The sequence below is a fragment of the Apus apus genome, chromosome 2 (genome assembly GCF_020740795.1).
Source record: "Apus apus isolate bApuApu2 chromosome 2, bApuApu2.pri.cur, whole genome shotgun sequence".
Lineage (NCBI taxonomy): Eukaryota > Metazoa > Chordata > Aves > Apodiformes > Apodidae > Apus > Apus apus.
Window position 1 is genome coordinate 37,429,659 of NC_067283.1, and position 144,179 is coordinate 37,573,837.

General features: G+C 39.8%; 1 protein-coding gene and 1 long non-coding RNA gene across 10 annotated transcripts; one reads left to right on the forward strand and one right to left on the reverse strand.

Moving 5' to 3' along the window:
• Positions 1–18,215: 18,215 nt before the first annotated feature.
• Positions 18,216–93,985, reverse strand: SATB1 (SATB homeobox 1). 9 transcript variants are annotated; one of them, XM_051611246.1, is made up of 13 exons: positions 93,324–93,985; positions 93,162–93,231; positions 90,152–90,387; positions 86,182–86,358; positions 85,244–85,370; positions 84,397–84,520; positions 66,444–66,555; positions 63,275–63,729; positions 54,171–54,383; positions 45,435–45,590; positions 23,171–23,374; positions 22,585–22,680; positions 18,216–19,920 (listed from the first exon to the last, which is right to left on the reverse strand). In XM_051611246.1, exons 3-13 carry the CDS (start codon positions 90,360–90,362, stop codon positions 19,453–19,455), a joined length of 2,343 nt encoding a protein of 780 aa, XP_051467206.1. In that variant the 5' UTR covers positions 90,363–90,387; positions 93,162–93,231; positions 93,324–93,985; the 3' UTR covers positions 18,216–19,452. The 9 variants fall into 9 exon arrangements, with proteins under 9 accessions (XP_051467206.1, XP_051467202.1, XP_051467203.1 ...); XM_051611242.1 differs by having other exon boundaries at positions 18,216–19,935; XM_051611243.1 differs by lacking the exon at positions 93,162–93,231 and having other exon boundaries at positions 18,216–19,935.
• Positions 93,986–94,968: 983 nt separating this feature from the next.
• On the forward strand, positions 94,969–98,338 carry LOC127381554 (uncharacterized). The gene is made up of 2 exons (XR_007888748.1): positions 94,969–95,298; positions 95,958–98,338. It is a non-coding gene; the product is annotated as an uncharacterized LOC127381554 (long non-coding RNA).
• The last annotated feature ends 45,841 nt before the right edge of the window (positions 98,339–144,179 follow it).

Genomic DNA, 144,179 nt, shown 5'->3' on the forward strand with positions numbered 1-144,179 from the left:
TATATGGAGAATAAAAAATGGGTTTCTAGTCAAGACCAGACACTGTAGAAGTAACTACAAGTAGGGGATCTCTAAAAGGGCAACAAAAAAAGTTACCATAATAAATTAAGTCACAAAGTTTTAATGAAACAACATGGAATTCACCACTTTAAAAGACAAACCTTTTATCCATTACTAATTATAACAATAATTTCTAACTCCTGACACCTCACATAGCACTTGCTATCAAGAAAACCTTCATTTGGAATGAGGGATGCCTCATCAGGTGTGCTGGAGCACTTGCTACACTTGCACCTTCCTGAAATTGCCTATAACCATGACACTTACTATCCTGCTGTTTACTCACATTTAAGATTAAGAAATTATTCATTGTTTAATACAGCATGTAATGCCTCCCCTAGAAAACACCTCCTCTGTGCAAACATACCATGTATTTATTATGAATGAACCTCATTAATAAGTAGTGCAATCAATATTTGAGCTCTTGCAAATATCAAATGCTAGAGGTTGCCGTTTGGCTGCTATTCATCTTAATGTCAGGATTTGGAGAACAGGTTGTACTTCAGCAGAGGTATCAATTTCCATAAGTCAGAATCAGAAGTCATGTCACCTGTTTTGCCATCTATCTACTAAATCTTTCATCTGTCTCTTAAACACATGCAGATACACTGCAGTTGCTAGTTATGGCTGCAATACTTACTGGCTTGTTTTTCACAGGAGTTTTGCCTACCATTGTGTTTGTGACCGAGTCAGGAAGATCTTTTTCAAATTATTCCCCATTCAATTGACTTCTACCCAAGTTGGTTTCCTCATTCTTAACCAGCCTCTCATTGTCATTCCCACTTCATCATGTGTGAGTCACTTCAATCTAGACTACCTCTCAAAAACTTAGAAAAAGTTGAAAATGTAAGTAGAAGTTTTCAGCATCGACCTCTGTGTATTCCTTTCTTGGATGCATTTCTTACTGTATATTCTATTACAAACTCAGTGCATGGAGACTGCCTTGTACATCCAGACAAATCCAGAGCTGATGCACAAGCAGGGCCGTAATGTGAGAGCAGAGTGAAGTGAGTGTGAGTAAATTACTAAATCTGTAGGAACTGATAAATTATCCCACTGGATGACCTATCAACAAGGTGTGAGATTTAGTATAATTAGAAAATTATTGCCTTTAAACCAGCTCAAGCCCTCTCTGAACCTGGCTGGAGGTCATAGAGAGAAGCAACTCGGGGGGTTCTCAGAACATACCTGGTCTTTACAGGTCACTGCACAGGTTTTGGTCCTGGATGTGTGCTACACACCACAGGGCAAGCAGCTCCTATGATTAGCAGTCCTCTACCTTCCCCTTCCCTGTGTATCCCTTCAGGGATGTTCACTGCCCTGCTCTGTCACTGCCTCCTGCAAAAGCTCACAACAAAGACTTCTCCTGCACTGTTTTTTTCTGGTGTGACCTTTCAGAAACAGTGACTTGCCTAAGCAAATAAACTGTGCACTTGCAGAATGTTTCCCAATAACCACTCTCTATCATCAGTACAAGAAATACTGAATTCAATGCAAAATTAATTCAGCTGGTTTTCAGTGTTTCCTGCATTCCTCCAGACAGATCTTTGGACTTCGAGTGATGTCATTTTGGGACCCTAAAAGGTTCCCTTTTGTAACATCTTCTTAACCTTTGTAAGCTCAGATCTCTTTTCTTGAACATGAACATTCTGTTCCTTTTTTTGTTCTTTATCCTTATATGAATCCCTTTTAAATGCTCCATTCTACAGCTCTTTTATTTGGGATTTTTTTGTTTTGCTTTGTTTTGTTTTTGTTTTGTTTTGTTTTCTGAGAGAAGAAAACTCATTGCACCACATCAGACCTTATTCTACATAAAGCTGGGCTGGAGCCATCCTACTATTTGTTAGAGCTAATCTTTTCCGATTATTTATTTTATTCAGTTTATGAGCCACGTAATACCTAACCCATTCACAGACAGACATCCAGGCATCAGGCTTCATAGCCTCACTACAAGTATATAATGCAGTAAAAACTAAGAATGTAGCAAGACTAAGAGTGTAAGCAGAGTTCATAATATCCAGCTGAACTCATTAGTTGTATGAAGACAGATAGCCCAAATCACCACAGGAATATATATGCATGCAATTCAGTTCTTTTACACAAATATTTTAAAATGTCATTGGGGCACTTTCTAAACTTAAACTTCATTATTTTATTTTAGGGCTGTTAAGCAGTAAAATACCTGTGTGTTTCTATAGGAAACATATGTACAGGTTTCCTAGCTAATTTTTTGCTATAGATCCAGAAACTTTTCTCCTTCCTTATTTTTTCCCAAATTTTTTCTTTAGGTATGTAAGAAGCATGTTTGCACAGCAGTCCAATACAGCTTGTGTAAATCAATGTCACTCCATCCAAGCAAACAGAGCTATACTGATTTACACCAGCTGAGGCACCAGCTGAGGATAGTCGTAAATTTTGTGGTGGGTTTTGAATTCAGGCTTCCTCCTTTTTCAGGGATATGTGTAATGAGATCTCTCATGTAGACCATGGACAAGTGCACTGTGCCTTTCCTTTAGAGAAACCATGTGGGTTTGTGCTACGTGTAACTCCTAAAGGTGTTTTTGACTGTCCTTGATTGTTCTTCTACTAAGTTGGCAGTTAAGCATAGCTCTGAAGAGACACTCTTCTTACTCTGGCTATGGTTATCCAAGGTTTTGTGCTGTTTTGTGGGGGTTTTTTAATACTGAAATCTTTAATGCATGACATTGTTAATCAAATAAATACTACTTCAAGGTGTGCATAGCTGAACTTAATTTTTAAGGAAGAATATTCTCCTCTCTTAAGCATCACTGAAAGCTTATACACAGAAAAAAGAACAGTTATCTGCTGAACTGTATCAGCGTCCTCTGATATAGCCATCTTTAAAGCACTCCTTTGGGTAATAGTACTAATTAAATCCTGCAATGCTTATTCAGTCTTCTGTCCATAAAAACTCCCACTGATGGGATCTGAGAGTCATCTGAAAAGCTAGGCTAACTTTATTTACGTCTATAGATATGGATTCAAATGCCTAACATTACACGGTCAGTTGGAAAATTTTGGCCTCCATGCTCAAGGACCAGAGAACAAGAGACTTCAGAGATGGCCTGACAGTCAAACAGGGCCTTTCTCAGCCTCCTGCTAGTATACAGATATATAGTAAACTGCAGTTTATGCTGCTGGTTATAATTTCTTTCTTTTAAGGAAAATAAAAAAATAATTAAAAAAGAGGAAGCACTGAGATGATATAAAAGCAAATCAATAGTGACTGATTCCACAGTATAGAAAGAATTTCTGGGACATGAGTTCAAGGGAATGCACAGTTAGAAATTAAACTATTTCAACTATTTCTACATAATGCTCTGTTCCAACACACTTGTAACTGTTCTGGAGAAAAGCTCTACACAAGGTTATGAAAACCAGAAAAAGAGGTTTGTTGAAAAATTGTTTTGATGAAAAAAACCCACCAAAACCCACCAAAAAAATAACAGTACCATAATATGCACTGATCTTATTGTGTACACATAAGTCCTTCCTAATTTTTTTTTTTCCCAGTTGGGTGAATGGCACGTGACACAACAGTGATTCTTCTCTTAACTGTGGTTTTATGTCTCATGTCTTGTCCTGTCCAGATATCTATAATTTGAGCAGTGAAGCTTTTTTTTTTTTTCCTGACTGAAATAGATCATGCTAGGAAGTGTTTCATGATCTGCATGGATCTTACCAGTTTTGGGGGGCAGGTCCTATATTCTACATTACTTTTTGCAAGCCAGGTCTCTGTGAGTGTGACATTCCTCAAAATGTCTTAGTAATTCCACTTGACCTTGTCAGATTCTGGCACCCTTGTTTTTAATAGCCTGATGGAAAGTGAGTGGGACTGCGACTCCTAAGACACAGATTTTCAAAGCTGTTTACATTTTGATTATTTGGGTTTTTAAGTCCTGAATGTTAAGTATCTAAATCCCTTCGGCCTTGCCAAGCGAAGAGGACTGAAAAGAAATGGGGATGTAGCACTTCTGTGTAGCACTTGGAAGAATATCAGGTAGTTTATTTTTGCCTGTTCATCCAGCTGCTCAGCCATTTACCATCCTAATAAGTCTAAGTAGGCAACCTTCTGTTTCCCTAAGGAGTCTAGATTGCCTGTGGCTACGTGGATTGGTCTCTAATAGACAAAACATCCTATACACAGAGGAGGTCATGCTGGTGCATTGACATTTGCTCAGAGAAGGGAATTTGCCATTGCTGTCCATCTCCTCAGCTGCTTTGCAGGCCATGTCTTTCCCTTCTGCAAAGGCTGTGGATCCCACGTGTTAGCTCCCCACCTCCCGCAGAGGTAAGCCTCTTCCCTCTGCAGGTGTGGAGGCACTACACTGTCCTGGGATGTGGGAGCTCTGCACCCCAGTGTGGGATCAGGGCCAATGTGGCTCGGGCATCTCCTCGGAAAGCTGCTTGGCATGCAGTGTGCCTGCTGCACTTGGCAGCCCAGTGTTTCATGGCTAATCAGCATGTGCTGGAGCACAGACAGCATGGTTAAGAGTGGAACTAACCCCCAAATGTCCCTTTTTGGAAAAAAGCATGGGTCAGATTAAAATAAATAGCTTCTTCCACCATGACTGAGGTGGCTAGGCTAGGAGCTCACTTGCTCCTAGCTCCAGGTGGCACCTAGCCTGGCAAAGGTCAGCTGGGAGGCTGCCCAAATTGAAGGGCAAGACCAGCTTTGGAACCCCCCAGAAGCCAGCCCCCATGGCCACGCCAGCCCTCTCCACAGCCCTTCTGGGCTTATCAGTGGGTGGGCAAGCCCATGGGAAAGCCACACTCACCCCTCAGCTTGCCACAGCTTCATCTCCAGGGACAGTGGATGTTTATCTGATGTCAGCTGTATCAGTTTAACATTAATATATCCAGCAATTAATGTGCTTTTACAAATTGGTCATGACTGCAGTTTCAAATTGATTTCAATAGCCAGAGCACACTGCCACTTAGAAATGAAAGCAAGTTTTTCAATGGCAATATTTTAATGAGAAGAAAAACAAACTGTACCTGCTGCTGAGTATTTGGTATTGTGTTTTAAAGAAAATGAGTTTTGTTGATTTTTCTTTTCTTTTCTTTCCTTTTCTTTTCTTTCCTTTTCTTTTCTTTTCTTTTCTTTTCTTTTCTTTTCTTTTCTTTTCTTTTCTTTTCTTTTCTTTTCTTTTCTTTTCTTTTCTTTTCTTTTCTTTTCTTTTCTTTTCTTTTCTTTTCATAGTAGTAGAAGATCAATTTTTCTGGCTGGACACAACACAGGAGAGAAACTCTCAGGCTTGTAATTCCCTTGACCAAGCAGTAAACTTGCAAAGCAATTACAGGCTTCTGTGGATTTGGATAAATAACCTTTCTGAACTACAGTATTGCTACATACAAAACCAAAGTGTATCCTACAGAAATCTATGCTGTACTTCGGTCTAGTTTGAACCTGCCAAAGACTAACTGTGACTTTCTCATAAGGTGACCAATTAGTAGACATATTTCCAAAATTTCTGGACAACTAAAGCAATGGCTGCTGTCCTTCACTCCTAAGGCATACAGAAGCTCAGTGGTGCTATTTTTTCCTGCAGGGTGGTTTGGGGTGTCACTGTTTCAGCTTGATGTTATGTTCTCACCAGCACCCAGAAGGAGCCAGACCTGTGTCTGGAGATGGTGGGAGATGAGTGAGAGCAAAACAAGAGGACATGAAGAATTCATTTTCCCAATTAAATTCTGAAGGAATTTTAGGAGAACAAAAAACAGTCTAAATATTTCCAGGAGATGCCAGGGTATGTGACTGACTGAAGATCTGCTTGGAAGTTAGTGATGGGTGGGTATCCAGTTGCCATATCCTTGATTAGTCTTTACCTATGCATCTGTCATTACATTTCTTTTATTCCCTGACACAGCCAGAGACGTGCTGGTATCGTCTTTCAGGCATTTGGGAGATCTCACTAGCAGGGGTAGGAGGAAGGAGCTGATCTATGTTTCAGTAGTCTTCAGAGGCTCCTGGCCTCCAGACTCTGACATAAGGAAGTGGGAGAGGTAAAGAAGAAAGAGGATAGGGAGCAGCGGAGTTTTCCTTACTGTGCAGCTTTTCTCCCAGGATCAGGCTCTGGCCCATGGCTGGGGCTGCTGGACTAAGGTGCTTCATCTGATGCCTGGTGCACTTACCATCGTTAAAGAAACCACAGTCTTTTGAATGAGACATGACTTAGCCATTACTTTCTGGTTTTGTTCAAATGAGCATTCATATTTTATACAGGTTGCACACTCTTTGGGGAGAGATTTTTCTCTCTTGTTAGGATACTCAGTATTAATAATGGGGACCTTTGCATAGGTAGGTGATAACTCATTAACATTCTTCCCAGGACCTTCTATGTTTAGATGTTGTGTTGATAATGCTGTCTTCTGGTACAAGTGCTCAGAAATAAAACTCTAATATAATCGGCAAATTAGCTGCAGAATAATAAGCTTCATTACAGCTAGCCAGCTACTCCAGCCTCCTGCTTTTATCAATGAATTAAAAGCTCTTCATCTGCAGTTATTACTGTAACATGACACGGCAGCAATGCTGAACAGTTGAGAAGGTGATTTTGCTGTGATAAGCACAGTCCCCCACAGACTCTGTGGTTCTGTAGCATGCATCCCTAGCCATGGGAATGTTCTCCATAATCAAAGATTTCATTTAAAAATAAAACTGCATTACATCCAGTGTGCCTGTAAAGGCAGCTTTTAAAACAGTTCTCTGGTGTAGGACAACGTCAGGATGTCAGCCTGAGTCTGCAGGCAGACGGGAAATATCAAGCCTAGTTCAGTCTCTGCAATCCTCCATGTGATTTGTGCTGGGGACAATGAGAAAGTGCTCACATCCTTGCACAACGAGTAACTGTAGCAATTGAATGTTCAGAGAAGCCCTCATTTCTCTTTGAAGTTCTGAGATTTCTGAGCCCACTGGTTCTTTGTGGAGCATGGGGTCTCCACTGTTGTCAGTGTCTTTCTGCAGTGTTCATATTTGTCCTAGGTATAGATTGTAACTTTCAGTTCTTCTTTCTGAGCTTCAGAGAACCTTATGCTGACTCTTTCCGTGATGGATTTCACATGATGTTTTCTAGAATCCTATCTGACCTTTTAGGACTGGTATGACTAAATATATATATGTTTGATGAAAAGGAGCTTGAAAAAAGATCTTGAGAAGTAATTTAGAAGTAGTTGTCAGCTCAAAAGCTGATTGGAAGTCCCTACTGATCTCAGCAGAAGTTGTGCCAGGCTTACATCTACCATGTCTCTAAGTATAACTTTGTTCATTTTGAAGGGGATCTTGTCACTCGCTGCTTTGGCAATTGCCAAAATCTGTCTTTTCTAGGTGGAAAGACCTTTGAATGGTGGTCACCAGATGGAAGGACAGAAGGGCCTTGTGGAAGCTCTGGCAGAAGGGATGTTTTGGGTGCTTGATGCCCAGGCCTGAGAAACTCTGTTTAAAGCAAGAAGTCTGCAGAAACTTTCACTACATTTCTCCTATGAAAAGTCCTCCTGCATTTCTCCTGCTCTGGGCAATGGTAGCAGAGATACAGCACTGTGCTGGGTCTTCTCAAGGCTGGGAAGTGCTGCAAGAAATGAGAGAAGGTAAGCCCAGAAGAAGACAAGAGAGAGGTGTTATGCCAAGGCTGGACTGCAGTCACCCTCTCCCCACGAGTTGCTAAGCAGTGTAACAGCACACTAAGCAAGAGGGCATATAAAATCTTTTTCTGAGGAGAAATTTCTTTTGAAAACCTCATTCTCCCATACAAGCTTCAATAAATCTTGTAACAATATATTTCTTAGGCATCTCCCCCTTCTTAGAATCATAGAGTGGTTGAGGTTGGAAGGGATCTTAAAGATCACCTAGTTCCAACCCCCCCCGCCATGGGAACACACTCCACTAGACCAGGTTGCTCAAAGCTCCATTCAACCAGGCCTTAAACTCTCTTGAAAGTGCTCCTGCTTGGTACAATAGATGAGACACTGGAAGCAGCCTGTGTTAGCTAAGTACAACTTGGTTCCTGCTGGCACAAATTAAGGGTTTACAGGAAGGTGTGAAGAAATATCCAGCAGATGCAGCCTTTAGGCTGCTTTACAGTTCAGGATAAGTTATGTGTACTGATAGGATACAAATTTAAAACAGTGAAAAAGCTATCCCTTCAACATCTAGAAAGTCCTTCTTCCTTTTTGGAAGTTTCTAGCCTTTAAACTTCTCTCTGCAAGGATAAGAATACACATGGAGTGAACCCTATGGAGTCAAGAACTTGCAAGATTTTTACAAAGACATTAAATCTTTTTTAAAATGAAAAACCTGAAAGCAATCTCAGACAGAGTCTCAGTGGCTTCTGAATGCTTTAGACAAGGCCACGGTTCAGTGTCTGGAAAAGAATAACTGCTTTTTTTAAACTGAAAATTATATTTCTGAAATAAATGATTTGCTGTATTTGTGAGAAAAGCGTCATTTTCCAATGAAAAAGTTCAGCTGCTGTGCAGGAATGCTCAAAGAAATTATTTAGGGTTTTTTTAATTATTTTTTTTTTCAGTTTGCATTATTTTTTTGTGCATATATTTTGAAATATGAGTTCAAAATGAAATGAAAATTTGAATTTCTTCCAGACTTGCCATGGGAAAGTGACATTTTTCTAATAAAACTATTGTCTTTCCACTGATTTGTTTTTTTTCATAAGAAACTGTATAGGGATTTTGGTTGTGTTTGATTTTGTTTTAATCAGCTTTAATAATGATTAATACCAGACATCACTTCACACTGAGTCTTTATTGGCACATACCATAGACAGCACATATATTATATGCTGGCTTCAAAAATAACCAATGCAATCCAGGTAACATTAGCCTTTGCAGGTGCTGATGGAAGGTAGGACAGGAAAAACACGCTGCTCCTCGGACAACTTGGCTGCTTGTTGCCAAGGAGCTGGTGCAGAGGGGGTCTGGCTTTGCCAACTAGCCAAACTTCTCCTCAGCTGATACATTAATACTGCTGATATGCCAGCATTTGTGGGTTTCCAGGTTTTTGGTGGCCTTCCTGGTCACTGATATCCTGTGGTGGACAAAGGGCAGCTATTTTCATCTGGGCCAGGGCAATAGTTTTCCAAGTGATGGTCCATTCAAGAGTCAGTTACTATCTATTGTATTAAGTCCTTCAAGGAATTTTTATTTGGCTTTATTGGGACCGAGTGTTAGTTTGATTTCTGTTTCACATTTGTCTCTGCGTAAAGATGAGGCAGGACTATTTCTGCGCCAAGGAGAGGCCCATCATTGCAGGAGACAAGAGAACAAACATTCTCACAGTGTAATCAATCTTATAGAGCAGATGGATACAGTAATTAGAGCAAAAACAATTTTGCCAAGAATATTAACATTTCAACAGTTTATCAGAAAGGGGGTGTTGACACCGGTCAATAATTTTCTGATTATTGCAAAAACATCTTAAGTTGTTGACTATTTTGTGCAAAATGGGACAGACTAATTTTGGCCTCCTGACCTTGTTTACAGCAATGGGAGGTAGCATTGCCACCAAAATCTTTTTTAAACAAACAAACAAACATGTGTTTTTCCATGATTTGAAGGTATCGTGGGCCACAAAGATGTATGGGGTTTCCAAAGAGCATATTTATTTACATTTTACTCAGCCTCATGATACTTGGGTGCATGTTGCAAAAAATTAAACAACTGTTGCCAACAGTTAGCACAAGTCAAGCTTACCCATTCCTCCCCCTCTTCCTATGTGTGCATGAGATAAACCTCATGCCTATAAGCCCAAAAGAAAGAAGAAGAATAAAAAAAAGAACTTAGAAGATTCCAAGTCTATCAAAGGTTAAAACACTTCTTCACTGGGGAGGATGTAGCTTCTATTGGTTTCTACCAGGTGAGTGAAAAACTGGCAATTCTTTGTGAGACATGGGAGGAAATAAGTGTATAAAATTAGTATAGATGAGGGGTGGGACATTTTACCACTGTCAGTGTATATTTCTGTCCTCTATTTGTCTTTAATTTCCATTTTCCTCTGCTTTCTTCTTTGCTTTCAGTATCAAGGCAATACACTATTACACAGACCTGGTGGACTGGATCATTAGGTTGTGCTGAAGGACCTTCTCACCTGCCTGCTGGAAGGGATGTGTCCATGCAGCAGCAACCTGTCTTGATACAACTGCAGATTGCACAGCTGGATGTGAACATTTGACAGAAATCAGCACAAATCCCCTGAAACAAATTCCTTCCCCCACAGCCAGCCCTATAGCTCACATTCAGGTGTTGTGAAAGGATTCAGGATGCAGATACAAACTGATTTTCTGTCTTGCTCTCTGTTAGTGAATCACGTGAATTAGACTCTGGAAGAACCCAGCAAGGAGAAATCAGCAGAAGGAGGGAATCTCCTTCATGTTGGGAATGCTCTCCAGCCTACCTGCCAGACCCCACTGCTGAGGAAGTGGGTAAAGCAACCCACTGGTCAGACAGAAAACCAGGGTTACAGTTGTTCATATTGTATGTTGCAAACAACTTCTTACTAGCAGTAGTAAGATTTAACAGCTTATAACTTCATAGCTGTACGGATGGCTTGATGATGAGCAGTGTTTGCAGCAAAACCAAAGAGGTCTTAAATCAAATTTGTTCAGGTTCAGTCTCAGCGCCAGGTGAATATGAGGCAAATTCCTACCACAAGTCAGAGCAACACAAAGACTGCTTCAAGTTTTGCTTGGTGGCCTGTGATCTCTGTAGGGCCACAGTGTAACTGAGGGCTCAGGTGACTGAGCCAATGTTTTGGGGACACATTTTTTTTTTCCCCCAACACAATTTTATCCTTGGGAAGTAAGATGAAGAGGTACAGAACAGTGGCCATCAGTATCTCTTGGAAAGGGTGAAAGTTAGTTTTAAACTGCTTGATCATCCTCAGTAAACATGTGGCTGATCTGCTTCTCTTCTTCTTGACATCATTCTAATGGGTTTGGTGAAGACATGCCCAAAGGCAGCCAGTGAAGTTCAGGAGGCAGTTTCCTGTAGTGTCATGTGCCTCTTGGTCTCTTGCTGGCTGGGTGGGAGGTAGAGCTACCCCATGCTCTACACAGTGACCAGACTAGACGGGAACTGACTGTGGGGTTTCACCCCCTGTCTCACAGCAGCAGTGAGTTAAGCTTTTGTGCTATGACATCTAGAGAAGAAAGCAGTCTTTCCTCTTGCCCTAGCAAAGTAGCCTGAGACCATCAGGAGATCAGCTCAGCAGCTGCAGTAGAAAAGGGGCAGCTGCTACTCAGAGCTCTTGCAGCTGCTCCATGCTGGACCCAGTGGGTTAAAAGTCCGTGTGAGAATAATTGTCTCATCTACTAGCTGTCTGGCAGTGGTTGTGATCAACAGCTGACGTATTGATTAAACAGGGGAGGCAACGGGTAAGCAGACAGACTTATATTTGCAAAATTAGGGCAAGTGAAAAATTGAAGCTAAATCACTGGAAATCTGCCCCTATGAGTGTTCAAAGGTGAGGAGTGTGGACCAAAGATGAAGTAGTGAAGGAAGTGACAGGGGAATAAATGCCCTGAGGGCCAGAAACAGCCTGAGTTTTGGCCTTCAAAGTTTGTGGAAAGCATCTCCCAAAAGGAGGTGGAAAGGAGGAGGGCAATCTGAAGCCAAGCCCTAGGGCAGAGGGTGGCAGATGCTCACACTGGAGCAGTGCTCCACAGGACATGATGCCAGCCTGAGGGTCTGCCTGCACAGGAATGATACATTGGATTAGGCTATTCACCCTGGCTTCAGGAACGAGCTGTTTCAAACGTGAAATGCAATCACATTGCTTTGATCTGCTTTCCCATGGTGCTTTTTTTGTCCAACTGTGCGCTTGTAAGTGGTGTTGTGCTCTTGTGTCACGTAGCACCCTGGGCAGGTACCCGTGGCTGCAGTGATGGTCCCTCTGCTCTTAGCTCCCCAGAGTGTGTTGCAGAAAGCCCACTGATAACTGGAGAAGACCTGGAATCAAACCAGTGCTTCCCTGGGATTCTTCTCCCAGGCACCCTAAAAAGCTTGGGAGTGATGTCTCCTGAGAGGATGATGTAAATACATACATCTATTTTCCACTCATTCTGGTAGCCCACACCTAACTTTCACCAATGTGAACATTTCCAGTGGGTTTTGAAGAAGAAAAAGGAATGAGTCAGCTAAACCTGAATGAAAGTGGGATGTGCACAGTAAGGCCAAAAGAAAGGTGGTACCACATGCTAAAAAATGGCCCAAGTCAAAGGAGCCTTACTTTACTCTTGCTGCAGTTATAGCATAGTCGTGAACAGTGATTGCAATGGTACCATGACAATGACTAAAATGATCTGGGTATAAATTTTTATGCTGGCATGTGTGGGAGAGAATGTTTTGCAAATATGAGGTGACCTTCTCCTCAATGAAATTACTCACATTGTTGTTTTAAAATCTGGTTATGAACAAGATATGGAATCAAGCACACAAACCTGACCAAGAGCACAGTGCAAATTTCGGCCCACTCAAATTCATCTTACTTGTGACTACGGAGGACTTTAAGCAACCCTGTCCCTGGCTGGATGCTGGACACTGTCCACATGGATATTATCACTGGGTCACAGAAAAAACAGTATATTCACATGTTGTCTGGGACTACAGAGTGGAAAGCAGTCCTTACCCTCTTTAAAAGAAGGTCACATCAACCCATTGCTTTCACAAATTCTTAGAACTTTTTTTTAAAACCATTTGTGCTTTTGGTGTGAAGGAGTGTATAGCAGTGAGTTCTGCAGTTTGAATGTGTGGAAAACTCCCCTTTTCAAATTACTCCTGCCAGCTGATAATTTGAAACATTGCCTATAGAAGCATTAGGAGAAATTTAGAATTTTCTTTATGTATTCACCTTACATGCACCCTTATGGTTTTGCATGTATTTGCTAAAGAAGCAAGCTGCCACTACCTTTTTGCAAGCTTTCTCTGTTTAATTGTTTCTCAACATTGCTCTATTCACTCTTTCTGCATTTTTGCAGGACATCAAGTATGTGAACCACAAAGTGCTCCTCACCTAGTTTTTTCTGGTAGCTAACTCGTATCTCCTTCAATTTAAACTAGTCTTGCAATTCTCCAGTCATCTCTAGGCATGACTGCCCCCAATAAGTTGTGGGTTTTTTTATCCAGTGTGTTTCTTCTTACCTTTCATCCTTTTGTCTCCTTCAGTCTTTCAGCTAATATTAAATCCTTATTAGGCTGAGGATGTAGCATTTTGCCTACTAAGGCAAGCCAACACCACCACCTGTACTTATTTCTCAGTCCAAGATGTCATACTGATAATTATAAAGAATCACTTTTCCTACACTTTTGAAAGGACATCCTCGTCTATTTTTCCCTGCTGTGGTTTGCTCTATGGTAAGTGGTTTTATAAATTGCTTTCCCCAGGTAAAAAACTGTGAATGAAAACCTGTGTTTAGGTTGAGGATGGGCTAGTAAAGATGAGTTAAGCCATTTTGGGGCATGCTATATGTGGGGGAGCCTCCTCGAGATGGGACAAGAGGGGACACGGAGCTGTGGGCAGTGCTGCTAGTTATCAGGACAGTGTCCTGCTTTAATGTGGATTTGGAAAGACAACAACATCTGTAAGGCTGGTCCTGAAAAGGTTGTTGTTTTTTAATATGTATGACAAAACTGAGCACTCTGCTTTAAATCCTGTTCTCGGACAAACTCCTCTGCAAAGTTAGTAGGATTCTGCATTATTTTTTCTGGCCCAAGCAATTTCAAATCATTGTGACCGATGCTTTGAGATGACTATGGCGGCATGAAAACTATCACTGAAGCCTCGTGGGGCAACTTATTTGCCCCAAAACTTCAGAACTGTGTATGCCTCTCTAACTCTGTGCACCCCCAGAAGTAATATTTTTTTATTCTCTTGGACTGTGATAAACTTTTGGACCATACAAGATGTTAGTTTTTTAACTCCTGTGGCACATTTGGTCCAAGGAGGAGCAGGGCTGTAGCAGACAGCTCAGAAAAGTAGGTTCAAGACTGAAAACATGCTGCTTGTGGTTGGATGTGATCCTGGAGAAAAATTAGAGGTTTTAGAGGCTGGTTGTTTCTTTAGCATGTTTGGGCAAGCTAATAATCTGTAAAGAGACTCCTAACTGCACCTGCCAGGGTAATTGTCAGTCTGCAGCTGACTAAGAATCCTGAATGTCCCATATGCAGGGACAGTACTGGAGAACAGTTAGAGGACCTCTTTTGCCACAGACAGTTGAGGAGGCTTTTGTGTAGTTCTAGATACTGCCTTCCAAGGGAAATCCTATGATTTGAGGCCATGACACATTTCAGGTCATAAACATTTTCTATGGAGTCTTGGCAGTACCTTGAAGTATTTCTGGGTATCGCTGTAGCACAGCTTGCAAAAGGAGTTCCTCCATGCAGAAGTAGCTACTGTGACTTTATTGATGTTCCCATCTTTCTCTGGCACCCTTCCTTTTCCTTTTTCCGCCCCCCCTCTGGGATGAATGTCCCCTTACTCCTCTACTCCAGTAGCTCAAAAACTACTTGCTTGTTGGTGGATTTGCTCCAGTGGACACTGTCTTTCCAAGGCATGTGGCCTATTCTAGCAACTTCACAGAGCTCACAGCATGCATGGTGATGATAAAGGGTACATAGGTACATCATAGCTATGTACCATAGTTACATCAGGTAAATACAGTCCTTATTGCCTCGTATTCAGCTGTGGCACATAGATCTGTGTAGCTGGCACGTAACCAGGAGAGATGACATTTGGGCAAGATAACCCAGAGCAGGAAGGGCACCCAGGCCAGGCCAGTGTGTAACAATTGTGGCGTGGGATAGCAGGAGGACTGCCAGCAGCTGAGCAGCCGGGAAGGCTCCCATATGAACCTGAAAGCAAACAAACTCTCTGCCAAGTAGCACTGCTCCTGCTCCAAGGAGGATCCCTTATTGCAGTTTGAATTATTAGCTCATTTGTTGTAGTAAAAGACTGTGTGGACGCAAGGCACCGTGAGGAGACCAAACTAAAATTACATCTGTGTGCAAAAAAAGGCCTGGGAGTATATTTATATCCCTGCTTTGCTATGGGACTGTTATTCAAAGCACACTATAAATCACTATGTAAAAATCAAAATATCTTTGGTCTCTGCAGCGTACCTGACATCAAAGCACAAGTTCAATAAGTTAAGCAGAACTGCTAATACTTGATGCTCAAGTAGATCTTCTGTGGTACCTAATTTATACTGCTCTTAATATATGGGGCATTGCTTTGGCAAATGATCTTAGCAATGTTTGGTGCTTTCCCAGCACACAACTGATGTACTGACTCAGTAAATCACTGGGGAAAAAAAAAAATAAACAAATATATATATATCACTGGTTTGGGGGAACCTTGCCTTCTTTCTCTATTTGCTGCATCTTCCCAGCTTAAAGAAAAAAATACGTGGAATAATTTAAGACCTAGACATTTTTTCTGTGACACCTGACCAACCTGAAGTAGCTATTCAAAACACAAATTTAAGATCCTACATTGTAGGGTAGGGAGTCTTTATAATGATAAGCAACCTTTATATGTGTGACTGGGATTTGAGGCTGTCCCCAAGCCATGAACTTCTTGGAATCTGGGGCCTCTTTGGTTTTCTTTCAGGATTGAAAAACAAACACTGGGGACTCTTGCACATACACATAAATCTTTTGTCAGTTAAATATAGATTAACGGGATCAGCAGGGAGTAAAAATACTCCACTTTTTATGGTAAACACCATAAAACTTGGTAAATATTTAGTTTTTGCTATAAAACTGCATTTTAGTCCTGCCATCCCTACCCAGCACTCAGTTCCCTCTTTTTTAGGCATTAAGATTTGCTGCTTGATTCCCAGCAAGCAATATTCTTTCCCCATACTTCCCTAAGTATATATTAAATACTCCTTTCATACAGTCTCAGTGAAGTCCTACTCAGTGAGGCTTACTATCAACTTCCCAACAGTGTTTTTGATATCTCAGTTTGTGTTCTTTGTTACAGATGTCCAGCCTGATTTCTTAATTTTTGCAGAAATGGAAAGGGTTTTTTTTGTAGAATTATGCCAGGTGGTGAGAAAAAGGAACAGAAATGGACAGCAAGGTAATTTTCTAGGTAGTCTAACAGGTCCGTGAGTCAAGGTGGCATATGCTTGTAATACCATAACTCCTACCAGTGTAAATTTCTTACATTCACATAAAAGTTGGGATCTTTAATACTCATATCATCTTTGAAGACACTGCTAAGGATTTAATAAAACTGCTTTTGGTCACTTAGGCCAAGTTAAAAGACCATACTTGCAGTCCACCCACAGAAACCCACTGAGTCAAGCCTGTGGGCAGGAAATATGTGACTGCAGAGGCTCAACTACTCGGAAGGTAACCTAAGCAAGGCTAGGAGAAAGAAAAACTGAGATAACGGAAAGGAAACAGCTATAATAACCATCTGCAAGCATACGTGGCTTCTACTTCAACACCCATAAAATTTAAAAGGATGAAAGAAAAGGAAATTGCTTTCAAAATAGCAAAGATTATTTTATAAACATTTCTTCTTACGCTTTTATAGGGTGTTGGACTTGTTGCCCTTTTTCTGGTATTAGCAGTGCTGCATGTATTAGCTTTTAACATGAAGAGAAACATATTCCAGGAAAGTCTTAGCTTCATTTTCCCTTCTACCCTGCATATTAGTTTAAAAGTGTATTTTTTTTTCTCAGGGAGCCTTATTGCAACTGTCACTTGGCACTTCAGCCTACCCAAGGGTGCCAGTTGTATCGTCCTGCATATCAAATCAGCTTGCATTGCTTGGGCTACATTTAATCCTGTTCCATGGCTGTGAACAGTGATCTGTCCTAGCTCTGAGCAGCTGTGTGGCTGTACAAAGTAATGATCCCATCTGAAATATATGAAGAAATCCAAGTGACTTCCCTGGACTAGGTTTTGCCCTTTTCCAAGCAGCATGGCTTTGGGCTATTAATAGCATTACAGCTACTACAAGTGCCTTAAGAGAGGGCACAGTTTGACTGTCCTTCCCTTGGACTGCAATTGCCAAATTATACATCTGTGTCTCTCCTAAAGCTTTCTTCCCTCTCAGAGTGGTACTGAGACTCTTAACTGGACTGGATCCCAAGCCCAAATCATGGTGCAGCCCCAACACAGTCCCAGCAGCAGCCAAAGGTGCCACAGTATCTAGTGGTAGGAGTCCTTGCTCATAGCAGGGGGGTTGGAACTAGATGATCTTTGAGGCCCCTTCCAACCTTAACAATTCCATGATTCTATGATGAACCCCAAAGGTGCTGCGACCAGAGGACCCGGGCAACCTGCGGCAGTTTTAAAGGTGTGGAGTGAAAACCTGCTTTGCTGCCTAATACGTATCCTCCTAAAGAACTTAATGAAGCTAAAAGGGGAAATTTGATGCAACCTAAGAGTCATTTGAGCCTCTGAAACTCATCCCGAGTTTTGCAAACTTTTAGTCATTTCAGAAGATCTGTGCTGAATTCAAATCCTGAATTGCACACGGGTGTAAATTCTTTCTCTCCTAGGAAAAGAGAACAACAGTGTGTACTTCACCACTTCCAGCTGCAGATCTTTCTTTAGCCTAGACATGAGCTTTGCATAAATTCAGAGCTCACCAATTGTTTTGGCTTTATCAAGAACCTTATTAGTGATCACTACAAATAGTCCTGCTTAGAAGGGGACTGCAATGTGCAAAGCCCATCTTTCCTATTTACTTTGTGACTATTAATGTTGTTTTTTTTAATGTTTATACATTAGTGCAAGGAATAGTGTTAGCATAATTCTACTGTAAAATAAAACCAGCTGTATCCATTATAAGTGCATTACTGCCAGGAACTGTAAATATGTTTATGCCTGATAGCCTTTTGACTCAATAATATCCTGCTATCTCTGTTGGGCAGGCAAGTTTTTAAAACAAGAAAAGACAGGTTATGATTTTCATAACCAAACTGTGTTTTGTTTTGAAGTATGTTATCTAAATTCAAATTTTAAGAAGGTCATTATAAAAATCTGCCTGTGATTTTAAAGGAGAACAATTGAAATGTCATCTTCAAAGTGGGGCAAGAAGGTACAATGTGCACTAAGAACAAGTTATTCCTCCCAGATATACACATACGCAGACAAACCCTGCCATATCATACCATACAAACAATTTTAATTGTGTAGTTACAGTCAATAACCACTCCTAGTCAGAACATTTCTGCATAAAGAAAATTGTGATACACTTATAAAAACAGCCAGCTGTAACAAAATAACTGGTGTTTTCATAGCAATAAACTCATAAAAAAGAAATACACCTTTATACAGAAAATTTATACAGCTGTAGCTTTAAAATTGATTGTAAACCAAAGGAAGACACATTGCAAACATCAATTATTTTCACATTAATTGCATAAGTTTCTAAGGTGATCTATTAGTTTTATTTACCTAAGCTTATTTGCATGATAGTAAAAATTGCATACAACAATAAGAGTGAAGCTTATATTATGAATTGCTTGGATAACATAGAGCACTTTTTATAGGCAACTGTGTAAAGCACATTTTCTCTATTTAAAACTTTTAAGACACTTTGTTTTACTGCCCATCAAAATACATTTATAAATAGAAAAAAAAAAATCTGTATGATAACAAGAGAAGCAATATTACATTTAACGGAAACTTCCAAAAAAATTAATTACAACATGATGCTGCAGGATCTACAAATAAATAATGAGGACTAAATTGTGTTTCACATTTTCTTTTTCATTTTCTTTAAAACCATGTAACAATGATAATGGAAAAAAAATACAGTGACCTTTATTTCCAAAAGAAAACAAATCTGAATTACGGCAGTGCCATATAATACAAGGCATTTGTTGGCATATGTTATCTTTAAACTGCATTCCACAGTCTATAGTTCTTTTGTAACATACAATAGAACAAGAGTAACAAACTCTTTTTTATTTTATTTTTTTTAAATAAATGTGAGTTTCCAAAGATCAAGTGTGGAGTGCTACAGTAATAATTAAAAAAAACCAAGAACAAAACAGAAACAAAAAACAGTAAATCACAAAAGTTGTAATGCTTGTCTGAAGGCTCCAGAATCAAAATCACTGGCATCATGCTTATTGGGTACACTCACAGTGTATCCAGTGAACACAAATTAATATCAAACAATCCTCAACGCTTCATCTGTTGCTGCAAAGCAGTTTGTAAAACAGAGTAAAACATCTAGTGCAGTCTGCATTATCCTTTTTTCAACTTTTGTGCAAGTTTTGGAAGATTCATTGGCCAAACAATGAATAATAAAGGTTTTTGACAGAACGCAAGATGGAATTTTCATTTCATTAGTAAATACCAGTGACACTGTTGAAAGAAAATAATACTTCTAGATTAGTCTTTCAATTCAGCATTAATCTCTGTGTTCCCTTCTACCGATAACTCTTCTTCTAGTTTAACTGAAAAAAGCGTGTTTGCATTTTTGTCTTGGATGCTGTCTTCTAAATCCTTGAGCAACTCTTCTTCCTTATACTCTGCAACATCCACCTCCAAACCAGAATTGTCCTTCAGCTTCCCGTGGTGCTTGAGATAATATCGCTGGTTCTGAAAGAACTTGATAATGGTGTACTTGGGCAGATCAAGCTGAGCAGAGAGAGTCTGGATTGCTTCTTCATCTGGATACAGGCCTACGTCTTGTATGAAACTCTGTAGGATCCCTAGGGCTTCAACAGAAATCTTGGTTCGTGGTCGGGGTTTCTGACGATTTTCATCCTCAGATTCAGCTGGTGATGCTACTGTCGGTTGCCTTGGGGGTAGTCTGGGACCTGGTTGCTGCTGTTGTTGCTGCTGCTGTTGTTGCTGCTGCTGTTGTTGCTGCTGCAAGACAAAGCACAGCATATATTTTTTTGGGGGGACATGTGTTGCTGCTCATATTTAGTGATACCAAGAAAATCTGGAGGGTAAACTGCAAAGCTTCTAACAAAGGCTTAGTAAGCATAAACAATAAAAAGGAAGAAAGAAAAAAAAAAAGTAAAAAAAAAAAGAAATAAAGAAAAAGGCCCATTATTGCTGAAACAAAATTAAAAGATGACTTAGTAACTCTCTGCATATCTTGCATGTGTCTGTATGCGAGTGAGCAGAGACAAGGGAGAGAGGGACAGACGGTGGGATATGCACTGAGAGGTGGAAGGAAAACACTGGCTTTGTCTGACTGAAAGCTCTGATGACAAGACATTGGTGTGGTTTAGCTGACAAATTTTAATGAACATGCTCCATGAGTCAAGTGCAGACAAGACAAAATGCTAAGTAGGTGACATAGTATAGGATTAACTTGACCAGCTTAGCTAGAAATGTAGCAAGGGCAAAGTGAGAAAAGTGCCAGATGAGGGCAAATGCACAAGAGCTCTGCCAGCAGCACCAGCTGCTGTCCAAAAACAAGGGTTGCAAATCTCTAGCAATAGCTAGACTAAGGGACTGTGGAGATCAGGGATTCAGCTAAGTGTGGAAATATCCCACTACTGATCTGACCTTATCATAGCACTGAAGTCTCATCAAACATGCAAGTGCAACATCAGAATGCGTTAGCTGGAAGCGCCTAATGCCACGCTCTCAAACCCAGCCATGGAAAGGTCTGAGAGATCTGGAGGTAGGGAAATCTGTATTTGCCCTTCTGGCACTGACCTCTCTTGCCTGTGGGTCTGTCCTGCCTATGTTTGAGTATCCTGACATATAAATAGGGACCAGACATATTTACCTCATGTGTTTGTGCTGGGGATTATTTAGTTAATATTTATAAAGCACTAAGATGCAAAACTCTACCGAAGTTGCACTATTATTATTAGAAGGGAACATGCTGCATTCCAAAAACTCAGGCAATAAAAATGAGCCAGTATACACATCAGAAGAATAAGATAAAGCAAATCATGATGTAAATTATTAACAAGAGCTTAAAATGAAGTTTTGCAAGCATGGATTCAGAAACATTCTTAAAAGGTGAGGCATTGAGCCCTAGGGACAGAAATGTTTTTCTCATCCACCACCAGAGTACAGTACATTGTATGATCATGTTTAAAATCAAAAGCAAATTTATCAGCTACTGTTTTTGTTGACAATTCTTTTTGCTTCACAGCACAGGAAGCACTGGTTAGTAAGATATTTTGGATCAGCAAATCTCTTGTCATATGGTACAAACCACCAGTTATTATTAAAAAACAACAGCAGCAAAACAAGCAGTTGCTATCATAACATTTCATTTCCCTTTGCGTGTCTCCCCTCGATAATTTTTTGTGTGTCCATAATGGTTCCCAAGCTCCCGGTGGCATCTCACCTGCAGACTCTAAGAAGCACAAAATACTGTATGAGAGGTACAAATATCAGAAGAACTAGAATTCTGTCCATGTTGCAGTGCCACTCGTGGTTGTGGAAACTTTGCATAGGCCTCAACAAGCAGTTCAGAAGGCACTGCTTTAAGTGATGTTCTTATTGTAAGATCTGACACAAATGCTAGTGAAATTAGGGCTCTTGACTCATCCCTACTCACATCCTTTCATGTTTTATGGCCTGTGAGCAGTCCCATTCAAGGCTTCAATCCCAAAGAGATTCAAGACTACTCTCAGCACATTAAATTCTTACAAGACTGGAGCCTTAGTATATACAGTTTGAAAACTTGTGTCTTAGCTACATATTTACACATCTACAATAATTACTGTGTAGCAAAGCAGAGACAAAACTAAGGCCCAATCTCCCAATCCTTACTCTTCCAAGTCATATTAAGAGATTACAATGCAACTCCTTATATGAATAGTATTTGTGAGATCAAACACACAACTTTTATCAATAAGGCAAGAAAATCTAAGCAACTGGTTCAGTGGTTGAATGTTTATACTGTGCATAAGCTTCTCCTTTTATCCCCTTAAGAGGCGATTTTATTAAAAACAATGTACATTTTCAAACAAGTGCTGTTTTATTACTTAATATAGATCTTTCTCTCTCTTTTTTGCTAAATCAAACAGCAAGTTTCCAGGCTTTCACAATTATTTTAGTACTTGATATCCTAAGGGATTGTCTTATTCAGTTTACTTTATCTTTAATATACACTCCTGTTGTTTCTGGCTAGGAGATAACTCTATCCTCCTAGCTTTGTAAATATTTTTCTGCATAGGTAATACAAATGATACAGTGGGTCTCAGCTGATGCTGGGAATGCACGGGCTAATATCTGGCTAATATTTGCCCTTTAAAAGGGAGCAGTTAAAAGGCTGGCCGCAGGTCTTTCATGAGAAGGGATTAAGGAGTCCCCAGCTCAGAGAGACAGCAGTAGCCAACCTGGGCTACAATATGTAGCAAAACAGCCAGCCATGCTCCCAATTCTCGGTGCCCATGTGAGCAAAGGGTGGGTGCAGCCTCTGGAGGAGGGGGTACTACTGGGGCTACCCCAGAGCAGATGGCAGCTGTTTCAAAGCCCCGTGGTGTAGGTCCTGCATCCCCTCCTCTCTCTCCCTGACACGGTGCCCTTGTGCCAGCTCACCTGCGGAGCAGCACCCAGCCAAGGTCCAGCGGTCAGCAGGCCTGGTAAGAAAGCGCCTCTATGCTCTCCTTTCCCATGGGTGGTGGGAGAGGGGCTCTGAAGGAAAAACAAACAAAACATTGACTCACCCCAGCCTCCACTGGGGTTAAAGTGGGATCAGGAATCCCCTTCCCTTCACTCCTACCTGGGGGCGAGCAGCTGCTGTTGAGGGTTCGAGCTTAGCTCTGGGACAGCAGCGCAGCGAGGTTTTCCCGCTTTGCTGTAAGGTGTTGGACACCTGCACACCTCTGCCTTCCCGCCCTGACACCTGCCTTGCCAGGGGTGGCCAGCACGGCGGCTCATCCTGCCCGGCACGTGGGTGTCACTGCGTCCACGCGCAGCTGTGAAAAAACACCCAACCAAAACAAAAACCGTGGGTGGTCCCACACTCTCCTTTCAAGTCCAGTGGCGGACGGCAGTGTGCTCTTATCTCGTACCAGGAGACCTGCGTTTAGCCTGGCCAGGAGGAAAGAAACACTAATTTCCTTTACTCCATTTAAAGCTTTATTTACTTAGCGCTCTGTGGGATTGGCCAAGGTAAACTAACCTGAATCTGTTCTGCTGGCACATGGATAATGTGGGAAGGCCTGTCACCATGGTGATGAACTGCATTGCTTTCTTGTTCATAAATGGCATCACGTTCAGGCTGAGGAAGACTGAGGAACCTTCGGATCATGGAGAGATTCTCCCAGAGGGTCCTGTTCTCTGGTGAGGGATCTTCTTTCCAACGTAACAGCTCACAGAGCCACCCCTTGAAGATAACACCAGCAAAACATTAGTTTTTTTCCTCACTTTGCGAGGGGCAAAACAAGGGCGAAATGTGTGCTTCAGCAGCGCTGATTTCTCCCAGGCTCTCCCCCCAGTAAGAACGGGCTGTCCCTGTACCAGGCTGGGCTCAAGGCAAACAGCAGCACACTGAGAGGCTGCCATGCTGCCTCACACACCCTCGCCAACTACCAGCGTTTTGGAAAGCACCTTCCCCTTGGTCCCACACCACAGCACTGCAGTGTGTTTGCTTAGAAACCAACTGGTAGATGAAGGCAGAATCCTTAACATCCTCCCCTATGCAGGAGTTTCACTGACGCCAGGGTATTATCTCTGCTGCCTATTTTCTTTTATGCAAGGCTACATCAAAAGCACTGACACTGTGTTTCAGGAGCCGGAAGATTGTCTGCTGAGCAATTTTTAAAATCCTGGTACTACTACTCAAAACATGAAAGAACTTTCAAATATCTGCCTTGACTGTAGGGCTGCCTAATTTCACATTTAGTGGTAGAAGAGCTCCCTAATGGCCTTTCAAAAGATAGGAATCCTTTGACTAGATCCAGGCAAGTAGTATCTTCTTCCTATCTGCTATGAATAGAGGTGCCTCTGCAAGTGAACTTATTTCAAGTGATAGATGATTATGTTCCTGGATTTTTCTCACAGACCCAGAAAAAAAAAAACAATCTCTGTTTCATGTACATTATTAGGGCTTTGCTTGGGGGGCATGATATGGCTCAAGCTTCTGATATACCCTTTTATACGATTTTCAGATCACAGGGCAGCAAGTTGCCTAAGAGTTTACCTACACTCATTCAGACCTGGCTTTGGGATACATGCTATGAAGTTGGCTACAGAATCCCCTGCAAGGACTGTGGCACTTGCTAATTTACTTCTGAAAGATACAAACAAGTTCATCTTGAAAATCTAAACTGTTTTCTTATGTCTTCTTAAAATTTAACTAAGGATATTTTTATTAATTGTGCACTGGTAGTTTCAAAAGAAGAGTGTAAACACTCGGGCTAGCACAGTGTGCATCTGTAGTATATTTTGGTATATTATAAGTTAGAAACAAAATATTACATGTATCAAACATGCATACTTCCTTTCTTTTATCTTCAAGGATCTGTTTTCAAAACTAGGTCCATGCAATTTTATTTCCTAATGCTGCAGGAAAGATAATGTGACATTTTATTGAATCAACAAATAATATACATGTACAGAAGCTTTTAGATCCTTTTTATATGTACTGGTATTTCAAAAATGGTTTATCCAGACTAGTTTACTACTAGATACAATAGATACAATATAGATAAGTATTTTCTTGAAGACATTCATATCTTCAACTAGCAGTTAATAAATGCAGTGTAAAAATATTGCCACGATATGAAGAGGTGAAAGTAAACAAATAATCTTAATGCACTCATATTGTATATGAAAATATTTAGTGAGGTGTTTAGAAAAATGGGAAGTATATTCTCTTGGATATAAGTGGAAAACTGAACAAATGACACAGGAGAAAATGCCCCTGAGAAATAGAAATAATCAAAATGACAAATGTTAGAGAGATGGTAGGAGAGCTGAGAATGCAAAAATTTAAATGGGGCCAAAATCTGCTGGGTGCTCAGGAGGCAGAGAGGAAGGGAGGAGAGGGGGCAGCAGCAGAAGGGCCCCTGCACCCCAGGGATGGATGGCATCCCATCCTTCAACCACGTGCTAAGGACGGATGCTGAGTATTGTCGCAGGGCTTAGCAAGCTGACTGGGAAAAGTGGCCAGACACCTTCATATAGAGCACATAACATACAGCCTGTCCCAGTTGGAATCGTATGGTGTGTTTTCAAAGCAGTAGCAGGGGCTCTGAATTCTCCCTCCCCGTTTTAAAGCAGCCCGGGATGTGTTAGCAGGGTAACGTATGAACTCTCCCTGCCCCTAACAAAATCAACATATTGCTCGCTGTTCTCTGCCTACCTTACTTCCACGGGAATACATGCAGGATTACACTCAACAGCAGTTTTCTGCAGTGAGTTAAAGGCAGTGCAATCAGAAAGCATAGCTAGTTTGTGGGGAATGGAGGGGAAAAGAAGAGAACTAAATAAAGATCTTTTAATTGAAATGCTGTTATAAAAATTTTAATTGAAAACCAAACCAAACCAAACCAAACCAAAACCCCAAACAAACAACAACAAAAAAACCCCAAACAACAAACCAGCTTGCTCCAAATAATAAAAACTGTCCTTTGTTTGTGAGAAGTCTGCACTGCTTCACATTGAAACTGTTGATTCGCTTTCTAATGGTAGTGAAACAGAGCAGGGCTGATTATGACAGCAGTTCGGTGAAAGTAAAAAAAGACAAGACAACCTGCCCCTTCCCATGGCAGCTCTCTAAGGTATACAGACAAACTGGAAAATAAATTGCACCATACATACACAGATTTTTTTTTTTTTAAAGACAGCAAAAATGCTTTTTAAATGTCTAGTGGTAAAATAATTCCTAAGCAATCATGTTATGCTGATTAAATATATTTCACAACAACAGTTTTTGTGAAATTCCTTTTCGCCTTACTGTCTTTTCTGTTCCTGTCTTTACTAGATTAGACATTATTTTTATTAATTACTGATGACTAACATTCCATTTTCAGTATTTTTCTATCAATTTTTGCACTGAAATAATACTTCTAATCCTTATCTAAATATGATTTGATGAATTGTAACCTGAAGCATGTCTCTCCTAGCCTTTCAAGGAAGCAGTGATTTTGAGATACTGAAATTAGATGCTTCTGACACGGTACACAGACTGTACTGCTCTTCTACCAAAATGTCTCTTTTCCACTGGGTTCATCAAGTTTTTAAAGTAAACATAATCTGATTAAACACATGATGGGCAAAGTGGAAACAACCAACTGAATTCTTCTAAAATTACAAGGATAGAAACATATTTTTTTTATTTCATGGTTTCATTCTGGAAATATTGATGAAAATTCATCTCAGAAATATCCTCAGAAAATAAAGTTAATGGGCAGTTACAGAGGCTATAGGGATTTACTTTGTTAGGAGACTACAAACTTTATACCAATATGCTTTCTTTTGGCTCAAAGCAAACAAACAAAACCTTAATTATTTTTTTCAGTTTCAGGTTCAGAATGCTATATCTGACATAGGTCATCGATAAAAGTCAGCTAAACAAGAATGTTTTAAATGCTCTGGTAAATTCTAGGAAAAGTGATCATACAGACCTCTATGATGGTGAAATTTAAGTTCTGTAAAATTTTTACCTTTCTTTCAATTATTGGTCAAGAAGTATAAAGTGCTGTAGTTAATGCAGTTAAATTTACAAGTGAACCTAATAAAGCTGATTTTTCTCCTCTTACACTTAAATCTAGAGCAATTTCTGTCTAGTTCAACTTACTCTGAAGGAGGGCTTGGACTTCTGTTTTTTCATGTCTTTTCAGTCTTAGAGGAAGTGGAAAGGACCACAAAATAATAAGGAAATATTTATAACTCAGATTAGATCACAAACTGTTTCTACAGTAGATATGGTACATAATTAAAACAAAAACACAACAAACCAGCCATTAAATAATTAAGCCGATATATCTATGCAGCAAGACAAACCCCCCAAAACTCTGCAATGACATTGGGAACAACCTTAATTTTAAAACAGAGTAAATTTGCCAGGCAACATTACACTGAATATAAAGAGAGTACAAAGCAAAATATAAACATTAGCCACATGTAAATATGTTTGGAGAACTTTCAGGATGTTACTACTTTTCAAACTGACAAAGTTTAATTTGACACCTTCTGTTCTAAAACCTTTGTTTCTATTCAAAATCACGCCTTTAGCTGCTATCAATCACTATGCTCTCCCTATTACTTAAAATACTGGCATGGGCCCTGGATAAGCTGAAAATGCCATGCAGATGAATTCTGAGATAATATGTTCAAACCTGTTATATACAACACAAATCCTGTAAAGTTATGTATTGTAAACCTACATTTATTGGGAACTAAAAGTCTTAAATCCATCTGCTACAAAGAAAATACTGTTATGCACTTTCAAGTAACCAAGTACCATCTGCAAAGGTCTTGCTACAGTAAGCAAGAAAATGGTGAAAAAAAAAAAAAAAGATGCTAAACCTAAGATATTTAAAATAAATAAGAGTCTTCTGCCTGGTTTTCTGATAGGGATTTAGTGAAGAAACATAAGACATTAGAGGAAAAAAAAAACCTGTGAAAGCTGAACTGCCAAACTATTGCAGGAAAAGCGCAAAGAGGATAACTGCCAAACATTAGACTCTGCAAGACCCATGAGCATGCTTATTTTAAAGAAAGCATCTACACATTTCATCTATGTATCCAAATGCTGGTTTAGTCAGTCTGACCTGTCCTGCATTTGAAAAAAAAAAAAAATCTTCTGCTCTTTCACATAGAATTTCTAGCAAACTATTCTTGCATGCTGCTATTTTTCTTATTAAAAGAAAAAGGAAATAAAGGTAACTGAATTCTGCACTTAAGGTGTAGACACCAATCCTAAGATCAAAGAAGGCAGCATTACAATAATGAAATCTGTTTCTTGGGCAAGGCTTTCCAAATCTCTTTAGTTTAGACAAACTAGATGTTTAGACAAACATCTCTTAGTCTGGGAAGAAAGGGCTTCAAGGAGGAGCAATTAAACTCTTTGGTTTGGTGAATTTGTTTTAGTGAGAATAATTTGCCAAATGATGTATAGTCCTTGCAGGATAACTGAGAGAGACTCCAACATTTTTTGAAAGAGCTGTAATTTGAATCTAAGAAGGCAAAACATTTTAGAGTATCAGTGCTAAGATATGAACAGTTTTTCTTTGGTATAGTATATCTAAGATTATTTTCTATCATTCTCTGGGACATATAGCATAATAAAATACATGGTTTTAAAAGAAATCAGTCTAAATAGGAAGTTACTTGATACAAACATTTTAGCAGAAAGTGTGAATTGCATTTAAGCATCTACGGTGAACAAAGACCAAGTACACAATCCATTAAACAGTACTTCTAACATAAAAAATGGGTATTGTAGACTAAACTAAAGTAGGCATTTTGAATGAGCACATTTCCAGCAACTAACTATAAAGCTAGCAATTTATCATTCAGCAAATATTTTTCTACTTTTAAAAGAATCTGTAAGTGTTACTTATGCTAATGAAGACTGTTTTTAATCTGCCCACAAACATGCTAATAGAGGGCAATTTTTTAATTTTTTTTTTTTTTTTTTTTTTTTTGCGACGCTGAAGGCATTCCAGTTTATAGAACACTGATATGAAATTATACTTGGTAAAATGGGTTTTTTATCTGTCTGAGCAACTGAAACTCTTCACCTTTAACACAAAAGTTTATAGACAAAACAAAGGAAAGGAACTCATGAACTAAACTTTAAATATTGACTTTTTCCCCTTCGAAAGCCATCCAACCTGCTTTACAAATCTGATTTTTGCTCCAAATATTCATCATAGATATCTCCATTTCTTTTCAAAACAGAATCCATGCATGAAAGAGAAGAAAAAAGGCCAACATCACCAATACAGTACATGCTTATATTCTTAGTCTTTAGTGCTCAACTTGTAAGCTGCTCATCATACAGAAAGGTTGCTTTTGGAAAAGTCATGATACTTTGAATGAGATACATAATGGTAGCAAAGGAGTACTGAAAGCGTTTTAAATTATTTACTAGGTTAAAAGGGTGAAATGGTACTTTAAATACATCAAATTTCATCATCTGGGCCATTTTTTGGTGGCAAAGTGGTATTGATCTTTCCAAATGCTTAAAATTAACTATTTCCAGAAGGTCATTATTTGATTAAAGGCATTAAAGTTGAGGGCAAGAAATGATGCACTTTGTCTTCTTTCCCATTCAAATAATCATGTAATTTAATCAGAACTATCCCTTCATGTCCTGTAATAAAAATGTTTGTCTTAAGATATTGTTCTTTACCTAACATATTAACCTTTAAATGTTATGAAGTTCTTAAGAATAATCTCTGCTTAGAAAAGATTCTTCCATAATGCAATGAAAGGAGCTCCAGCATTTAAATTGATAATGCCAAATTTCCCCTACACACATTGACTGGAAAACGCATTAAACCCTTCAACTGAGATTTCTCACGGTGTTCAACAGGATTGAAAATTCAGGGAGTTCTGAATCAGTAAGCTCATGCATATGGCACTGAGAAGCAAAACAAACTAATGCCACTTGCAGCACAAAAAAATACGACAAATAAGTAACAACGGACGCTGCTTTGATTTATCTGGGAAATACAGTTTGCATTACATTTGTATTATCTGGAAAAATACAGCAGGGAACACCCACCTCAGGGTAAGAACAAAGCATTTAATTCAAAATTAATTTTCAGACTGAGATTACTTAAATCTGATTTCTTCCTGGGTGAAATACCTTTGGGTTCAGTCATGGGAACAAGCCTAGATGACAGGAGGGGTCCTTTTTTAGCTTTAAATGTTCTTCTGGATTTTCCTGCCTGCAGGAGAATTTATTCTGACTGCAAGTTTGTCTTTCCTAAAGTACATAAATTGTGCTGGTTATCTCCTATGCAAAGCCTTAAAATGACTTAAATGACTTAAAAGACTTAAATGCTGCACAGAAGAACTGAAGTCTATTAAAAGAAGGGCCACTGGATACTTTTGTAAAATTTACAGAAATCTAGTAATCTACCTGGCTTAGTAGTTTTTTATACCAAACAACACATTTTTTAGTGAAAATATTTTCATTTAAATTTTAAACTTAGCACATATTTTCAAGTAATTTAAGGAGCTGACTTGTGTGATGCACATACTTGCAAGCGATTTTAAAAACTGCTGTGAATGTTCAAGAGTTTGAGACTGTCTTCTTTTCCTCACAGAACTGTGTATCTTTAAGTCAAGAACCAAAAGCTGGTTTTCAGCCTCTTCCAGAAGATATCAGAATATGAATGCCTCTTCTTGAGATGTGGGCTGAAGTGACAACAAATGTTTCCTGAAAGATGGTTACCTTAGTATTTTATTTACGCTAATCAGCCTGAAGTTTCAGGCTTTGCCTTTGAGCATTCCCCTAAATCAGAGGAAGTTTGAAACCTGAAGCTGTCCTTTATCTCCAGATATTTCTGGTTTATCTGTTTCACCGGCTTTCGTTACCAGAACATTGAAAGCGGAAGCCAGATGTGAATTTTAAGTAAATCTGTATCTGCCATCATAATAGATGAGATTTAGCAAAAGAACAAACTGAAAACCCCACAACCTCATAGGGCTTTTCAGAAGAAAGGTTTCGCTAGCAGGAAAAACTTCCTTCGAAGAATACTGAAACAGATTATGCCATTTCCTGAAATTTCTTATCCAACCTACTGTTCAGCTGCACCAACTGTTTAGATGTTAGCTCCACCTCTTCTCTGGGTTGTGAAAAAACAAGAAAAATTAGCAAATAAGCTAGAAGTGGCACTGACAGTATTTCATTGCAATTTTTTTGGTGATATGGTAGGTGAAAACACCCAGACAAACAAATAGAAAAAGGAAACTTGCCAAAGCGACCTGTAAAATTCAATGACAAGCAACAAATAAGTACAAAACCAAAATGACCTGGAGAGCTGTGTCCCAGCTTCTGCAGTCTCATGTATCGTATTAGATCTCTCCTTCTATGCAGAGCCACAGTGAATGGCTAAGAGCCCACGCTACCAAAAATTGTGTCAGATTAAGCTGTATCAAAATTGGTAGGTACATTCTCTGTGTATGAACACTTCAGATGTACCACCAGCTCATGGACAGTAAAAACCTAACCTGTAACTCTAAAACTGACTGAAAACATAAGCATCATTGCTTTTTTAGTTGAGTACAGAGGGAATGGAATAATCTAAATGCAGGGCTTCTTCCAACTTGGTTTCTCTGCTCTCAGCCTTCTCCACCTTTTCTTGTTCAATTACATCTTTTTTACAGAATTCCTTTCAATTGCCTAGCAATGATAGAGACAAGCACTAATAAAAAAACATAATATGCATGCCTTTGAAAACCTTACATAAAATGCAACAACATTCATAAGTAAAAAGAAGGGAAGATAGTAATAGATGCAAAAAACAGTGGGTGAAGCTGTATTCTGCCTTCCTCTGTTCCAGATCCTTCCTCTTTCACACACAGGATTCAACTGGCATTGTAACTTTGAGATACATGTGACAAAAAAGGACACCACAATATTAAAAAAAAAATCTAAAAAAGAAAAAACAACTGCTAATTATTAAGTCAGTCAGTCCTACTCTGGTACATTACTTTTTATAGTACAGACATATAAAATGGGTCAGTGGGTTTCACAAAGGGTGACTGGTAATATATGGCTCTTTATCTTTTATTTAAGTAGAGAGAAGGACTGATTTCAATGCAATACTGATGCCTCTCTTGAAAGGAAATACAACCCTGAATCCAACCATGACCCTTAATAGCCCACATATATTTATTCTTAAACATGCAATCAATTTCATACGGCAGCTGTATTTGTAGTTTAGTTAGAGAAGAGTCTTTAATAGAAAGAGCCTGGCAATTTTAAAAATCTTTTTTACTACTATCACTTTACAAGTGAAGAGCTAATGTTTATTATTATATTGCTTGCAGAGATTTAACGTTTGCTTTGGAGGAAAGACCTCTAGTAAAAAGGCCATAGAGCCAAAGTGTCACTTCTATAATCACTTATATGTGTGTATATCATGTTGTTAAGATTTTTTTTTTTTTTTTTTTTTTAAATATTGTAAAAGAGGGAGTAATTTAAATCTCTGGCTTCTTGTCATATGCTTTTTCTTTCCAGAATTCATTTTGGATCACAGGAAGATCTACCACACACCAAGGAATCACAGGCTCATAGATATTTGGACTTCACTGTAAATTCAGTTCAGCTGACAAGATGCTCCAACAGGTGACATAATTCTAAAACATACACAGCTCCAATTTGCTCTCAGACATCCCATCACATTTTTACAGCCTAGCTGTTTTCATATAGATTTGAATTGGACTGTTAAATATTCTGAGGAAATTTCTTTTAGATTTTCTCTTGCATTTCAGCTGGCTTCTCTGGCTCTCAGTTCCATAGTGAAGAACACTTAATACTCTGATAATGCCAAGAGTGAGGAGACTCTTTAAGGAAATTGAAAAGAAACTTTTGCCTAACTTTCCTCCAGATTTTGTTAAACACAGAAACAGTCAGAAAATTAATAATGTCCATTACCTCAATGCAATTAAAAAAAAATACTTAAAATTCACATCTGTGAAGCACTGACATCTCCAGCAAATGAGAAGGCAGCAGCCAGAAGCATGTACCTCACCCATGGAAAAATAAAGGCAGTGAAGCCCTTAGGAAGCAAAAATACCCTTATTTGCTGCATGGTTGTTTGGGGCACAGACTTATAAGAATAGGAAACTCAGATCAAAAGGGAAGATGGAGAGATGGAATTTCTCCCTCCTGGCTGGCTGAGGGTGGGAACCAACATTACAATATTCTCAGGTAGTTGGTCTCAGCTTGGGGACAAGAACAGCCACAAGGCTAAAGCTCCTGGAAAGAGGAGTGCTTAGTGTTAGACTTTTCCTCATCAGCCAAGAAAAGTAACAGCCAAGCCCAGACCCAGCTGTATTTCTAGGCAGCAGAAGCTGCTCGGAGGGGCCAGCAGCAGCTTCTGCCCGTAAAGCAGGCACATTTCTTCTTGCCCTGATCCCTCCACCCTCTCCCCTTTCCTAAGTGAAAAGGATCAGTCCCTTTAGTGAGGCTCTCTCCTCATATAAAGTAAGAGCAGTAAATGATTTCTTGCAGGTGAAGCAAACTCACCACCCCAAAGCAAAAATAAAAATAATCTTATTTGAGCTCTTCATGGCTTTCTAAAAGAAACCCAAAAAACAACCACAAAAAACAAACCTGTTTTGTATAAAACAGTGGAAAGTTCCCGTATCTGTAGAGCTTTCTCTTGCATGTTACATATACTAGACATGCTAAGCACCAGGCTCAGCAAAATAACTAGTCGTCTAAGTAAACTCAAGATGTAACCGATACATGTGCAAATCTTGCTCAGCTGAGGTCCAGAACTTCCAGGAATTCTGCTAACTCACTCCAAGCATCTTTACTTCAGAAAGAGCCTGAAAACTATGTTCATTGGATTCTCAAATGTCACCCTGAAGTAAGGGAACATGACACTGCACAGGAATAAAAGCAAGGTGACTGCTGCATAACCACATGGATTCAGATAAAATTTGGCATATTTGGAGTGAGATAAATATTTGCAAACTGGATTTTTTATTACTTAGCTAGTTATGTGCTTGCACTAGTCTATTCATTATATGCCAGCAGTTTGGGGTAATTCATAACCAAAACCTGGTTATGAGGTTAAATTGAGGAAAATTAAAAAAAACAAAAGTCAAAATGAGAAATTATTAGAATAGTGAAAATAAAAATTATCTGGAGCAAAGCATCATCTCCTCTCTTACCCTGCACCTTGAAACCCTGTAACATTTTTTCAGGTATTGTACATTTTTAATTAGCCAGTTTAACATTCAGGAAAGAAAACTCTTTATCTTTTATTTTCTTACTCTTTCCTTTGCTCAACAACCCTTCACCTGAATTGTAATCAATTGCTCTTTCAACAAACCACTTCTCAGACCGTTCCTGTATATTTGTGTTTGCATAAGATGCCTTTATTCTTTGCAGTAACGTGTTTAGCAGCACTGGGTTTTTCAGGAGGAATTTTACCCCCTCATTTCCTGTTTAGTTACGGGTTGAGCTCGCTTTTGTTTTCTGTGCTGTTTACTTGGTACCTCTGCTTCCCCCATTGCCGGGATCCACGGGCTGCTCGCTAACTCCTCAGCCTCGCACTACAGCTTTGTTTTCATTCCTGTACGTCATTAACTCTCGTACGGCTCATTCAGACTTTTCCCCTGGGTTTGGTGTTTTGGGTTGTTTTGTTTTTTTTGTTATAGTGCTTTATTTTATTCATGTTAAAATACCAATACACTGAATCTTCAAAAGCTTCCTGAATCAAGTGATCTACCCATAGCAGGTATGCGCAATCGGAGAAATCAAGAACAGCTCCTTTTCCAGATTATGTCCGTCTTGCCATGCCGGGAAAGGAATGATGTTTCACCCATGAATCCGGCAGTGCTGGCAAGGGGCCCTCAGCTTCTCATCACCCTGCAAAGACCAAAGGTGTGGGGTGCCCACGCTGTGCCCCATGCAGAACCTGGTGCTTGTGCAAAGCATCTGGGTGTGGGGGGATGCACCTGGAGTGGGATGTCCTAGGCACAGCTCCAGCATGCAGGGGACAGCAGTAGGACACGTGAAAGGGGCAGATGGAGCCTGAGTGGACTGTGAGGGCATATGTGATGAGGAAAGGGGTGGGAAAAAGTCAGAGAAGGGCTGAGAGGAGAGCTATAGTGAAGGGAATTAGTGAAGGTGGTGAGAGGAAAACAAAACAGAAGGTGAGGATACAGAAAGCGGGAAGAGAGATTAAGAAAATCCAGGCAGCCAGACACAGCACCTCTTGTCAGGCAGACAGCAGGTGCTGCCTGAGGAAGAGCTGATTCACACATCTGGAGTGTAGGAACTGAAACACGTCTACCTAAGAAAGAAAAGCTAAAAATAAAAGACTCAAAGGAGGTGGGAGAGGGTGCCATGCTTTTTTTTCTTTTGGCAATCCAGTGATTCCCAACTGCACAACATTTTTTGAATAGTCTTGCGAAGAAATGAGACCTGGATTTCCAGAGCCTTTCAAGAATCCTGACAGTTCATTTCAGCATTATCTCTTCCAATGCAAGCCCTTGCTGCCCTCCTCTTTGCTGTACTCTAGACTTATTTTTGAGACATCTGCAGCTATAGCACCTCCAGGGCTTTGACTGCACCTCTAGGACAAGATTTCCCCTTTGTTTGGGGTCTGCATGGACCCCCTGGGGGAGTCAGTGATGGAGGTGGCACTGCCATGCAGCAAGGGTCACACCTACACCGGTGGCACACCTACTCCAGCTCAGCCCTGTGGATCTAGTAATGCAATCAGTAACTCCTGGCCAAGTGGTATGACCATGGGTCTTTAGCCCTCTCTGCAGCAGTCTGGGGGCCATCTATGTAGTCAAATTTTCTGCTACAAACTGTGCCTTCAGCAGCTTTCAAAAACTATCCTGCTCACCTTCCTCTGACTGACTTTGAACACCGAGTCTTAGTTCCCCCTGCCTCCTGCACTTTCGATCCTGCCACTGCAACACAAATCACTGGCAGTGAATAAAACAACCTCTGACTAAAGCTGCTTTTTTTTAAATGTCCCCTGGACGCCTTATTACAGATTAGATTCGAAGAATTTCTAGCAGATGCACTGCACCACTTTTCTTGCCTGACAATACCTGCAACAGCTTTTGGGGATTCTGCTCAGTGGCACACTTACATTTTTTTCCTTCCTGTAATAATTGTTTTAGATCCTTATAATTAAAACTTTCTACCAAAATTGCAATATTTTTTTCTTTGAATAGGAAAAGTAGCTAACAGTGAATCTACTAAAGAGTAGATGTTTTATTAAAATACGTTACTAAATATTGAAGGCTGTTTAATTAGGGAAAGCTGAACAATTTGGAAAAAAATGGATTAATAAAAAACTGAAACAACTTACAGACAACACTTAGTTTTCTTAAAAACTAGCCACAGTCTGCTGTCATAAGAAATACTGAACTGTTTTCATTTAAAAAAAAATAAAAAAAAAATCACTTTTCCATTTTCCTAAATTCTAGACACTTTGAAGATCCTTTTTTAACAAAAAAATTTTTAACCAAAAGAAAGAGGTAAAGGGAAGAGTTTGCAAAGACAAAATCTGTGGTGAAAAACTTTGGCAGAAAATTTTATTTCTGCTAATTTCAGGTAGAAGTGAAGACTACATTTTTGGTTAGAAGCTCTTTTTAAAGCAAGGTATTTGCTGGCATGTTATTTTGAAAAACAGCACAGTAGGATGACTTCTTTAATAAGTGGGCATAAAACCTAAAGATTAGAAAGCCTCCGAGTGAAAGACAAAACCCTCATGCGAGATCTAGTTTCTTTGCCAAAGCAAGGAAGGTTTTTAATAAAGGTCATGAAGAAATAATCTCCAAAGACGGCAGAGTCTCTTTCCCCCTGTATGGTTTACTCTTTCATGTTGCTCCCTTACAGTGGAAGGCAGACCTTTGCGCACACACACATGCACACACAAAAGGAAACAACAACCAAAGAGAAGAGAGGGGGGGGGGGGAAAAGAAAAAAAAAGAAAAAAAAAAAAAGAGCCTGAAATTTTAGTTACACCACATGTGGTTTTCATTTGTGAAAAATGAACAAGCTGTTTGTGGTTAAACTGTCTAATCTGCTGTTATCAATCTAGCGCTGCATTCAAGATTTACAGGATACATCAGCTTCTGTGCCACATTAGCTGTAAAAGGGAGAGGGGGTGGGAGGAAAAAGGAGGAGGAGAGAGTTTATCCTGAGGAATAATATTTCCAATGCAGCCACACTCACACTACATCTGGTTGTGCTGGTAGCGGCAGTTAAATTGAAATATTTCACAGCGTGTGTCAGAAACATGCAGAATGGTAATTATGACAGATCTGATTAAGCCTGAGTGCCACTAGCTCCCTGGCCAGCTCCGGTTGTGCAGGTGTGACCTTGTGCGTGCCTGCGTGTGTAAATAAAATTAATTACAAGCGAGAGGGCGAAGGCTTCGGTGACATCACAAAGCGGAGAAACTCCCAAGGGGGAGACCTAATGGAATATTTTCCCTCAGTCTAATAATACAGTTCATATTGACTTGAGGTAATTAGTGGGATCATTAAAGCAGTTTTCCCGGCGTATTTGGCTGCCTGATCAGATTAGTGAAAATGTTCTTCAGAACAAGCCCTGTGTGGTCTGCCAGAGAAGGAGGAAATAAAAAGCAACAAAGCATATTTTGGAATGATAAGCAGCACTGGACTTTTTTGCACAGCATTTTGCAGGGCCTGTCTCGGGAGCCTGGGCGCCCGACTCTCCTGACTGATTCGATCCTTCATCCCAGACACACGTGCTCCCACTGCACGTCACCTAAGACTTCTTAATTTTTGTTCCTCTATCCTTCAAAACTATGCCATCCCTATCCCTCACTGCTTAAAAATATAAAAGCTTTGTGGAAATGCTAGCCTTGGAAGAAAAAGAAATGCACTGAGATAACTGGGGGAAGGAGGAAGAATAAATATGTGATCAGCTCCCCCTCTCCTCTCCCCAAAAAGCTAACAGAGTATTGAAGGCACCAGTTTGAGAATTAGAAGCATTTTAATTTCCTAAACAAGCTTACCCCAGCAAAAACAAGGGGGAAAAAAAAAAAAAGAAAAAAGTTTAACTGTGATATAAAGTCTTCCACTGTAACAGAACACAGAGCCCTAATCAAGAAATGGACCATTTGTTTAAAAACAGTCTATTGAGCATGCTCTACCTTGCAAATGGAATATGCCAAGCTCTGTCACAGATGGCAAGCTTTGACAGTTCCCATCCGTAGCGTCGATACTCGACAGTTCAGCACAAGATCAGTGACATTCTGTCTCATTAGAGCCACGCTAATTATCACAGCTAGTTTCAGGGGAAACCATGTGTTGCAATGGTCAATTTGAAGGAGTCTGTGCATCAACAAACTGGTAATAAGGATCAGACACCTTATTATATGACAGCATGCTGCCTATGATCTGATTTACTGAATCAGAGGTACTGAGGCAACACTGAAGCCTGATGGGTTATGGAATCGCGTGTACACAATGCGTATCTGAAATATGCTTTAAAAATAAAAGGCAGCTACAGAGAAACAACACAAATAAAAATTTTAAAATTGTGAAGTTATAGGGAAGACTTTTTTCATTTGTCATTAAGACATGCAGAGATGTTCAACATCTTGTCAGCCAGTTTTATCTTTAATCAAATCATATAAGATAAATAATTCAAAATGAAAACTGTAAAATTATGGATTATGCTAAATTACAATTCATTCCATACTCTGATTTTTCAGTTTCAATAACATGTATCAAACATTCCTTATGTTGTACTGTCTTGCTGCTTTAACAGAATTTTATATTTTGTAAAGAGCTTTCTCTGTTTGGCTCTCTTATCTCATTTGTACATTTAATGACTTAAACTTGTACTTCTAGCTGCTCCCCACACATTTGTGCTCCTTTCACCAGACACAAAACACCCAACCGAGGACCCTGCTTTGCTCTTTCTGGCCACCTGCGGGGCTGCATCCTGCCAGAGCGTTAAGCATTAACTCCCGAAGAGCACAGGGCAGGTGTGCACTGCAGCCCTCTAGGGAAGCCCTCCTCAGGGCTCAAATACACAGCTCTTCCTGAAGCTGCTACCAGTACTTAAAACGGCCTCCATGCGGATTGTAGGCAGCGCCTGGACAGCTTGTGCTGCTGCCCACCTGGCTGGGAACCTCCAGCTGCAGCTGACCTGACCCCACGTGTAAAGCACATTCAGGAAGCACACTTTTCATCTGTGTGTCAACAAATCCAGCCTTTGCCTTAGGTGGTGAAAGGGCTGCTTGGCTCCAGGAGCTGTTTGAAGAGGTCAGTATAATCCTCTTACCAGCTTAGTATTTTCCATTCTTTACCTTTTTCTTTGGCTTAAACTATTTCAGATTTTAATGCCTTCCCTCCCCGCCCCCCTATACAGATTTCTGTGGGCAATTGCACACTGATATGAACCACCTCTGAGATTTTAAGGCAGTTTCTCTTCAGTGCATCTTTGTTGATTCTAGAAGTTGCTGTCTACTTCTTACTCACTGAAGTCAACCCACTCTGCCAAGGTCACACCAATCATGTGGCAGACAGCCAGGATCAAAGCCAGCCCTTCTCCAGGTCTACCCAGATTGAGCCATAAGAAAGTTAATCAAACTCATTTTTATTACCCCCTTTTTGAAAAAGAATTCAGAAAAAAAAAATCCTAAGGACATTTCTTGAGGCTTTAACCTTTATTTCTGCAAAGAGATGACGTAAAGGAAACTAAGACATGGGCAGAGGAAGGACCTGGAGCACTCTAAGCATTCATTTAGTTCCCCCAATAGAAACGCAAAAATCTTCTCTCCAACCTGGGCAAGACAGAACACACTGACTTGCAACATGATGTTTTGTGAAAGAAACAAATCAGCCCTATCTGCCAAGCTTCACAGTTTCAATAAATGACACGCTGCTTTATGGGACAATTCCTGATGGTGCACAGAAGCCCATCTTACTTTCTCAGTTCAGACTCTTCCTCTCCCATTCCCGCTGACCCCTGATCCCTTTCCAACCCCTGCTGCTCATGGCACCTCCTCAACTGCAAGAACAAACATGGCTGGGCAGTGGAGCATGGAGGAAAATAATAAGTGATTTAAAAAAAAAAAAAATTTTATATATATATATATATACATATATATAAAAAATAGATGCTGCTGTGTGGTGTACTTCTGCAGCCAATGTTTTTTAACTCCTGTATGTTGCCTTCCATGGGGGGGGGAAGGGTTCATGTCCAGGTGGAGCTGTGAAATGATGGCAGACCTTGGAGCATGTTTTGTTTCCACCTCGCGAATCCCTGTGCAGTATCCCTCCCTGCTCCACACAGAATCCACTGTATGTTGAGGGGGCAAAAAAGGATTTTAAGTCAAGATTTGAACCCAGGAAGTGACTCAGCTGCTCTCAGCGAGACAAAAGCAACAGACAACTTGATGGAGCAGCAGGGTGACACGCAAAGGACCAAATCCCTGCCTGCCCCCCTCTCTGAACCCTGCTGGGGCAGCCCAAGGTGCAGTGCCCTGAGGAAACAGCTTTGGAAATAAATTTCAGGACTCCTCTCTTAAAGCCATATTGTAACCAGAGAATTACTCCTAGTGATAAAAAGGTTTCTTTTCCCTCCACAAGAAAATAGTTGAATATATGGTTTTATATCTGCAGTAATGGCATGTTACATCTTTGTGCCAGGCCTGCAATACCGTGCTTGGTCAGGGTTGGAAGCTGTTTCAAAATGAGTTTCCTATTAGAGTATATAGCTTAGTCTCTAGATGGAAAAAGCCAGATCAAAGATATAGTATTTCTAAAACTGCTGGTGAAAAAGATAAAAGTGAGATAACAGACATCAGTTTTTCACTATAAATCTCCAGGTTTAGTACAACATTACAATTTCCAGTAAAAGCAAGGTTTTATATACCTGAACTCTAATGGCATATTCTGAAAATATTTACGTCAGGAAAAGCATGGTATTTGCATGCCAAAAGCAATTTTAGTGCCAACGTTTTGCATTCCCTTCCCATTTAACTCCTTCCCATCTACCCACGAGTGTTGGATGCTCTGCCTAAAGTCTATCCAGCACCCCTTCCCGGGCAGTGCTTCGGGGGAAAATGCTCCAGGGGTATACTAAGGCAAAAAGTAGAACACCTCTAATAAAATGCACTGCACTTGTGTGATGGCTTAGGATGGTGTCGCAAGCATGGTCTGAACCACTATTTTTACCTCCATCCTCTGCACGCAAAACTACTCATTTCCAAGGGACTAACAGCCGAAACCAAAGTGAAAGATGGGAGTAAGAGAAGGGCAGGAAATTGGGCAACACGGTGCAACAGCTCAGAAATAACAGGTCAAAACTCTCCACAATTGGATGAGGTTCCTGGAGGTATGGGTAGTACTCCATTAGTTTTAGATTAAAATTAAAATCAGAGTGTGATTCTGGGAGAGCCAAGTGTCTCCCCTTCAGCATATAAGCATTTTTATTTCGTGAGAAAAGAGGGCATCTGGCATCTTCTTGGCCATGCACAGAAATTGTCAGGTCTGACACTGCAGAAAATCATCTATTTTACCTATTTTTCTACTACAAAGTAAACTTATTTAATGCAGGCTAACAGCCCTACACTGCAGCACACGGGACTCTCAGAGGCACGGAAATTGGTATTACTTCAGTTTTTGCAAACTGTCATTTCCTAACTTTAAGAAAGCTTTTGCAACATAAGCTGATTTTCAGCAAAGTTTTCTTTCTTCCTTGCTTCATACCAGCACGTGCAGCCCACAGCTTTTCAGGATAAGCCATGAACATTATTGTAACTTTGCAAAACACAGCAAATATACAGGAGAATTACAAGTCTCTACTTGCCTTATCTCTTGGGACTCTTAGGTTTGGAGGTTTTTTGTTTGCTTGTTTGTTGGGGTTTTTTTATAGAATAAAATTAGATTTCAGCATCTGTCACCATCAAGAAAAAGCTCATCCCTGGCTCCCACATGAAAACATTGTAACCAATGCACAGTTACTGAACCATGATGCCTTAATGATCATTGCACAAATCAACTTTTTTTTTTGTTTGAAATAACGAAATTAAGAATGTGCTTTCATAATTACTTGAATCAGACTGTCAGGTTATAAATTGAATAAAACCTCAATATGATTAAATTGTAAAAGCAACACGTACCACACAAATTTATACATATGTGTGGATTCTTTAATTTTTACTTATTCTGGTGTGCTGATTAAATTTTAGTAAATGATATTGTTAGTATTGCTGTTCTACCACTAAAAAACAATAACCTGGGAACAGACAAAAAGCACTTGGTAGATCTTTTTCTTCTGTTTGCATGCATTTTTCTAAAGCTCTCTTTTCAACATAACCTAGCAAAAAATATGTAGACCTATTAGGCAGAGAACTTGCAATAAAAATGTAAGAATGTAAATACTGATGTTAGGTGTTTTGCCAATTACCAATCTAGAACTCCCCAAAGATATGGTGTATCCAACCAATATGAATTCTAGTATCTTTCCTAACTCCTCAGTATAACCATACTAACTTTTAAAGTATTTATTTTTAATTTAACAGAAGTTGAATTTATTCTGCAGATAATGTATCAATCCTTAAACACATAGAAACCTTCAAAATACACAGAATACATACTTTCCTATACAGGAAAAGAATTCAACATTTGCATGAATCTTCTAGCCAAGTTCCCAAACCCATCCAAACCCATGTGCCAGCTAGTCCCTTTTCTTTGGGAAAGCCAGCAAGCCATGAACAAAGTGCACTATGAAACTTCAAGTCTGCAAATCCTCCCTCACCTAAGCCTGAGCACAGTCTCACTAAGCTCCCTGCTCCCGTCACCCCTCCCTTGCCCTGTGCTGTGGCCTCTGCTGCACGGAGCCCCTGTAGCCAGCTGCTTGGTTGAGTATCAGGCCCATACATGGTCCCCTCTGAATCAGGTAACTGCTGCCAAAGGCACTAACACAGCACAAGGGAAGATGCTCCTTTTTCACCTGGGCACTACCTAAATAGAAACTTCTGTAGCGCACCATTTAATAGCTCTTCTGTACAGAGTGCTCTAGTCAGCAGGACATTATCTGCAGTCTCCTGGCTCAGGCAAGCCCAGCCACCTTGCAAATGCTGGCTGCTGAGACATCCAATCTAATGTTGACCCAAATCAGTCCCCAAATAAAAATAAAATAAAAGGGCCCTCCAACAAGCAACTATCTTTGTCCACAGGCAGAGCTGTTTTAAGTCACATACTGTTTTATACCATAAATCCAGACAACACTCACGAGTTAATCAAGTTTTTATATCCAAAATATGGTAAGAGCAGCAATGTTAGATTTTAGTTATTTTAAAAACAAAACTCTTAACCAATGCATCATTTTCTAATATGTGTCCTCCAGACTTTTCACTATAACTGGAAGTGATTATTCCAGGATTTCCAGTTCTGAGCAGGAAATCAATATCCCCAAATTAAAAACCAAACAAACAGAAAAACAATGGACCATTCTCATGAGAGGTTCTCTTAAAAGAACATGTTCGAGCAAGCCTCTTTTTTGTGCAAGGGAGATTTCTTTGACCCAAGAAATATTTCTCTGTACCACTGACAAGCTCCAATGCACGATTTTTACAGACATCTCTTTTAATATATGAGGCTTTGCTACATATTTAGAACTTACTGATTGGCTGACTAGTGGTTAGAGAAGACCCAACACATCCAGTTTACTTAAGAAGCTGCCTCTGTGAAGCAGCTTCTACTACAAATGGCACTTTGGCTAACTACAGACCTGAAAGCTTGCTTAACACATAAATTAACACTGCATTGCTTAAATTCAGGTTAAAAAAACCTCTGAGAATACAGGCATAATCTCTACAATAAAAGGGAAAAGAACTAATTACTTGGTGTTGTTTGTTTTCTACACTTGGTAGCAAAGTTTGTGCAAGAATCTAAATTTTATACCAATACTCTTAAAAAAAACAACACTGCACCACAGCCACTGGAAGCCTTTGTTCTCCACCTTGATTACCTGTTCCTCTTGAAGCCAGCACTGGAAGAGCTGTCCTGTCTAGAAATTTTAAGACTACACACTTAAATGAAAACACACAAACTAGATCAGATCAAAATTATGTGGACTGATAGATTGGATTTGTAGCTTAGTTTTGCAGAGAACTGGAATGAAAAGGGGAAGCTGTAGAAAAGGGACAGTTCTCCAACCCTGGGCCTTGACATGTAAATAAAGACATCTGAGGAGCACACAGGTTGGAAGCTGCTGTAACATTCTATCATAATTAGAAACATTTCAAGAGCCCTGTAATTCCCAATCAAAATTACAGTAATTTCTGATATACAAGCCATGATTCATGACAGAATTTTTACATTCCATGGGAGATTATAGCGGCCTGATGTATGACACACAGAGTACAGCACTAACATAAACAATTCAGTTTAATGTTTAAACAGCACTTGGTGTTTAGAATCCAACAATAAAAGAAACATATTATTGTAGAAATTATCACTTTGACAGTGATTGAAGGGTAGGCAGGCATGTGGCCTATAAAGCTGTAATTTTTACAGTCCACAGCTTGAGTTTAATCATTTTGATATAACATTTCCAAAATATCCCTTTAAATGCTCCTTACAGCATATAACTTAAGAGACAACATCCTTTCTGTACAATGAAATGGCATAAACAAGGCAGAAGTAAAAAGTTAAAGACTGTTGAATAAAATGCTGACAACTCAAGAAATATTGGTCTAACTTATCATTACCAGCTTTCCCTGGAAGATGCTGTATTCTATGAAGCAATTTTAGAAAAGTAAAGGGATAGTGACTAAGAGGACTTACCATTTAATCTAACATGAAAATTCAACATTGCAAGCACTGGTGCCTTTAACATCTCTTCCAAGCATTGGTATAACGGGTCTTTCCCATTTTTCTGCATGTTTTTCCTTTACTTGCTTCTTGAGTGTATTCTCACTTAGATAAATGCTTTTGCACACTCCGGTAATCTTTCTCACAAGACATGTCACTTACGATAATCACACCCAACAAGTGCTTGCTGATTTCCCTCTCTTGCCACTAAACCTGACAGAAATTCTTCAGTTAAAGAAAACAGAATAGGAAACTACACAACAAAGGCTTAAAACTGAATATACAGTTTATATGTATGCACACGCACAGGTAACCAAGCAGCCATCGTATTCCAAAAGATCAGACATATTTTCTCAGATATAACTTGTAGAACTGTAATTTGTTGGGGGTTTTCTGTTTGTTTGCTTTTGATGCAGAGAATGCTACCTCACCTCCCATGCACAGCCTCACCAGCCAGTCTGCTGCACCCAGGCCTGTTTCTCAATAATATTTTTGCAAAAAAAAAGCCAACCCCAGTGCTCCTTGTTACAGCACACGTAACTGCAAACCACCAAAGCCTCCAGATGAGTTTGGCAGCAATATACATATTGCTTGCAAACAGCTTTTGGCATGTCCATGCCACCTAAGAAGTGAGGAACCTGATGCTTGCTGAGCCATGTGAGACCCATGGGTGCGCAGAGAAGGAACCTGGCTGGGGGTGTGGGGGAAGGATGAGCCTTGGGAAGCCACTTCTCAACCCTGCCCATTCAAAGGTAACCCAGATGTTACCCTCTGGACTCAGCAAGGAGCTTCAAGTTGCTGAACAGGCTGATGTGCTAACTTGGCTGCTGATTGTAACACGCCCTGAAACAGCTCAAAACCGAAGGGGAAGAGGGAGGCACGCGGGACAGGGAGGCCATGGCACCCCGGAACTTTACCTGGCTTTTGGTTGCCGCAACCTTTGCAAACAGTGCTTGAGACACCTTAGCTCTCTTCATTTCCTGCTGAATCTCATCGTAAATGGAAGCATTAATGTTCATGGAATTATTTTCTGTTTTTCCATTCCTCTCTGTAGCAATAGTAGCAGTTTTGACCTAGAAAATTTATGAGACATTTTTCATTACAAAAGAGTTATTCTCCTCTCTTTCCCTCCCCAACTAGTTACTCTTTCCATTTCATTCCTTTATTCAGTCTTGCTCTGATATTCTTTCAGCTTTTCAGAGACTTAAAATGTTTAAGTTATCCATAGCTCAGGCAGCTAGGAAAAAAAGAAAATCCAGCATATTGTAACAGGTGAGTGCATCTGAAATACAAGTTGTCATTAGCTGACCACTGTGAATTTCAATGTCATAAAACAAATTAGGTGGAAACCTGTCAAACATCTTGTAGAGATTAATCCTTACATGATTTCTTTGCCCCACGTAAATTGAGTCAAAACTGTAACTGCAGCTTAAAAGAATCTCTAATGAAATAAAAACCTGACCAATAGATCTTGATTCATGCTTTGTGTCCAGTACACTCAAATGAACAATAATATAGAAAAGTTGTGGGTTTAAATTTAACTTTCTAAAATAATATCAGGCTATGATTTAGAATAATGTGTATTTTAACAACTCACTCCTGAGATCAAGATAGGACTTTCTTTAAAGTGTTAATTCTAGTTGTATTTAACTTAGATACATAAAATATGTATTATTCTTGCAGTCCAGGTTACAAAAAAACATGTTAAAACATAACAGAATTATTTCATTACCACCTCTATGCTACGTCTACAGCATTGATGGAAACACGGAAACAATACAAAATACATCAGTAGCAACATGATTTGCCAACTATCCTTCATCCTCTGGAAATGATGGAAGTGATGTTTCAACACCAAGAATCATCCCACCAAGGTTATAATGCAGTTTCTGTAATATCAGTTGAGAGGTACAAAAAAAATCAGCAGGTGCTCAGCTTAACCTATAGTACTCTCAATATTTAATGACCCAATTTTCTTTAGCAGCTATTCTTGCAATGCTTGCCCAAGACTAGTAGACCTAATGGACCACCAATCCTAAAGTGGACCAGAGGAAAGGAAAGACTGGATTTCTGCCAAGAACCCACAAGGGGATGATGCAAAATCAAACACTTCGGTTTTGATTCAAACCTACTGGTTCAAACCCACTGAGGTTCAGCTGAGAGCTGAATTAATTTAGCCATTCAGAAGTTACACATCTAGTCTAAATTAGTCATTCAGGCTACCTCTAAATCTAATGGACAGAGGTTGGCATTTCCAGAGGGTGATTCAGCCTACTCTGAAGTATGTGTCTAAAACCACACTTTCACTATCAGCTTAATCCAGTACAAGTCAGCATCTTCCTGTGCTCTAAAGTCCCTTGGGGATCAAAGGAAAATCATGACAACATGATAATTCATCTTCTAATCTCATACTCTTTGAGCTTTCATATCGCACAGGTCTCATGATATGAGAGTCTAAGAATTTGGGTGAGAGATGAACTTAAGCAAATCATCAGCCCATTTTTTCCTAGAAATGTCATGCTCAATTTGTGTTAACTATCCTCCACAGTGCTTTTAAGATAAAATAATCTAGCCCAGAAACTGGGAGTGCATGCCACTTTTGCTGAGTCTGATTTGTCTATCAGGCTTTTCAGGAGCTGTGCTAACACATGCCCATTAGCTGCAAGGGGTGAAACCCCAGCAAGAATGAGGCATCCACACACACTTCCACCTGTCTCCTGCTGACAGGCATTAGCACTTTCTGGTGTCTGAAAACAGGAGTCCAGAATGTGGCATACAGTTTATCACATGATTTGCTTTAATCTGAAGACAACTGGTACTTTGCAGCTGTGTCCTGGAGAGTGAAGGTGTTTCCTTTTCTGCAGTGTGACCTTTTACAGGTTATACTGCAGTAGAGGATGACAAAGCCTGGGCCAATGGCTCCTCAGAAATGTCTGAGGCATGAAGCAGCAGGAGGAGCAGCACCACCAACCTCTCTTTTTCCCATCACAGAGGGAAAACACATGCCTCGTTCTGGGAAAATCAGCATGGGGCAACAGGAGCAGGTGCATCTCCTGAGCACTGTACAGTGAAACAATTCAAAAATTACAAAATCAGTCTCAATTTTATAACCTTTACATGAAAAGGATTCACTAAAAGGTACCTGAGAACCAATGGGGATGTTAAATATACAACTGAAGACATGCTTCTCTGTTTGCATGTAAAAATGAGGCTGAGCTAAATTAGAATATAAAAAAGTTACAGTTTTGTCAACACACCTTCTTGGACCTAGGGCAATTTTGGCAAAGTTATTTCAGTCCTTCCCAAATAAATATTTCTAACTTGTTAATTAATCTTTGAGAGTTCTAAAAGGGAGGACAAGACATCAAAGTTATTCAGCTAGGATACACAACACCATGGTATCTTCTGAGAAGGAAAGACTTTGCTCTTGTGTTCATGATCAAAACACTTCTGTAAGTACACTGCCTTTTTGATTGCTCCTCAGCTTCAAAAGACAGCTTCATGTTGTAGCAGCACTTCATAGACCACCTAACTGAGCCGTGAACACCCAGATCGTCAAAAACTGTGATTCATACACCATGTTGGAAACATAATTTAAATAATGCATCTTGGTCCACACTTTTCAATGCACAATTAAATATGGATATGCACTTAACCCAGGGGAATTACTGAAAATCCTCATTCTGGTTGGCAAATCAGATCTATTGTTACAGAGGTATGACAAACTCACCAGCATCTAATACGTCACTGAAGTTAAAAATCACAAAAAAAAAAAAAAAGAGAAGACTCCTATTGCCCTACTGCCTTCTGTTGATACTAAATTAGGAAGTGAACAACAAAAAAGACAAATATCTGCATCAAAATGCTATATTAGCCCAAAAAGCTTCAGGAGAATTCAAAGTCTTAATGTACTAAATGGCTTCGGGATTATCAAGAGATGTTGTTCACAGTCATAGTCTCTCCCTCTCCAATTTACATCATTGGCCAAGTATAAAAATTCTTCCCCCGCCTCTTAACAATTTCTCTTCAAAGATCAGGTATAGACTGTGGCTGGACTAGATGGACCATTGGTCTGCTCTGGTCTGATGAATTCCATGCAATAATGCTAATTAACCTCTTGGAGAATATCCATACATAAAACTGTTTCATAATTCATACATAGTGAGCATCTAGGCTGTTGTGTTGAATTTAGAATTGAGTTCAAGTCAGAGGCTGTTGGAAGCTGCGTTGAAAAAAACACCCTCCTCCTCAAAAAAATCCAACAGAAAACAAAAAAGCCCCCAACAGTGCAACTTCAGGACTTGGGAGAGGAGGTGGAAAAAGTATTCATTTTGGAGAGAAAAACAAAACAAAACAATCGCTCATCTCATCCACAATTAAACACAACCTCTCACCCCACCCACACTTACAGCCACATTTTCTGTTTAGGAAAGAAACCACAGATCAGCTAATTTTTTTTTTTTTTTTTTTTTTTTTTAACAGTAACGAAGTTTTGCAAACACTAACTGAACTGTGGAGAATTATTTTACAAACATAACACACTGAGAATCAGAAACTCATTTGGCCATCTTCCTATCACCAATAAATTCAGTCATTTAGAAAGACTTGAAAAAAAAAACCACAACGAAACCACATCTGTCCCCTCCTGGCCTTCCCAGATATGTATCTTCCCATCAAATAAGAATGATTACAGTAGAAAGAAGTTTGGATTTATTCAATATTCCTAAACAAAGGACAGGTTGCTATAGAAAGAATAACCAATCTGCAGAGGTTTTCGCAAACATGGAAGCTCAATTTCTTCCCCATCAAAACTGAAACGAAAAAATCTCTTATAACACATTCTCATAAGTACTGTTTTAGCTTGGGAACAAAAATCTTCTTTAATCCTGGTTTAGCTTTTAATATTACATTGTACATTAAAATTCATAAAGTAGTTCATTCCAGGCAAAACAAACTACTTTTCAGTTCTGCTCTGCAAATAGCACAGGAGGTACAATAAATGCTGTTGCTTTCAGAACAGCTTTTATCAGGACAAGGTTTACTACTCCATTATTACAGTGGCGCCTGGAAGTGCCGTTATAGTTAAGTGTCAGGGTTTCCATTAACTCTCCTCCATGGTGGTTTTTGCGGGGGGGTGAGACGGTTGCATTTATTATTTTGTTCATTTTTACTTTCATTAAAATGCAACTTGGCACAAAGACTGTCAACCTAAATCTCAAATTCTTCAGACTTAAAAATAAAAATTTTGCTGGTGGTGACATTTGGCATGTGCGGGTGTTTGAACTCCAGGTCTCCACCACCAAGTTTCATAGGGAGTTCCTTGCTATGGAGGTTTGCTGGTCCTCAAACACCAGCAAAGCAATGTCCTCCTCAAGACCAGTCTTTCCAGAGTGTTGTCCTAGCTCTAAGACCCAAGCTGAAATTGCTTTAGCATGAAGGAACTGTTATTTATCTGTAGTCAGACAGATGGCAGGATTATATTTATGAAAACAAAGGTTCCGTCGATGGACCATCCAGAACCGTGACTCAAGCAAGATTTGTGGATACTTCTTAAAATGTTGCCTTGTTAAAATGGTATTCTGCTCTTGATGTTACATGTACACTGCTTTTACACAGGATCATGATGAGCCCCAAGAGCCAGCACAAAATTTCTTTGGGCAATATGAGTGGCAAGAGGGATTTCTTCCTCAGCTCTGCTGAAATGCAGTTTACTTGTCCTGAGAAGGAAGTGTTCATAACTGCAGGACAACTAACAAGCTTTAACTAGAATATTCTGGAAAAGAAAATCTGTGACTTGTTCAACTGTCTCCATCCTCTCCTAAGCTGTACTAAGGAGGAGGGAGTCCTCTTGACCCCATCCCCTATACTGCTCCAGTGGGAGGGAAAGGCCATCCCTAGCACCTCCCTGGGTAACTCCATCCACCCTGAACACAGCTTCACAGTCAGCATCCCCTGGAGTACCCCCACATCCCCTTGTTCCCACACAATGTGCAACAGAATCATCCTCTGAGCTTGACTTAGGGATACCCAGGAAGGACCTCTGTGGGGTGATCTGCAAGATGAAGGTGTTGAAGAGGTAAAAAAACCCAAACACAACAAATAGAACAAGAAAGGGTATTTTTTAGTTCCTTCTAGGTTAGAGAAATTAAACTATGTCTCCATGCAGTATGTACCCGAGGGAGATCCTAATATTTATACACTCCATTGCCCCAGAAAAGAGCCTGACAGACAGGCTTCTGCCCCTGGAGGTGGCAGGATGAACAACGTCCCAGGGAAAAATTGTTTACACCGTCTCCTCCCACTCAGGCCACCACTACGAAAGATGGTAGCAGACTTTTACAACTTGATCAGCTTAGAAAGCTATACACGTATCCTAAAAGCTCATGCATTAGAGGCTAATGATTTCAATTTAAAAAAAGTAAAACAAAAAAAGTAAGATTTTGCTTTTTTGTTTAAGTCAAAGAGAAAGGGAAAAGTAAGGGGGACAAAGAGCTTCTTAAAGGATTTTTAAAAAGAATTGGAAACAATCCAGATACATTAGCTCAAGTAGCAACTAGTAAGAATGCTGTAAAAATGAGATAAATTCAACACAGTTCCGTCTAACTCAGGCCCCAGGGTTTATGCTCAGTGAATTCCTACTATTCTATCAGACCTCCAAGGTCACGCTTTCTGTTTTTGCTTGCAATGGTATGCAAAATTCACGCAGAACAAGCTCAGCAGCTAAGTGGTTAAGTCTGCTCTACTGTCTGGCCACCAGTTGGCAACACAAAAATGCAAAATAGATCCTTTTCAGGATGTTTATTTTCACATCCTTCCGAAACTGATAACTTGCAATTGCAAAATAAACCTTCATGTGTGGCATATTAGCTCTCATTTTTCATGGTTTCATAGTTTAATTGTTTCAAATGTTACACTGGTCTGAAGATTTAATATTAAATACATTGGCTCTTGCATAAATTCTGTTGTCAGGATAAACGGTCTGTTTTGTCTTTCGACAGTTATCCAAGAGGCTCACAGCTAAGCTAGAAAAATATTATGCTGTGTTCCTGTATAGTGAACTTTAAATAATTGCTTAAAATAAATTTAGTAGTAAGGACGCTAGTAGTTTCATTTCCTTAGTATCACATATTCAATAAACTGTGGACACCTGGGGGGTATTGGAGTAGTAGTTTGCATTAATAATTTTGCAGCATCCAACCTAAATCTCTGCTATGATTCGTAAAGTTATACTTGTCAATTCAACAACTAGAACAATTTCATTACTATTTCTAGCATTAAGTATCGCACTTATGTTAACAACAGAGATATTTTAATTTTCAAATTCAGGGCTTGCACTTAGTAGCAGGTGGCAAGTACCACATCTGTTTATAGGTGGGTAATTCTGGCAACATATAAAAAGGTCACATAGAATCCCAACGCAGTGGTTTCTACATGCTTGATTCATCCACTAGGTAAAGTGCAACTGTTTTGCTGCATAACCCAGAACAATATACGAGCTAGAAAAATAACTGTTTTGTTGTGTAGACCTCAAACATTAAGCTATAAGGTTTCCCTGTTAACCTGTTTTCCTCTTAGAAAGGATTAAAACAAAACCGTTTGCTGTTTTAACTTTGAACTGTCATGACTAGGTTAACTATACTCTTGACTCCCACTAAAAAACGAAATGTAATTATGAACATGAGCACAGTGGAGACAGATAATTTCCTCCCCTCCAGCCCCTAAATCTGGACTCACTTCGTCAGTTAGGAAAAGCCCTAAGTTTCACTTTTCTTCTCACTGCAAGAATTTTATATAGTTTTAAGTGTGAATTAAAACCAATACAGGGACTATGTCTGACTCCACATCCTTCTGGAAAGTCCTGTAATTAACTCTGTTCCTTAGCTGTGAAATTGCCCAAGACCACTTGAGACAGACCGAGACATTACCTTGGCAGAAAGAGATCAGTTAAGAAGGAGGGTTAGCCTTTGCTCTGAATTACTTGGGCTGTGGGAGCAGGTACAGATATTAAAACAAACTTAAATGTTATTTTAAACACAGTTATCTATATTTAACTATTTCCCACTAAAGCGTTACTGTGTAAATAGACTCTCATCTTTTATCTTGAGGAGTATCTATAGTGGATTTCACAGACTAAACTCAGTTAATGATAACAAAACTAGACCATTAGCACAGTCTGTTTTTTCTGCTATTTTTTTTTCTCTTCTTGTACAAAGTACTGCAGCAGGTCAAAGTGATCCTCTGTCCTCCCTTTTCCTACAATTGTGTTATTTGTTACTCTGTTGTGGTCCTCAGCATCCATTAGCTGCAGAAAAACTAGAAAAATAACCTGGAGAAATTTATAACATTCAGAATGGGTATGGAATATAGTCATAGGCACATGCCTGAGCCTGGTTAATAAAAAAATGCTATGTATTTAACCATCACAAAATTCCCACAATCCCAGTTCCCACATTTCTGTAGATCAGTTTGTTTCCTCCTTGCATAGGTACAACCTTGAGCCACAGCAATGTACTTCAGAAAAGGTATGCTGTTTTTTTGACTGTTTCATTCACAACCCTGTTTCTTCTTTGTGGAAATCCTATGCACTTCTATGGTTCATACCTATACTTCTCATGTACCCTAAAACCAGCATCAGTTTCCTTAACAGACACCAAGACTATACCATCTATCAAACTTTATAACTTTTGGAGGGTTAAACCAATAGCCCCACTAGATTTTGCTTAAAACAACAGGAGTTTAATTTGAACAAATACTAAACTAAGTTTTAAAGTACATATCTCAGTCCTTCAGAGAGATGGATATAGCAAGTCTGTTACATTATCCAGTTGTCAGTAGCTCAATCTGGTAAAAGCATGCACAGCATTTTGGGATGAAGTCTTCTATCACCCATCCCTATAGTTTTACCTGTTCCTGTTCTGGAAGATACTTTTTAAGGCACTAGACTAGACTAGACTAGAATCATAGAATAGAATATGCTGAGTTGGAAGGGACTCATCAGGATCATTGAGTCCAACTCCTGTCCCTGTGGAGGGCACCCCAAGAATCACATAATGTGCCTGAGAGCACCATCCAAACACTTCTTGGACTCAGACAGGCTTGGTACTGTGACCACTTCCCTGGGGAGCTTCTTCCAGTGCTCAACCACCATCTGGGTGAAAAAACCTTTTCCTGGTATCTAAACTAAACCTCTCCTGATTCAGCTTCCTGGCATTTCCCCAAGTTCTGTCATTGCTCACAGGAGTGAAGAGGTCAGTACCTGCCCACTCAGTTTAGCAGTCCAAATCCTTCAAAATCCCTATCTGAACCTCTAACATTAAAACCAACACCTAAGAATGATAGGAAAAAAAAGACAGCTCAGAGCTAGCATCTTCCAGGCCCAGTAAATCATGTACCTCAATAAAACAAGCAAAAACTCTGTAGGGGCCATAATGGATAGAATTTATCTTAAAACTAGAAAATAGGTAGTAATAAACTGCTACTGCCATCCATTATATTTCTTAAATTTAATTTGTGATATGCACTGCAAATAATAACTCTACAAGCATTTTAAAAAGGCAACAGTAAGAGCTTTCTTCTTTTTAAGAAAGGCATCACCCAGCAGGACAGTGAGAAAGCACAACGAGCAGATATCAAAGAGAGAGAGAGTGGTTTACTTGGGGAGGCCGGCTGGGCGGTGTGCTTATGAGAGGCGCGGGGCCCATCGCAGAGGCTGCGTTCAAGCTCCTTTCCCTTTCGTCCTGGTAAATTCGATCTCGTTCGGCTTCTGGCAGCTGCAAGAAGTTCTGCATAGCCCGAAGGTTTACCAGTAAGGACTGCGAGGCAGTCTTGGGGTCCTCTTCCTTTCGGAGGATTTCTGAGAGCAAGCCCTGGAGGGAGGGAAATAAAAAATATGCTAGAGAGTTAGCCCAGGTGAGCGCCTGGAAAGCTGTGCTCTGCAAAGCCACTGCTTAGCAGCCCTCCTTCTTACTTCCACTGGGCTGAGAATGACAGCAGCAAATGCACTATTCAATCCACACTGGAATATATTAATGGCATTTTAGGTAGCAGAGAGCCTTAATTGTACCCTTAATTTTATTACGCATCTGGTTTACATACAACATAAACTGAATCTGCCTAATAGGTCTCCTTCTTTTTACTGGCTTAACTTGCCATGAAATCTTTCAGTTGACAATCACAAGACGTTAAGCCTAAGTGAAACACAGATAGTCAAGAGGGTGTTCTCAGGCTTCCCAGACAAAAAGCTTAGATAACCTAAAAAAAAAATGGCCTTCCACATTTCTAGCAACTTAAACAGCTTTTTGAAAGGAAGTGATATTTCACAACTAATCTGAGATTATAAACTCGTTAGGTTTTCAAGTACCGTTTAACTGACTCAGGTCTGTATTTTTTGTAAGATAATACATCGTTTTGAGAGTTGTATATTGGAGTTCAACAAGTGAAGAAATTCACTGTTGTGTGCTCCCCCCTCCTTCACCCACCGTCCCCCTCTCCTATCCAGGTCAACCCTAATCCTCACCCAGTCCGTGGCTTGGGCTATTTGAGCACCTGCTGTGTAGGTCCCACTCCCTAAGTACATGTACCATTGTTGTTCTTTGACTATCTTCAGAGTCCAGCATCAACAGACAAAAGTGAGCGCTGGGGAATGAGAGGCAAACAGCAAACAGGGCATCCCTAGCAGCAAGCTGGAGATGGCCAGGCTGCAGATGATGGCATGCCACCAGCTGCTTGTACAGACCTCACTGGGTTTCCTATGTAATCACTTAATCTTGGTTCTCAGCAGTTGAGCAGGACTGGCAGTCTGGGACACCTAGTTCCTCTAAAAGATGAAATATTTATGAAGCTGTTGAGTACAACTGCAACTTTAACATCAACAGGTTCTTGAAATCTCCCCCCTGCCAAATTCTCTTTTAAATATGTCAGGCATACAAAATGCTCTATTGTCTTGAAGTAACAAAGAGGTGATAAGAAAACTAACTTTTGCAAAAGCGAACATTAACTTCTTTTTCGAAAAAATGCTGTTGCCACACTGGGACAAGGACAGGGTCGGTACGAGAGGCTTTTATTGCTACTGTAACATGTGAACACAGATGTGATTTGAAAGAAATAACACAACTCAGTGTTTCTTTTCCTAAAGAACTGTTCTAAGTTATTTGGGATAATGGAGAGGTGAATGGAGGGAAGGGAGGCAGGCAACAAAAGAGCTAACACAAATTAAGACAGGCAATCCTGACTGAAGATAATCATTCCTACAGACAGCTAGAGTCCAAGAATCAGCCCGCTCTGTAGGGAAGTCTGACGGTCACAGCACCTATGGAATTTGTACCCTCTCTCAAAGGTCCTATCCTATCAGGCTAAAGCCCTTCAAAAAGGCATTGCTGCAAAGCCACCACTCTCGGGCAGCTGGTTAGAGCCCACCCAGTGCAGCTCCAAGCTCTGCATTTGCCCCACTGTCCTCCATCTCTTCGGGGCAATGAAAACAGAGCTGCTAACCACTACCCCGGCTCCAGCGTGGTCCTCACGGCCCTGCCTGTGCCTGCACACGTAAGAGGGAAATGGGATGGAAAACATGGAAAACATGAACAGTGTTTTCAGCACTAAGCATGAAAAATATTCTGGAGGAGGATTTAAAAAAATAATAATTCTGGGGCTACTTTCTTACCACTATTCTTCATCCCTCCTCTTTTCTAGTATCTAGACAGAAAACACCTAAAAAGTAAATACACGAGTTACAAAGAAAAGTCACATTTGGGTGGAGTATAGGTTTTAAAAATTTTCTTAATGAATCATCTAATAATAAGTAAACATATTAGCAAATATGGAAATTAAGTTCTTGTCTACCATTTTTTTCTACTTCTAAGTACTCAAACCCACAGTTACGGTTTTTTGTCAACGGTAGGGTTACACGACCCATCCTCCAAGAGAGTCCAAAAATGATTTGGTGCCACTGGAGACAAGGCAAAGCTGTCTGCAGACCAAAGGATGGAAGATGGAGGTGTGAATACATGTGATTTCTGGCTGCTACTGTGCTGAAAACAACCAGATCAGGATTAAAAAGAAAAAGCTAAACTCAAGTGGAGTGATCATCGGCAGTAGAGGAGAACTCCTTACTAACAGCCAGCCTACTGTCAGCCACTGGCAATGTCCCTGAAAAATACTTTAGCCCATAATAGAAAATATTTGCTCATATAAGCCTTTGCCACATAGTGGGCAGCTAAAAAAAGCAGACAAGGCTGTTTTTCTTCTATAAGTTCTCCCCCCTCAGTGAAGTAAGTAAACAAAGAAAATTGGGTTTTGTATTTTTCCTGCATTGTCAGTATAACCATTGCTGCAGGACACCTCTTGGTGACTAGAAATGCCATTAAGTATTTATTCCCCTTTCCTTCCCCCGTCACTGCCACAACTCTGCATGAGCTGGGAGGAGAGGACACAGATGCAGAAAAAGGAAGGGGGATGAGAGGCTGGGGAGAAGGCCAGGAGGTGGTGTTTGCTTCTAGAAGCTTTGAACCTAAAGGTCAGAATATGTGAGGAAATAACATGAAAAATAAGGTGTAGTACCAGGTGCAGGCAGAGTCTTACAATACAGTTTACCTGCTTCATTGCTACTGCTTACATTTTTCTGAGCAGAAAACTTCAGCTAAAGATTGTTAGACAAGGTGTAAAATGGGAAAATCCTAGAAAGAAAACATCAACCCTTGCATCCTGCCCCATGCTGACAAGCAGAGATTTACTGCTTGTTTCACCAGGTTTGAACCGGTTTGCTAAGATACAAGTCTTGGTGTGATGTCCTGGTATTGTACCTCAGGTTGCATAAAAGCTAAGTGCTGTTCTCCACAGAGATTGTAAACAATGTCAGGCTCAGAGTCCTCCTCTCTGTTCGTCTTTTCTATTCTTTTCACACTGGAAATGTATTTTCTTAAAATGTTACCAGGTCCTCATTGAAGAAAAGAAAGTTTACACATCATCACAAGTATAATTCATTATTAATTGCACAAAAATGTTCACTAAATATTATCAAGGCTTTCAAAAGCTAATTATGAATTCTTTAAAACTGGAGATAAATGAAAGTGTCTGCCAATATGAATAAAAAAACTGTCTGTCTGGCCCCCAGTTCATCTCCTCTTTGAACGTAATCACAGATTCAAAAAGATTTTATCAGCCTGATAGAAATTCAAAGCTGCCAGAAGCAAAATGCAATTTGCCCAAACCTCCACAAAACATGCAGAACACCCCTGAATGCTACCCTCTGTCCATTGCAGGGTCCTCCCATCCCATGTCCGGGTGGAAGATTATTTGCAAGCTCCACCCACAAGCCTGGATCCCTGCCAAGTTATAAGCAGACACATTTATCTGTGTCGCTTAGTAGCAAGAGGAGAGCTGTCATGATAGTGTAATAGCACCTTTTTACCTTTTATTCAATAGTGATATGGATAGTGTGCTTTTTCTTAAATTACACTACGAAGAATTATATGAATACAGTGGCAATTTCTGTTATACTTAAGCAGGCAAATTTCTCTCTACCACATAATTTACAGAACTCAAATTCAATAAAACATTACATGATGGTCCATTACTGTTATCAATTTTGAATAATCCATCTTCATTTTTCATTTTACTGGAAAATAAAGTGTGCCAAAGACAAAGTGGAAGAAAAAAAAAGAAGTGACTGAGAAGATGGTTTGTGTAAACTTAGGTTTTGTTTTAAAATTACACAGAGCTGTTTAGCACATCCAAGTGTTCTCCCTTGAAAGAGCAATTGCCCAGAATTAGCATGAGCACAGGCCTAAATACACAGAAGTTTTCAAATATGAGGAAAGGCATTACATATGAACGAAAGGCAATGTATCCTGGCAGCTAATACTTTAAACAAGCATAGGGGTGAAGTAGAAAGGAGGGGGAGAGAAGAGGTATCTGGCAGAAACACCCAGAAATACTCAAAAACCTTGAGATGAAAAACTATCACTGGTGGGAAGAAATAAAATTACAATAGTCAGACATGGCAAAAGCAGTGAAAAGCACTCCCCCTCCTTTTGTGGAGATGGAGCCAAGAGGTCACCTCCGTACAGCAGCACCCAAGTTCATGCAACAAATGTTATGGTTGAAAGTGTACACAAACAGAGACAGGCAGCTCCAGGTCACTGTTCCAACCACAACCATGACTAACACAATCCCTTGCTCGCGCAGGATGTACATGTCGCCCAGCCCTGCACCAGGTTAAGCTACGCCTTCAAGTCAAATGTCAGACTTGCTTGTGGGAACCCGAGCTTTCCGTTTCCTGACTCATGTTTACATTTACAAACACCAGACAGAAATGGCAGAGGAGTTTATTTATTTGTTTAGGGCACTGAAGGTGATTCAGCCAAACAAATCCCGATGCTCCACTCCAGCTCTCTCAAGAACAACAAAACAGCGTAGAGAACTTGTGGGTTTAACTGCAAATTTGCAGGGGCAGGCTGAGCCTCTCTGCTGATGTGTGTGTTCAGCAGGTTGAAGGAGGTTATCCACCCTCTCTATTCTGCTCTGGTGAGGCCACATCTGGAATACTGTCTGCAGTTCTGGGCTCCCTCGTTCATGAAGGTTAAGGAACTACTGGAAAGAGTCCAACACGGGGCCACAAAGATGATTAGAGGAATGGAGTGTCTGCCCTATGAGAAAGGGCTGTGAGAGGTGGGTCTGTTTAGCCTGGAGAAGAGGACACTGAGGGGAAATCTCATAAATGCTTATAAATATTTAAAGGATGAATGTAAGGAGGATGGGTCCAGTCTCTTTTGGACTCTTGTGTCCAATGACAGGACAAGAGGCAATGGGCAGAAGCTGGAGCGCAGGAGGTTCAACCTAAATATAAGGAAAAACTTCTTTACTGTGAGGGTAACAGGGCACTGGAACAGGCTGCTGTCCCAACTGTAGGTGATCCTGCTCTAGCAGGTGGTTGGACTAGACAGTCTTCAGAGATCACTTCTAACCCTGACCACTCTGTGACTGTGACTCTGTGATGTGAGGCTGTAGCAGAGGCTGGTGGGGGACATCATGATCTGGGAGTGGTGCCCTGATGCATCAGCACCATCACCCCACAGCTACCCAGTGCTACCTGGGCAATCAAGCTCATCACAAACACCATTTTCTGGCCAGCAAAGCACAGAAAAATACTGAAATGGCTCTTTCAAGAGAGCAGCAGCGTCTGCACAGTACACTGAAAAAATGTAATGTTTATTAATTTGGTCAGATGGCAACTGAAACATAAGCTGCTCAATTTAACAAAATTACCCCAAACCACATTTGGTAGCCATGCATGAGGTGAAACTCAGACCTGCTTGCACAAGTCCTGACTCAACAAAGTTTTCCACGTTGCCCTACAAAGGGGTGCTAACAGGATTCAAGCTGCTCACTTGCAACCAGCGTGCTGGAATCACAACTGCTGAAGGACAAATAGGACTTCAGACCCCACTGCACTCTGAAGCCTTCCTAGAAGGCTCACTGTGAAATTTCTCATGGGAAGAGGTGTTCCACCCTCCAAAATAACTTCTTCTCCCTACAACAACTGTTCTATCGTACCTGTATAGATGCTAATTTTCATTCAAGTTATAGCTACCCCACACTCCTCTTTGATTAAACTTTGCAAGGTGCATTCCTGAGAACTACACATTTTTGAAACTACCATTTTGAAGTTAAGAGTAGGGGGGAAGTTATCCAAGAAGACACCACAGACCCTTTTAATTTTCTGAAGTGTGTCTGAGAGGTTTCTTACTGCCTTACAAACAGATAATAATTTAAAAAACAAAACAAAAACAAAACACTCTAGTTTTCAGAAGTAATTTTACTAAATTCTTTGCTTTGGGCTGGGAGGAAGCAGAAATATTTCTAATCAATATTCTTCCAAAAATTCTCTGAAATTAGGGTCAAGTGTTGAATTGCCACAATAAGCTGGTAGAAACCCCTCTTCCCAAGCAAAATCCCCCACCAAATTCTGTATTCATACTGCAGAGCACAAGTCTGTAAACCAAGAGGTGCCAACACTTTCAGCCAATTCAACCAAAGTCCACTTCTATTGCAAAAACGTCAAGCTAAATTGCTCTTATAGTTCACTTCCTTCCTTAACTTTTACGCTGAAAGCAAATCTCTCTCCTCATCTGAGACCATATCTCAACATCAGGGGTTTTTTGCACAGAACTCCTAACCGGTTTCAGTGAGATCTGCCTTCAGAAACTGATAGCATGATATGATCCCTGGACACAGCTCAAATATGCTTATGACAGTCTCAAAAATGTCAGTGGTAAGCCTGAGTTAGCTTTTTATCTCAGAAAACAGTAGATTAATATAAACAAGCATTTTCTCTTGCTCTAGCCAGGAAAAAAAAAAAAAAGACAAAAGATACAACAACAGTATTAGAAAATAACATCTAAATAACACTAGCTATTAAAGTGCTCTTAATTTAGTTAAATGTTATGTATCCTTGAGTAACCTGAGATAAATTCCGAACTACAGCAAGCAAAACAAATGTAAATGCTTTCTTATAAGGACCACACATATCTCTACCTGTACTGGATATCAACTGTTTCTGTGAGTACAATTAAAAGTTTTCAGCTTTGCAAAGATGAAACATGCCTTCTCCAAACTCCTCTGGATTCAATGGGGGCTTTCCTTCATATTAAAAATATGCTGAGATATTTAGTGGCAACAAAAAGCTAATATTGCCTAGGCTTCTAGTATTTTTCCATTCTTTTCTCTGTGGTTGCCACAATGCATAACAAATACTGCAAAATCTTATATAGTTAGGTGTGAATAATTTGACTAGCTACCACATTTGTAGGATAGAAGGATACTACTCTGTATTCTTTCATGTAAATTTTGTTGAAAACTGCCAAAAGACATTACATATATATTTCATATCTCTTCATGGGATTTTTTTTCAGCGTTCATTTTGGGGTTTCTTCCCAGCTTTGGGTCACTTTGAACACATTTTACCAAGCTGGTTAACCACAACATCTATGGAAGAAAAGAACTTTAATAAAATTTGAAATACCATTTGTAGTAAAAAAATATATATAGTAATCAGGAATCGGTATTGGCACTACAAATCTGGTTCTACAGTTGCATTAATTACCTTTCAAGAGCACCTTCTTATACTGTATAACATAAATTCAATGTCCAGTCAGACCAACTGTCCTTTAGGCAAACAACACTGTTCATGCACAAACGAGAGAATAAAATCTGTATGCAAAACTAGCTGACAAAAAACGATCAAATTACTTTGGAGGGGGGAGGAAGCTAAGCAGAAACAAACTGCTTTTGGGCAAGTCTGAGAAATAAATAAATATCTGATAAATTATTTATTTTCTGAATTATTTGCTTTGCTTTTTGCTCAGGTAAGATGGCAGCTGCAAACCACGGCAAGTTACTATTATTATTTAAATACTACATAGTATATCAATAGTTAAAGTGTTAAACATTGTATTAAACGAAACTGGGTGACTTATTTGCACACATAACACTGCCTGAACCTAACTTACCTACGTAATCTTTGCATGAGTTTATATATCCCATGAAATTTGGTATGAAGGACCCAGAACTTGAAAACCTCTGCTCTTAAGGAGGAAAGACACACACACAGAGCTCTACAGAGAATTCACACCATGACTATACTTTCTTTTAGCTAAAAGAGGATGTAAAAAATTTTAAGGTGATAATAATTCAGAACAATGACAAATTACATGGTGATTCAAACCTGGTATCAGTGCATTTGAAACAGAATTTTTATTCTCTAAGCTATGCAGGGAGAAACATCAGCATTTCAAGAGAAGCCCAAATTAAGATTTTTTTTTTACTATATTCTACAATGGACAAATACTTGTTCCTTAAGTTTAAAAATGTGAAATCCAAAGCAAATTTACCTATATAATTTAAATTTTAATTTCCTTTTTAAAATACTCCTGTTTTATTGTCTGTTAAAAGAGACTTCTAAAATTTTGAGATATTATTTGCACTGGATATACTGGCATTTCTTCCATAATTTCTGCTTGATTAAATTCCATGAAACATGGCATTAAGTTAAATTCATAGAGCAGAATAAATTATAACAGGGTTAGCTTCTAAAACAGGTGTAAAAAATAACACATTTTAGTGTTACTTATCAGCTTTGCTAGGGCTAAGTTTTTCTGCATTGAAAAGCTGAAGTATATGTTCTGACGTGGACATTGGCAATCTCAGCAACTACTGTTTTTGCAACAAACTACAAAAATACATGACAAGAGTAGATGATCTAAAAATAAAGCTTTTATTTTTTAATCTTTTCAGAAGCCTGAAAAGATGTTATTAAAACTTTCACTAGAAAATAATAGAAATAAATGCAAAGAGGAATAAAAGACCACCTCAGGTACACCTGAGAAAGAAGATAGGTTGTTCAGTGCATGCATGTGGTCAGTACGGGTATACCTTTGCAGCACAAAAGACAGTCTGTTGAGTGACTTTGTGACTGGTTCTGCATAGAACTGTTCACGTCCTTTCCAGGGAATTAAGCTTAAGATATTCATAAACCATCACAACTGGAGAGGAATCAAGGCGACTGTAAGAACAGTGGGAAGATTTCTGTATTGTATCAACATGGACACTGGTCCTGCAAGGAAGCGTGGTTCCCTCACAGGAGCTAGGTGACAAGGCAGAAATGAGGAGAGAGACTTAAAAGGTGGTTATTACTAAACAGAGAGAAAGAAAGGACTGTTAAATTAAAAAAAAAAAAAAAAAAAAAAAGTAAAATATGACTGACCTGAGTTCGGTTAAAAGCCACACGTGCAAATACTGCCTGTGAGATTCCTGCTCGTTTCAGTTCGTCACGGACCCACTGGTAGATTTCGGAAGACACCTCTGTGTTTGTTGAGACTTGCTGCTCCAACGGCTTGTTCATGGATCTACTGACAGGAGGAGGGTGGTTCAAGTACTGTTGGTTTAAGGACTGCTGGGCTAGAAGTCTGTTCACTGCATACTGCTGGTTCAGCAACTGGGCCATTACCAGCTGCTGATTTACCAGCTGAGGGCTAATGGGAGTAGATACAAGTCCAGGGTGCAGGTTTGGAAGCGGGGTCCGAACTGATGGTTGACTACCATGAGAAAGCTGAACAGGGGATGGAGGCTGTTCGGCTGTGTTCCCTGGGACTGGCTGCTGACCGAAGTTGACATGGTTGGCACCTTGCTGGGATAGTTCAGAAAGGCTATCCATCTCAACTACGGTGGAAAAGAAACATTGAAAAAGCCAACGTAAGATGGAAAATCACAAACTTTGTGCTCCTCGTAAGATGTGCTAATAAAAATAAGAAAATATAAAATGGCGCATTCAGGTTCACGCTTACTATATTATCCAGCCTAGACCAGCAGGCCCATAACATCATTGCTGCGACTATTTGCCTTCAAAATTTACCTACAAATAATGGTGTAGTGAATATATTAAAAAAAAACCCAAACAAACCAACAAACACAAACATCCAACAAACTGCCCCACCATCATCACCAGGCCCTTGGAGGAACCAGCAGAGTATCACAGGCAAAACCACATATTGCAAAGGAGAAACTTCCTGAGAGTTCTGCAAAGGTGCAACCTGGTGTGTGGCTGCAGAGTGCATCCTCAGAGCAATGGATGAGAGGGACTTCAGGTAAGGCAGCAGGCAACTAGAGTGGAGCTGAAGACAAGAGACAGGAAACCACTCTGTGCTGCAGAAGATGCGGGTGCAATGGTAAGTGCATCTGCACAAAGGGTATGGAGAAGGTACAGGAAAGCACACCCTGACCAGAGAGAGCAGCCCCAAATAACTGGTTTTGTTCCTCCCATGGTGTCCCCGCCAAAACATCTGCAATTCCCAGCCACTGGAAATCTGTAACAAGCAGGGTGGGGTACGGACCTCCCCATGCTCTGCTAATTTCTAGATGCTGCATCAATTGTATGGGACTGCTAGGAACTAGTTTAATTTATGTAAATTACACAGATGGGCTGCTTTATCTTGCAACCATGTATGCATGTTTTTTTTCAGTGACTTGCAACATGGTTGATTTTTTTTCTTATATTAACTCATCTGCCTTGACACACCCTCCTTTTTAATTAACAACACAGTTTTTTAAACTACAAGAGTTGCTCCAGCTCCCCACTTGTGCATGATAAGACAATATAACATAACTCTAGGCTGCTGTAAAGGAGCCTTCTTTTCATCAATGTATGTCGCTTTTTCATTTTAAACACTCTCAGTTCTAGAGTTTTAGCAATGCAGGTCTGGAGATAGCTTTAAGAAAAATATGCTTTATTTAAAAACGAAAAGTCCAGTATCTTCATGAAACTGCTGTAGCAACTGTTTCTTATACTAGTAAAGCATATTTCTTTAAAAAAAGGCAGTGTCTGAGCTTTTCATAGTAATTATGAACTTCACTAAGAGTCCTTCAGTGGAAGACCACCCTTTCCTCCACAGGGGTGAGAGCTGGAAGAAGAAACTGGCACCTAGATTTCCACCCGCAGTCTTGCCTTCCCCCTCTGTCCTATCATGGGCAGAAATTAAACAAAAAAACAAACCAAACAAACAACAAACAAACAAGCAAAAAGCACAACCCTCTACCCAAAACCAACAAAAAAATCCCAAACCCAAAAAACCCTAAGCGCCTTGTTCTGCAGAGAGGTCTGGTGTCCACAGCCTGAATCAGTCCCCCATCAGAGCACCCTCTGCTCCTTGTCCATGTGGCTTTGGGGGCAGCACAGCCTCTGCCCCCAGCATTAGGTCACACAGGAATACACACAAGCACACATTTCCTGTGCACTGATGTCATTGTCCCTGAAATAAAAGGATGGTGAACCTGTCTTGTAAGACATTGTGTGAGGCATATTTTACAGGGGTTGCCCCTTGTGGGAGTGCTGCAGCAACGGAGGTGGGAGAGGACACTGCAGAGAGGTCACAGCCCATGCAGGTGTTCTGCTGGCTTGCATATGGACCACCTAAAACCAAGTGAAGTCTTACCACCAACTTTGGTGGTCTCGGAAGAAGGGTTCAGTGCTGCACAGAAGGTATGAAGTAGATAAAGAAGCTGCCTTTTTCACTAGCAGAAAGTAGAGATTAACCCAAGTGAGCCATTCACTTGGAATAGTAATTCAAGCAATTATCACAAAAGTGATGCATTGTCTTCATTACAGCCCTAAGCTATAAAAGGCAAGGAACCCGTTTTGGTAGATGAATAATTTTGCTTCAAATACTGAAATCTAAGTCAAGCTCAAAATTCATCCCAACTGAGGTCCCAGTTCTTCATTCTCTTGAAAACTACATAGAAATTGCCTGACATACAGTGCTCAAGGTTACATTCACAGGTTTAAGAAACAGTTTTTGAAAGGGACAATACAGAGAGATAAAGGGTATTACAGAATTAATATGTTCAACTGATGGATTTTTTCCTGCAGTAATTTACTTGGGCTACTACAGCAAGCAAATAATTGTCACAACTATTTGTTAAAATTAAATCAGGGTCCCAAAATTAGAGGAAGATATGAATTTATAAAATCACAGCTTTCTTGTTGGAAGGCAGTGATAGTAATAGAAGTCTGTTTCTTTAAATATACATTAGCCAGAGCAAGAAAAAAAATACAAACATTAAAAAAATCTGTCCATCACAGTTCCAGAAACAGGTTTTTTAAACAATTGGTTTGGGCAGTAAGAAGATCTCTAGATTTACAGAATGACAGCTTTACATCTCTGGCAACCCAAGTCAGCTTGGCTGTTTCAATAGCAAATATTTATTTAAATGAATTCTTTCACTATATATGTACTCTCTACTTCTACTCATCAAAAGCATCCTAAACTTATCATGAAGGGACCTGGCTTCTTATATGACTGTGACAGACCTCAACGTGACACATAACAGTATGTATCCACCATCAAGGCAATTTTTTTAAAACTTTTTTTTTTGCTTACCCATCATATCTTTTGCCTTCTTGAAATGTTTATACCACCTTCCAAATTCCTGACATTTTGCTGCTGAGACATTTGCATAGTAAGTGCTGTTCACAATGGAAGAAATCATACTCTGTGTGAAAAGGGGAGAAGAAAAAAAAATCTGTAATACAGCACAGTCCAAGTCAAAGCACAATTTGTTTCAATTGTTGAAACCATTGTATTTTTAGAGTTTGAGAAACATATTGCATTTTAAATTCTACTGTTCAAAGCCTTTTAAAAAACTCATTAATTGAGCATAAGACCAAACTGAGGTATACTGTAAATGGGAGCAAAAAAAGCAGATGTACTAAGGAAAGAACGAAGTTATCGACCCAGAAACATCAGGCAATGGGATGGGCTCTGGACGAAAGAGGCTAATCTTGAGAGTGCTTTTTGTTCATACTCTTTCTGCTTTTAAATTGACCCTTCACATACCCACACAAGTTTACAGGCATACAAATCCTACACTGAATCCAAAAATGCAAGCAGAGCCCCAGGTTACCCATGCTCATTCCCTTTGTGCCACTTATCACAGGGCAGACCCCAGAAAATCAGAGGATGAAAGTTTATCTGAGTGATTTACTAGTAGGATAAAGTGAGGAGGTTTGTAGTAGAATAAAGTATGTATGTAAGAATCCAAAATTAATCCAGACTTGCTTTTTCCTAAACAGGGTATTTTAAGTGATTTGCAGAAAGAGGTTTATGAAAAGCTCTTATTGTCATGTCAAATTCTGTAACAATATTAGCTGTAAAATAGACCATGGGATGATAGAGAAATTTTTTTTCAAAGGTTCTCAAGATATCAGATAGCTGCAGTGAGAAATTTACCTTCTGCTCAGTTTTGACCAATTTCAAAATAGTGGAATTCACAATGCATAAAACTTTCAGTTCCAGTACATTCTTTTACAAAATCAATTAAAACTAAGCCTTGCAAAATGAGATAATGCTCCACCTTGAAAATTATACTCAGCATATGATGTATGAACAACAAAATTAGTAAACATCATTTCAGTAGAGCGAACCTTGCCACCCTTCAGATTTCTATGTGGAAAGTAGTTACTTTTAGCTTAACTATAGGAATTGTCCAGTGTATTGGGAAAACAGTGACAGTCAAGAAGACAAAGTGCTGTTTATGTTTCATTATTCAGCATGTAACATTTAGCTATAATTGGGCTGTTGTAAAATCAATGTACAGTATCAACCCTTTGCTACACGAACTGCAATAACCACTGGAAGAAAGTTTGGAGTAAAAACGCAATAAATATCACTGTAAGTCTTCTTTTATAAGGTTAGTTTGGTTTCTGAGTAAAAGTGCCTTGATTATTGGAGTGGAGTTCACGATAACCATTTTCTAACGTGTTATTCAGTAAGAAGCTATTTGTGGAGGCGCAGAACTGCTAGAGTGAGGTAACATTATTTATGCCAAATCTGGACACCCTCTACTCACCAGGCAGCTATTTTAATGTTTCTCTGAATCACCAAAATTCTTACCATCCCTTGATATAAATCTGGCACTTCTGAAGTTAGCGAGAAGCCTTTTGTCAGTGGTACAAAAGAAGAATGAAATCTTAATAGACTTCTGCAACTCTTGAATGACCTGAACCAAGCTCAGGTGAACCCAATTTCAATTTCCAATATAATAGCAGTATCATCAATGTCTAATACTTACAGAATTACGTTTAAAGTCTTTTACAGATTAAACCATTTTAAACATGGACACATGATGCATAAGGCATGGTTTTAAAAGTCCCTTGGATCTGAACTGGTAAATGATTTGAGCACAGCTGCTGTATGTGCAAAACCTACCCATCTGCATGTGCAAAATGGGGACCTGCACGTGTAACAGGCCACCACACCATATTAGCTTATGCATATTTTGCAGATGTCGTTTAGACTTCAAGGTCGTTTTCTCTCATTTTACTTTGCCCCTTTCGAGTCTTCTCCTGCCCAAATAACTTTACTTAAAGTGCGAACATGAATATTAAGAAAAATTTTAGTAAATTACCTAATACTGATGCAGATGTTTGTCTAGGATTTCCTAGTCCTCCCTTCCATGTCATTTTACAAAGAACATATGCCAATGGCATGGCATCTTGTGACATCCCCTGCTTCTTCAGGAATGAATTTAATGCAGTCACTTTATTTTACAAGCAGAAAGGGGACTGGCCTGTTTAAATAACACTGCTAGAAATTTTAGCTTCTTCGACACAACGTGAATTTCAGGCTCTGATGGCTAGTATTGGGATTTTACTACAGCTCTACAAAGTAGATAAAAAAAACCCCACAGACATTATTAACACGTTTTAAAATGAAAATTATCCTGCTTTTTCTTCGAGAACACTTCATGCAAACATTCAAGTGATATTACCTAGGCTAAGGATCCTCATCAGGAGGAATCAATGATTTATTTACTAATTCACTGAAGGCAAAATTTTACAAGTCAGATAAAATATTACTACCTTGTTAACTCAGAAAATAACTTGACAACATTGAATTTCATTGTTTCTATGGTTTATTTATTATGTTGTCATCAAACCTGCAGTCACGTCAGTGCAGAGAGATCCACTTTGCTACAGAAATTCCTATAGCTGTAGAATTCCTGTACGTTGTTGTGGCAATCTACATATAGGAATGCTCACTATGCTTAGGGCCTAAAACTGAAGATTAGCCCTATGAGTTAATGGTCTTCAGAGATCAATGATCTAGACTGGAGACATACTGAAGTTTTATTTCTCAGGTCATTACATATGAAGAGCTCCCTGTGTCTTGGCTTACACTTACCAATAATCAACACAAAAATTATTGTATTTGAAGCACATCATATTCATATGTACTACTGTACAGAGGCATTCCTTATCTGTAAGGCACAGAGGCAGATGCTTTCCATGTAGAAGATGACAAATATAAATCTATCATACAAATATTCAAATGCATCACATTCATCACTCATAATCTGATTTCTTTTTCACACGTCACAAAGAAATAGAATGCAAAAAATTGGTCACAAATCTGCAGTCTTAGCATATCTCGTAGAAGTCTGTCCTTGAGTATAAGTTGCAAGACTTCAAGATCCCAAATTTCCCTCTTTCCCCCTCTATCAATCCCTCCCCCACCCCAACCACATAACTTGCAGTCCTGTTCTGAGAATCAGGAGATCTCTTCTGAAATGGTGCCACCTTCACAGAAATCCCACTATTCTGGAATGATACCATCTGCTGCAGCCCAAGTGCTCTTTTTTTAGCCAAATAAGTTAATTATAATTAGGCATCCAACAACTGTGTGGAGGTAGGGGTAGAATTCATGCTGAAGTTCAGCTGAGGTTCACCCAGTGTAGTTTGAACCAAAGCCCATTCTCTCAGGAAGATTTAAACACAAGAGATTTGAAAATCAGACACCATCTTTTCTCAATGAAGTTGGGGACCTCCCTGAGGAAATACCTCAATTCTCAACATGCCCATGAAGTAAAACCTGATAGAACAGCAGCACCTGACACCTTTGCTTTTGGGCCAGGACCTAATGCAAGGTGCGTCCTACATGCCACGGGAAGAACCTGAGCCTTTTGTGCCGGCTTGTGGCCACAGCCGCTGCTGCGGGTGCTACAAGGGGGGCATTTCTGAGTCATCGCCTCTGACACTGCTCTCCAACCCAGGTGAAGTATTGTTCGACCATCACTACAAGTATACTGTTGTCCTTTTCACAAAAACAACAAAAACAATGTTAATCAGGTTAATTCAATCATCTAAACCAAAACTGTTCATGCTTTTCTGCCAAATCAACCAACCACAGCAAAATCTGTTATCAGTGATTGCTCAGCTTCCAGTCAAAAAAGCTTTTAACCCCCACAGTCCCAAAACTTCCCCTAAATAACCTTAAAATTATTTTTATATGGGCAGAAAGAGGTTATTTTCATGCCTCATGAAGGGGAAGTTGGGCTGCAGTATTTACACAGAACAAATACATACTAACAGACTTAGCAGAGAGCAACAGACACAGCAGCTTCCTAAAACAACTCAGCTGAATTAGATATCAGGGATTCCTTTGCAAATGAAACATTTCCCTCAAAAGGAGCATTGTAACGAAAACTTATTTGGGCCTTCCAGGTTGTTTAAATAGGAAAAAATAATCCAAGCTTTTTTGCAACTCATTCATCGGTGTTTAAAGCTTCAAGCCCGCTCAGTGGAAGGGGCAAGGGCTGCAACAACTTATTTACACAATTATCTAAATACGATTAAACAGCTGATGGACAAATATTAAACTGGAAAATGTATAGTCATTTCAGCTTAATGTAATCCTCTTTCTGTAAACACCCAAGATGATTTTTTTTCAACCAGAACAGTCCTGACATCTCATAAGCCTAAGGGTGAATAGCAAGAGATTGTTTTTGATAGTTATAAATATTCAAAAGACATGCAGACCATCTGCTTTCATAATACAGGTAAAGCAAGACTGAAATGGTGACTGCTGTATAAAAATGGTTCTTTTAACAAAGTCTTCCTCTCTTCGAAAACTATAAAGACAGATGTCAAAAACTGTTTACACAGGGTAATCAGGAGCGTGCAAAATGTAATATTCCTTTTACACACAGCGCTTGCTAAAGAGATTTTTTTTTTCTTTTTCTTCCCATCTGTGTGTTGCAACACATTTCTACAAGTTAAAAACATTTTTTCAAACAGAGATCTCATGAATACCCAAAAACATGCTATCTGGTTTCTGAATGCTAATTAATTTCAACTAAGGAATCTGAGGGTTTTTTTTTTTTCTGTAGGAAGGAATGCATGCTTTTGAAATGGAGTACTTCAGCAATAACAGACACTGAAAACAGAACACCCCACAAGTTTAATTTTGCACTAGTTTGACACTGGCTATTTTCACAACTGTTTTACATTCAAACCCACATCTGCTAAATCTGGCTAAAAGACAGACAGGAACTATTCTTCTGCTTTTCAAATTAGATTTTATTTATGTTTTTCAATTTATCAAGTTTTTCAGTTTAAAGCCTTGTAACAGCATAATGGTTTTGTGAAGTGATAAGTAGAAGATACCTTGTCTCTCAAGCAGAATATGAACAGTGCTGTCCATAAACCCTACAGTCAATTTTCAGAGCTGAAACACTAATCTTGACAGTAACCTTTTAATGTATTATACTAATGGCACAGAGGCGTTAAGAACCTTTTTTATAATTCTCAATAAAATGAACATTTACTGAACAATTTCTCAAACGACTGGCTTCATTTTTTAAAGCCAAACTTTTAAGGTTGTATTCTATTTTCTCTTGTATAAATCCTACACTTTACATCCCTAGACACCAGCAGAGTAGTATGTTCCGATACTGCAACCCTAACATGCCATTAAAAAAACCAACCAAACAAAAAACCCCCACATCCCGCCCCGCCCCCCCCCCCCCCCACAAGAACAACAAAAACCACAGCTGAGAGCCATTGTTCCTAGATCTAGTTTGAATAGTGATAAAGTTGCAGAACAGAACTTAGAAATGGGGTGGGGGGTAGATCTTTTCACAAGGGACAGAGGAACTTTGTTTCTCTGATGCCAGCCACCATCAGTGGCTTTTGGTTGCACAGAAATCACATGCATCAGTTTTAATACAAGCTGGACTCCTGGAGCACTTATTTCCTGGGAGGCTCTATGTTCACATGTTTTGAAAGAGAAGGGAACATTCAAACTCCAACTGGATAACACAAGATTATCCCCAAATCAAAAGAGCCTACGCCAGCCCACATACTGCAAAAACCCAACCAGGGCAAAATATTGTTCCTAGTGTTCTGATATGGCAGAGAATTATGATCTGCCACTCCAAATAAAAGCAGACCAAGTATCTTCAGCTGCTAGCTGTTTTTTGGACAAGGAATCATGAAACAGACAGTTTAATTGCATATGAAGAATTATGTTAAATTCCTTGGTCCATTACCTTGAACTACAGCAAGCAATGCAATAATAGTCATCATATTCCCTATAAACATGTAGGATAAGGTAAAAACCCACAGATGGACAGAGAGGAAAAAAAAGTTTTGTTTGTGCCTTTGGCATTGCACTTGGATGGCTATCATCTGACCTCCATACTGTTGCCAGGGTCAGGAGAAGTAAGGATCTGCATGGCAACTGCTGGTCATATAAGTGAGAAACTGCCTAAAGGCCCATTTAAAATGGCAGCACAAAGTCTTCTTCCAGTACATGAGCATTTCGTTCCTCCTTTCTCCTGTCCTTGTATAGCCTGAATTATCTCCTCCTCCTTTTCTGCCTTATGTTGTCTTTAATATTATAAATGTACAAATTAGCATAAACCTAAAGCTACAGTGAATGCAATGAAGGAAGGTATAAAACAAAAAGATCATCTATACATATGTATCTACATATATTTATATATGTATAGAAATATACCCACACAGGAGAAGATTTTGAAAATCAGAAATAAGGATTCAGCATCTGAAAGAACCAGTCCTTGCACTATTTTTACCATTTTGTCATGTAAATTCCCAGTTGCTGCATGACAGAGCAGCATTCTTCCAAAGTTTTCTGAGCATCTCCCACTGACAGATATAAATAAAGCTCAAATAAAAAGCTGCTTCCCGAGATAGTAGTCTTCTATCTACAAAGGTTAAAAGCAAGAAAGATAGGTAGGTGGGAAATGTTAATTCAGATTTGAGAAACTTCATAACTGCTTTATAAGCACTATGGCACAATGCCTTAGACTTAAAGAAAGAGCAGTCACAACCTCAACCTATACAAGATAAGGAGACATAAGACATCTTTGTCTTCATTGTAGGTGTCCAGTATGAATCTTTTTAAGAATCCTGACTTTCACTGCACATTATTTGTAAAATGGCAGGTACTTAGCAGTAAAAGTCCTGGCTAAGCCCTTCCTAAAATCAACCTGGATAAAATACAAAATGAAAAATAATCAATATGTAGTAAGTCAATTCTTGGTTTATTTCATGGAATGAAAATGGTCCTATATTTGAGGGGTGAATTATTATTACGCACTAAGATTTTGACCCTGCCAATTGCCTTTGCTGGAAGAGCTCTGAAACCAGAGAGGTCCATAGGTAAGAAGAGCACTGTCTATTTTAGCCAGGAATCCGCTTGAAAATGCTGTTATGATGTAACAAGATTGCTTTAAACCATTCTTTTAGCTTGAATTGGGAATGTACACTTCAAGGGCTCTCCCCTTTGCTCCTATTTCAGTAGCCATCACAAAACCATCTTGGGACAAACAGGCTGAACTTCAGAGACTCATAGAATGATTTGGGTTGGAAAGGACCTTCAGGATCATCTTGTTCCAACCCCGCTGCATGGGCAGGGGCACCTCCCACTTAATATCTGCTAGAATTAAGCCAAACTCAGAGCTGAGTTACTCCAGGGTGAGCTCCATCTCTCCTTCTCAGTCCCATAACGCAGAGACAGAGTCCTCAGCCCTTCTCCAGGCTGCTGCTGTTCCTAGACTGGGAAGTGCACAACACGAAACTTGCACACCTGCACTCACCTCTTCTCCTCGGGACACAAAGAACAAGACTAGAGGAAGCTGGAGCCCATGAGGACAATCCAGATCATGCACGACAGATGTAGACAGGGCAAACCAGCATTTCTTGTAGAGGAATGAAGGTTGGGGTAGGTGGGGCCTCGGAAATTTCACATACTGATCTGGTAAAAATTTGGAGTAAGAGACACCTTCAGCCTTCCTCTCAGATGGATTGCTTTTATTCTCAAGCACTCTGCTTCAGCCAGGTCAGAATGCTTCCGACTAGTTTTCTATCTGGAAATGCTATCCTACCTCACATGCTTCCAACTGCTATCCTAATGCAAATACTGTGTGTGATAGGGGACACATTAAATGTTTTAATGCATTAAATGCAGCTTTGGGTACATAAAAATTTTCCACAAAAATAAGGTATATACACTCTCCTATAGAGACACTGATAATTTTTCTATCTTCAACCAACCACAATGCTTGTTTTTCCACTATGGTTTTTGTACAAGGCTCTTCAAAATTGCTTAGTATTACCCACCACTTTAAGGAATATTTCCTTGCTCGGAAATAGGACATGATTTTCAGCAAGTCTCTTCTCGGATTCCACTGTTCTGCTAAGCAAAGCATCAGATGTCTGGCATGAAGTTTAGCCCTAAGGCACAATGTCCAGACAAGAAGTCATCAGACTCAGTAGCACTCACAGTTGCCTTGCTGGATTTCTTTTGGTGTTCAGGATAAACTCTTTCTTTGATCTCTTTTAATGCACAAGTTTTTACAGATTTTTAAACCAAAAAGGACCATTTTGAGCATCTTTTTTGGAATCCACATTAAAAAAAAAAGACCCTAGGAGTTCAACTATCAATTTCTGAATTCAGTCAAGTTACCTGTGGCTGAGCTAGAGCAAACATCTAATATTGATCTGAAGACTTTTTGTACTAGATATGTACCTTTTTTCTTCTGTCTTTTTTTTTTTTTCTTTCCAAATGTATGATTAACTTTTAGTTTGAACTTCATCAATTTCTGCTCCTTGTCAGTGCATTTCTCATGCCTCTGATTGCTTGCTTAAATACTCCTCTAGAGCCAAATATAACATCCTCTGCCTATCCTTTGTTTAAATGGTTGTCAGATTTACTGTTTCAGGCCATGTGCCTCTTTATGAGCCACCTGTACTTCTGATTGTTCTTGATCATATAGACAGATTCTATGAGGTTATTTATGCTGCTAAAAGCACATGAACAAACTTCTTTCTGTCCTAAGAAATAAGAAGAAACTTGCCAGGGGAAAGCGGGAAATTTGCTATGGATTCTTAACTTCTGCTAAGTAAAATCATACAAAGGTGGCAATTCAAGCAGCAATGTTAGCCAAGGTTCTCTGCTGTGTTGCTGCCTTTCACTGAGAAGAGCTTGTGAACAGTACAGATGATCTAAAGAATTCATAAAAAGATGCAAAACTCTATGAAGGTATCTCGAAAGAGAAATGTTCCAGCTAGATTTCCATGTGGAATACGCATATGCACTTTGAGGGTCTACTTATTCAAAAATTGCTCTTAGTTAACCCTCATACTAAAATAAACAAAAAGTAGCTAGATTATTTTTAGCACACAAAGCCCCTCCTTACAAAAAATGCAGAATAGGGAGCACAGCTTCAAGAGCTTGGGGACAAACTAGTGGGCAAGTAGAGGATTTAGAGGGATTTTACTATGATACGTAAAGAGCCTAGATATACTGATTCAAATACAAACACACTTGGTAAACTCAGGGAGCTGAAATCTCCTCTCCATCTCTAGGAAGGCCATTGACAGTAATGTCCTCTGCAAGTGCCTCAGTTTTTCATCATCATCATGAAACTCATCCTTGTCCAGGATAGTTCACTAAAAAGTATCAAATCCTTCGGAAAGGTGGCAGAGGTTATGCTTTAGTGCAGTTTCCTTGCTCTTCTGGCACAAGCTTACAAAAGAAGTGCAACTTTCAGTGTAGGAAATCTTAGTACTTAAAATATAAAATAAAAATAATTAAGAGACAGGTGCATACAAGGAGAACCTTTCATGTGCTCCCGCCCCTGGGGAACAGAAGTGTTCCTTTTTGAGTAGTTTATTCCATGGCTTAGAGTGAGGCAGGTCTGAGGTTGCTGCTGTCCTGAAAAACCTGTCCTCTGATCACTGCTGCAAGGCACCAGGGTAATCTGATACTCTTTGTGATGTTTTTAAAGAAGTGTCCAAGGAAAGAGAGCCAAAGCTCACCCTTGCCTAAGGTTTTGTTACAGTGTTTCTTAAATATAAAAATGAAGAACCTAATTATTAATTAAAAAAAAAAAAAGTGGGGAGGGAACAAACTTTGAGAGTTTTGGCTAGGGTTTGTTTGAGAAACACATCTCTTTTCTTCTAACTTATGATTAGAGCCAAGACCTGCAAGGAGTCTGGTCTGACAAGGTGAGAGGTGCTGGTCTCTTAGCATTGCCTCTCAATAAGTGGCTCCTGCTTTGCTTTCATTCCCATCAGGTAGAAAATTATTACCAATTCAAGTAATTCTCCCCAGACGTATCTTTATGCCTCCGCCCCTGCAGGGGACCTTGTCTGCTTCCCTAACGCAGACATACCTCAGCCTTAAATCTGCTGGCAGTGACGCTACAGCACCTACAGAATTTGCTCGGCTTTTGGGTAGGTTTTATAACCCCTCTGATCTCTGTGCCTCCCACCACTGCTAGTAATAACTGAACCAGTCAGGGAAGGTCTCTGCAAACCAGTCGCAGCAGTGATTAAGATGTAGACATACATATCTCCTCACCCTTTAAATAGAAGGCTTAATTGGCGATGTGGATAGCAGCTTCCTAATGGACAGAAATTAAACTCCATTTAATTCCTGAGCAGACACTTCCAATGCTCAAGGTTTACCACACATTTGGAGCGGGAAGGGGAGGGGGTGAAGGAAGGAGCTGCACGCACAACTCTCTACCTCTGACAATCACTGAGGAAAAGCAACATGAGGACCAGAATGGCATAAGTGTGGCAGGTGTGAATTGACCTGCACTGGCAAAGCTGCGAGCTGAAAAACTTGCAAATCACATGCTTGTGCAATACTTGGCTCTAGTCAGTGCTATCATGTTCTTAAAAAAAAAAAAATAATAAAAAAAAATCTTAAAGACATGTACATCAAGTTAAAGGATTCACTGTCAAGTGACATTACTGAAACAGAGACAATATATTTCTTTATTGTTAATGAAATTCAGTTAAAAGTGAAGGAAGTGATAAGGAAAGTACTGTTTTGTAATGTATTTTACATAAGAACGTAATATAGAAAGGGAAGTGCAATTAAATCTTAATGTGGACTTTTTTATTTTTAGTTTATCATCTGGTTTACATTTTGAGCCCCTTTGCTGCAGTAAATTATTCTGGCATTTCTTAGGGAATAACTGCCATGTTAATTTAGTTTAATAAAATAACTGACAGAAAAGGGGGGAAAGAAGCAAGAAGAGACAGAATCCCCCCCCACACACTTCTTATCTTCAGCTAAGTACTCAAATGCTTTCTATATGAATTGTCCGTGGTCCAACTCCAGCACCATGTAATAATACAATACATTACAACACAGTACAATGCAATCTTGGGTTTCTGTAGCGCCCTTCATGCAAGCATCCCAGGGTGCTTTACAATCATTATGAGTTAAAATTAAAACTGAAGCACATACAATTCCTAATAGAATAATTTTAAAAATGCTAAACAGAACAAATAACTTTTAAGTCTAGATTTAAAAGTCCCAACAGCCAGAGCTTTCCTTACTTCAATTGGCAATGAGTTCCAAAGCTAGGGAGCAAAGCGACTAAAGGCTCTCTCATGTTATGTTAAAGGATCTCTCATGTTGTTTATACTTGTGCAGTACTCTACAGTCAACAATTTGGCACTAAGAAGGAGGGGAAGAAAAAAAAAAAAAGACTTATTTGCAATCTTGCTTTAGAGAACACTGGAGGAGTGTCTTGTTAACCCTCTAATAAAGTTATGGAAAAAAACAATCAGGGTTTGCACTCGGCCATGACTGCGTTAAGAAATATGAGAGAAACATGAATGAATAAAAAATTCTATAGTCCTGCATTACTTGACTGTCTCTTAACCACTAAATGCAGAAAGAAAAAAAGTGTGTGTATAAATACAAAGAAGAACACCACCACAAATATTTTACATGCAAGTTATTCTATACCATTCTCAGGACCAGTGAGTGAAAACCGAAGTCAAGCAGGTCTCAGTTCTATGACACTTGCACATTTTAGAAAGCAAATCAGAAGAAAACTTGCAGTGTTCCTTTTTCATTCTGTCACTTTCCTAAAACTTGATGTCCATATGATACAGACAATCATGCACATGGCATGGTTCTCAAAATTGCAATCCCAAGTGTTTAACATACAAATGGGGGAAGATGGTACCAAAACCATTCCCTTAAAAAGCAAGATTTTTTAACTTCGCTCACAGGAAAGCTTGGTGGAAGACAGGTGCTTGTATCTTCATGCAGCTGACTTTAGGGAGGTAAAAAAAACCCTAACAAACATGATCAACACCAGCACCATCCCTCTCTTAGACTCTGGTCTACTTTTTCAGAAGCAGAAGTCCAAGACCTCAGGACAGCACAGATGCTAAGAGACATGCTGACACCTTACAGAGTCCTCTGAAGTCAGAAACTGCATTTATTTAAGAAACAAGGTATGTCCCCCATCCCCATAACACATCTGGGCCCCTTAACTATTTTGGAATGTGACTTTTATGTCCTCATCATGGTTAATTCTACTCACAGAATCATAGAATTACTTAGGTTGGAAATCAAGATGGAGAAAAAAACAGCTATATATTTTCTCCTTCAGCAGGGCACTGCCCAGATACAACAGTTGTAGACTGACATAGCTTGAACAGTGAGAGTGTTAAGATGCATCTAAAGAACATAAATCAGTGACCAAAGCATCAGGCAATTGAAACATTGAGTATCCTGCAAACATCCTCACACAGCTCTACCAACACGCCTATTTCATCCTCCTCATCCCATGTGCAAGAGGCTCTACACTGTCCATTCTATCTGGATGACTAAAAACCAGGGTCACAGATTTTAATAGTTAATTTAAAAAGTTTTAAAAATCCAGATAACCACATCAGCTTGCAGAGACACTTGCATTCACACAAGTGAACTCTTTTGAGCAACTGAGGGCTGCCAAGACCTGAGCCCAGGCCCTCAAGGATTTACTTCCCTGAAATAATTAATGACATCTTTAAAATCTAAAGTATAGTCACTTCTAAACTAGAAAAAGGAGCTGCGTTCCTTGCTCAGGTTATTAATTACTGGGAAAGGGGAGGAGGAAGAGGAGAGAAGAGAATCAAAAGGAATAAATAAATCCAAGGACTTGATCTCAGGTCTAGGCAGGTAAAATTGAAACGGAAGGGGAAAAAAACCACCTTTCATTTTTGTAAAGTATGAATTAAAAATTGCTCATAAAACATATGCATTTTGGCACCTCTTAATAGCTCACTCTTTGGATATTTATAGGTCTGGATATTTTAATTTTAGCAAATGCAACTGGTCTTTGTTGGGATTTTGAATGGAGGGGGGAGATTTGAGGGGTGTGTGTGGTCACAACAGCAGCGAGGAGATGCCAGAGAATTTCTATTAGGTTGCTTATTTGCTATGATGACCAGGTGCCTCCAGATCAGGTGAACTAAGAAACACTGATGTTCTGAGCAAGATTTCTGTCTGGCATCTCTGCTAGATCACATAAACACTGCACGATGTCTCATAAAGCAGCATGCAAATTCAGGACAGTGGAAGTATATGATCTATATTGTGTCCATGTGATGTGCAGGCAATCATTCACTATAGCATGGGAGTTTGATCAAAATGCAGTCAGGACAGATATATTTATCCGAACTGCAGAACTATTCAGTCTTCAGTATCATACCAACACTTGTTCTGTGTGCATATTTTTCTCAAGGAATGCAAGTGTATATCCCTCTAACTGAAAAAATGCCATTCCCACATCATCAAGAGCAAAATTTTGTAAAACACATTAAAGGCATGGGGGGCAGGCAGCACACACAAATACCTTCAAAATTTAAAAAAGTAATGCAATGTCTGTACATGGCTATGTCCATAAGTACCACAGCCTCTGAATATATTAAATGGAAATTATGCACATCATTACAAAATATTTTACAAAATAAACCACCAGATTTGAGATTCTACTATACAACAGGTCTGGAATTTCTCATCTATAATGCACGATTAGTCAGCCTAAGAGTCAGGCTAGATAAAATAAGCTTCTAAGGATGAGTAAAGGAAAAAAAAAAGAAAAAGACCTTTGCATTTCATGATACTATGGAGGAAGAAAAAGAGGACCTTGCTTCTGAGGTGCTTTTGCAGTGGTTTGATAAAGTGTCTGCGAATACTAACAACAATCATTTAGAAATCTTTTTGTAAGAAATAAATATATCAGGTGAGATAACACCAGTAAAAAAGTCAATGTCATTTGATCACTGCTATATTTTCAAAGCAGTGCCTAGATCCTAATTAATGTCCACAATCTCTTTGTTGGTAGGTGACTTGTTATCTTCCTTTTGTGGAAAAGGTTACAGGAACTCAAGATAAGAGGTACAGCTAAATGTTCAAAAGCACACAGTGAATTTGTTCCAGAATTATCAAAATAATTTTCAGCCTTTTCTCAGGCTAATGAATAGCCCATGTTGCTCTCCTCTCCCTCATAAAAGCTTATCTAAGTACATATATACACTGAGAGGGAGAGACAATGATTCAACAGAAACAAAACAACAAAAAATGCCTTTACTAATATCAATCTAAATATGGTCTGTAGTATTTCACTTATTTTAACTGTGGAAGTAATATGAGACTTCTGCACTAAAAACCAAAACAGAGCAAAACTGTGTGAAAGTGAAGCATGAAAAAGCTAGGACTAAGGCCAAGTAGAGAGATGGAAGGACTAACATTAAACAAATAAATGCAACAGGCCTGCCTACATGAACACTTTAGAGCAGCTCCCAACAGACTGAGGTAGAGCTTCTGTGGAAGCAGCTGGAAATAAGAATTGATGGTAGAACAATTTCTTTACGACCCTTTGGAGACTAAAGAGCCAAAACGGGAGGGAAATGAGATCTAAGCCACTCGTGAGATGTACCAGTTTAATGGAACACACAAGAGAGCCCAAAATTGAGCCCTAGATTAAACTGCAAGTTCCTTCCCCATCAAAAGAGGTCTGGAGAGGAGGCAGAAGTGAAGCAAGCCATGCGTATCAAACACAAGGAGTCTTCAACCCGGCATCGGCATATGATGCTAGTCTAGCAATAAAAATCTGCAAACCCAAGGTACAGCATGAAAATACACACTGCAGCACATAACTCAGGACAGGCTTGACTTTTCCATGCAAAATTTGCAGCGTTCTTTTACTTTGCCTGCTTGGTACCAAAAATTTGAGACTAAATGCTCTGGATGGATGCTTGCAATTCCATGGCAATTTAGAGCCATGCATTTGCTCCGGTCCATCCTAAGAACTCCAAGTCATGTCCACGGGGATTTCCTGTGATGCAGGCTCAGACACTGAACAATAAACCTGGCCACAGCAGACACAGAGCGAGACAATCACAGTAGCTTCAGAAAAGACCGTGTATTCAACTCTTTTAACGACACCAAGAGTCCTTGGTATTTTACTGAGGAAGGCATGAAGAGATCAGGCCTATACACCCCATGGCTTTAGCTGGACAAGGAAGCAAAGGGCAAATAAAAATAAAAGGAAGAAAATAAAAGACAAAACCCACTCAAGCGGATGACACTGTTAAGTTTTCAAGACTTTATAATTCAGACAAACTGGATCTCAAAGTTTGCTTGCGCACATATTTTCAAGCTATTCAATATATCTACACTATAGTTTGCTTGGTTTTTTTGCAGTACGTAGAATACCAGGATTCTAAGGAAATATGAACATTTTTTAAATACACAAAATGGAAGATTTATTAAGAAAATATAGAAAATTCTAAGAGTGGATGATGATTCTCAGTTTTCCATACTTAGATGAGGCTTTGGAGGTGCCACACATTGAGCACAGCAACTTAAATACTTTACAACAAATCCTTCCGTACCTACACAAAGTAGAGTACTGCTAATGACAGTGACAGAAAACGATAGCTACCCTCGTTTCCACTTTGAGTCATTTTCTGTGGTTAATAAATTATAACCATAACAGTGTTAATAAGTTATGGTACGGTGTCACTGCATTAGTTTGCATTTGTGATGAAGCACTTCATATGGCATTACCTATGCCTGTGGAAGTACCTAACAGGAGAGACCACTTTTCTGCTCTCAGAAGAACCTCCCATGCTAGCACTTTGATGGACCCTCTCAGGAAACATTGCCTCTGAACCCTGCCTTGCTCCTGCTTCTCACCTCTGTCGCAGCAGCATGCCGCTGCAGGGCAATTCTCTAACTTTAATGTAACACAGACACTCTTAAATCAGTGCCCCTTCCATAGAAACAAGATACAAAGAGTTATTAGTTAGGAAAGTATGGGAAGCATTCAGATCAATTTAGCCATGTGAAAAAGGCACTGTCAGATCAACGTGTCCTCCCTCAAGCTCCTGGAGGAAAATGGAAAGATTCAGAATAACCAATGGGCTCTTGATCAACCGCTGTAACAGCTTGTTTTTCCAGGAGTTAGGAATAAATAAATGTATTTTAAGCTTAGTATTATTTGGTCTTAAAAGGAAAGCAGAAGTTATTTAAATTCTTGCAACCCAACTACTGAAGTACTGGTGAAGACAGAGATGACAACAGTAATAAGCATGCTTTTAACAATAAAAAGAAGCTCATTGCTTTAAGCATATTCTTGTACAAATAAAGAGGAGCAGAACAGTAAATTAATGGCCCCAAATCAGAGTTCTGTAATCTGAGGTACTGGTCATCTCAAGTGCTAACCTCAAGAGCTCTTACTAGGCATGGTGTTTCTTTTGTCCATTAAAATTGTTATATAAAAATTCAGTATAGTTTTTAAAAAATTGTAAAAGAGTGTAATTACTGAATTGTCTCCAATACACCATGATAGTGTCCCTAGTGAAGTATTCCTTTTAAAAACTTTTTTTCTGCTTTATCATAACATCATCTACACATATACAGAAGCTGCTATGTGAAATATAACGTCCAAATAGAAAGAAAATATTCCATCCCAACAGAACGTACTTGATTTCCATCAGTATCAAGTAAAAACAAACACTATTAGATTTAAATGGAGAAAAATCCCAATTACCTACGGCCCGTGTAAGCCAGCTCACATGCTTTTACAGTAGGTACGTACAAGATATGTACACATACATAATATGCAGACATATTACTGGAATGGCTTGCAACCAGTGAAGATAATTTTGATTATTTCCACTTCAAAACTTCCTATATTGGAGCCACATCACTGAAAAAAAATATCTAACCATAGGGGAAAAAAAAGTGATGGGAAAACAGCCTGCTAATATATCCGCTGGAAAGATATACAGAGAAAGTGAGTAGTCCTCTATAGATTAACTGAAGTCTTTTGGAGAAAAAGACTCCAATATTATGAGCGAGAGAAATAAAATCCCCATAAAAATACCTTTACTTCCTTGATTTCCTTTTTTCCCCTCCCTACCACAGCTAACATCATTTATTTGTATACTGAATTTGTCTCCATTGCACCACAACATAAAACATTTTAGAATTTAAAAGGTAAAAATAAACACGACATTCCCACCACAGCATCGCTGGACACCATCATGCATTCAAAAATAAGTTGTGCTTCCACAGTAATTAGACAAAAGAATGGCAAAAAAACAACAATCCAGCTAAAGCTTGAGAAAAGCGTCAGTTCAATATTTAGCAATGCATAAACTGAGGCTTCATTTTTGTTTAGGTGTATTTTGATTAGAACTAATAAATGACTGATTTTCCTTTGGTTGTTTGCAACAACAGCACATCACCCAAAGAGCTTTATTCTTTATTCCTTTCTCATATAGCATGCCAAAGACAGTCTCATTTTATGAATTAGCATTTAAAACTACTGTAGGTTATCTAACAAGCATTCAGATTCAATAGTACTTTTGACAGCAGTAAGTAAAGAGCCTTTTAACATCTTGAACACATGTGCTTGAAAAAAGTAGTTACATCAAAGCAGTTCAAAGTCTGAAGACAAAAACCAGTTAAAATCCAGTTTGCTGTGAGGCAGTTTTAGTGTGGTGTAAACAACCTTTCACGACTCCCCATGGGAAATGTTGTAAGACTACGTTCAAAATGAATCAGGCATATTTATAAAGATCATGAAGTGGTCAAATGAATTTGCATTCTTGGCAGATTCACTCCACTGGTACTACTTGCTACAGTCTGTAGAGATCTCAAATCTCACATCAGTGTTGCCTATAGTGCTTTATTATTTATTACATGTTATGCTAAGTACCTGTGAAAGGGGACACTCCTTGGCCAATGAACTCTGGTTCATATCCTTCAGTAAGTCCTTCAGAGCATTTCTTACTGTTGTGTGAGACCATTGTTCAGGAGGCAAGTCTTCTAGTTTAGGGCAACTATTTGAAACACAGATTAGAAAAGGGATTATTACAAGATTGCATCCTGCTGCAGAACATTCCTTTAAGACAGACAGATTTCATTTTGCGCATCAAGCAGATGCATCTGGAGATTGCTCTCGGTCTCCTGATTGTTCCGATTAGTTAATTACTTTATACAACACATCTGCTGTATTGATGCATGAATTATACATCAGCTGCATGTGGCGACTATTTTTTCATGTTACTTCTACCTTCCTGCTCTGATGCGCTTGGTAAAACAATTTAAGGTGTAATGCTTTCTCACGACTGATCATGAAAAGCATTAATATATTAACCGTTTTTCTTTTTTGTTACCGTGAAATTTAAGAACCTAGACAGCAACAATAAGTGTGAGCAAGTCATTCTTTTACGAAATGCACACAGATGGTACTGTTCATGATATGCAAAAATATTTTTCTCTTAAGTAAACTTTATGTAAAATGCCTTCTTGTAATGCATCATTTAATTGACTAAAATGCAATATAGTTTTAATGAGATATCCAAAGAAAATCTATGTATCAAAGCTATAAAAGTTTTCTGCAATAGTATTCTGTAAGTTAAAGAATTAGGGTAACCAAAAAGGAATTTAGATAAGCCTTTGTACTTAAGAGCACACAGCACAGTAGGAATTAAATACAAGCAATATTAACAGTAAGAGCAGACAAGTAACAGTTCACGTCCCAGAACTGGTATGCAACTTACCTGTGTAACTGGATTTTCAGTGTGACCACATGATACACATCTTGCAGCATGTCTGCTACCGTAGCATCAGGGGCATCTGTCACATAGGAGAGTGGAACTGGATTCCACTTCCCAACCTGGATGAGCCCTGTGGGATTTTTATTTTTTGTGGGAAGAGGGAGGGGGCAAGAAGAGCAGGAAAATTGAAAAAAGTTATTTACCTGTTAATTCCTAGGGGCAAAAGAAATATCTGATTTTAACAAAATCACCACCTTTGTTTCTAGCCTTCTAAATCTGGCAAAACAAAAGAACACCCCCCTCAAAAAACCCCCACCCACACACCACTAAGGATATGATTTATCTGTATTATTAAATTATACAAATGCATTACTGTAGAGATTTTTTAATATGTAGAGAAGCGTATTTTCCTAAGTTCCCATGAATTCAATAGGATATGATATAATGCCTCTTAATTATATAATTCCTCTTAATAAATTAGAACGGATTTTGCAATGGAAGGACTGAGTGAAAATAAATAAATAAATACTTTGCAGTCTATAAAACCATCAGGAACAAAATAAAAGAAACAGAGCTGGATATTCAGTCATAAATGCAAGTTGACTCTCAACAGTCCATCTGCTCAAATATGCTTTACACTTCCTTGTGGATCCTCAGTGGAGCAGATTATTAAGGTCAATAAGCATACTAATGATTCAGTTGAAGTCTTTTTTTTTTCTTTAAACAAACAAACAAAAAAATTGAATCTACCTCCACATTCCTCATGAACAAAACACGCACTAACTAAACAAAGGTACATTTAGGGGGAAAAAAATAGAGACAGAATCTGCAAGAAGTTTAAGAAGTAAAACCTGCATTGCATTCCTGAAAGAAATCCTGCCCCTCCCCCAAGGCCCCACAAACAAACATAATTCATCGTGCCATTTCGTAATCTTATTTACCTTTTGCTTGGGCAGCAGAGCTGTGAGAATAGCCAAGTGATAGCAATGCCATTTCAATCAGTTGGTTGAAAAGCATATCCTTTCTCACCAACACAAATTCTGCATGCTCCTCCTTAGAATCATACTCAATGGCATTTTCATAATGTTCCACTACACAGAAAACTGGAAGCATACTTCCTATTAAAAAAAATAAAATAAAATAATAAATGTAATGTATTAAACTTGAGTTATAGTAGAGTAGGTGGGTCTATACAGCGTTATGTAAATAGAACCTGTACGAACAGGCAGAGGAGGCATCAAGAATCATCACAAATATTTGATAAACATATTCCCTGAGTCCTTTCCCCTCACCCTCCCCAAAAAAGAGAAAGTTCTATAAAACATACATCCCTCAGAAAAGCAGAAAAGGAAATTCATCTTGCGTGATCGGATACAGATTAAAGAATTACCTTCTATAGAAATAACAAGGTTGACTGAAGAGAAGTTGATTCTCTCTCTGTCCTGCCTGATTTGTTGTGAGTAGCAGGCAGCATGAGAACCTAAATACATACTGCAGATGTCTTCACCGTAAGCCATTTTAGTACCAGCTACATAATTTTGTTCGTTAACATTAAAACTTTAAGTCCTGCCAAAAATATTCAATTGCCTTCAACATCAACAACAAATCACCTTGCATGTTACACATTCACTCTGAAAGGAGTACACAAGGAAACAAGGCAAAAGTTAACACTAATTCGTGCTTCATTCACTGAGTGCACTTGAGCACTACTTTCACTTGCATCTTTAAGAAACAAATCATGATTTCAATGCCTTTTTAAGAAGTGTACCTGCAGTTCGGGCTTTTTTTGTTGTTGTTGTTGCCTCCCGCACTTCGCATTCCACATTCCTCGTATTCATTGCTATTTTGGTATGCCTGAAAGTAACTACTAATTTCCAGTTTTGTAGCATCATACAACCAACCCTTCCTCACACTGCACAAAATACTAAGCAAATAGCCTTTTCCCTTTTATTTATTTCTTTTTCCCCCTCTCTTTTGACAATAGACAGTAACAAATCACACAAAGCTGTTCAAGGGACAAAGTCCCTCCCGGCAATCAGATTCCCAGACTTTGTGAAAATCCCTCCCAGCTTCCCAGACGGACAGAGATGACACAATGACCTCAGATCTGTGGTTTTAGGCCCCAGTCCTATCCCACTGTCTCCAGCAGCGCAGGCTAGGATCTCTTAACAACAGCAAGCAAAAGGGTTAAAAGCAGATGTACAGAACTGTCTTCTGGCAGCCTGCCAGAGGGGTATCATCTTTAGCATAAATGATGACAAGGGTTATTTTAACAGGGCACCCAGGAACTCCAATTAGTCCTACAATGTTAATGCCTCTATAACCACTGCCCTCTAGACTTACCGAAACCTCCTAACCTGCTAAGGTGCACCAGACATGCCATAATCTGAAAAAGATGATTTACTCTTGACAACAGATAAAAGCTTGCAGACCGCATCTGTTGATTTGTGCTCTAACATATAGCAAGAAATCACGATAAAAAAGATACCTTTTAAGCACGTAGATTTAAACTACATCTGTTCACCAGAGAGTCAATCTCTGGCAAACAAACCCCTTCAGGCTCGCTTGGAAAAGCTCACAAACTCACTCCAGTTTGCCCAATAGGCTCAGCATGAAAGACAAGACTAAAAGCTTGCCAATATTTATGTAGTGCAGGAAGCAGCTTTTCCCCCCCGCACCCCCCTTGTTGTTTTTTTTTTTTAAATCTAAGTGAGACTGGTCAGGAAGGGAGAGAAGACCAAAGCAAAAGCAGTACATGCAAATTGGTGATTTCTTCATTGGTTTTAATTAAGCTGTAGAGAGCTTTCTAAAACACACATGCTTCATCTGCAGAAAGGTGGTGGTTTGTTGGTTTGTTTTTGTTTTTTTCCCCCTTCCAGGCTCTCATAATTGATGTTTGACCTACTACTGTCTGACTCAGAGTGAAGGCTCAAAATTCTTAAGTAGTTTCACCATTAAAACCTGAAGAGAAAATGTAAACAAAGCTTCATTTTAACAAACAGTGCAGATACACTCAAAGCCAGCTGAAGCATATTTGTATTCCCTTATCAGTTCCTGCAAATGAAGCTATGATCAGACACAAAACTAGCAATGCTCCGGTACTTCCCTGCATATCAGCACAGATTTTTCCAGGTACACAGTCTCGTGAGTTGCAGCATCCTGGAAAATGTGTTACTTTAAAACAACACGGGAGAACTTCCTGGCCAAATTCTGATGTACAGCATATATTACCAGAGGTGGCTCCTGGTAATGTAACACAGGTATGATCTGACTACGAATCAAGCCACTAAATCTTTTAGCAAACTGTCACTACTGTCCTTCTGTTAATGTGAAAAATGCTGTACAGGAGAGCACAATCTCAGCTGGCTGGTCGCTCCTGCTAGCACTTGGCAAGACCTCCAAGTGCAGCAACTTCATAACCTTCTAGTATTAAAGGCGAGAGCATTGGTCAGTACTCGCTGCTAAAAATACAGCATGATTTAAACCTGAAAGCAGTGTTAGAGCTTTTGCTGAAGGTTTACGAATCTGTGTAAACAGCACGTCTGCCATAAGGAGCACTGAAGTCTGTAGAATCCTTGTCTAAAACTGTCCTGGCACTCAAGTTTGCTGTGCAAATATCACATAATACCAGAGACAGCTGAAATCTCCTATTTAGGAATTTATGGAACTTATATGTTTGCAGGCGTCAGAAAGTCCTTTTTATATAGCCCCACTGCTTCACTGTACAATATTAATGCACTCTGCTTGAAAAGCCGTAATAAATTATATTTTTAATGCTCTTACCCTGGCTTTCTTAAGATGCATACGTTCTTGGCAAACAATCAATAAATAGGGTAATCATGAGCAGAGGCCAAAGAATTTGCTGAAGTGCTGTTTTCCCATTTTTAATAGATAAAGATCTAACAATACGGACTGCTGTGTCTGTTCATTTCAGGATCAATATATTCTTTGTTTTCGCCAAACCGAGAAAAAAATAAATGATTGTACGATAAATGTTACGCATCAGACACAATGAAATTCCTCTGCCTTCTAACTTGATGCATTTAATAATCTTGGTTGCATTTTGCACTTTACTTAGCAAGTGCAAGAAAAATCTGGATTATAAACATACACTGATTCTACTGAGAAAAGTAGAGGCTGTTTTAAAACAAATGCCAAATTACATGCCGCATATTTTCATTTAAATTAGCAAATCTGCAGGAGATGGTCAAAAAGACTTGCACATTTTGATAAGCAAAATTTATAGATTACTGTCCATTGAAAGTATTTTCAGTGCAAACAAAAACGATCCATATACAAACATCAGTGATTCTAAATGTGCCTTTTCCTTGTGTAAATGTCTAATTACAGCAAACCAGCCACTGAAAAATATGACACCCAAGTTGTTCATTGTTCAATAATGAATTGTACTTAAGAAAATAAACTGCAAAGATTGACACCATAAATGACTTTTCCAATGTGATACCTAAAGATTTACACTCTCTCCTTTAAACCAACTTGCAACAGTTATGGAAATACTGCTGCCCTTCCAAGCTTGGACCATCACTAAGGCGAGAATTTGTTTTAGGAGTTCGGTATTTCCTCTTACATATTTTTGCATTTCTTAGCCCAACACTTACTCAAAAAGTTAATGCATTATATTACTTCAATTTCAATGTAGGAATTTGCTTTAATCAGAGCAGTTAGTCTTTACCTTAAGAAAAATCAGACTCCACCCTGTAAAGCAAGATGCTCCACCCAAGCATGAACCTTACAATTCCCAAATGTGATTTATATCAAAGTCAGGAATATACAGTATTTTAAAATAGAGATTTAGTCCTGAAATATAAATGAAGTAAGAGTATGCAAAAGTATGCCACCCCCAAAATATTATAAGTCATATTTCTCTAATGTAGAATTATCAAGTGTTACCTTTTCTAATATTCGTTTTCATCAGGTGTCCAGAGTGTTTCAAAGGCACTCCTTGCATTTTAGTTCCTGTACTTCCAAGTCTTCCTCTTCCTAATGGGCTCCCATTCTGTTCCAAGCGCGCAATTTTGGCTGGTGGACCCTTCGGATCGCTTACATTGTTAGACATTTCTGAATGTTCTTTCCCCTGAGTTGCCTCGTTCAAATGATCCATACTCAGTCCCGCCTCTAAAGATCACCTGCCATGATTAAAAAAAAAATATATATATATATGTTGTACACGTGTGCGCATATGTATACGTACACAGCCTGCACATGTACAGAGAGAGATACATATGTATCGTAAGCTCATAAAGAAGAATAAATAACTGTTTTAACTGGAAATAAGATGTCTTTTTTTTAAAAGAAACAAGCGTATTCTCCAAAAAATACCCCATACCCCAATTTACAGAGAGATTGCATCATAATCTCGTGGAATTATTTTTTAAAACCTAACTAGAGTACCCCTTTAAAAAATCTTCAAAGATAATCTACTAAATCTAAGAGAAGACTAAGACTCATACAAATGATGATGATTGTCAAGGTATGTGGTCCAACACAGCTATTGCTACAAATCTCACAGAAAGGTCTGTTATTAATCCTGGGTGGTTTTAAAAGAGAGAGAGAGACAAAGAAATAAAAAGATTCTACTGAAACATTTCTTGTTCTACTTGATTAAAAAAACAGCTGCACAACAATGGAGAGATTGTTACAACTTTAGCTGATGGAGCAACAGATTTATTAGGTAGGTAGAATATTGTCCATCTCCAGTTCCTGCCCCCCTCCCTTAAAAATAAAAGTTATAACAGAATTTAACATTTAACTACAGAAAGCAGTGGCAGGAGATGGTTGCTTCTGAGTTTCCTAACCAATATTATACAAAGAGTTTATGAACTTTTGCCAAGTTCAAAAAATGCATGTGAAATTTTTTCCGATGTTAAGCTTTAAGTGTTATTTGGAGTTAGTTTATTTAATTAAGAAAAATAACTGAGAAAGTAGCATCATACAAAATATAATGCTGGTAAACCCCCCCCAATTTCTACAATACTTTCGAAGCCCTTAAATAAAAATATTTTAAAAAAACAAACAAACAAACAAACCAAAACAAAACAAAATACAAATGCCCAAACCTGGGAGATGCTAAGTTATGTGCTGGCACAGCTATTTGTAAACCAGAAAACCAGAAGTAGTTTCAATAGCAAATTAAGAAAAGATATATGTTAGCATGCTTATACTTCCTTTTTTACAAACTTTCGAAACCTCTGACCATGAATAACAATTTCAGTTAAATCACTAAAAGTCTCCCAAGCCTAGAACATAATGGAGTAAGTTTTGAGGATTTCTGTCACTCATCAGAGCCTGTTTTGCGCGGTATTCATATTATATCAATATATATATATCTAAAAAAAAAATAAGTTGCTGAGAACAGACACATCTTTCTGGTTGTGATTTAATTCATCAATACTGCTGTGATTGTTAGGTATTTTACCCTGCCTTTTTCTGACTAAGAAAGGTGTGACTTCACTGACAATTATGTTATGTATATAATACAATCACTAAGGACAGGTGACTAGGCATTAATTTATGAACTAGTATTTACATGAACAAAAACTAATACTGAGGAAGTCATCTTTAGAAAGACTGGTGTGAATCTGAGAATTGCTACTTTCTTTCAGCTGCCTAGTAATTCAATACACTTTCTGCACGTTTCATAGCAAAGTTATTAGAACCTAAACATCTCGGGATTTATTTCCTTTATATACTTCTCTGCTGTTCCTATATATGCGAATGACAATTCTGCAAACTATCTTCTTTCTTGTTTGAGCACCGTGCTGCTTTTCCCGATATGGTGAAGAAAGAGGTAATACATTAATCTGAACGTTTACAAGCAGCCTCAAGAATGCCTCTGAATAGCTGAACTTTTTAGAAAATCGTTATTTTTCCTTATGCTGTAAGGTGACAGGCTAAGGTTTATCATTCATCTTGATCCCATCTGTTTTAGGTCGTGCATCTCATTAGCAGTACATGTGCCTATTTTAGCCACTTTTTGAAAAGATTTTTTTAAACTGTATGAACTACAGCCTAGGCAAAGAATTACAGACTCAAACTGTTAACATCTTCCGATGTTTCTGACGATGCTAATAGGCTACAGGGCTGCTTTTCTGAGATCGCTCTCTCTCAAGAATAAGAGGATTAAAAAAAAAAAGGAAAGAAAAAAAAAAAAGGGGGGGGAGGGGGGCAAAACAACAACAACAAAAAACATTGAACGAGAAAATCCTTGACACTTTTGGCAACTTCAGAAGTGCTCTAAGGTACTGAGGCTCTTTGCTACAAAAAGTATCTAGTCATCATGAGTCAGAATTGCACTGCATCATGTACAGTGAATAAAAGTGATAGATCGCAGATTAGTTAATACACTGACTACAACCAAAACACCAAATGGGTCATTTTTGCTTGGCCTGAGAATACCCACCCATCGGCATCCTCTCACCGCTTAGTCATCTTGTAAAAAGCTTTATGTTACAAAGCAAAATTACATGCACATAAAACACCTAATTTACTCATTTAAACTCCATGCCCAAGGCTAAAGTTCACTGAAACCTCAGTTTGGAATAGTGATGAGCAACAACGAGCGTGGCCTGCCCAGGGAGAGGGTTGCAGGGAAGAACTATCATCTCCGCCGGTTCCAGGCCAAGAGTTTCCCCGGCTTTCGCGTTTAGACGTCTTTCACAAGTACAAGTTTTCATCACAGGCACTGAGAGAACAGCACAATTTCACGGCACAGTTTCCCAGAGACAGCGCACACGTACGGGCACACCGCGCAATTTCTGAATGAGAGTCGGTGCGGTATCTCCTTTTGTCGCGATGTAACGCCGCCGGTATTATCTTATTTCTTTCTCTCCTCCTGAATCAGCCCCCTCCCCATGCCTTTCCCCTCCTCTTCCCTCCCTCCCCCATAAAAACCCGTAATCACATTTGAGAGAAGCTCCGCACTTATCCGTTCCATATGGCTCTCCCAATCCAGGCCAAGCTTTCCCTGTGACCTTTTAAAGAGACAAAGAAGCAAAGTACTTATCTAGAAACAGAAACACTGCAGTTTTCTGAGTGAAATTAGCAAAACCGACCCGAAACTCACCACTTCAAAACTTGACAGCATATAAATTACAAAAACAAAGGAGGTTTCCTTTGCAGCCCGAGCTCTTGAAGAGGAAGAAGTTCGAGACTGATGTTTTCTAGGTCCCCCCCTTTTTGGAGAGGGGGAGAGGGGGGGCAGCAGACCTGAGGACTACTTCCCCTAATATTCTCTTATTTTTTTCCTTTTTTTTTTTTTTTTCTTGTTGCTATTTTCCTCTAGGCGGGGAGGGGCAAAAATAGATAGCGAGAAACAGAGTAGCCATGAGCAAAACCGGCAATGGACAAAAAATACAGACTAAATATCTTTTGAGGGAGCCAGTTTTCGAGGTTTAGCAACGGAAGAAGGAGCTGAAGATCGAATTGATCAGACAAGTGTAACGCTCAAAACGAGGAATTCATAATAATAACAATAATAGATTAAAAAAATAAAGTAGCAGGTTTAAATGGAGGTGAAGGGGGACTTAAGTCTAGCTATCCTTTCAAAAATAAAACCAATGCGTACAGGAGCAAGTGAGAAAGGGGGTTATTAAAAAAAAAAAAAAAAGAAAAAGAAAAAAAGAAAAAAAAAAAAGGCAGCTTTTCTATCCAGTGTGAAGAGCAGAAAGTCTACTTCTAGCTTGTCACTTACACTATTATTCTCCAATAGGCACCCAGAGGAGCAGCACACACAGAAGGAGCCCGCTCCCCTCCCCCTCCGCAAAAATACACACCGTAACAGCCCCCAAACTTTCTGCGGAAACCTCAGCCCCAGAGATCGCTACTGGAGATTAAAAGGAAAAAAAAAAAAAAAAAAAAGTGTAGAGAAAATTGCAGGAAAAGGCACCAAAATGCCACTTTTAATCTCGCCTTTGCGACGAGGGAAGGAAAAAAAATAAATAAAAAAATAAAAGAGGCAGAGAAGAGGACCTGTCTCCTCTCATTTACCGGGGGCTGTTGTGCGAGCGGGGGGGGGGGAGGGAGGGAGGGAGCGAGAGAGGAGGGGGGAGAGAAAAAGAACAGAGGGAACAGAGGGGAGGAAGGAAACACACAACAAGGCACACCACCACTACAAAAAGTGACGAGGTTTCACTCCCTCCGAGTCCAAAACCGGGAGAAATTACAATTAAAAAAATTAATTAAAAAAAAAATCTTCAATCCTGCCTATTAAAAAAAAAAAACAACAACAAACAATAAAACAACAATTTGATTTTGCTTCTGCAAAGAAAAAAATCAAAAGAAAATCTGGGAACTCCGAGAAGAGTTACTCGCAAGAAGGGGTAAAAAATATAAAATAGAAAGGTTGCAAAAAAGCCAACAACAACAAAAACCAAGCCAGCGAAAAAAAAAACAACAGCAACAACAATAACTGAAAAATAATAATAATAATAATAATGGTAGGCTTTGTTGGGTTTTTTGTCTTTTTTTTTTTTTTTTTTTTTTAAATTCTCGTTTCCCCTGGCTGGCTGAGTAGGGTTGTTATTTAGGCCGGTTTGGTGGTTGTTGCTGGATGTTACACGGATCTATGTGTGTCTCTGTGTGTGTGTGTGTGTGTGTCCCCGGACGGAGCTGCCTCGCCGTGCTCTCGCTCTCTCTCTCTCTCTTCCCCCCCCCCCCCCCCCCTTTCCCTCTCTCTCTGTTTCTGTCCCCATTAAATTATTAGTTGACTCATCACTCCTCCTCCTCCTCCTCCTGCTGCTGCTGCTGCCGCCGCCGTCCCTGCTCACAGCCTCCTCTCCGCTACCGCTGCTGCCGCCGCTGCTTCTTCTTCCTCCTCCTCATTTTAATACAAAATAACACCGAGGCCACAGGCTTTTTTTTTTTTTTTTTTTCCCTCCCCTCTTCTCCCCCCCCCCCCTCTTTTCTTTCCACAGCCCGAAACGGGAGGAGGACGCAGCCTCCCTGCTGGTGCCCGGAGCCCTTCCCCGGCGGCCCCGGATCATCCGACGCGTCCTGGGAGAGAGAAAGTGGCAAAGGAGGAGGAGGAGGAAGAGGAGGAGGTGGTGGTGGTGAAGGAGAGAGGCGTGGGGGAGGGGAAGCCGGCGTGGGGGGTGGGGGGAGAATCGGGAAAGAGGTGGCAAAGGGGGGTCCGCAGTGAGGAGCGGGGAGGGGGCGCCGGGCCGGGCCGGGCCGGGGGGGGGGGGCGGCCGCCGGTAGGTGCGCGGGGGGGCCGGGGGAAGAGGGCGTGCGGCTTCCGGGCGCGCACGAATTTGCAGGCAGCTGGGTGCGGGTGAGGCGGCCCTGCCCGCGCCGCCGCGCACAATGCCGGCCGCGCTGCGCCCCGCGCAGGCTGCGCGCCCTCTGCGCCCTGCAGGCGGCAGATGGGGGCTCGGCGGCGGAGGGGGCGAGCCGGCGGGAGCGCCGAGCGGGGCGGGGGGGGAAGAAAAGAGGAGGAAAAGGGGCGGGGGTGAAGGCAGAACAATATCCTGCCGGCGCTGGCGACCGCAGCCCCCGCCCCTCCGCGCGGAGGCTGCGCGGGCCGGGCCGCGGCGGGCAGGTGCACGGCGGCGGCGCGGCGGAGCGGGGTGGCCCCGCGCAGCCGGGAGGGGAGCGGGGTGGCCCCGCGCAGCCGCAGGTGGGGGCAGCCCCCGGGAGCCAGCAGGCCCGCCTGGGGAGAAAGAAGTTTCCCCTCTTCCCGCCCCCGCTTTGATATCCGCAGAGGGGAGCGAGAAGCATCGGGCGCATTTTTAACGGGCGGCAAAGGCTTGGCCGGACGGTCCCCCTTCAGTGGAGGGCATCATCCACGCGCCGAGGGGGCGACGGTGGGCACCGTGACCGGATCGTGCAACAACAGACGCCAGGTAACAGCAACAAATCGTTCCGTGCTCATCATGAGGAAATCCCGCAGCGCAAACTGTCCCTGGACCGTGGCCTGCAGAGCGGGACCCAAAGCCACCGGTAAAAGGTGAAAACGAAAAAGGTGGTAACGTATTGACGAAATAAATTAACTGGGAGACAGACGTAACTTTTTCCCATCATGCACTTGGAAAAAAAAGTAACCCAACGAGACAAACTTGAAAGCAACAAGTTTGTACAAGCTGTGAGATAAGAGAAAAAATAAGCTTTATTGATAAAATGCACAGTGTTAGAACACACTGTGAAAGGAAAGTTGCATCCTCAGCCAAAGGAAACATGAACTACTGCACGGGCACATACGTAGCCAAAATGTTTAGGGTAGTAACTTAAGAAAACCCCAACAAACAACTGCACCCTGCAAACTTGAAGCAGCAACACATGTAGAGAAGTGGGGAGGCTAATACCCATTCTGGAATACACAAAATAGCATGGCCTCTGGACAAAGAAAGGGTGAATCAGTTAAGTCTGTGAAGAGCAGAGTTACCACTACTCATATATTACTTACTATAAAAACAAGAGGAATGCATCGAGATTAGGTAAAGAAAGAAGCTGACATTTACCAAAATAAGCACAAACAGCATGCAGGGCATGCAGGAAAAATAAAATGGTAATAGTGTGAAATACATGAAATATTTATCATACTCAGCAATGCACAAAATAGATTATAATCTGAGAAGCAAAGAAATGCCAGGCTTGAAAAGGAATACTCCCTTACATACTGCTGTTAGACAAAGCAGATTAAGTGGAGGGGGCAAACACAGGAGACAGGAAATGTTGTACGTATGTTGCGTGTCCTGAGAAAGGTTACAAAGGTTGTTACTGAGAGTGCTGAAAAGGTAAAAATACCAACCAAACAAGAAATGTTTCACAAAACGAGGGAAAAATGTGTCAATGACACCTTCCATAACATATGATCAAGGGGTAACTTTCTAATGGATTGTTACTTTAGAAACCAATCTTATTTTCAATGTGATAGGTCAGTATTATTCAGTGCCTTATAATAAAGACAGAAAAAGAATTATTATTTCCTACTATGTCTGAATACTTGGAGGAAAAATGGTGTTAACTAGTTTTAATTAAAACTTTGCTGAAACAATGGAAAATATCAATATGGTATAATTTTTCATCCTTTTCAGCAAAGCCTGATACAGTAAACTTTAGCATTAAGCAAGACTGACCACTACAGAAGAAAAGAATGAAGGATGAGTTTCAGCTGGCAGTATGCGCCTTGCACTATGATAGAGGAAAAGGACCGTGCAGATAATTTGAGAGATGTAGAGCTGATTATAATAGAGCAGGTATTTAAAAATATTATTAGGAAGAAGATTTGGGACTAAAACCCCACTTGACAAAAACAACTGCCGGATATGACACTATCAACCCCCCTAAAAAAAACCAAACCAAACAAAAATATTAAAATATGTTTTAAAATAACTTGTGCTTTAGTGTTCACAAATCATGGTCAAAAATAACTCCTTAAAATGTTCAGGTTAAAACAATGTGATTAATCTAAAAAGCAGAGACAGTGAATTAAAGGAGCAGGGAGATAACAATCTGATAATACAGGAGCACAGAAGGCCTAATAATGATATTATTATGCATACTAACCAAACACTGACAAACAAATATTCTGGTAATTATATAATCATGCATATGTTTCCTATGCCTGAGATAAATGATTTTGGAAAATAACTCTATTCTTGAAACTGCATGTATGTACTAAACCTTATGAACTGCCTACAACAATCTAATTCCCGTACATCACTTCTGCCTGGTAAAGTATTTACGACAGGCTTGGAAGGCTGAGTGTGGAACCCTTGCTTGGATGAGAAAGCACAAATTACTGAAGGCTGCCATGTGTCTTGACATATCGACAACAATCAGATCTCTTATCAATACCAAACTACTTGGAATAAATTCAAGATACAGATATCTGATTTTCCTTTGACCTATTCCAATTTGCACTTCACTTTGTCAACTTTAATATTAAAACGTTCCACTAGAATAAAGATATTTGCAATAAAAACATATATAAAGAACAGAAGATGAATAGATACTGTCATGGATACATATGCAGACAATCATTTAAACGTGCCGCAATTGTAACATCACATTTTTCATAGCTTCTAGTCAACATAAAGCAGACAAATATATACTTAATAAAGCTTATTAATCCTTAACAAAGTTGTTGCATTTTGTTTATGATACATAAATGCAATTTGAACTAGGTTGTATTAAAATAAGACAGATACTTAAAAAGTTGGACTGCGTTTTTTCAACCACACAGTGAATTAACTCTTGAGCAGCAGTCTCAGTAGCTGCAAAACAAAACAAATTCTCCAGTGTAGCATGTTGCCTTGGTGCCTCCTAAGGTCTCTAGTCCAATCTTTTCTTGTTCAAAATAAATTTGGAAATATGGGCCCAAATCTTGAGGCTTGGCTCTTGTGCAACGTGAACAGAAATGACGTGGCAGCAGAGCAAAACCAGCATGGCTGTGTATCCTCTTTTATCAGATTTCTCTGGGGAGATCAGGCTGATTGGGTTTTATACATACGTCCTCCTGAGAACTCTGTGACCATTTGGGTAACTTGTCAGCACCAGCCCGCGCTGTTGGTGTGACGCAGAGCTGCGCCGCGGCAGCGGGACTGCCGAGAAACTCACTGCGGTGGGGACTTGAAGGCATTTTCCTTGCTTCCAGGGGTGACGGGTGCGAGCCTACAGTGCTAGACAGCAAGGCAAGGAAAATGCCAATCCGTGGCTTTCTGAATGTAAACATCTATGGCCAAATGGTGGATGGCTCCCTGGTGGGCTTGTGCCTAACTACTGCATGGGTCAGGCAGGAGTGTGGGTTAAGGGGAAGGATTGTTCTACTGTCCTTTCACAAGTCTACCTGTGCAAGCCGGCACGGCCACCACTGAGGTGCGGACACGGTCCCGTGGCCCTCCAACTTTTGAACTTCAGACTTAAGTTTTTTTTCAGCCTCCTCAGACTGACTTCCCCTCCATTTTGCCCTGAACAATAGTTGCCTGACACCTCTCAGACAATTTAACCAACCCGACTGCAGCAATCTCAGTTTAAATATGACCCAAGTCGATGTGCACCGATGTGAATCACAGCATTCTGCAACATCCTCCACACTGAACTCAAAAGTTACACACCAACCTAGATTTTTTTGACTGCAACCTGCCCCAGCCTGGATAGGATGCCTGTCAAAAAGCAAAAGTGCTATGAAATGAAATTCATAGCACGGAAAGGCATCACACACAAGCTGTCGTCCCCTCTCACATTTTGCATGAGCAATTTCTACTCGTTTGTGTTCTCTCACACACGATGTCCTGAAACAGTTACGTAAAATGAATATTTAACTTATGATAGTCAGCTGTATTGAACTGCACTTAATTGCTTATTAAGTGAAGTAAATTATCCTTACCATATTCATCAGAGGTGAAAAACCTACATACATGGCTACATGTAGTGCACTCATTAGTTTACGGACCCCAAATCCCTTGGAAAAGTATCAGGTATCTACACAGTGTCCCATGGTGCAGCATCTTGTAGTTGGATGTCTCAGCTAGCTTGCAGATATGTAAAATCATATACAAACAGACATCTCCCTGCTGATTGCTTCTGTGACGAGGCTCGTTTATTCCTGCAAACATTTTCTGCAGCATATTTCAATCACGGAATCTTCTTTTAAAAATAGAGTTGAATAAAAATATGCAAAATGCAGTTTTCGATAAAACAAGTAACTTTTAGTCAAACTACGGCACCATTTTGCGCAAGTGCCTTTCACAGCTGTATGTCTATTTTGACTAAGAAGCTTCTACAACTGAAGCAAATGCATACATTTGCTGATGTGGCCCTGACAGTCATTTCAGTGCGCCCCTTGGTGCCAGATGAGTCACAGAGAGGCAAAATGCTGAAAGAAAATTACGGAGTAAAACCCAACAGAGCTGTTTCGCATGATGAAGTGAAGGGTGAACATGACCACTAATGAGAATAGAGAGGAGTCTTTCACCTCTGGTTGCCACGAGAAATCCTAGCTGTTTGAAACTGTAATAGACAGATGTCCACTTTCCCATAAAAGATCACAGCAATGAATATTAATGGATTAATCACATAAATCTTACACTGTAGTGGTGCAGTCTCTGCCTGCTATGTGACAAGCCAGTTCAATTTCTAAGTGTATTAGCATTGCAACTTCCACAAATAATACCTATATGTTATTTAATATAAGGCAGTATTTTTTATGACTGGATTTCAAAACTACTCCAAATAAAAATCTTCAGCTTAAAAAAAAAGCACTTTGTGGACCATATCCTCCTATATCTGTAACAGTAGACTCGATCCTTGATGAGTCATGCTCGTAACTTCCAAGTTGCAGCTACAGCCAACTACTTCCACAAAAAAAGAACAAACAAAAAAAAATATACAATAGAACTTTATATAATAATGTTTAATGCAATTAGGCAGCTGGAAGAGGAAGCTGCATCTTAGAATCAGCCAAGTTACCTTTGTTGTATATGTATGTTCAGCAGGTCACTAATTTCACAGCTCTCTCCCCAAAGGTTTAATTTTTAGGCCTATTATGTGTAGATGTTTAATGTGGGACATGGGGAGATGAAAAAAGAATGGTTCCTGTTAAAACCCTGATCCTCACAGCACTAGATAAATCCTAGGCATGAGATGGACATAAAATTGTTACCTGAAAGAAACTGGTTGATAAGCAGCTAATTTAGGGATATGTATTAATAGAAGCGCTATTAATTTAGTAGTATGTAAACGATGATCCCTAGTCATATAAATCAGTAGACCTCCAGTAACACCAGGCTATCTCTGAAATGTTTTGCAATGTTGTTGATTGACTCTGCATCTCTTCCCTTACCTTACTCTTTCCAACCACTGCATTTCTCTCCCAGTAACGAAAACAAAAACAACAACAAAAAAAGGATGCTTTTAGGAGTACAGAAATTTAATCCAAAGCTGCACATTAGAAAACAGTCTGAACCATTGCAGTTAGCACTACAGAAGGGTTATTCAAGCATTATTAGCTAGGGCTTAGATGCTCCCGCTGTTGAGCTCAAACTGCAGTGACTTGTTACATAGAAATATTTAACCAAAGGGACAACCATCTTTTTTCTTTGACCTGTTAGTATGAATAAAATCTACTGATAAAAACTGAAAACATGGAAGAGTTTAAGTCTAAGGAAATGGTTAGAACTGATTGATGACTTGAACTATGTCAAACTTTCATTATGAAACCCAAAACCACATGAAATGTCCTGTTTCCAGTTTCATTGTTAACTCAGAACTCTGCCCAGGTTCTGCTAGTTTTTCTAAGGTTCAAAACCTTTTAAGTAAAACTGTGCATCTAATTATGGCCAAACTTGACAGGAGTCAATATCATTGTACATAAAATGTATGCAAAATGTGTGGTTTTGGTGTAAAACAAATTGAAAGTTGGTGGTTTTGGCCGAATTTGCGTTTTCTTCTAGGGCTTGTTCCAATCTCAAGCTCGGATGACTCCACAATAACAAAAACTAAATGAATGAGTTTTTCACAGCTCTTTTCAGGAACAATTATCTGATAATATTCACAGGTCTTTTAAGGAAAGTGTACCTATTAATATCCAAGCTATAACATAAATAAGGTTTAGCATATGCAGTGCCACTAAGATAAAGGTCATCTATATACGTGTCAGAGTATGTTTAGTTTAAATGCAAACAAGGTAAGGAAAAACAAGTCACTTCAAAATGTTACTACAAGTACTATTTAATGTTGAAAATACTTCTCCTGATTTAGGAAAACAGAGAAAAAAAAATAACATTTTTTTTTTCAGGTATTTTATGTTATTTATTTGCTGAAACAACTATAGCTCTAGCTTTCCTGCTAAGTGGCTTCAATGGAAACAAATTGAGATGGAGAGTAGCAGTTGGAAATCCAGTAGAATACAACGTTTCTAGGGCAAAGTGAGGTTAATATTTATGATGGTTCATTTATACTCCTGCATGCACTAGAAGGAAATACCTCAGTAAGTGTGTAAAAATTATTTCCTGCATTAAATACAAAGATTTTTGGGGAAAGTTTGTATTTTATGTTGACACAAGAATAGCTGAGTAAGAAGACACTGAGGCATGCATACAAAGCTTCCTAGCAGAGCTTCAGCTGTGATAGAATAAATAACATTTGAAACTAATTCTTTTCAGTGTCCATGTTCATTTCCTTATGATCTCTTTCCTATATAACTTGTTTCTGGCAGTTTAAAATACAAACTCCTTCCAGTATTGGATTTTTTTTTCTTCAGAAATGTTGGTAAGATGCTCACAAGACATTCTGAAATATTTTGCTCATGGACATGATGTGGTGTATTCTCTCAACTCATTTTTCTTGTATAGTTGTATACAGATGGAAAATTGCTCCACGCCACATCTGAAAAAGTGTAGCTTCAGAGGCAGGTGGAGCCAGGTGAAGAAATGCTCCAAATTATCGCAGTCCTAGAAAAGTAAAGTCCAAATCAACTCACCCCGTGTTTCTGAAACACTGCCCACCTTCAAGTACAGGAATCCTCCAATACACTGCCGTGAACGAACTACACAATGGTAGGTCCTCTCATATCCAAGCCCACGCTTAAAGCTTTTCCAGATTTTTATTTTATTATTTCTTTTAGTATAAAGAAAGAAAACACATTCAGCTCTTCTTTTACTTAGTACCAACTGACTGTTGCTGTGGGCATACAGCAAAGGGTTATCATCTTTTTTGCTTGATTTAGGTCTGTGAAAATTTTTCCATGACCAAAATAAATATTATGCCCAGTCCATACTGAACTTTTTAATAAAAAGCAGTAAAGCAATCTGTTTCATTGTCAAGTGACTGTAAGAAATTTAATTAATGCCTTTGGAGGGAACGCCTATATAAGTATCACAATCAGAAGAATGTGCGTATATGCATATATGAATACATATGCACAGCCACAGTCTACCCTGTTGCTTTAATGTCATAACACTACAGGCCATCAGCAGCTGAAGGCAGAAGTGAACTCATACAATTTAAAATACTGTGCTGACACAATTTGAAGGTTAAATGACATTGTGTAATTTGTTAGAAGATTAAATGCTGGCTTCATCACAGGACAATTTAGCCCTTGTAAAGGAAGGCAGTATAGAAATGCTATAGCAGATGAACAAATTAAAAATAGTAAGTTAGAAACAGGGGAAAATGAATTTATGCCACACCGACAAAACCAAAAAGAAACAAAAAAAGCCCGAACCCAAAAAGCATAAAACACAAAGATGCATGAAAAGCAGTATGCTATGTTGGATGTTTATCTATACATAAGAGACAGGTGTCACAAAAACAAAACAAAAAATCACGAAGCTAAAGAGAAACTTTAACTCACCAGTTTCCATCTGTTGTATCTGAATTCATGCATAATTGATTATCCATGACTGGTAAGTTCTTTTTTTTCACTAGCCTAACACAGTTTTCTAAACATTATGTGTTAAATCACCACCAAAGTAAAGGGTGTTTGAGAAACCGTAAGGGCAGAATAAAATTTTTGTAATGAAAAATAACATGTCAGTTAATAATAGAGCTGACCTATGTTTAAGAGAGAAATTTTAATCATGTGCATATTAAATATTAATAACCTATTCTGTTATTGTTATAATAAGGTTAAGTAAGCTTCTCCATGCTTAAGGAAAAAGAAGAAGTAGGAATATGTAACACTGAAAAAAAGCGCTGAGAAGCAAAGACATAAGGAAAATGTGTCAACAATAAACAAGAGGAAATGAGAAAGAAGGAAAAGATGAAGGTGGAAACTAATCTCTATGTGTCATTATGACTGCCAGAGTACTGGCAAAGAAGCAGCATCCTTTTATTTCAATTTTAATCATTTCTGAATTTTAATACCCTGCTCCTTTTGTAATTCTCCTGGCATTCCCTATATGCATCCATCCCAGCCAAAACACAAGTGTAAATTAAATGGCACGCAACCACACCACTGATGTAGCTCTCCCAGTAGAACCAATTGAGTGACCAAAAAGCAGAGAAGGTATGACTACTTTGTGTCCTCGTAGACCACTAGCCAATTAAGTGACTTAATGTTCTTCAATTTCTTTAATTTTGAAAAGAAGGGCAGTGGTTAGGTAACCCAGCAATATACAGCCATTAAAAAAAAATAAAGCAAGCCAGTAGTAATACAATAATCAGTGACCATCAGGGCCTGGAAAAATGAGTTTGCTCTCACTGGCACTAAGGAGCATCACATGATTATTTAATTACAGCTCTAATTTTTGTCTCGTGGATGGCAACATATCAACAATTAATAGGGCAAATAGAGGAGACTGCATTTTTAAAGAGACAGAACCTCTGTGAAATACTGCTTGGAAATGCAATTTATCAGGCAGTATGATGCTTCTTAAGGCATATCTGTCATCATGCCACACATATCAAAAATTATACTGGTTCAATTTTGTTGCATGGTACCTGTAAAATTCTTCTGGAATGCTTAGAAAATAGTAACTACACCTGTGAGTATCCAATTTGTCGTTTTAAGTGGCAATGCAGAGGTCAGTTTCTCATAGGATATGCAGTCCAAATAAAGAAAGTAGTGGAATCACATGTTTCAAAGATAAAAATGTTAATACAAAATTATTACATTATTGATTTTTAAAAGATTATAACAAAATTCTTCAGGAATGGCCAAAAGAATTATGGTATTCAGTGAGCCAACTGAAGAAAAAAAGAAAGAAAAAGGAAGTCAATAAAATACAGTCAATGGGACAGAGACTGATTTTGATTGATTAATTTTACTGTGAGATTTTCTTACAAAGCATACCAAAACTAGGGGCTCAGCACCAATATTGTACTGTTCCTGCACCATGCTGCTAGTTAAGAAGCAAAAAACTACACCCAAAAGAGGACATACCTGTGATTGATTGAGAAGTTCTGCTCTAAAGGGGTTAGATGCAGTTCCCGTTGTGCCTTGTTCTGCAATGACTGCAGTGCAAAACACGGGAAACTGTGGGAAATTCAGTATGTGGAGCTTTCACAAGCAAATGTATCAAAATAAAAACTCCCATTTTATGCACCTGATCTTCCTTGCAAACATACCCACTTTTCCACTGCAATATGTGGACCAAGCTACAAATTTCATAAATGTACATTATCCACAATGTGTTTCAGATAATGTTCAATTTCTTACATGGGAAAGGCATGCTCCAAATTTCCTCTGAACATTAAACTGTACATGTGAAAAGCCTACAAACTACTCTAAGATTTTTTTTTAATCTTACTTCTCAATATAAAACTTAAATACACTTTTTTTGTTTGGTGTTCTAAAATGTATCATGCAAAGAAACACTGTTTTGGCCTGTGCACAGGAAAAAAACCAACCTGCTAAACAACAGTTCAAGAATTATAAAAAAAATAAGTGTAACTACAGAAGAAATACTATTACAATAAATGCCTTGTTCCTCCTGAAAATTGTGTAAAATTAAGCTGTTTTCATTGAAGACATAAACATTCGAGATTGGAGATCTTAATCTATAATCTTAAAAAGAAAGCTGGCAAGCAAGAGCTTGTATTTAAAAGTATATATCAGTCTTTTTATGCACTGGTTACTATACAGATAGCACGTCTCACAAAGACTGTAATTAAAAGTCTAGTTCAGAAGTAACACTAAAAAGCATACAGTATATTATTATATTACAATGAATCCTTAGAAGCTAAACTGTCATTTTTTTAGTTTTAAGATGCCTTTAATTATTCTTGAGGCTTCTTACATTTATCAAGGAAGCCCACCTATGATGAAAATGGTTAATGATTTAAAATCTGTCTAATACAGCTCTACACAAAAATATTAATTTCATCTTTGATTATAAACATTTAAAACTCACTCTGTAATTTCCCTCCACTTCATTTTTCGCCTCTGGTCCTCCTGTGAGTTTGCGTGCATTCACATTCTCTCACACTCTCTCCCCTCCTCTCTTTCTTTTATTTAATGTATTAGAATTGGGAATACAGAGTGTGTATGATCTTTAGAATTTTTCTCTTGCTCATTTCAAATGTTTTTAATTACCTGGCTGTTACAAACAGGCATATATTCTAAGTGCAGTTACTGAAAAGGAACTCTTTGTCGTACCTTTGCATGTGGGTTTGGGTTCAGCAATTCCTTGCACTGTGCTGTACATTTTTTTCCACTCTAGGACTGATTTACAAATGTAAAGAATTAATCAGTCCTTCATTATTCTATGAAACATATATATTACAAGTTTTATAGCTGGGTAAATAAACCAGGGGCATATTAAGGGCTCATTTATAGAAGAATTTTGTGCTGCTGCATCTTCCTTTTCTTCCATATGAAGTTGTGAGTGCTGAGCATTTTCAACATCAGGCTTATGGCATTAATGACTGCAAACACAGTATGATCAGTTATTTACCCAAGATCACATATTCTGTCAGGGCTGAAACCAAAATCAGGACTCCAGACACCTGAAAAGATTATCAGACAATCCTCCAGGTATATATGATCCAAACGCTTCATCACTTCTTCTAGTGAGCAGCAAGTGGAATGACATACAAATGATTGCTGCTGGCCAAACAAATCCTGTCGGAGCAGGATCCTGGGAAGATGAGATGCACTTGAGGTTTAAAGCACCTCCCTCATCTCCTCAGGTCATATCATGTCATAATGTGCCAAGGGAAAGAGATAGAGCAGATAGTCACTGGGAGTTACACAAGGCCAACACAGCTGATAGATATGGCCCATCCTGATGTTCTGCACGCCAGTGCAGCTGGGGTGACTGAGGTCCACCTGTAGGGGAGCAGACTCTTCTGCCTATCTAACCTGCAGTTCACAACAGGAAAGCACGAGGTGGCGAGAGCAAACTCTTGTGAACCCACAGCTGTGAAGACGTGTTTCCAATGATGCTTTACCACAGCTGAGAGCCAGGAGCTAGCCTAGGCTCCTGTGAAAGGAAGCCTTTTTACAGCCTGTCCTAATCACAGCATACACAAATGCACACCTTCTCAGAGGAAAAGTGATTGCCATAGAGATCACTGGATACTGGTGTTCTAAATAAATAGCTAAATGGTGACCTTGGCACAAATACTAAGTGTTAGTGCATCCCTCAGCCTGTCTGAACACCTAACACCAATCCCCTACCAGAACTGTGAAAACTAAGGTCTACGAATTTCTGCAGTGATACACCAGTGTGCATGGGAGGAAAGGCAGGCCCAGCGAGTTTAAAAGGAGATATTTACAATTCAGACGGTGCCTGAGGAATTTTACTATGCTCTACTACTACTATACTCTACTATTACTATTCTATTTCCTAAGAAATCACACCAGATTACAAAGGCTGAGGGTAGATTACAGGTGGTAGATGGCATGAGGATGAGATCAGAGCATATGAACAAGATCAGTACTGGCAAGTCTCTTTAAAATTAATCTCTATCAAGGTTTATACTTACTGAGAGCAATGCAGTGCAGAAACCATGAGAAAGTCAACATTTGCAAAGCAACAAAACGGATATCAATTAAGTAATGAAGTGTTGGTGATAACTGTGGTAAACTTAGATGCCACAGGATGGCAAATGTTTGAAAACACCTACATTTTAGAAGGGAACATTATAGTACATCCTTTTTGAAGTAACAGTTACAAGTTGTGGTCAGGGCTGTTGAGAGTTCATGATACCACTCACATGGGAACTGACAAGCTAACCAAAGTTAAATGTAAAAATTTCAGAATCTGAGGGAAAAAGGGGCCTCTCAGGTAGATGTTATTGATGGAATCTTCTGATGGAGGATTTAGGGAAGCTTTCTGCAAACTGGGGATTATTCTGACTGCAGTTACCTCCAGTTGAGATGCCAGCTACTTGGACACGTTAGTCTAACATTAAAAGAAACATCAGAAGAGTTTTCTGACATGGACTTTATAAAGTTGCAACATTTCAGTATAACAAGCAATAAACATGTAAGTTACTCTTTAACCATCAAACTGTTTTACTTTACTTTTTTTTTTTTTTTTTTTTTTTTTTAGAATCAGTAGCAACTTTGTGACAACCAAAGTTTAAAAAATGCACTTGATTGCATAGTGACAGATTTGCAGAACATTTTTCATCACACACACATATGTGCTTTCAGTTATTAATAAAATGCTTCTGCCCTTAATCTGCTGTTGCCTGAATATACAATTTCAGTGACTTGGATAGACAAATACTGTTAAGGAATTCTGTTTTCCTTGTTTTAGATGCAATTCAACTACATGAAGTAAAACTGAATACTACATCTTTAAAACTGGCTTCTACATGCTACAGAAAGGAATACCGAATCATTTTTCTTTTAAGTTCCTCTTGGAGTGGAATGATAACAAAACTTTCTTTTCTTCCTTACTCGCCCCCCCTCCCTTCCTTTTCTCCTCTTTTTAAACAAGGAAGAGCCAGCTGCCCTGGATAATACCACAGGTAGATATTAAAATGGAGACAGCCATTATTTAGTGGCGACAGGAATATAAATACATGCACTAACCTATAAACCGGTGTTTACTTCAGGAAAGTAAGTCATATTTTTCTTCTGATTGCTGTGCTGTCAGTTTAATGCAGCGTAAATAAACAGTAGGTGCATGATAGCTTTAAGTAGAAAGTGTTCATTCCAAAAGAGAAGCAGATTACTGAAGCCTGATGCCTATAATGGCAAAAGCAGAGCTTCCATTTCACCTGAAAATACAGTCATTCGTGCTAAGAGACTTGTGGCTTTTCTATTAAATTAATTTGTCAGAATTCTATGAAAAATACTACGCACTCAAAGAACTTTACCAAAAACATCCATTTTTGCAGCCCTCAACTTGAACCATTTGAAAAAACAAAAGCCAATCACTCCTCTGTAATTTCATCATCCCATTGCTCTAAATGAAAGCTTTATATAATCAACCTAATATAACAGAAAATAAAATGATATATAGATTTGCCTATACTTTGAGTTATTTTGTTCTTATAAATATATTCCCTGACTGAAAGTAAAAAAATTCCCCTCTGGAAAAAGCAATGATTTCTGAGAAGATTGTATATACACTCTACATCTATTAACATAAATTATAAGAAAGTAAAATGTTCCAGATGTGTTTAAACTGTTGTATAAGGAAAGTTTGTGGCTTCACTGGATATATATTAAAAATATCTAGAGAGAGCAATGGCAGTTATGTACAAGAAGGCAATAAAATGCTTCAGTATTATCTATGTTAAAATAGCCTAGTTCCTAGAAATACGACTAAAACATTTCAGAAGTCGTATTTCTTCCAATTTTAATTCAGAAATCTACTTTTATTATATTTTACTATATATTGCTAACTATTTTATTAATAACATTATCTCCTTGATAATTTTTTTTTCAAATACAGCTGGAAACCCTAAGAAGGACCTCAATTTTATCTGACAGTGATAAGATTAAAAAACTGCTGACAGTAAAAGGTAACAATACTCCAAAAAATGGACCAGTTGATACAATTAAAAGGTTGTTTTTTTTTAACCAAGAACACCAGACTTCTGAATTGCAGTCACACATATTTAAAGCCCTCTCTATCCCAAACCTGAAACGTGCAATGAGTTGGTGCTTACTCAGGACTTTCCTACTCTTCAGAGGATTTTGTGCTGAAGGAGTGGACGTGCCTGCAGCCCCTGCAGGACTGAATCTGGTGGTGCCCATGGGGTGCAGGCAGGGCTGCAGGTAGGGCTGGTCCTGCCTGTCCTGCCTTGGAAAGCACAGCAAGAGAGGGCAGGTGCTCCTCAGATGACCTGCTGGGCCTACACTGCAAACCAAAAAGGAGCCCCTGCTGCCTTACAAACCTTGGCCATCGTGGCAGAGCCTCTGCTTCTCATTCTGCCAAAGCAGCATGTCCCATTAGTGAGTTACAGAGCGACTGCTTTGCAGTGCTTTTGGGGGGGTGCACAGCAGCAGGTTAGGATTCCTGCCTATCGCTCCAATAACAGGAGAGGAGAAGCTGCGAGAGTTACTTTCCTATTTAAAGTATTAAGAACAAAGAATCTAAAAAGGAAGCGGCCAGTTTTTCAAAGTGTATAAACAAAAAAGCATTCCATTTAAATATTTTTTGTTCCAGTAAACTCTTTTGCATACAAAGGACTTATTTATTACATATTTGAACTTGTGGGAAAAAGGGAAAGAATGCACTGATTCCTGGAATAACTCTACAATCTTTTTGGAGACTTCACTCTTCTGTGCTCTTGTTCTACTCAGAATAGTTTTATTCCAGGGACAGAGGAATTCCTTGGAGTCAGTTGCTTCTTTTCCACTAGTTGTTATTATTCAGGAGTGGGCATACATAGCATACTAGCCAGTGATTTTAATTTCTCTTCTATTGCCTTATTATGTGTATGTGCTATCTGTTGAGACGCATACTTTTATGTGAACATGTTACATTTTCTGCCTACTTATTTGGTTACCTACTCTACATTGTTAGACATTTCTGTGCAAACCATTGCTTCAACTTGAAAAGCAAGGTAATACCAATCACAATCTCAACTAGAAAATTAATTAGAAAATGAGTGTATGTATAAATGTGTTAAAGAGCATACAGGAGTATGGAATGGAAAAGCACTCTAAATTGTACAAATAGTGCTGCAGAGTAATTAGAAGATACAAATTGCAGAGAACATCTTACATTCATGTCTTTACACTCTACACTTACTGTTTCAAGTTGTTTTTGAATAGTGCGCCTGATTTGACACATTTCTATCTGGTGATTGTGTTAAATGCTCGAAGAGATAGTGAAATATCCAAGCATTCCTTGTGCTAACTACAGCTGAAATTTTACACTTATTGTAACCTTTTCTAACAATGTGAGAAAAACAGAGTAAATATATTAAATTTGTTTCACAACAGATGCTTAGGTTGTTAATATTTAAGATGCCTATTCATGCTATTCCTGTCTGCACATTTGTCAAAAATGTAAGCTTGAATGCTAATGTTTGCCAGCAGACTACAGCAGACAAATATATGAATGCACTGTACCAAAAGAATATAAACTAGAAATAAGGGACTGCTGCTAACTCCCACCCAAGCATCATGGACCAGAATGAAAGGGCACGACCGGATCATATGTCCTGGAGTCCCTGCATCTGAATTCGTGAATTATTTTCACCGAAGTGCTGCGCTCAGCTGGACTGACCAAAACCAGCAGAGAGCTTCCCTCAGTTTAAAGTCATCTCAGCTTAGAAGCTGGTGCAAAGTATTTCATCAAACTTGCATTTTAGCGAAGTTTCGCTCGCAGTCAGAGAAGCCACGAGACCGGCAGAGGGAAACTCTGGACCGGGCAGGTGCCTGTCAGGAGCGCTCCCGCGGGCAGCGAGCGGAGATGGCGACAAAAGGACGACGGTGTGAGCGAAACCTCGGGTGGCGGGTTTGGAGACGGAGCGGAAAAATCAAAAATAAAATCCTGGAGCACAGAGGCGAGATCCTGGCACTGCTCCCTGTGACAGCGGCAGCGCCGGGTCGTGCGACGGGCGGGCGTGGGGGGGGACGTGCCACCCACCGCCACGGGCGCGCCCCCGGCGGGGCAATCCGCTGCCGCCGCCGCTCAGGGGTACGCGGCCCCGCGCCGGCTCCCCGCGACCACCCGCGCAACCCCCGCGCCCCGCGGTGGCACCACCCCACGACTTGCCCCCCTCCTCCCGTCCCGCGCCCCCCACGCCCGCGCCGACCCGCCGCTTCGCCCCGCGACCCCTCCGTCGGCGGGTACCGCCGCCCCCTCCCTCGCCCAGCGCCCGCCGCTGCCGGGAGGCGTGCGGGGCCGGAGAAGAAGTTTGCCAAACTTTTAGGTTTTTGTTTGGTTTCGGTGTTTGCTTTTTTTTTTTTTTTTTTTCCTCCCTCTGCTTCTCCCCGCCGCCCCACACCCTGATCCCCCCGTGTCGGCAGCGGCTTGAGGCGGCGACCGGAGCGGGCTGGCGGCCGCCCGCGGCGCGGCGGCAGGTGTGTGCCCTGCCGGCCGGGAGGCTCCGGCAGCGGCGGCCCCAAGCGGAGCGCCCCCGCCCCGGGTCGCCTTCCGACCGCCGGCCTTGGCAAATCACCACGGCGGGTGCCCCTTGCACGGCCCCGTCACCCCCCTTCCGTGCCCCCCCCCCCGTCCCCGAAGAGCGACGCCGAAGGAGCGGGACCGACTCACTCATGGGAGCGCGGCGGGCGAGGCCGGCGACACCTCCGGCTTCCGAGGCGCCGGCGAAGTTAATTGCACTGAAGTTCAAGTTGTCTTTTCACCCATCAGGAGTGGGCGTTTAAAGGAAGGAGAGCGAGGAGGAGGAGGAGGAGGAGGAGGAGGGGGAGGGGGAGGGGGGAGAATCTCTCTCGCTCTCGTTCGCTCGCTCTCGCACACACACACACACACAGAGGCACACGCATGCACACACGCGCACACACGCACACGCACACACACACACACACCCGCCCGCTCGGCTCCGCTCCCGAGCTGCCTCAGCAAGGAGGAGCCCGGACGGAAAGCACCAGGGCAGCAAGGTACCGGCGTGGGGCAGCCCTGCCTCTGTGTGTGTGTGTGTGTCTGTGTGTGTGACTGTGCCCCCCCGCCCCGCTGCCTCGTACGGCCCCTTCGGGCGGGGAGGTGCGCGCTGCCCCCGGGGAGGGGGCGGCGGGGCCGTCGGGGCAGCGCGGCGGCGGGAGGCGGCCGGGAGGGGCTCTGCGCCCTGCGCCTCCTGCCTCCCGCCTGCGCGGCGGCGGGGGACTGCGCGGGTGGGGAGGGGGGAACAGAGCGGCGGCTGGAGCGCGCCGACTGCGTGTGTGTGTGCGCGCCGCGTCTTCTCCTCCCCCCTCGCTCCAGGCCCCGCGTGGCCGTGGAGCTGACCTGATGGCAGTGCCAGGGGAGGGGGGGGTGTGTGTCCATCTCTCCCCCCCCCCCGCCCGGCTTTGCGAGAGGGGCCAGAACCACCCTCCGCCCCTGCATTGCATTCCCCGGGCATCGATCCCCTCGGCCCTCTTCTTCCCCGCTTTCCCTCTTCCCTCCATCCTTCCCCCGCTTCTCTATTTCCACACCTGTCCCCGTACCCGCCCCCGGCCAGGGTTCCCTGCGCCCCAGAGGTGGAACCATTCCTGCAGGCAGCCCCCCAACGGCCATCAGTGGATTTAAGGCAGATGAAGCAGCAGCTCCGCGCCCGCAGGGGCGGCTCCGCGGGACAGGGATGCCCAGGATGAGGCCAGGTATCCCCGGGGTGAGGCCAGGTATCCCCCGCGGCCGCTGCCCGCCCCGCCGCAAGCCCCCCGCCGGGGCCGGGTCCCACCGCGCATCGCCCTAGGCTCTGTCGCCTGATGTTTCACCTGGCACCATGTGCTGAGAATTGCCTTTATTCGTGTAACTTATCTTTGGGGAGGGACTTGTTCTCTCTTCTTTTGTTTTTAAGATCTTTCCCATCTTCGCTGATGGCAGGTTTGGAAGCGGAGCTCCTGCAGAGTGAGCCTGGCAGTGAGTGCAGGTTTCCCTGAAAGTTGGGGCTGTTTCTTATTCCCTAGGAGACTGAGAAGAGAGGGGACCCTGGATGTCAGCCTGATCTCCAGTTGTTATTTGCCTTGACTTTGAGGCAGATTTCCTCTATCAGCTCTGGGAATTGACAGGTACAATTCCTGTAGGCACCTTTTCACGTCTCGGAAACGAGATCAAGACCATAAAGTGGATACGTCAGTGCTTTTCCTGGGTAACTGGTGGTACGCCCTTCTATTAATTGCTATTAGAAAATGCAACCTTGTAGCACAGTTATTGAATAATCATTAATCCATGGAGGAGACACAAGCCCAAAGGTTAATAATAGTAATAGCAATTAATAATACTGACCTTACCAGTGGGGAGAGTATTTTTGTCATAGTTATTAAAGGCACTCCTATGTATACTATGTACAGTGGTGCAAACTTAGACCTATGTTGAGTACCAAATTACTGCAGCAACACTAGAAATTAATTTACCCCTTTATCTCCATGTTATCAGGCCTCTGACTTTTTCTCCCTTTAAAATGTATCAACCACTACTCTCTCATTTTAAATAGAAGTGCTAAGTCTTTAATCAATTCTGACATTTCCACTACAAAATAACATCTAGCTCTCTTACACAGATAAAAATTTATTTGCCTGCAGCTGATTTGTTGTAGTGCTTTGGACCTATTCATTTCTCAGAGAGGACTTAGCTTTTTATGATCTTTAGGTACTGTAGGGTAATAAATACAAAGTCAGTACAAAGGGAGCATTCTCACTTCTACAAGTCTGACTATCTGCTTCTGAGAGCTGCCTGCTCCCACAGCTGCTCTGACTGACTGACTGACCAGCATCCTTCTGTTGTCAGAGACCCATCTCCTTTATTTCTGTTGCTCTCTTCTGACTGGCTGGTCAGTGAATCCTAATAATAATAATGTTTCATGTTTCAGAAATCTTAATAATTGAGTTACTCATAAATTACAGCTAAGCTATTTGGGTTAGTTGTGTTATCCCCACTTTAAAGGCAGGGAAACTGAAACAGGAAAATTAACACATTTGCCTGAGGCCACACATGGATTTAGGAGTAGATCCAGGACTGGAACTGAATTTAGACCAAGCTCTCTTTTGAAGATCCTCAAGTGCACTATGGAAAACATTTCTTTAAAAAAGAAATGTAACATAAACCTTATTTTTAGTCTTTTTTGTGTGTTAGTCAAAATACACACCCTTTAAAAAAATCACATTTCATTTTCTAAGTACAAGATTTATCCCTTTTTTTAAAAAAAGTATCGTGGTATCTTTCAGCTTCATAGGGGAGTTTACTTTGGAAACAAGAAATGTTAAGTACGAGATGGTGAGCAGTAATGGGAACAGAATTGCTAGGTATTAGGTTACCATAAACAATATGCAGTGGATGTTACAGTGGAGTTACAGGGTAACAAAATATAATGAGGAATTCGTATAGATAAGGTGCTCCTGCTTATCTAGCATACATCACTTTCCAGCTTCATGCTCCTTTGCTGCTTTCAGTACTGAAGCATAGGCCTAAAAATTGAAAGACATACAGGACAACCACATTCTGTGTTGGAGAGTTATGGTTTAAATCATTAAGTGGTGAGTTTTATGAAGTTTTGTCATTCATGTCAGTGAAGCAAGATATATATTGCCTGCCCTTTAGCTGTGGCATGTCATCAAAGCTATATTATGGTATGACTGAGCACAGATGGCATGCCTAAAAAGCAGGTGTACAATATAACTTTCCTACTACTGACACATAGATATTTCCTCTTTCTCAGTGTCCACCCCCAGATGTTTGCTTGCCCAACCTTCTGCAGGAACTATAGAAAGTCCTTCTCATCCCTGAGAGCTGGAATTGTAAAGTCAGAACTCTATACAGAGTAAGTGTTCACATATATTTTTATGTATTTATGCTGACAGCTCCATTCTGAGCTTTTTTAGAGTCCTGATTTGAGGGAAGTGGGTGCAGATCTCACTCAAATAATCTTTCTCCAATACCCATTAGCATTATCTGCCAAAAAAGAAAGTGGCATATGAATCACAATAAGCCAGTCATGATTTTTTGGATTTAGAGCCTGCTGAGCAACACCAGAAATTCACGGTTTCGAAGTTCCATGAGTTTTAGCGCTTTGAACAATGTGTGAATGTACATTTACCCAAAGACCATTGTATTGATGACCCATCCCATAAGGACTACAGACATAACAGATTCAAGGACAATATTAACTGATTATATTTCTGTGCAAATCTTTCAAGTGAGGTAGTGAAAGTGGTGAATCTGCTAATTGAGACTGTACCAGACGCCCTTCCTGAGGTGCCCCTCATTGAAGTGCTGCTGTGACATAATGATGTGGAAGTCGCTTTTGTGTGAGAAGAGCTATCAGATCCTCTGGGAAATACCACAGATACTTTCCAGTTCCTTTCAGACATGTAAATATCCTTATGTTTAGACATGAGTAGAGAAGGGTGGGGAGTGAAGTAGAGTGAAGAGTGGAGTGGGATTAAAAGCATCCACATAGATCCCGGAACCAAATAACTGCTTGTTTTTGGGGTGGGTTTTTTTCTGTATCTGATTTTATGTGGGACTTGAAATTATATGTTCAGTTTTAACAAGAAACACTGCCTGAATATGTACACACTTGAGAGTTATGTTGACCCGTCATTGATAGAGAAGGCCATCTTCTGCCTGCAATTACAGATGATTAACAGAACTCTCAGTAATGCTCAGATACTTATGTTAGTCCCAAATAATACCTTATTAAGTATGGTTTATTTCCAGCTTGCAGTATATATTTCTTATCATAGAATCATAGAATCATAGAATCATAGGGGTTGGAAGGGACCTTGAAAGATCATCTAGTCCAACCCCCCTGCCAGAGCAGGGTCACCTAGAGCACATCACACAGGAAGGCGTCCAGGCGGGTCTTGAATGTCTCCAGTGAAGAAGACTCCACAACCTCTCTGGGCAGCCTGTTCCAGTGCTCTGTCACTCTCACAGTAAAAAAAATTGTTCTGATATTGACCTTAAACCTCCTATGCTCCAATTTGTATCCATTACTCCTTGTCCTATCACTGGTCATCACTGAAAAAAGCTTAACTCCATCTTCTTGACTCTCACCCTTTACGTATTTGTAAACATTGATGAGGTCACCCCTCAGTCTCCTTTTCTCCAAACTAAAGAGACCCAGCTCCCTCAGCCTTTCCTCATAAGGGAGATGTTCCACTCCCTTAATCATCTTTGTGGCTCTGCGCTGGACTCTTTCAAGCACTTCCCTGTCCTTCCTGAACTGAGGGGCCCAGAACTGGACACAATACTCCAGATGCGGCCTCACCAATGCAGAATAGAGGGGGAGGAGAACCTCTCTTGATCTACTAACCACACCCTTTCTAATGCACCCCAGGATGCCATTGGCCTTCTTAGCCACAAGGGCACAGTGCTGGCTCATGGTCATCCTCCTGTCTGCTAGGAACCCCAGGTCCCTTTCACCTACACTGCTCTCCAGCAGGTCAGCCCCCAACCTGTGCTGGCACATGGCATTTTTCTTCCCCAAATGCAAAACTCTACACTTGCCCTTGTTGAACTTCATCAGGTTTTTCCCCGCCCAAGTCTCCAGCCTGTCTAGGTCTCTCTGAATGGCAGCACAGCCTTCTGGTGTGTCAGCCACTCCTCCCAGCTTGGTGTCATCAGCAAACTTGCTGAGGGTACATTCTATACCCTCATCCAGGTCATTGATGAAGATGTTGAACAACACCAGTCCCAGTACTGACCCCTGAGGGACTCCACTAGTCACAGGCCTCCAACTAGATTCTGCCCCATTGACTACAACTCTCTGAGTTCTATATATGTATATACACATAATGCTATAGTTGTGAAAAACTCTACCTAGCACGTCTTACGATTTCTTGCTTTCTTCATGGTTTACTTTAAACTAAGCACATCAGAAACTGAAAATAACGTTTGAGTCCTTTTTCCCCTCTTGACAGCAGCCTGAGTTTTATAACCTGTTCATACATTAGTACTTGTGAATACACAGAAAAAGCTTGCTCACTAGCAATGTCTACAGTTAGCTGTCTCAGCAGTATGACAGAATGCTAAGACTTGTTTTGAGTAATTGTGCTCCAACTAGTATTGGCATTATCTGCTGTAGATGAAAATGGCAGTGAACAAATACAACCATGTGGCCTTCTGTGCATATTTTAAATGCAAGTGGCCATTATCAACTTTATCATAACCTTGTCTGGTGTTTCATCTTGCTGGTGGTTCAGTAAAAGAGACTCAGATGACTTATTCTGAACTTGGCTGCCACTTTCAGGGTATTTCTGCAGTCTTTTGATTATTATACTCTTTGTTGGTTAGACACCAATCTCCTGAGTTTAGGCCTGTGCTGCTTTACTAGCTGAATGCTTCTCACATAAATTTATTAAAATGGGTGTAGTATCAATAATAACAAATTAATTTGTCTGTCTCCAGACTGGCTTAAATTTCCTCTGATCATTCATTGAAGGTTTATGGTTCCAGCCTCCAATGCTACACAGTACTTCAGTCCATGCAGCTTCTCTCCAAGATGGTAACTACCTTCTACTCCATATCTCTGTTACAGGAGATCTTTTTATTGCCTAAAAAATTAAACTGCATCCCGTAGATTTCCTCTTCTTTATGGAAGAGAAGATCAAGTTATTGCAGATGCATCAATGACATTAAGCTCACTGTTGTGTTGCCTGACTGCCCTCTCCATCTTCTGTCAATCTAAAATTGTCATTTTAAAAAGCATTGAAGGAGTTGTATTAATATTTGTGTGAACTACTTTTTCTTCATGATGTCTGCTCTCCTTTTGTCCTCCTTAGTGTCTGGTTCGTCTTGGCTGCTTTTGAAAATTCTGTTGCCTCTAGTGAGGGACTGCCAGATTAAACCAGTGAAGAGAAACCAGGTGACTGTCTACTTTCACAAATATGGGTTGTGTATAATAAATTCAAGTTTTACATCTATGCAAATTAAATCATCATATGATCCTGACTGCATGCATTTTTTATCAAATACGGCATATATTTCACAAATTATATTTAACTTATAGTCATGTTGCTATTCTGAATGCCTAACTAGGAGTTATAAGGTGTGCCACCAGATCTTAGTAAATAGGCTTGTGAACACAGAAGAAATGAGAGAAAATAATCTTTTTTTTCCTTGTATTCCCAGTAAGTCCAATGAAAGGGCTTTTCCTGCTATAGGTAGTAATGCAAACACCTCACAACTGAGCTGTTTAGAGACATAAGTACATCTTGTTATTAGAAATGTAGAGATTTTATAAAGGTCTAAATGGAACATACCCAGAATGAGGAAATTTTTTAAGCAATGTGTCTTTGGTCTGGAGTTTACCTCCTCTAGTTAGTAAGGCTTTCCTCTAATGTTTCTGTCATGCAGTGGAAGATATCAGTTACAATGTTAAAATAAGCATTTTACTTCCCCAAAAATATATTTTCACCTCAGGAATATTACAAACTGAAAATAGGGTTTAGCACAATTCTTCCTTCAGGGTTTATCTATAGGCAGGGCAGTTTTAATGTAAAGCCCTAAGCCTTGCAATGATTCCCAACCATAGGTGTACCATACCTGGAAAAATCAATCTGTCAGCTGAGCTATGACAAGGTTTATGCTGTGAAGATAACAACTCAATGCTTTCAGTGTTAATTGTCCTTGGCAACTGCTTTTTTTTTCATAAATAAAAAATATATTTTGGTGAGCACAAAGATGCCTCTGTCAATACTTCTGTTTTGGTCAGTAAGAGGGTCTGGATGGTGTGAAATGTAGGACTCAGGTGGAATTTTGGCATGGAAACAACCAGGTGTGATTCAGAAAACATCTGCCTAAACCTCAAAGCATGATGTTTGCTTCTCATTATTCTTGCCTTGGAGTTAGTTCCTTTTCTACCTGGGACTCCTGAGTGGCCTTTCAGGTCCTCTGGATGGATCTAGGAACACAACATTCCTCCACCCAACTGTGCTGGCCAGCTTGACCTCCTGGCCTCCTGACCTGGTGGTGAGGATGATACTTAGACCAAAGAATTTTGTGTGTGTGTGTGCACGTGTGTGTGCATGTGCGTGTGTAGTGTTTTCTGTATTCCACAACAATTTAACACAGGGAAAACAGAAATAATCCCAAGAAAACTCAGTGTGTACCCCAGTCGGGAATAACCTAAACATCAGATTGTGATCTAAGGAATCTTGAATTTGTGCTCAAGGGCACTGTTTCAGCAGAAAGGTCGAGACTGCCTTTTCTAAAACAACCATCAGCCTCATGGTCAGAGTCCTCCCTGGGGTGAGAGGAGTTGTGAATTGAGGCCTTTCAGGGCAGGCGAGATGAATCCCATGGTTGCGTGAGTGCTCTAATCACAGAGTTGTTATATAGAGGAAGATGGGAAGCCAGCTTCTCCTCCAGCTATGTTTTAATAAAACATAAGTTTTGAAGGAAAGATCACAGGAACCTATTTTCATAAAAAGAATCAGGGTGTAGATACTGAGTGGATGAAGGCATCTGTCAGACAGCCCAGGGTAGAGCCCTGTCTTTAGAGGTAACCCTCAGGTAATGCCCTGGCTTTAGAGGCAAGAAGAATTTTAGATTTGGGACAAGCCTCATTTTTTTCCAGCTTGTTGATTCCAGTCAGCTTCTGTTGAGATCAAGGCATGCTGTACTAGGAGTTTTCCAGGCTGCCTAGGTGTCTTGCCATGCACACCACAGGGAAATCACACTTTCAAAACATGGTTCTGGGTTTCTGGTAGGGGACTGTGGGCTGAAAAATTTGATGTTGGAGGACCAAAGTTTTCGAAGCACCAGAATTCTTTATTGGATTAGGCCATAGGCCATATAAATCAAGATCTGTTTATTCGTAACAGTTGGTTTCATATTAACACCAATACTTAGTACCTGCTGGTCACTCTTCTCTCAGTAGAGTTTCTGGTCCATTTTTACTTTTTATCACAAAGGACAACAAAGAAAACTGACTGCATAGTTTTTATAATGAAAATTCTTACTGTAAGTGAGAAGCTGTAATGGCTAGCATGGCCAGACACTCATATTGGTTTGAATCTTGTGGGATACAAGGTCAGAATTTTATTTTTATGGAAGTTAACCTGATTAAAATGAAAATACATACTACATTTTTGACCTTTTTTAGGAGAAGGGTAATGACATTCCAAGATGTTAATTTCATCTTTTATTTTGCCTACTTGAAAACTTCCAACATCAGAGGACAATATATTCCTCCAAAAAAGTTATCGATGTGTCAGCAGTCCAGAGCACAGATCTGCCCTGCCATGGTGTAACTGAATGCTTTTTGCCACGTATAGGATGTATGAGCACAGTTCAGACAGTCTGTCCCTTAAGTATTTCCTTCCCCAAACCTGCTTGATACAACTGAAGAGGAGGTTACAAAGCTGCCCTGGAACCCTTCCACTTGTGATCTGCATCCTACAGTATGGAATATTCTAAATATCATGGGCTTTCCCTAGCTAACAAGCTGGTTATTCTGGCTATGCATGAAGATACAGATTTGGGTCTTAATTAACATCTGTAGTTTAATCAAACCATTTATGATCCTGAGAAATCTGAACTGTAGACTTTCTGGTTTTTCTGATGACAGTCAAATACCATAAACAAAAAGAAACTAAAATAATGGTTTAGTACATAAAGTGTTTGTACCAGCTATGGCTGTGGTAACTTTTGTGGAAAGTGGGGAATTCTGATCATTATATTTTTCAGTGTCTGATGAAGATTTTAAAGATAAGAGACATGAGGATAATAGACTAGGGATCTCACAAAAGTTGTTGGGGTTTAAACATAATTCTGTTTAATTTTACGGGGATTAATTCTCCTGCAGTGACAATGCTGTAAATCTCCAGCTAGGCCCAGTTTTATTATAAAAAAAGTTGGTCCAAAAGAGAAAATCTGGAATAAATTGCTTTGAAAGTGGATTGCCCTGTTTAGACTAGTGACCTAGTGAAACAGTGCAGGACTTCATAATTTTCAATGCAGACAGGTCTTCAATGTTGAAGGAAGCAGGAAGTGTAAAGAGGGCTGTAATTGCATATTCTTTAATAAGAAATATAATTGTTGCTTTCTCCAAACAGATCTCAGACAAATTTTAATAGTGTGCACACATTGAAAAGCCTCTGAAACACACCCTTCTACCTAATTTGTTCATATACATTGATATATTCAAATGTATTTACACCCTCTAAAAATATAGTCCATGTAGAACATTTCTGATGTGCAGGGTTTCTTACTCTTTTTTTTCTTTTAGATTGACTGTGATATAGAGAAATATACTGGAGCAAGATTCAGTAAGAAAAATAAAAAAAAGTTCAGCAGTTGTGTTTCTTTTATACTTAGAAGTTTCTATCCTGAATTAAGGGCTTATCATTGCCATGATTATAGTGGTCAGATTTTACTGCAATTTCAGGCCCATACCATCTTTTGTATTAATTGAAATATTTCCACTTATGCAGCATGTTTTAAAAAACTCAGAAAGCCCAGTATAATATATTTTTTCAGGAAAGTCTGAATTAGTAAATTACATTTGTGAAGTAGTATAATTTTCTTTGCTGAATTTGAAGGGATCATATCTCATGTTAAACTAATATCAATATTAATCTTGGTCAATATGGAGAAAAGTGGTGTCGTGCAAAGCCTGTTTTAACTACTGAAGTTCAGGAAAGGCAGACATGAGCTTTTCCTAACACAGCTATATCTTTGGTGACTTAAATTCAGTTTTTCTAATTTCTTCATGTTCTTTACTCTTGTTCTAGTCATTACAAAAGAAAAGGCCTTCTTAACTGGCATGAGATGTACGGCTTCCCATGAACCATGGTAACTGAGGCTTGAGATTAATGAACGGTTGTTTAGTTTTCATTAAACTTCCTCAATCTGTAGATCTAAACAAAATCATGCCGTGTGTTGGAAATGAGTTCAGTAGTGACTGTCCTTCAGCAGATGTGCAAAATTTATATTGTTCTGCAGTGCCATGGACAATTGAGATCACAGATAGATATGCAATCATTTTTATTTCCATTCAGTATCATATTTTCAAAGCCTTGAGTTCTTCTTTCTGGGAAATATGAAATTAGGAAAACATTAGGTTTTCATTCCAGGACACTCACACTTTTATTTTTTATAAGCTTGTAAGTCTAAATATAATAATTATAGATAAGTTTGCAGAAAACATATACCATGGATAGTGGACTTCTCAGATTCTCCGTGATGACCTGACTTTATAACAATCCGCTAAAAAATGTTAAAGGTTTTAGGCTTTGTACCTGTAAAGCCCATGTATTTTTTTGTTTTAATACACACACACAAAAAGCTGCATTCACTGGTAGATTTGACATTGGCTTTAGAGTATAAATACTCATCTGACAGTAACTGGTGTGAGTTCATCAACTCCTTTTATATTTTCCACTAATCAGTCACCCCCTGATAAAGGCTTCACTTGCTCAGGTGACCTCTCTGTGAAGTATCCCACTTCAGTCCCTGAGGGGCATTCAGTATCATTTATCTGATCAAGGAAGAGTAAGGCAGTCTGCAGTATCTACTGATTATATTTATACAGCTGAGGCTCAGAAAGAGATTTTATTTAAAAGGATATCTGTGGAAAAGGAGCACTACTGTTTGTCGTCGTTCATACAATTTGTCTTTTTTAAAACCGGATGTTGAGGCAAGTTGTATCTGTGCAAGCAGGAAAATGAAGTTGTGGTTTGCTGCTGCTTGGCAATATTCATGCAGTGAGTCAAGTCAACAATACTGAGGTTGAGAAGAACACAAACCAAAGAGGTTGCCCATGCAAATGATGCATCCTGGTCGCTTCCTCATGAACTCTTCTATGAAATCTTGCTGCACCCATCTTGATTGCATATGCTAATCCTGGCTTTTTAATTGACTCATAACAGATTTATCTGGATTTCCAGCTTCCTCTTCTCTTTAGAATGTTAATTAAAAGAAAAACGATTACACTTAAGGTATTCATGACAATAACAGAGTTTTCTGCTAGTGGTCTTCAGAGCAAAATTTTGCTTTTATTTATATGGGACTATTTAAAATCAACGAGCTTGAGTCTGTTCTGCACTAGGGACCTTTTGATACCCACGTAGTAAAAAACAGCCTTAGCAGGAATGGAAGACAGTTCATATACTATATTTTCTAAATTTTGCGTCATACAGTAAAATTGAGGAACCCCCCCCGTCTTTTAGAATACATTATATGTGACAAGTCAAAAGCCAGTTTGTTTGGATGAAAATGAGCTCAAAAGTGCTGATGTAGACTCATATATTCTTCTTCTGTTCCCCTAAATCAGTCACTGTCACTATTAGGCCTGCAGATGTGGGAAAAGAAAGGCTTCCAAAATCTTTGTATGGGATGTGGAGAGTTTGAGGCATGTCCCTAGCATAAACAAATAATTATCCTTTGTTATTTCTTATGCTAGATGCAGAACTTGTTTATTCAGGATTTAGGAACTCTTTAAATAATAGTTGTTATGTTTTTTGTCATATGAAAAAATAGATTTAATTAAAGAAGTAGAATTAAAAATACTGTCTTCCTTAAAAAAAATAATCCTGTTGTGGACATGTACAAGGGGTTTTTAGTTTGGGGGTTTTGTTTTTGTTTTATTTTTGTTTCTCCTTAGCAAGTTACTTTGTAGTCATAGTCTTGCTTGGTAACCCACCATATTGTTGGTGGTGGTTTGGGTTTTTTTATATTCAGTAGATTGAATCATACTATCCTGCTTGGGATCTTCCCACCATTACAGCTTTTGCCACCCATAACCTTATTTTATGATCAAAGGGGAAATAAAGGGAAAGCAGTAATGTTAATAGGCTTTCCCATGCAGTCTCCCTGGGAATGGTCTTTTTATAAGTATCTTGAACTTGACCTCTTCAGAAGGCCCAAAGGTCCAACACACAATTTAAAAGTTGCATTTAAATTTTAATATTTTTATTCTGTGAAGCCATTTAAAACCTGGCCCTCAAAACACAAAGCATAAATCTTTCAGGACAGTCATACAGTAAAATTGATGTGTGCGGAAGAGAAGTTCCGGAAAACCCCTACAGCTCTGTTGCTTTGCTTTTCATGTTGTTTTATAGATACCTTCCCTACAACACTACCAAATAATCAAACAAAATCCAATGAATAATATTGTGATTTCATCACTCTGGCATTTGAACTTGCAAATACAATTTAGCAATGAATTAGGAGAGGAAAAGTTTTGCATTGCCCCACCCTCATTATAAAAATGTTCTTCAGAGCCAAACATTTCAGGCATTAGAAAGATTTACAGTAATAATATAAGTAGCTATAATGAACTTGGGAACAAGGGAGTCTTGTAAGAGATTCTCAGAATGAGAGAGAGGTTTTGTAAGCAATTCTAACAACACTAAATAAATATTTAGGAATATTATATTCTCTTAGTGAGTCTGTATAATAATTGTAGTGCTAATAGGAAGTATATGATTTGGATATGAGAAGATAAGTATCTCTGAGTCCATACAACTTGTTTGTGTGGGTGAATCTAGTTCTCATTAAAGGTACTGGTTTGACTGTCCTGATTGCTGCAGTCTTCTTTCCATGAAAATAAGTCAGCTTTGTCACCAGCTGTGCAAGGTTTCCAGCCATCCCTCAGTTCATCTGAGGGCAATCTCTTCTGTCTGCAATATCTTTTTTTTTTTTTCGGTTGGTCAGCAAGAAAGCCAGAAGTGACAGATCAATTTGATAATATACTTGGAAATGAAAAGAGCATGTGTTAAATGACTGAACTTAACCTGTCGGTGGGGGTCACACTATTGCCCATCACTGTAATGTCAGTGTGCACTCTTCAAGCTTGCTAACACACACAATTCCTTTTTATTTTTCCTTTGTTTACTTGTAAAACTTTCCTAGCACCAGTCCCTAAATGAGGGAGGCAGGTGAGAGGGGCTACCTATCATCTCTGGCACCTCTGCCCAGACACCCCCATTCAGTGTCCTGCTGCAAAGGATGTGGCAAGGATGGAGCATGTCTTCTTATTCCTGACACTCACCCTAGCTTCTCATGTGCAAGGCTGAGCCCAGGATGTGGGCACAGAAACAGGGAATCCCATTGAAATTGCTGGAAAAAAGCCTCTCATTAACTTAATGAGATTTGGAACATTACAAGGGAACTCCAGCTGGAACCAGATCTGAACCCAAGTGCGAAACATTCCTGAATATACTACCACAAACTTGGTTCAAGGAGAAAATGTGCTCAGACATACAAATGGCTAGATTCTGATCTTGGTAACGCCAGCGTGAGTCTCTTGACTTATAAACTGCACTTAGAGGACTAGCCCTGGAGACTATAAAATGAAGACGCACGCATGCCACAGGAGACTGCAAAAGGAGGGTGGAGCTATTAAGGTTTAGCCACACACCTTGCTGGAACACCTTAAGACAGGTAGGCCTGGCAGCAGTTGGCTGAGACGGGACTTTCATCCTGCATAATCACTACTTTCCATAATTAAGTGCATAGTCTGACTGGGTTCAACTTCATTGTCCTGTAGTCTAGCTTCACTCAGATCCTCAATACCAGACCTCTTGCCCAGCTCTTTAACAAACACACTTCACTTTCATTTCTTTAAGATAAGTAGTTGAGCTGTCATGATTGTTGGGCTTCCTGGGGGAAGAGGACTGCCATGTCAATAACCAAAAGAGAGATGGAGGAGAGAAGAAACAGATTCTCCCTTCACCATAACGTGATAAGGCAGCAGGCTGGGCTCAAAATAGGCAGAGAGAGTGCTGAATGACCCAAGCAATGCAGGCTTAGTGGCGTCCTCCTGCCTGTACAGAAGCTACTTGTTTTGTCCATATGTCTTCATATTGTAGATGAGAAACTACTGTAGTGATCTAGTGGAGTGATATTCAGACTGCAAGTCCAGTTTGGAGTCTGTTTCCGTCTAGCTTATAAACTTTTGAAAAATGTCAGTAGAATAAAGATCTCTTCATTAACTAGTCTGTATTCTATTCCATCTATGGAAGTACCAAAAACTCTCACTTTGATCAAAGTTAATGTGAGATTTCCTGGAATAAAAATTGGCCCTTGATAGAGCTTTGACTTGTCACCTATTTAAGAGTGTTTTCATTATTTTCTGATTACTTACCCAGCATTGCCAAATTTAACTTTTGTTTATTAAGTAATTTAATACTCAGAGCTCACAAAAAACTTAACATGTAATCCATCTCTTTCATTTTAACTGATTAAAAAAAACCCCTCAATTTCTTAAAGCAGATCCTTTTTTTTCCACATTGCACATCTGAACTTGTAGTGAGAGACTAATACAAAACAAATAAAAACTTTCTTTTCTGAAACTTTTGAACAAGTTAAAACGCATCCAAAACTCTATTCACAGTAATTTATACTAATTAAAATGCTGAAGCTGCATTAACAAGAAATGAAAAGGAGTATTTTGGGTCTTATCTTTCGCTATGTGAATGTTTTTCATGCTCAGTTTTTCATAAATGTGGAAATATTATACCTTGTATTATTTCCGTGGTAAATGCTATTGCTGTTTGGCATTTTATGGGGTGTGGTTTATAATTTTATTAACACCATCTGTTGTTTAAAAGATAATATAGAATGTTTTAAAATTACCAAAAATGCTGTTGTACACAGAATCAAGAGCAACATTTGCAGTTTGCTCTTTGCCTGGCAATTTATCTGCACATAAAGCTGACTCATATTGAAGCCAGTTGAATTTAACTCTTGATGGTTCATTTGATGCTTTAAATACCTCCACTGGACTATGTATTAAACAGTGTTAGTCTCGTGAATGCATTCTGTATCTGAAACAGCCTTTGCTGGCAGATCTCCTTGAAAATGCTAAAGGGTAAAGAGGGAAATGAAAGGCCATATTATGAAAGGACTAGGGACCCTGAAGATCACCTTCAAGCAGAATTACATGTCTTTAAAAGGGAAAGGCAGGCCAGCAAGATGAATGAGGAATGGATCTGTTTGCACGACATATGTTTCTGCTAGAAACGCTTAGACATCTAAAGGCAAAAAAGAGTTTTTAATTACTGAATAAACCTTTTTTCCCAAAGCTGAATGGAAACACAGCATCATGGCCAGGTGGTTTTACACATTTCACTCCACCCACAGCCTGAGAGCAGAGCCAGTTAAAATACAAAAGCAAGAGAGGTCATAAATACAGGAGGTAAGGGATGCTTGAGTGAACTTGGAGGAAGATCTGTGATAAAAGACCAGGAGAGATGCCTGTGGTTGGCCTGAGTCTTGCCCAGGTGGAGAGCTATTTCAGCTTTGCTTAACAGGCAAACCATCATGGCCTTCTCTGATCTTTATCTATTACCTAACTGCTTAAAATAAATAGCCAGTTGCATTTAGGGAGAGAGAAAAAAACATGACTAGATAAGAATTTGCTAGTCACAATCTGACTCTTCTGGATTTATGGGGCAGAGACAATTGCCCTCTTTTGCTAGAGATGTACAAAAAAGAGGATACTTTCCAGCATGATCCCACAAAATAAAATCTGTAACGCTTCAGCTTCCAGCTACAGAATTCCTATCTGAAAAATATGCTGAGGAGGACAGGTCCCCTGTTACCAAGGAACAGAAAAACCATGTCAAGGAAAGACTCGTCAGCCTGCTAGTGGCTGCCAACACAAATATTTTTGACTGAGAGAAACTGTACCTCAAACAAACAAGAATCCAGGTGATAGACTTTTCATTTAACTCAATACCATAACTCTGCCTATCAGGAAAGGTGGCCTAATGTATCTATTCCAGGAGAAAAGAAAATATTCCAGCTATTCTCATACAGTATTCACATTCTGGGGTAAAAACCCTAACCTCAAACAAACAAACAAAAAAAGCCTCTGGCATGGATGTATACACTTTATCTTGGAATTAGACTGATTTTTATTCTAGAATAATTATTCCTCTCACAATGCAGAGCAATTATTCCCAAATAAAGTCTTCTTTTTTTATTGCAATGAAGTGTCCACAGGGAGCTATCACAGAGTAGTTATCCCAGAATTGCTATGCCGCTTAACTTCCCTGGTGTAGACAAGTCTTAAGAAATCATATCCAAAAGAAGATTGAGGAGGAAAAAAAAAGTGTCTGTGCATGTGTTACAGCACAAAGTGTGAGTGCTAGAAGTTATACATTGTAATGTAGATGCTGTAAACCACACATATATCCCAGAAATGTACACAGTAATTACAGCAGAAAAGGCTTTTGTGGAAACATACAATAAGAATTTACCCTTTCCTTTTCCCTTTTTTTTCTTTTCCCAAGTTACTGTCAAATATTTCAATATTTCAATGTGGATGCACTGTTTACTAAACAATTTTATGGTATTCCCTCTCTGGATCTGCTGAAAAGCTGTGATTAACAGTGATATTCAGCCTTTTGGAATAGGGTAGCCCTGGTATGGTGCTGGGTCGTAACTCCTGAAATTAGGTGAAATGTTCAACCTTTGGCGTGTACCTCAACACCAAATTAAATTCAAGGGCAAGAACAAGGAATGTTTTATTAGCTGAGCTGGTGCTCCTCCTATTATATGAATACTTTACTGAGATGCATAGTGCAGTCCACCCTCTTTCTTGCTTCAGGCTGACTAATGTATAGTGGTAATTGTAATAATTATATTTGGGTCATGTTTTCATGCTCTTGGAACTTGTGAAAAAAAAAAGAACCCACAAAAAATATTGTTTAAGTCATAAGAATCTGAGAGTTTGCGGTCCTGGGCAAGAGTTTGACTATCCTACCACTTTGTCACTCTTCAGGCTTCCTTAACCATGAGTGATCTAGACAGGATCATCTCCTCTGACTCCTGTCACATCCTTGGGATGGAAGAACCCTCACAATATCCCTGTAGTGTTCCAATCTTGCACCTGGGGCATACTGTGTGACATGCTGTTGAACGTGTCACCACTCCCACAGTTGCTCTGGTACCTGTGGAAAAGCCCTTCTAACACTTAGTCCCATGTGTGGCCCAGCACCAGAGGCCCTGCCCACCACTGTGTTCTGGAGCACATTTAATGCAGGCAACTCACACTGCTGGGGAGGGCAGGGAGGAGGAACATAATGTTCAAGCATGAGGTACAAAACCTTAGTTCTGCTGAGAGCACCAAAACAGCCTGACCAGGTGTTATATCTATCGGCCAAGGTGCCCTGACAAGCACCGGCATTAACTCTCTGCCTGGTGCGCAGCACCTGCCTGGTGAGAACGGCCACCTTGGGCCCAGGTTCCACATTTCTTGGCTGTTCTGGGTACGTATCACAAGCCAAAAGGTGCTGCGGTGGCCTCCCAGGCAAGGAACAACTAACCCTGCACCTGTAGTTTTGGGGTAAGTGGAGGAGCACCACTGTGTTTTGTTTTGCTTTTGCTTTTTTTGCCTGGAGCAGGCAGGTTGCCCATCCCAGGGCAAAGGCTGGTGCGCACTGTCTTCTGGAAGGGCACCAGGTAGCCCTCCCCAGATCAGGGGAGAGCAGCTTGTCATTTGCAAACCCACGAACCTTCCAACTCCAAGCAAATGCGGACGGAGAGGGAGCTCTGTACGGTCTCTGCCAAGCCCTGCCGTGACCTTAGGTGCTGCCTCAGTGGACATGGCTTCAGCAAGGGAAGAGCCATGTGCGGTGCCATCTGGGCTCACGCTGGCGAGGTGACCCTCCCTCCAGCCTTCCGGCTGCAGACACCTGTGCCTCTGTCTTCATCCAGAGCCCCAGCCCCAGCTCCTCTGTCTGATCTCACCCCAGCACTGCTCAGGCATTTCCCTCCATCTCTCCCCTCTGTGGACAATGGTGACCCGCTGCTGTCTGTCTGTTTGTCTGCTGCAACTGGTAAGGGACTTGGCAACATGTACAGTCAGGATACAGATCATGCTGGTTCCTGTAATAGGAGAAGTCTGTGTCACCTGGGACTCTTTCTCACCCCTGCAGCCACACAGTGGGTGTAGGCACCACTGGGAACCACCTCGTCTCCTGTCACCATAGGCTTGTACAGCTCTCCATGGCTGACTCAGAAATCGGGGGGGGAAGTTTGCCTTAATGTGCCTTTGATTTCAAAGAGTTTGAGGTGATGCCCTGAGTAAACAGGAAGAAATAATAATGTAGTAATCAATATTGAGAAGAATTAATCAAAAATCTCCTCAATATTTGAGCACTTCCTAATTTCTAGCTTGGGGACGTGGGAAAAACAATGAAAACCAAACAATCAAAAACAGGGTTGGGAGGGGTTGTTTTCATGAGCTTTGTAGCTCTTGTTGTGTTTTCATTTTGCTCAGCAGGACTGCCAGACCTTTCCCTTCGTGTTCTGATATTTCTTGTGATCTGGATGCAAACAGTAATTGCAGAAGCATTTGAATTTTTAAAAAAACATGTTACTGAACTTTTTTTTAGAATAGTCAGTAATTTTTGGGCTCAGATTTGAGAGCTGGCTGATGAATCCCATGCTGGAGTGATATTATTCCTATTTTTTTGGCAATTTATACTTGTTCTTATTGCTTTCAACTATTTTCAGTCAGGAAAACAAAATATTTGTACTGCAGCTGATAATCAGCTTGTTCTTGCACATTTTCTTAACAGTGATATCTCTGTGGGTAATCTTGTTACCCTTTAAAACACCATGAGAGGGTGTCACAGTTAATGCCATGGCAACAAATGGGGCAGTCCGTCCACCAAGAGTGGAGGTATTCCCATACTGGCTTCCACTTAGTTTATGTTTTCCATAGTTTTTTTTTCCTGCATTCCTGATTGTTAACACTAAGACAAGGAGCTATTTTACAATCCAAACTAATTACCACGTTTAACACTCATTTTAAGTAAGAATAGTGCTGTTTAAGACCATGTCAGCAGGTCACACACTGATGGGAATATTACTAGCTTTTTTACCCTCTAACACTTGTATTACTGTCCTCTCACATACTTCTCAGTCATGTCTTGTATACCGCACCATATAATGAGGAGCTCATCTTCTGTCCATCAACCGTTGTGACTGTAATAGTAAGAATGTTCATTATTTAGCTGTGATTTTCCTTGTCTTGTTTTCCCTTAACTTTAGGGTATCTCTGCCATATCTCTCCAAATCTAAAACATGGGGGGAAAAAATTGAATAAATGCTTTTCCTTGTTGTAAAGCTTGTTTCTTTTTGTTGTGCTGTAAGTAGGGGAAGAATATCATTCTGACACTTGAAGAGTTCAGGTAGTGCACAGACCTGCAAGATAATACCTGTTGTTGTTTTACCTTATGTGACTGAGGGAAAGGTCTTTTTCTTCCAGCATATTCCTTGCATTTCTGTAGAGGATTCATTTTGTGAATGCAACTTCTATTGGGATTCATGTCCCTAGTATTCATTGGAAGAGTTGTGCAAAGCAACCAGCCTGACCTCTTTGGCTCTCCAGGTGCATTGAGGGGATTTGGGTTGGTGCATACGGAAGGGTCTTGGCCTCCAGAGGAGAAATATGAGGATTGCAACTGCAATTATATTACTTTCTATTTATTTTTTTTTTTATTTTTCTTTTCTTTTTTTCTTTCAGAAAACCTTGTTGGTCTGAATCCTGTTTTGATCCTGGGGTGAAACATGCTGAGAATTCTCGGCCTACGTTTTCAAAGTGGGAAATGACTGTAGTGAAATAGGTGGGCAGGAGTCATGTGGTGATAAGCCTCATACTGTTCATGTCAGTTCTTGAGTTCTTATTGTAATTTCATTAAAAAAAACCACAAAACAACAAACACAACAAAAACAAAAACACAACAAAACTTGATTAAACTTTTATTTAACTCCAACTAATTTTTGATTAAACTTTTTCCAAACGGTGTGTTGCACTGTAAAACTATGAGGCAAATGACAGTCACACAGGCCACCTATGTAACATAGTTGTGTGGGGACACCAAGTCCCTATGGACTACCAGCCATGGAGCCAAAACTAGGACTAACTTTGGCATGGCATCTCATGTACACTGCAGTATATGTGTTTCAGTGGAATGTCCATGACCCCCTTAATTCCTTATTACTCTTGATGTTTCACCTCTTGATTCTGAGGTGTATCACAGTATAAAAATAAGTCTATTTTGTGCACTGGATATAAACAGAATCGTTTAAAATGTGCCAATTTGCTGTCACAGACCCTACAAAAACTCCCTTAAGGTTTAAGTTTATCAAGTGTGTGAACTTTACCCAAGACCTGTGGTGCTGACATCTCTATATGATTCATAAAGGAACATTCTGTTTACACATCAGCATGAGCCTCAAGAAACAGAATTTAGACATGGTTTGAAATATAGGACAGAAAGTGAATGTAATAATGAAAAGCATTTGATTTTCCCATAAAAGCAACAGATACAAGGTCAGCAAGTGTAACATGAATATACTTATTACTATTAGTGCTTCAGTCAAACTCCCAATTCACAGCTTATGTTCAGAGGCTTGTGACTCATCTATAAACATTTACCAAGGTGGCAAAACTGGCACCAGGGAGCTTGTATTTAAAAGAGGATATTTTTCTAAATAAACATTTTATTAGAAGAATATGCTTTCCATCCTGAAGCTGTGTGAAATTATGTAGGAAATTTCTACTCTGAGGTGGAGTATCCTAATGCAGAATGTCCATAGGACTGCAAACAACAAATGAAAAGATGGCCAGTTTTGTATTTAATTGTTTATATTTTTTTTAACCAGGCTCAGCTCAAAACAGGTTCTGAAGAAAAAAATAACCAGTTTTCAAATACTTAAGATTAATTAAAGTATAATTCTCCTGTATTTTCAGGAAAAAATAGATGTCTTACAATAAATCTCAGAAGCGTTATTTCACTTGGAAACACATTTGAAAGAACTGCATGTTCTCAGAAGTGTAGTCACAGTAGAAGTAGTTCTTTAAAATGGTTCTAACTTTTTGAAGCGTGTTAAGTCTTCAATATCTATTCAAGTCAGGTAAAAATGGAGACTGAAAAACTAGTAGAAGTCTGATAGTAGAGAAGCTACTGTTATAAATCAGTCTTCTCTGTGGTTAAATGATAGGGTGGAGAAGGGTGAGGGTGAAGCCAGTAACAGTCATTCCTCTTCAACAAATTTTGGGGAACATTAAAAGATGAATGAGAAAAGGATTTTCTTAATTTTACAGCAGCTCCACAGCTCCCTAAGTTTAACTGCTATTTTTAAATTACTTTTTAAAAACTTTTTGGTAAAATGGACCTTCGGCAATATAAAACAATGTGCAAGATTCTGCCTTTTCAGGGGCAGTGTGTTCCTAGACTGAAGCAGCAGGATTTCCAAGCCGTGTCAGATGCAGTTTGGGAACAGAATCCTCTCTCTGCTCTGCCTTCCATATGTCGGCTGCTCATGTTGTAGGACACTAATGAACACTAATGGACCTTAATGATATGAACGTTCTGCTCAAACCAAAGGTATACATGGGGCAGCACCACTTCTCTCCACAGCAGGACAACAATCAGACTTGATGTGCAAATGGCCACTGGCAGATGCTTGTTAAAGATCAATGACTTATCCTTTATTTTTTTTTACCTTTTCTCATATTTTTTATATCTTTAATTTGTTGTTGGTTTTTTGTGTGTTTCGGTGTTTTTTTGTTTGGTTGGGTTTTTTTTACATTCTTTAGTGGCTTTCTAATTTAGATGACAAAATGTAAATAGGAAATGAATATTTTAGTTGTAGGCCTGCACTTCCATGATCCTCACTTTTATAGAACAGCACATTGTCAATGTCTCAGAATATCAAAATTATTTTTAGTCGGCTCTAAAGATGGACTGGAAGAGGTGGAAGAGCATTGTCTGATTTGTCATGAGCCATGAAATTACATCCAGGAACTACCTCAACTTTTAATTTATTTATATATTTTTCCCCACCACTGCATATTTAACTGCTGTGGGGCATTTGGTCAAATAGTAAGATTATATTTATATTCCAGCAGCGATATGTGGCATCCATCAAGAATGGAGGCTGAATAATGGGGTTTTTGCAAGCTGTTTTTTGTTAAATTAATAGGAAAACTATTATTCTGACCCAGCAAGTTTATAATTGAAGTCTACAACAGGGTACAACAAGGCACTGAGGCAGATGAACAGGCAGGATACATGTCAAGAAGAGAAGGAGTAGGAGAAAAGTGTATTTTTTCCATAAGAAATAGTAATTTCCACTCTTTACCTGTTTGATCACTGTTACTTCTGTGATACAGATTATGGGAAAGATTATTTGCAAGTGAATGAGTCCTCCATCCTGCAAACACCTGCACAGGTGACTACATCCACACATGTGCTTTAGAGAGAGGATCGAGGCTCCAGGGTTTTACAGTTTAGCAGCTTCAGCCTCATATTTGATTCTGTTTTTTGATTACCTCCTTGTCTAGTGTCACAGTGACGAAATGGCAATCAGGCACTTCTGCTTTTATATTTACAGTAAATTTGAGTGATCATATGGGGACGCACACAGGAAAGCATAACTTGCTTTGAACCTCCTACCTTTTCCTCATGTATGGCTTAAAATAAGTAGGCACAGTTATCAAACTCTTGTCAGGACTTGTAACTTGTCTGCAATAACAAGGTTAACCAGCAATAGCAGTCTATGCTCTGTGGTTGCATGCCAGTAAAACACTGACAAATTGAAAACTGTAATGAGAATAAACACATTATGAATATATGAAGCACACTGACACTTTTACATTAGGAACTGCGGTCACGGTAAGTTGCCTTGTCCTAACCAACCCCTTCCTTTTGAAATAGGGCCCCATTTTTAACTTATCATGTGCTTTAAAACAGTGGTAATAAACTTGTCCTGTGTGCCATAACCCTAGGATTTCAAGACATGGCTTAAAATGATTTGTCTGCTTGGTGTATTCCTACTTTCCCCAGTAAACAAGATTGCAAGTTAATAACAAGAATGTTTTCGTAAGTGAAAACATAAATTGTCATGGAGCTGAATAGAGTTATAATTTATAGGCAATCAGAATCTTCAAGCAATAATTGTTCTATTATTTTTGTTTGAGTTTCTTTTAGTCTTTCTTTTCCCTGCAGATATGATTTGGCATGTGTTGATTAATAAAAGTTTCGCTGAAAAACATTTTCCAGCAATGAATTTTCCTGAAATGAGCTCAGTGAAGTTCTGCAAATCATGCAGAGGATTGTACAGACAGAAAGGTGTGACTTCCTCATTCGGTGCACAGCACGTATACACGCGGTAAGGATGTGAAAGAGTGGGTTACTACATGGGGGCTGAGAGCTGTAGGTCTAAATCTGGCTCTTTGCATTTAAAAGTGGAGTGGAACAGGGTTTTTTGATTCCTCTTGGCCACAGGTATCGGTTGGGAGTGCAGGGGAGCGCAGTGGGTGCAGTGGGCAGCCCTGGCACGGAGATGCGCAGCTCTCAGCAAGCAGGTGTGTCGCAGTCAGGACCGAGCTGCCTTGGCAGGGCTGCCTGGGGAAGTTTGCGCAGCCATTGGCAGCACTGGCTGCAGCAGGCATTATCTTTCTGCTTTGTGAGAGCCTTCTCAACGTCTGTTTAATTTCCCCCCTCCTTCCTACCTCTCCAACAGGTGAGGTTTGGCCAGTACCCATAGGGGACGTGTGGAGCAAGAGAAGAATGGCAGGGTAGGAAGGAAACTTTGGACCCCGGAGTGAATCAAGTAACCCAGGGTGATGATGCCAGTGGCTGCAAATGAAAGTGTGTGCTTGGGAGTCTCCAAAGCTGCTTGTGTTTTGGAGGATCTGCTCCCAGCCGAGCCCTGGCATCCATGCAGGACCTGACAGGCTGCCTTGTGGGTGTCCTAGGCAGCCCAAGAACTACGGCACTAGCCTTTGTTGTCACTCAGATTTGGGGAGCAGGATGTCAAAAAGGCAAAGGAAGGAGGTGGGGCTACAGACCTATTATCCCTCCTTATCAGCCCATGGAGCAGGGCCAGTACCTGAGGGAACAGCGTGGAGCATGATTGCTCACCTCCCATGGAGAGAGGGTGCATGCCTTGAGACTGTAGCTGGGTGGTTTTATTATCCTGCCAAAAATTCAAAAATTTCCCTCTTTGTATCAGGATGAGACAAGTGTTCTAAGGTGACTCTAGAGAAGCCAGTAACCTAGAGGTTATTAGGACAATCACATGGAAGATAGAGACCCATGCTGCAAGCCCTGATTTTAGTTCGTTCAAATGGGACATTTGAACCTGCCAGAGGCCACGTACAACAGATGTCCCCTTTTCATCATCAGAGCATTTTTTCAAGGGTGGGATTTTCCGTGCCTCTCTGTACAAACCTCTCCACACAAACCTCTGCACACAAACCTCCCCTCCAACATGAGTGAATTGTTTAGGCATCGGAAGAGAGGCCAAACAGAAGTGAGAGACACCAGCCTGGACTAAGACAGTCTGAAGCGGCAGGCTCAGCATCCAGTGAAGTTCTGTCATTGCCTTACTTCACTAAAGTTCCCTGTTGGGGAAGGACAGGTGATAGCAGAGGGAAAAGGACCATACCATTCCGTAAATGTAGACTCAATCCCATCTTAGTCTTGATGTCAGGTGTGATGGCTTGCAAACACCTGTGTATTTGCACAGGTGGACAGGGAAGGCTGCCTGTCTCTGTAAATATCTTCTGAGGGCTGTATTCATGTTGTCTAACTTCAGTGCCCTGAACTAGCTGATGCAGGTGCCTGTGCATCCTGTGGGCTATGGAGAGAAGTTAGGCTCTCAGACCAATTGCCTGAACATAGGAGCCTGGTGCCTTTTGAGATACTGTCATGTCACTTGCCTGGCCTGCAGCTCCTGTAGCAGAAGGGCACACCACTTCCGGAGTGCCTGTGTTAATACCTGGCACCCTTGGGCTGATATCTTGACTACCCTAAATTATTCCAAACCTTTGATGGTTAATTCTAAACAAAGGAATTGAATCCTGGCCTCATACTTTCAATTACCTTGAATTGCAACTGGTCTAAATGCCTGGAGTAAAGCGTACCTACATAGGTGGTATGACAGTCTCCTCTCTCCCTGGGGTCTGAGCAGATTGGCTGGGAGCTCTAATCTTGCAGTTCTGGGAAGAGCACAAACATTGGGCTCTGTTGGTGGATGTCAGATGGCAGGACTTAAATGATGTTTCCATCCAATATCTTCTCACTCCCTTGTTTTATTTTCTCATGTCTCCCTCGTGACTGATGACTAACCTCATCTGTGATTCTGGGCTGAAGATGACATTAATGCAATTTCTTGGATCGCCTTCAAATTTGGCTTCTTCAATAGAAATATGGTATTTACTCCTTTTCCAGTCAACAGACCTAAATGCTTTCCATTTCAGTAATTTACAGATTTGGATGGCATTGAACTGGCTCCTGGAAAATGCTAAATAAAACAGATAAAAGTGTTGAAGTAGCAGTATTAATTTATTCTTTTTGGCTTCCCAAAGTGTTAGAGATAGAAACAATACTCCAGAATACTTATTTTGAATGAGCTGAGGTTTGAGATTTTATCCAGGAAAAAATTTCTTACGACTGAATTGTTTTAATTACTGGTTCTGTCAGGTCATCTGCCATATTGATGTGTTTGGCACACATGTAATCTTCACTGCAGCTAAAAAAACTTTTCCAGTGATTTTCTGCTTTTCTACAGCACTGCCTTTGGCTACTCTCCGTAGCCAAGCTAAGGGTAAACCTGTGCTGCAGATAGCAGCATCACATGGAGCTGTGCAATAATGCAGAGCTTCATGAAGGTTAATATACTCTGCCAAATAGACTTTGGCTCAGCTAGCCAATAGCCACCATCTCCTATTCAATTTTATGTGACTTAGTCCAAAACCAACTGTCAGTCACAGCAGGGGCTGTGTTACTAAACTATCAATGCACTGTCAAGTAAAAAATGCTTCAGGTGCATGGCAAAGTGGTACCAACTCAGTGCTTTGCTATAATTACATGGATGTAACTAACGAGGGTTAGTTGTTGGAAAACTTATTTTTCATCCCATCTTTCAGTGTTCTTTTACCTTTCTCCAAACTGTAATAATGACCACAAAAGGCCTGGAATCCTGATTAGAATAACAGGTCTTAAAATTAAACATTAAAAAAAAAAAAGTCCAACAGTGAAATGAAAATTGAGCCTGTGCAAATTGTCCCTTTATCCATTGTTTAATTCCTAACATTTCAGATTGTATTAGCATTTTGTAAAGATTTTTTACAAGTATGGATGTGGGAAAGAAATACTGCCAAAGTATATGCCACACAGATCTTATTAAAACCATGTGAGTATTCATGTCAGAAAGAGAAATAAAAACCTGGCACTGAGGCAAAGAGTTTGCAAAAGATACAAGTGATCTAATCTCACTTCAAATTTTTTAAAATTTAAATATTATTTTGTTGCTGTTTTATTAGGTCTTAGAAGTTATGGCTGAGAATGAGACCTTAATGAATACACAAAGAGTAAAATGATACTCTAAAGAAAAAAATTATTATTAGACCTCGGCGATACATGATTTTCAAATGGTACTAACTTTATCAAAAGTTACATTTCCGTTCCAGAAAAGGATGAACAGTCATAATCTTAAACAGTGAAGCATCTTAATTACTATATTGCATCATAGATAAGCTCTTCTCTGCTCATCTTTCACTCTAAGCTCTGGCAGGCTTATAAAATATCCTGCAATCTAGAAGGAAGGGTTCAGTAAATATGGACTTACTTTCTACCTTGAAAGACATAGAGCATCTTTTACTCTTCTTCTAAAATCTCTCTAGAAAATGGTGGAGCTTCTCCCACCAGTAATTTTCTGTAGCCAAAGTAGTCCCAGCTACCTACCATGTGGGAGGAGAGGCTCTAACATGTAAACAGGATCATACTGCATCATGCCATCTTACAGCAATGAAGCCAAAAGACAGATGGTTGGGTCAATGCTGCTGAAAGTTTGCTTCAACTCGAGCAGAGGAGAGAGAGTTGTCCAAGTAAGTGAAATGGAGAAGCAGAGGAGAAAATGACACTGAAGGTACCTCAGCTGCAGGAATCAAAATCAAATGTTCTTGAACAAGTGTTTTGTAACTGTGCTGTTAAATCCAGGAAACTATGCTAGACTGAAAGCAGAAAGTTGCAACATCTGGGTTAAGGGCCAAAACCCACTCTGAGACTACACTTTCTATCAGGGCACTGGTAAGGGCCAACACTTAGTGATTTTTTTCTGATAACATCAGAGCACCTTGTCTTTCACAAACAACTCCTTAAGAAAATGTTTTAGCATAAGTAGCATAAATGCATTTTGTAAAAGTAGCAGAATCGTACTACAGTGCCAAGTTACACAAATAATTTAGCAACCAAAATGCAATTGCCATTTTACTGAAGGAGCTGTCCCACGACCTTCCATCTCTTCTCTTTTGTGTGACCTCGAGCTCTGAAAGTTATTGAAAGTTATCTCTGCCAAGCATTTAGATGGACATTGATTATTAGGTAATCTGCTTATTCTCTTGTTTCCTGCTTCAATTGTATGAAACACGTACTGTTTCATTTCTGTGATTTAGCAGCTTTTTTCAACATTCTTTAAACCAGGTAGAGACAGCTTTAGCAAGCAGCAGTAATATGTAAGTGGGATAAATTGATCTTTCAAAAACTTAACACTTGGTCTTGCATGTTTTCTCATTATTAAGGTTACCTCTCTCTTTCATTCTCTTTTTAAAATAAGAAGTCTTGCAGTTTTAGGTATCCTGCCAATACAGTTGTAAGTTTAGGGTGTCAATTTTTACTTCTCACTCAAAATTTAATTCATTTATTCTCCATAAACTTGAAATCAGCTTCATACTATTTAGTCCCTTCTGATTCTAAAAAATCTATGATTTGAAAAAGTCATAATGCACTGCTTTATAATACTTAACAGTAGTGTTTTTCTGATAAGACAATATTTTTTGTCTTGTTTATTTTAAATAAAATAAACATTTAAATTGGTCTGCAAGAGCTCTGCAAGAGAAACACTTCAGTTGTAAGAGAGTCAAGAGGGTTATTTTTACTTGGATCATTTTAGGGATCTCACAGCCCAACATCTAGTTGTGTCGGCGTGACCAGGGGGAGGCAAGCTGTGAAGTGGGTAGTGGGAAGGAGGAAACAGAAAGTTTCTTCACTGCCTTCTCCACTGCAACATTTAATGAAAACTTGAATCCCTCCCTAATATTTTTGCACCAAACTCCTTCTACTTCAAATCAAGAGTTCATTTCATAAAATGACCAGCTGTATTAACCAGGGAGGGCAGGTTAGAGCCTGGGCTCTACTTCCATTAACCTTTTTGCACTAAGGATGCTGTCTCTACAACAAGAGATACGTGCTTTCTCACAGCTCTCCCCATATGTCCACAAGGTTGGATGAAGTTTTCCTCTGGTTACTGGAAACTAAACACAAGGTAGCTGGCTCATCACATTGTAACTCATTTTTTCTCTATAACGTTTGGCCATAAGAATAAGGAGGAAAGAAAAGACTTCACTTTTGTGTTGCTTTGCAATTTGGTTCTCAGAAAAGCATAGTTTAATCTGAGTCATCAGGTATTGGTCACCAGGACTAATTTTGATGTGGCCTCAGGGTTTCCACCTCTAAAAGGTACTGATTTAATCACTGTTTGCCCTTCGCAGACATTTGGAGGAGAAATTTTACAGTAAAACTTATAAGAATGACATGTAGAGCAACAGTGATGAGCATCACACAACAAGCTACCTGTGAAGCAGCAGAAAATAACTACTTATGGATCCAATTCTTTGCACTAGTGGGCACAAAGAGCTGGCTGTTCTAATGTCTTTGTTTTTCCTGCTAGGTTGTTTCTTTTAAATTGCGTACATGACTTTAAATCTTTGGTATGTAAAGTACTACCATTGCTTATGAGAAGCACAGGAGAGACAGAACTTTACAGAAAGGAACAGCACAAAGTTTATTATTATTTGTTAGTTAGAAGAACTAACAAACTTGTTGGCATTTAAAGTTCATGTAGAATGGCTTTAAATGAAGCTGCAAAATACTGAAGAAACTTCAATTTTATCAGTTACTGATGACACTTGAAACTTCTTGCAGCCAAACAGGGATTCACGGGAAGATGATGTTGACTGTTTCTCCATGAAAAGAATGTGTAAATATGCACATAATTCATTACTTTTAAAAGGCAGACTATCAGTTAATTTTGACAACTAAGTAGCTCCTCACAAATATGCAAACATTCATGCATTTGCTTAACTTTCTGCACGTATTTTGCAGCCTACAGTTTTTCAGCTTCTTTAAATCAACAGAGAGCCTAACAAACATTTTTGGAAAAACTAAAGACTTCCTTGTGTTGTACTACTACCACACTTTTCATTTAAAACCAAATAACAATTAGATTCAACAGTGAATATTTGTTTACTATCTGCATTACCCCTTGTGGTTTTTTTTATTCCTTCCTTATGTAAGTGGAAATGCATGTTGGTAATTAAATGTTGCACTGGGATTACTGGCCACTGCAATGCTGAGAAATGCTGGCCTACATCACCTAATCATTTTCCAAACCTAGTGGTTGTGATTCACCATGAAAATTATTCAAAGACTGTTTTCCCATAATAACTTTCACAAGCTAACAACAATGTCACAATAGCAACAAAACCAGCTAGATCTGTTCTGGTTCCTATTGCTATAATATTCACATATGATATATACAGATACACTGTCTGACATTTCCAGCATAGCATGATGCAAGTGGCTCAACCAGATTCACGCTCTCCTGTGACAGGTGAACTACGCTGCGCTAAATAGTCTGCATCTACCAGCTGACAACACAGGGATGTGGGCATGTGGCATATCCTGGAAAGAATATTGTTCACTTCCTACATTTCCAAAAGACATGAGGAATCTTAGTTCCTCAATGCATAGAGCAGGCCTTTGGGAATATGAGTTTAACACCAACAAAAATGCGTACAGCCCAAGTAACACATGAGACAGGTAGAGATGAGAATATAGATGTAGTCCAGTCAAGGGAAAACCTGACTGTGACTGAGCCATTACTGAGAGTGCATCACTTCTCTTCCTCATAACACTAACAAGGTCTTCTCAGACACATGCTGTTGCAAGCAGCTTTTTGATTCCTTGCAGACTAAGGTTATGCCTTGTGTCTTTTCTAGCAGTTATAGTTCTTCAGCAGCCATGACTGAAATTTGATTGTGAACACATATGTACAGAAATGTGTTGTTAATGATTTTACACCATGCATCTAAAAAAGTTTAATATGCTATATTAAGGTTATGGTCCTAATGGCCATTCCTGTTCCATTGCCCTCTTTTATTCTGCTGTGTCTGAAACTACAGCTTAATCCGCCACCTACTGAAGTTAGTAAGGGTCTTTTCTTGGCACCAGATGGCTTTGGACCAGCTATGTCAGTTCCTCAAGACAAAGACCCTATCCTTTGAATTTATCAGTGCATGGTTTACACTGGTAGTGTTGATAAAACCAGAAGAAGTGCACAGTGGAGACCTTGCTCAGATCATGGTTCTACGAATACGACAAATAATAAGTGAAATTCAAACTCTGAAACTATGCAATTAATTTCCTTTCCAGAGAACTAAGAGAATCCAGCAAGAATGGATTCTCAAGTACTGAGGTGACCAACATTTCTAATATACATGCGCATGAGAGCTTTTGCTGAGTAAACTATAAACTTCCACACTATTGCAGAATGACTGTCAGTTCCTGCCTCATAAAATCTAAATGTAATTTTTTCAAATAGTTAATCAAAGTACATCACCAAGAATAAGTCATTTCAAGAATTACCATCAACGAACTCATTTGAACCCAGCCCAGCTGCTGCCTGCAGCTTCAAACAGATGCACCACTTATTCCAGGCACTCTCCCGATCCTTGTTGTCCATCACACCTCCCTGGAAAATGGGGAGAGCAACTGTTACAGCTACAGAGAAGTCTGCAGAAAGGTTGATACCAAATATCTCTTTTTCCTTTCTCAATGTGCTTATTTTCTTTTCACTTTTACAAACAGTGACTGGTATATGTTTTGGCAGGCTTGTGTTTCTGGTTTGATTTACATTGTTCATGCCAGTTAAAGAAAGTTTCCCCCAAATTTTAGAAAATCCATGGTTAAGGGGCATAGATACTACAATAAAATTATGGGTTTTGTCTGTTTATTTGTATTTTTGTTTGTTTACAATATCTCTTTTTCTTTTGGAGGTTTTTTAGTAAATGAAAATAGAAAATCATAGAAAATATCTCTCCCCACAGGAAAACTTCAATGGGAAAGTAACTTTCTGCCAGTAGGGTTTTTTTTATGTCTTCACTTTAAAATAAATGTGTTATGAAAGAGCTGCCAAACCCACCGTTGCTTGCAAAAAAAAAAATAAATAAAAATTTTGTAATTGATTCCTGCAACAGAGTAACAACTCTGCAATATTTGCACTCTTCCTAGGAGTTCATTAGTGTAACGACAGCACATCCTGTGAATCACACCATAGCGCTGTCAAAGTTTTTTGTAGTAAAATAGGCTAAGGGCAGAGGATTCACGTAAAGGGAGAAGAAGGTAACTCACATAATGATTGTGAATCAAAAT

What these genes read in the sequence shown, in the direction of transcription:
- SATB1 (XM_051611243.1), bottom strand. Translation starts at nt 90,362, where the DNA reads ATGGATCATTTGAACGAGGCAACTCAGGGGAAAGAACATTCAGAAATG. An exon ending in AGGAGTGTCCCCTTTCACAG is followed by an intron (nt 66,556 to 84,396) that starts GTACTTAGCATA and finishes CTTTTCACACAG; the next exon opens with AGTATGATTTCTTCCATTGT. An exon ending in GAAGGCAAAAGATATGATGG is followed by an intron (nt 63,730 to 66,443) that starts GTAAGCAAAAAA and finishes TTTCCACCGTAG; the next exon opens with TTGAGATGGATAGCCTTTCT.